At 45.7% G+C, this 101147-nt stretch overlaps 2 protein-coding genes across 18 annotated transcripts; both read left to right on the top strand.

The window, feature by feature from the left end:
* Positions 1 to 20612: 20612 nt before the first annotated feature.
* mbnl2 (muscleblind-like splicing regulator 2) lies at positions 20613 to 78886 on the top strand. Of its 17 annotated transcripts, none has more exons than XM_018725044.2 (11): positions 20613 to 20846; positions 27217 to 27409; positions 39995 to 40796; positions 63117 to 63281; positions 64043 to 64243; positions 65431 to 65688; positions 69304 to 69357; positions 69895 to 70048; positions 71741 to 71776; positions 72986 to 73080; positions 76862 to 76950. In XM_018725044.2, the coding sequence occupies exons 3-11, from the start codon at positions 40623 to 40625 to the stop codon at positions 76874 to 76876; spliced, it is 1152 nt and encodes a 383-aa protein (XP_018580560.2). In that variant the 5' UTR covers positions 20613 to 20846; positions 27217 to 27409; positions 39995 to 40622; the 3' UTR covers positions 76877 to 76950. The 17 variants fall into 17 exon arrangements, with proteins under 17 accessions (XP_018580560.2, XP_018580542.2, XP_018580550.2 ...); XM_018725026.2 differs by having other exon boundaries at positions 27217 to 27418; XM_018725034.2 differs by lacking the exon at positions 27217 to 27409.
* Positions 78887 to 81702: 2816 nt separating this feature from the next.
* Positions 81703 to 100088, top strand: LOC108918110 (ras-related protein Rap-2a). Its single transcript, XM_029257953.1, has 2 exons — positions 81703 to 82929; positions 98476 to 100088. The coding sequence occupies exons 1-2, from the start codon at positions 82616 to 82618 to the stop codon at positions 98711 to 98713; spliced, it is 552 nt and encodes a 183-aa protein (XP_029113786.1). The 5' UTR covers positions 81703 to 82615; the 3' UTR covers positions 98714 to 100088.
* Positions 100089 to 101147: the final 1059 nt, after the last annotated feature.

The following is a 101147-nucleotide window of genomic DNA, read 5'->3' as shown; positions in this document are numbered from 1 at the left end:
GGGGAGGAGCAGGTCGGTCACCGTTGTTACCCTCAAGGACGCCTCCCACAATAACTCTAATTGAACGTCTGCAGCTCCACGAAGCTTTCAGACCTTCCACTTGATTACTTTACTTCACCAGACTATAATGGATTGAATTTGTTTGCTTGGACCTTGGTAATTATTCCCATTCACCTTCAGCGCTTCATAAATGACAGACAAAGTGACTGTAGTGCTCTCGATGGCCTGATTGGGCCATTCTTACCCAGGCATCAGATCGCTGTGTATTCCTTTGGAGAGAGCAGCACTGGCTAAACACAGAAATGCACACTGAACAGACGACTTGTCTAGAGTATTCAATGGTTGCGAAGGAGTTTGTGAAAGTTCCCTCAGTTGCTTCTTTATAAAGTACAGGGTGGAAAGCCTTAGAGAGAATGAGGTATTGAGTCTTCCTACTGCATCAGAGGACGGACTTGCAAATGGTTATTTTTATCAGCCATGGGTAAGATATGATGGGGGGGAAAACATCATTTGGAAACAAGATTAGAGCTGGATTTGTCCTTCACTCTGGGGTTCGATGAAGAAGATTCGCTCATAAAGTTGAGAAGACCAGTTTGTTTCACGGATTAGTTTCTCGCTGTCCTCTGGGTGCCCTGCTTTTCCTCCCCATGAAAGTAAGCTGATCAGGTTAATTAGTGCCTCTAAATTTTTCATACTATGTGACAGCATTAATAAAGCTGTGTGTGTGTTTGAATGCCTTCACGCGACCTAATGTCCTGTTTAGGGCGTAGCGTCTCTTAAACCTTTACCTCCGCGGATTAACTCTGGATCGACACAATCCTACCTGGATTGGCCACTGGAGAGGGTGAATAAATCAATGGATTTCTCACTGCAAAGTCATTGCTGCCTTTCACGTATGATATGGGGGTTGTGATGAAAAATATACCTCTGTTGAGGGAAAGCAATGACCTAAATGGTTGTGATGTGAAAATGAGCTTGGTTCCTATAAGCCTCTAGTGTTTCGGGATGAAGACTTGCAAACAGTCAAAGTGAGTTATGTTTAAGATGACAATATTCCCGCATATCGAAAAACGTCTCGCAGGGGTCTGATCGAACTGATATTGCTTCCTCCTCTCTTTGTGCGTTATCATATTACATCACCCGGTATAAACAAAGCACAGATTGGATGCGCAGAAATATTCCCAGAGCGCAGCATCACTTGCAAACACTGAACCAAAATTACATTATTTACCAAACTCCATTCTGCAATGTTCCGTTTTATATAACAAAGCTGCACTGTGCAGGGGAAGGAAAAAAAAAACAATGATTTATCTTGTAACATGGAAACACAATGGTGTACGGTTGAAAGTCTTGCTGAGTTTGGACCTGCACGATAAAGGCGTATGGTCATCCATAGGGGCGCATCATAATTAAACACAATGAGAGGCGGCCCAATACAACACTCTCATAAAGAGGGTTCGACACTAAAAATAACCACGGCGTTATTTCCCGTGGCACACGCGGCGCTCCTTAAAACGGGTTTACACTGACATCTAGAGCTGACGGCTTCCTCTGTCTCCAACGCTCTCCGGCTCCGCGGGGTGAGATGGGGAGACGCGTGAACATATGCACCAGAACACGTACCGTCCTACTGTCACCCGTGCAGCAGGAACAGCATCTTCGCTGTCACTTAAGTGAGTGGGAATCTCCAAGAAGAGGAACATGGGAATTAACTTTGAGCACTTCTACCATATGTGGGGGGAGGGGGGTTGGACAAGTGATTGATCAGTTTTAATTATTATATCTAGGGTCTGGAAGCCTGGGGAGAAGCCAGTCCAAGACAGGGAGCGAGGAAGCAGCGATCATCACACTGATGGCACTCAGATGACTCATCTGTCAGCCAAACAAAAGGAAGCTGTTACACAAACTGTACGACTGAGCCGCCGACTTTGAGACACCCCCAAACTTTGTGTCAGCGCCTCTGAAAAAGTGGGGTAAATTCTGGCAAACGCGCGAAGAATGTCCGGATGTGGCCGGTAACACTGATGTGGATTTAGGGATAATTGTGCCGGGCCTTTGGGAGGTCAGCTGGGGATCGGTTGTGTGGATCCCGCCCCCCTCCCGCCCCGACAGGCCCTACGGATGCAGAACGGACAGCGGGTGCAAGCTGCGCCTTCCAGGTGATTAGGCACCTAACGGTTAATTCTGGGATGGAACCTCCGCACACACCCCGAGGCGGGCACACACATGCAGAGCCGACGCAGAAGCCCAGGGCGCTCCGTCTCAACGCACCCGCCAAAGCCGCTAATTACAGGGTGCAGCAATGCGAGCCGCACCGCGGGGGCCTCCGGGGGCTGACGAAAGACTACTGCAAAGAACTTGGTAATCTCCACCGTAGCACTGAATGTCAACAAGGCGCGTCGCCTTTATTACACAAACCATGTCATTCCGTTCCCAAAAAGCGCAGGTGATTTGAAGGGATGGGCAAAAAAATCTCCAGCTTTTTTAACATTTCTCTGTTTTTGAGTCAGAGGGGGCGCGGTGGCGCAGTGGCGCAGTGGGTTGGACCGGGTCCTGCTCTCCAGTGGGTCTGGGGTTCAAGTCCCGCTTGGGGTGCCTTGTGATGGACTGGCCTCCTGTCCTGGGTGTGTCCCCTCCCCCTCTGGCCTTACTCCCTGTGTTACCGGGTAGGCTCCGGCTCCCCGTGACCCTGTATGGGACAAGCGGTTCAGAAACTCTGTGTGTGTGTGTGTGTGTTTTTGAGTCACTCTGCTGTAGACAAGATTGTATTAGTCTTGCGTTGGGCTCTGGTGCCTGTTATCGTTCCCAGAGTGTGCGTGAAGACGTTCCTGCCGGAGAATGGCCAGCGCGAGTACGTCGCCAGCGGAGCAGGCAGGCGCTCCCGTAGATTGGCGCCTTCGTTCCGATGGGGGTCCCATACAGGTGGAGGCGCGATAAAGTGGAAGCCCCGCCCACCTGTTTCCACAAGACCAGCCGCCGATACCCTCTCGTGAAAGGCGGCCCTTCGCGATCAGAGCCGGTCGCTGCGAGGACAGTCATGGACCGGCGCTGTTCGTCTCTGTGCAGGACGGTCACGTAGGGGACCACCTTGAAATACACGCATAAATAGGCGTTTTTATACACTCTTACTCACAGCAGCACACATCCGTCATATAAAGAAAGATGGATGGATGGAAAGAGAAACTTCATTTGTCCTGTAGGAAATTGCACACCCCTGAGAATAAACCCTAATTTAAGAGAGAGCAGGAAGTGAAGTGACAAAGCTGTGTTTCAGGGACTCTATTTCTGTCTCTTTTTACAGTGATCTTTCCAGACATATTGTGTCTCCTGCTTTTATAGGTCCCCGCTCTCCTTGAACTCGCACGACTCGTGCGGCATTGCAGATCCCAGCAGCGCAATACAGCACCAATATAACATAATGCTCCTTTGTTAAGGAAAATTATTAGCCCATTAATGTCTTTCTTTTTCATCTGCGCTGGCCAGCGCCCAGTTGCCAGCGTAATTGTGATTGAATGTGTTGGCCGCTCCAGCTCCTACAGCAGAGCAGGCAGTGCGGAGGAAGTCCGCGAGGAGCAATAGGAGGTGCGAGTGTGACCGGTGCATCCCGTAGCGCTGTCCTTCCAACGCTGGGAAGGGGTCGCCCTCAAGGTGAGCGCCGTTGCATTCCGCCCATCAACAGATGGTCTCGCACCACGCGTGCATGGTAAGACAGCAGCCGTTAGTGTGAACTGATGTGTGATGCCGTCGTGTTGGAATGGCCTCGGAGGCTCACTGACTCCGGGCAGAATCTGTGAGTCCTTTCAGCCTTTCATACTATGCTAAAGCAGAAACGTTTACAAATATCTCTTGAGTCGTATTTCAGCTCTCATCGTTGGAATAATCTGGAACAGTGATGGGTTTCCAAGCCTTGGTTCCACCATGTATGCAACCGTGATTTAATTTTCCCATCAAAGAACCTGAAAAAATCAGTTAAATTAATTAGATTCAGGTTTTATATTATTATTATTATTATTATTATTATTATTATTGGTGTTTTTATTTCGTTACTCTGCCTTTCTCATCTTCCGTTGCAGCCTGTCACTCACAGATTAAGAACGATCTGTCTGTCTTATTCCAAAATATATTTCCTTTCAGTCTACATGTCAGCTATACTGTATATGTACTAGTATATAAACTGTTCATTGCACAGTTTAATAGCAAGGAATAGTTATTAGTTTCTCAGCTTATGTAGGTGAAAGTGAAATGTTGTTCATGTTATATCAAGCAGCACTTTTCACAGTAAAGTAAGTGTAAAAACACCGTATTGGGAGATGATGTTCCATGTTTTGCACTGCAGGCCACATCCGCGCAACACTGAACAAAACGTATGACGAAAGGGAAGAGTGGCATCTTGTGGCACCAGTCGGAAAGTGCTCCTCAACTTAAGCTCCTTCATTTTGCAGACGCTTTCTCCAAAGCGACTTCCAATGTAGTGTTATGACCCTACACACCTTATTCACCAAGGTGATTTACACTGCTAGATACACTACTTACAATGGGTCGCTCATTCATACATCAGTGGAACACACTCTCTGTCACTCACACACTATGGGTGAACCTGAACAGTGGACTGTGGGAGGAAACCAGAGCACCCCGATGGAAACCCAGACAGACAGAACATGTAAGCTCCATATAAACTTAACAGGGATCAAACCAGCATCTCTTATACTACCTAGACAGTGTGAGACAGCGACACCACTCACTGTGCCACTGTGCCTCCCAGGGGTGGGAGCTCTACCGTTTGGTGACCCACCTAGGCAGGAAGATCGATTCGGAGATGGGTTTTGACGTACAACAAGGTCTTGAACGGGCGCACCCTGACTAACACCCAGAAGGCAGTAGCCACCTGCACGTAGCTGGTGATCAGCGTAACCAAGGCAGTATCAAGTACATTAACATTTTTTCATAAAATTACACAGTGAAAAAATGTAAAACTTTGTCTTCAGAATCTCTGTTACTGACACACACACAAGCTGAAACCGCTTGTCCTGAGCAGGGTCACGGAGAACCGGAGCCGAACCTGGCAACACAGGGCGCAAGGGACCCGCCCAGGGCAGGATGCCAGTCCACTGCAAGGCACTCCAAGCAGGATTCAAACCCCAGACCCACAAGAAGGCAGGACCCGGTCAAACCTGCTGCACCACCGAGACCCCCACACGGTTTTCTCCTCAGCCAATCAGGATCATTCATCTTTGTCCTCAGCCAATCAGTTGTAAGTGACATATTCGTCATAAAATAAGGACATGTTATTTTCCAAAATTGAGAATGAAGCACATCCCTACCACTAGATGGGGCGAAACGTACTTAGGACTGCAATCTTACTTTTGGACAGTTCTGTCTTGCAAAATAAAAGAAACACTTTAACAAATAAGCGGTACAACATACAGTGAGAGCAGGTGTTTGCACACAGGTGTGCTCCTCGCAGCCATTAAACAGCGGCAACGCTGCCATACATGAGGTCGCGTCTCAAAATAGTGCAGAGAACCAGTTGCCTAATATGTCAGACTCCGCATGTGAAAGAGAAGATGCAGAGGTCACCCCAGTCACCTCTTGTCAAGGCCATTGCCTACTGGTGTCATTCTACAGTCAGCATTTCCCTTCGCTGTTGTCAAAGGGCCAAATAAACATTGACAAACACTCACAGATGAGAAAGCCGCTCACATTTCACTGCTGACTGAAAATAGCAAATTATTGTCGTTGGTCAATTTTTAAGGGTGATTTCAAAAAAGTCTATGATTATGTAATTGTGACTCTTGTTCATTCATACTAGTTAGGAACACTCATTTGTAACCAGAAAGTTACCGGTGTAACTTTTTCAGATGGGACCCTAATGTAAATTTGGCATGGTACCTAAACTAAATTACTACATTGAAAAATCCAGTTGTCTAAATATTTTTGAAAATCTCCAAACAAGATCATAACGTCAATGGAGATTTTAGCATGTAGTAAACACACAATATGGCAAGATTATTATTACTACAACTTCTTCCACAGATGACACTGTGTTTTTTTTATCTAAAGCATCACGGAGCTCCCATTTGATGGGTAACTCAGCTCAACAATTTAGGGAAGGTATTTTGCTCAGCGCCACTTACAACATTAGCAGGGAGTGGGGTTTGAGTCAATAGCCTTCTGGTTTAATGTTGTTAACATTAAAAACATCTTGTGGCAGGCAGAACACACACGTACATAAAACACATGAACATTGCAGCATGGAGTATAATGCATTGTCATATACGGAACGTCATGCACGCACACACACACACACACTCACATGTACGCTTGCTGGTTGCCATGTCACCTTAACACATACATCTCATTACAGCTGACAGACACCTAGTTGCCATGACTCCCTTATTTAAGCCCCTTCCATTCACAGTAAGAGGTCTTCCCCTGGACAGAGACGGTCAAGGACCGGAGTTCAGGAGTTCAGGGGGGGTTTGGGAGTCTCTGCCTCCTCCCTGATCCCTCTCGCAGCCCAGGAGTTCAGGAATAAACTTCAGTGAATCCAGGAACCCAAGTGAGGGTCCTCTTGTTTAGAGAACCAGGCTGTTTGTCAGACTCCTGTTGATTTATCATAGGGGCTTGAGAAGCACTATGGGGGCTGGGTGTTTTGTTGTGGGTTCCAATCCATGTTCTCCTCGTGTTTATGTGTGTTTCCTCCCACAGTCCAAGGACATGTGTTCCAGGCGAGCCAGTGACTCTAAATTATCCCTTTTGTGTTTGTGTGTTTGTGTGTGAGAACTGATGTTGTGTCCAGGGAGTTAGGCTCCTAACCAGCAGTACCCTGCCTTGGATAAAGAATGGTTGGATTTTGGAACCATTAAGGAAACTCCATTTCCCATGAGCCTTAGTTACACCGAGCTGTTGCTTTGATGTCTTTAAAAAAACTGATCTTGGTTCCAATTAAAGTGACATTACACCATTTACTGTGTCTTACCAGTGAAACTGCGCTCATGTTAACGAAGACTTGTGGAACGAAAACATGAGCGCAACTGTACGTCATGTCTTGAAAGAATTCAAATTGCGGCCTCATTATTTATGAGCGCAGGTCTTGCATCCCCAAATCACCCGTTCCACTGCACTGTTCTGAAAAAATGACTAAAGAAAGTCTCCTTGAAAGCCTTACATAAACAGCCGCTATGCAATCACTCACCTCTTAGTAAAGGCATTTCCTTAGAATTTCGTTAGCCTTTTTCGAGAGCCTTTCACAACTAGAGGAGAGGAAAAAAAAAAAACACATTTACTGACTCACTGTGCCCAAATGTGGTAAAAAATCCAAACTACAGCAGCACAAGAAAACTAATAAATTCTCTCCTCGTGGCTGTATTTAGAAAGAGAGGAGATTTTGAGAGTCCATTTCATCATAAACGAGGGGTTTTGTGTTGTGCTGCATATTGATTAATCAGGGGGCAATTCGTTCCTTCGCAGGCCCAGCGGAGGCTCGTGGGAGGAGGGTGGGCGGCCGAGCAGCGAGCGTCACTGCGGCGACCCGACCCGCCACCCACCTTCGCTTCAGCTGCGGGGCCCTGGAAGAATGGAATCAAAGGCACCACTTATGCATTTATTTCTCTCTCTCTCTCTCTCTCTCTCTCTCTCTCTCTCTCTCTCTCTCCCCCCCGAACACTCTCCCTTCCTCACACAACAGCTGCCCTCTCCATCACCTCCCGCTACCACCACCCACCGCCCCCTTCGTCAATATTCAGCTTGTTGCCGGGGTCGAGCTCCGCTGCCTTGGATGGAGGACGGTCAGAGATGGAAACCAAAGCGCTCTCCAAGCAGATGTGAAGCCCCCCGTGGTCGCTAGCCCTTACCTGTTCACAAAGCATGCCATTCTTGTCATGGGCCCTGAAATGAAGGAAGCGAGGCATGCACACCCCCTCAAACACACACACACAAATACACCATGATTGTCGAGGCTAAGTAGTGAGGAAGCTGAAGATATGAGGAGTGACCGTGAGATCTTTCACATTCGCGTTTATTCCTTTAGCAGAGCGCTTTTCTCGGGAGCGACGCGCGACTCTACTGCGTTTCACAACAAGTGAAGATCTTTGCGTGCAGACAGGCGAATGGTTTCCAGAGTGCGGTTTTTTTTGTTTGTCTGATACCACCATTGTGAAAATGAGGGTGGCAAATGGTATGATGGAAATTTGTGGAGCTGTCAGGACACAGGAGAGAAGTTGGTCTGAAAGAGACTGGTTCAGGGACCCTTCCACAGTACTGGAAGGGATTCAGCAGTTCTAAGAGAGGGAGCAAAAACCAAGAATCTTTTAAGACTTTTGATCATTTTGGACTCCTTTTGAATGGGGCTACCAAGCAGCCGGTGGTAGAAGACTGCAGGACTGGGGTTCTGATCTTTTGACCATCTTATAGCCCACGACCAGAATGTTGAACTTAATACGGTCAGCGACGGGAAGCCAGTGGAGAGTGGCGAGGAGGGGGAGACGTAGGAGGCTGGCGAGTCCAACACAACTCATACCATGACGTTCTGGGTCAAAAGCCACTGTTGGCAAAGTTTTGCTATAGGCTTTAAGTTTATTACCCGAATACAGTGTGTGATGGCCTACGGAGCCTGCTGCTGTGGATGTGTGTGGGTGTCGTGGCCGCTATGGGGACACGCCCCCCAGCTATGACTCAGATGAAAGCCATTTTACTGTCATTTTTCTTGACTGCTTTACAATTTTTTTCTTAGCTGCAAAGTGAACCAAAATGACACATTGGCACAACGCAATAAGAGTATTTCAGAAGCATCAACATGCATTATAAAATCAACAAAATCGATCAAAACATAGTTACTTGCCATCTACAGTGAAGTTGTAGGACTCTTAGAACAGGGCCTCAATTTGCATTTACTCGTGTAGCAGATGCTTTACTTCAAAGCAACATGTGTACAGTGACCACTGTGTGGTGTTTAGATCACGCCTTTACCCAAGGTTCCTTACACTACTGGATACATGACAGCGAACTCCCTACAAACACTCACCGATCTATACGTCGGAGCAGCGAAACACACACAGTGGGCAAGTTCGAGTCACCAATCCCCTTGGAACACATGTCTTTGGGAGAAAAGCCTCGCAAACGTGGAGAACACGCAAACACCCCACCTGATCACAGGTCATACCTACATCTGAATCCAGAGCCCAGGCTGCATGGAACTCAAGTGCTACCTGCTGTGCCACCATGATACACAATATCTGCAACTACTGATGCAGAATAAGAGGACTATACCTAAGTGCATTCCTGATATCTTCGTAAATCAGTTTTTGGTCCTACTCCGCTGTATACTTATATCTTAAGCTGCTCCCGACTTCTTTAATCCCTAAAGCCCACAGCAAAATGATTTTTTCTCAACAATAACATTGGAAAAAGTCGCAATTTGCCTTTAGTAAATTCCAAATCCATATGTAGTATATTATTCATTCAGAAGAGGCTTTTCTCCAAAACGACGTACATCTCGGCAAACATCGCAAAGAGCGCTTTGGAAAAAGAGAAGAAGCGATTTGAATGAAGGCGTGATGCTTGCGTACATGTTACGTGGACATTATGCTATTAACCTATCTGTAGGATTGTGTAATAATCACAGGGTGTGGAAGTGGGAGTGTGGTTGCATGGCAGGTTCTACTGGTGCCCACTGTGTGGTGGGTCTGGGGTTCAAGCCCTGCTTGGGGTGCCTTGCGACGGACTGGTGTCCCGTCCTGGGTGTGTCCTCCCCCCTGCGGCCTTGCGCTCTGCGTTGCCGGGTTAGGCTCCGGTTCACCGCAACCCCGCATGGGACAAGTGGTTGTTGACAACGGGTGGGTGATTGTGCGTATGTAGAATTTCGCCACTTGTGCAGAAGGACAGTCGCTGTGTATGTAGCGTTGCGTGAATCTTGGAGACTGTGCCATCACACCGACGCAGCTGAGCTCTCAAATCTGACACAGCAAAGCGCTGTCGATGGCTAATTCAATTCTGGCCAGGGTGGGCTGGGGCAGGGCCATGGGGTTGTGGGCTCACCCAGCTCCCACCTCTGGCCATATTCCCAGCCTCTGGGAAAAGGGAACCCCCCATCTGCTGCAGCTTTCCACTATAACACATGCAGTATTGTTCCGTATCCTAAAATTACAGCATAATTCCCAGGAATCCCCATGAATTACTGATATTATTATCACAAACTGAATGGCGCACTTCTGCGGCAGTCCTCCATATTTCTGTGTTCTTAAGATTTGTGAAATATGTGAAATATAAAATGTATTCGGGCAATGCACACTTTGAACTTCCCGAAGCATTAAGAACTATTTATGAAGCGTTCGCTGCGAAGCAGATGGCAGATACCGGCTTCTGATGCGATGTATTTCTTCATTTTTTTATGCCCTTCACCCAGGATTCATGAATAATACAGAAAGATTTACACATGGTTCCTGGAGGCAAATACCGCTTGGCGCCTTCATGCTAACCTGCCTCCATATGTTAAATCACTTATTTTGTTTGTATATTTCAGATTGTAGAACCTACGGGGGACTCAAACCTGAACATAAGCATAGTCAATATTCAGAACGAGTACTACATAGTCCCGGTACGCTCAAAGTCCTCTTTTTCGGCGCGGGACGTCGGATGGAAGCCGAAGCTCAAAGCTCTGCTGCCATTTCTCAACGAGGCCGTGCGGTCGCTACGGATGAAGCCATGTTGCCCGAGGCCGCAGCGTAGCGCGTGGTCCGAGCGCTGGCACCTGCCCCGCGACGCACTCCGCTGCACCGACCGCTTTTTCATCTTGCCTGGTCCCAACAACCCAACCGCACCTCGCTTCAATTTAGCGGAAGGGATCCGCTTGACGCTATAAATACCCCGTGATCCCAGGCCTGGCGACAGATAAATGATGAGATAAAAAGCCCCGATTCGTGCTTTTCGTGGAAAGTCGGTGGGGGCTGGGGGGTGTTCCTAGAAGCATAGGGCCGACAGCAACGCCCGCTGCGGGGAGAGCCCTGTACTGCGGCGTCTCGCAAGCGCTCGCTCGCCCGCTAATGAAGAGCTCTTGTGGAACTGCGTAGGCTCAAAGCGCCGCTCCGTCTCAGACTACCTCTCTCGTATTAATACCCTAATGCTGGAGAAATTTGCATTCGCATTTGTGCGTTCACAAAGAAGATGCTTTTCAACAAAGGGACGTGCAACTCGGAGAAAACAAAAGCGCTTTCAACGGCAGAGGAAGAGCCTTAGATACAGACACACGATTGCTGAAGCACAGCTGGTTTGTTTGATGCCGCCAATCCGCAGGTACACGTTACTCGGGTAGGCAGCGTGCCGCTAATTTCTCCGGCACATTTGCATTTGTTCGTTTAGCTGACGCCGATCTCCGAAGCGACTGACAGTGATCCATCTCTTTGTACCGTGGGTCATTTTTACCGGATCAGTTTACGGTAAGTACCTTGCCCATTGAGACAGTGCGGTACAGGTACACGTTCCCCAAAATTAACGCAGGAAGAGCTAGTACAGTACGCAGATACAAGCTATGAGGGGAGAAATGAGTTGGAAAGAAATTGGATCTGAGATCTTTGCTGAGTGCTATGAGGGATTCAGCAGTTCTGAGGAACAATGGGGGTTCGGTCCACAACACTGGTACCGAGATCGAGACACTTTGCCATTGCAGTGGCTTGGAATGACTTCACCTTACTGGGATAAAAAGGACAGTGTTGTCACGCGGGTCTTGTTCCAATTAGTAAGTTTTCATGTACTTATCCAGGCTCTGTATCCACTGTAATCATGTGGACTCCATTAATTCTGAAACAGCCACCCCCCGCTGCCACATTGGGAGGCAGCGTCCATCCATCACTCACACGGCTGTGCATCGATAGGGCAAATTACATTTGCAACACTGGGTTTTACTTTCTGGGAAGAGCAGTTAACGCCTCCCAGTGCAAAAGCTCAGGGTTCAATCAGTGAGAGAGCATGAGGGCCATGTCTCAGTGCAGCAAACTGACACAGTGTAGAGGTTCAATAATGGAGTGACTTATTTTACATTGAATGCAACCAAACTGTCCAGGAAGAGAGGACCAGGAGAGTGCCATCTCACATGCAGTATATCCGTTATATCTATTCGCGTCCACAGATTCCCATCATCTCTTCTGTCTTCAGCATGACCGAATGCGCATCTCCTCCCGATCAATTCCACGGCAAGGTCACTGCACGGCAACACCTTGCCCTTCTCCACGTTTAGTACGGCCGTTGCCATCCTCGAAACCTCCACACGGCTCTGCACCAGCATCGCTGACTTCATGGTCACTTTAAGTCACGTGTCTCACAGCTCCTGGATTGTTCAGGCGCAGGTTTGAATCCACCTGTCTTTTCTCCTCCTTTTCATGTGGGTTTCTTCCAACTGCTCTGGTTTCCTCCCACAGTCCCAAGACATGTGTTTCAGTTGACTTGGTGACTCAGAATAGGCATTAGTAAGTGAATGAGTGTGTATAACCTTCCTGTAACGGGCTGACATGCCATACAGGCCTCACACTCAGTGCTTCCAGGATAGGTCCTATACCACCTCAACCCTGCACTGGACATGCAGTGACTGATAATTTATGGATGGAAAAAAAGCAGGAACAGAAACTGAGATCCCTCAAAGACATGCAGGAGGTGGGGCTTGTCCGTGCCAACGTTTGACACGAATCCAGGGAGATGAGCTGTTGAATGTAACACGGCCTTGGTGAAAATCTCACTGAGGAGCGGACGCAGGTGACTGGAAGGAGGGGGGCAATGATGGATGGGCTCACAGTCCGAAGAGTCATCTGCCTACTCTAAATAACTTCCGCCAGCGTTCCCAAAACCGAGGTAAGGGAACGTCTGAAACACCCGTGGTAAAAAGAGAGATTAGTTAATAACTAATAACTCATTCACTAACGTGTGACATAACGAAGATTCCATCAACAGTAAGAAGGCTGACATTTCTCCAGCCACATAAAAATAGTAGCATATCATCATCATCATCATCATAATGAAGTGAGATATTTATAAAAATAAAAATAAAATATAGGGACTGGCTTAGTTGAACCGTGCCACGCCTGCTTCACTGCACCACTTTAAGCGGGAAGTGTCTTTGTTCTGGAACGTTCCTTTCAGTCAGGAAACACTGTTGACCCAGAGTTGCTCCCTCCGTCAAAGCCTCTGACATCCTGAAACTGAGATCTGTGCTTTTCTCTGGGTCATCTGTCTCAATATATTTGACGGTTTTACTGATATCTATGAATTTTGATAACATATCCATGACTGAGACCCAGTTTCTAAAGCACCACGATTATGCATTATTTGCAATATTATGATAAATACTGACTCTGTTGTCACAGACTGTCCTATTCTCGGTCAGGACCTCCCGTGTTGTTGTAATAATGTATATTTATCACCACTTACCAAGCTAATACAATTACGTTCATCCAAAACTTTTCTCCAAAGTGACTTGCAGTGTTAAAACTTTTACAATTATTTACCCATTTATACAGCTGGGTAATTCTACTCGAGTAATTTGGGGTAAGGACCTTGCTCAAGGGTACTACAGCTGGAGGTGGAGATCAAACCTGTGACCTTTGGGGCCAAACACAGTAGCTCTAACCCTAACTCTAATTAAAGCGAGAACTTGGAATCTACACAATTCCCTTCGTACAGCTGCATATTTACTAGAAAAAAAGAAAGTGAAATGTTTTACTCATACTTTATACCTGCAGAAGGTTACCTCATAAATGCGGTATGAGATAAGAGTGTGTGACTCTTGAATGAAATCGCAAACCACAAATCTGTGGCTGTGACTAAACAGAAGTTGCGCCTGTTTAGAAACACGGTAATGTTGCAATGTTCAGGAAAAGGACACACCCTGACATGTATCCACTCACAGCATTTACGCAATTTTCATTCCAGGTGCTTTCTCTCCTAACTAATCTGGTCACATGCCACTCTCCAAGTATTATATGAAGGTACTATTTGTATTCCTTATGTATTTCCTGCCAGTGTTATTAGTGCATGTTTAAATTCCATTAACAGATCTACTCCACAGAAATCCGTTATTGTTTCCAGCGCACATAAATATATGTTTGTAAATGTGTATTCACAAATTAACAACTAATTATTAAGAGAGCGCAATATTTTTACCCATGAATCCATTCATCCATCTATTATCAGTAGCCAGGGTCGTGGTGGTTGGGACCCTATCCCAAAAGCAGTGTGGCAGGCTACACCCTGGATAGGACACCAGTTCACAGCAGGGCAATCACAGACAGATTCATTGTCACATTCTGTACAGAAAAAGAACAATTCAGAGTCTCCAGATTACCTTAAACACATGTCTTTGGACTGTGAGCAGAAACAAGAGCACTTGGAGGAAACCTATGAATACAGGGAGAACATGCAAGGTCCATACAGACTGAGCCTGATTCAAACCCACAGCCAAACACACAACCCTGGGAGATGCCAGTACCATATTTGAGCAGTGTACCCTGCATTACCCTATTAAGAACACCATGTTGTATAGAAAGAGTAATAAACTGAAAAGTTTCTTAAAGCTAAAAAAAAGTCGACAATAAGAGACACTATTAGCGACAGTCACCACAAGGTGGCTTTCTGAGTCACAGCGGTGCGTCCAGCCACTAGACAGTGTTATTACTGCTCTTCTCCACATCTGTGACACTCATGTAAACTAGGAGTCCTTATTATTGTAGCATTTGGGGACTGGCATTTCAAACATGGGTAAATATCGGTGAAACATTACCTCTCAAGTATTTCAATAAGGCTCAGCACAAACTGTGTACAAGGACACCATCTTCCATCTCTGTCGTCATTTCTAGAATGGCTTCTATTTCTTGTTGCATTGTTGCAGCCCATCTAGCATATTTTTATATTTTATTTATATATATATATATAGACAGACATAAATATTTATAACCATCCATCCGTCCATCCATCCAATGTCAATAATCACTTGTCCTGAGGGGGGTGCACTGTTCCACAACGGGGTAGCCACACACACACACACACACACACACACGCACACACACACACACAGAGTCACTCATTCACTCACTAATTTAGCCTCCATGGGCAATGTCGTGTCACCAATCCACCGAAACTGCATGTCTTTAGACTGCAGGAGGAAACCAGAGCACCTCAACACAGAGTGAGCGAGGATGGAACTCACGCTCTCTCGCACCACCCGGGTGCGGTAAGGCTGTAATTGTTTTAGGCCTACTGCCATATTTTATATATTGAAGCATATATCCTGTATGTAAATATATATTTTTATTTTCTATACGACAGCAATACTGCGGTGTGCGTTAAATGTTTCAGAAGCACAAAGAGAGAGAGTTGCTCAGCCTTGCTTTCAGGGATCACAGCGGGACCTTCTCAAAGGCTGAGGTCACCAAGCTGGGATTTACATTTCCTCTCAGAGTCAAGTGACCGTGGAACTGCCATTTTCACGATATCTTCATCTTTCAGATCTTAAGAGCCCGGCAGATTTTCTGCAGAGGAAAGGAGAGCAGCGTACCCACAGCTACAGTATATACGGTATATCGAGCCCATTTTGTCGCTCTTGTTATTGTTGCTTTCGTGCTTAGACTGTTCCTCCGCATGTTAAACGTAAGAGCCCCATCCAGGGAGTAACTGATTCCTATGGCTAAACATCAGGATCCTGCTTTTGGTGGAGGTCCGTCGATTTGCGCTGGCGCGCACAGCCTGCGGACGTGTGATGGCATGAAACACTCGACACGCTGAAGGTCGCGTCTCTTCGCGAGGCGTGTAAACAAGGACGGCTCGGCGGCATGCGTGGGCCTCGGCCGCGGGGAGGAGGAGAGATGCTTGTGCTCGCAGGCCTCTGCGGTATGCGAGCGAGGGAGGACTTGCATTCGGGGCCGCTGGTCATCGCAGGGATCTGGGGAACTCCTCGGAAAACCATTCATTATTACCGTTCCGTTAAAAAATATTATTTTCATTCCACTTGAGCGGTTGTTGTGGTGGAACATTCTGCTTTTCCTCCGACACTCTTGTTGTGTTTGTGTATTCATGCATTCCATACAAAGCAGACAATAGAGTATATAAAGAGCGATGAAGTACATGTGTAGATCTTACCGAAAGCAGTTAAAGGGCTGCGGACTCTGTAACCCTTCCGAGGAGGCAATCCGTCCACAGCTCCGCGTTCCAAGTATTTATAATTAGATACCAGATTCCTCTCGGTCCTGATGGAAATTAAATTGAAACACATGATTGTCATCCTTGGCTGGAGAGCACGAGAGACACAAATAAGTCTCTTGCTGAATTAAATTCCAATTGGGTATTTGCATCCTTTCTCCTCATGGCAATTTTTGGGCTGCGTTGTGGTATATATGAATTAGTGAATTGCAGGGATAAACTCAGCAGCAGCCGCATGCAGTCAAAAACGTGAGACGAGCCTCTCAGGTTCAGTTCAGCTTCAATGAGCTTTTAGAAGTGGCAGCAGGAAGAACCGCAAGGGTCACTGTTGATTTTCTTCGGGAAACCATTTGTTACCTCCACTGTGTATAGAGCTTTTGTGCTTTTTACACACGAGTGCTTTCCAATTAATGTGGACACATAAACACGGCCCTCGATAGTCCTATGCTGACTTCAAGCATATCCTCGTAATACAGGATATGATCGTTATTTGAATTTTTCTCAAATTAATATGTTTACATCAAGTTTTTTAGATTAACAGTTGTTCGGTCACAGTCTTATATGTGAAAGTAGACACACCAGAAGTGATAAACATTTGAAAAGTAATAGTGTGATGGGGAGGAGTGCAGTGCACTGACATTGCACCGAATGTCCTCTCTCCTCACATAAAACTCTCAGGAGGGGTGGGCAGCCACTGGTACTCGAACCCCCAGAGGTACATTTTTTTCCCTTTGGTTGCAATTGGGAGTTTTTTGTTTTCCTCTCCGCTGTCACCAGCCGACTTACTCTACTGTTGTTGGTGAGGACGTTGCTCTATAAAAATAAATCGAATTGAACAGAACTGTACATTGTAAGAGGGGGCGCGGTGGTGCAGCAGGTTTGGCTGGGTCCTGCTCTCCAGTGGGTCTGGGGTTCGAGTCCTGCTTGGGGTGCCTTGTGATGGACTGGCATCCCGTCCTGGGTGTGACCCCTCCCCCTCCAGCCTTATGTCCTGTGTTGCCGGGTTAGGCTTCGGCTTGCTGCGACCCTGCTTGAGACAAGCGGTTTCAGACAACGTGTGTGTGCGTATTATAATACTCGCTGTAAAATCTAAAATTCTCACTCTCTTGTGTTAGGTTCAGGGAGTATCCTTATCCTGGTGAGGTGAGGAGTCTTCCCAAGGGTGAAACATCACACTGACAGCAGTAAGTCTCCCAGATGTGAAAAATGCTTATTGGCAATACTACTGTACACTCTTCATCCATGTGCACCCCTACATTTGCTCGGCTCAAGCTATCACACGCTCAGTAACTTTCCAAAGGAGGGAGCCACAGCTTTGAGTACAATGGAAGACCTCAGCACTTATTGTCCAGTTACTTAATAGACCGTACAAGGTGTGTAGGCTGCACGGTGCCGACCAGCTATATATGCGCTCACTGCATTCCCGGAATGCTTTCACAACAGCCTCCCTTCTGAAGCAACAGAATCAGCCTCAGCATCAGCTGCTCCGCACAATAAGGAGTCTACTCTTTATGCGTTTCTCCCTCAGCGGACACGGCCGGCTCTGATGATTTGTAGGTGCTGCATTGCTTATGATCAGTGTCATGACTTTGTGTGTGCGTGCTGGTGAACAAAATGCATAGTAGCACTTTGAATACTCATTCTTGTGAAATGCTTTTTAAAAAGAGCAAGTAGAACACACACATCAGCGTGCAGAAGGCTGTGGAGGCGTGATCCACAGGGAGGGTGAGGTAGACACTGAATCTGGACATCATGGCCAATCAGACGAAACATTGTTCAGGCTTCAGCTGGCACGCTATAAAGACACACTATTGTAAATGGGATCGAAACCAAGGCTGCTTGGACTGGGATGCATGTAATAATGAATTTTACTCATCCTTAAAGAAGAATCTGCAGCACTAAAACAAATCAGTATTCCAGCAAATGTGCAAAGTCTGTAGAAATTTGACATCGGAAGTCCCACTGGGCCACTGGCTTCTTAACATGAAAGCAGTGGACAGTGAAACATCTCTGTAAATCGGGCTTTAATTCTGCGCCTCCTTTTGCATTATTAAACTGTTCAGGTATCCCAGAACAAAGCGATTCCCACAAAGTGAGAGGAATGACAGCGAGGCTCAGCTCAAATGCGTCACGGACGTCTTCAGCTTGCATACAAATATCCACAGGGCCTCATCAAAGGTTGCAGAAGGTTATTTGGACCGGCTCAGACTTGACTATTGTTCTAGCTGAATTTCTAAGGGGGGAATTATTTTCTGGATCTATTTTGTACATTTTTATATATTTTTTTTTTATTCACTTATTCTATTTTATTATCTGTGTCTTGTCACTGTTATTCTATCTGTGCTATGGAAGTTTTTGTCACCAAGACAAATTCCTTGTATGTGTAAACATACTTGGCAATAAAGCTCGTTCTGATTCTGGAAAAAAAAAAAAACACAGCAAAGCATTTTTCCTGCAGAGTAAAGGGAAAACGGTTAGCAATTATGAGAAATGCAACGCAATATGCCATGCAGGGGGCAGTTAACGATAGGGCAGCTCAACCGGTGACGCATCGCTCCTCCGCATCAGCCCTCTCCCTGCAGCCTACCTCCACCCAGCAGGGGCTAAGAAGCAAAACATCACAAACAAGCCTCACCCTGGAAAAGGGGTGTGGTGGAGGCATGTTCTAACAATTTATATTCTGCATCAGCTATTGAAATCTGTCATGACACTGTGGCGAATTCAAGCCGAGATGAGGCACAGAGCACAGGCTGGCTATAAATCTTGCAAGTGTGGTGAAAATACAAAACCGTCCCGAAAAGTAACAGTCGAACCGCCGCTCCCTCCTCCTGGACCGTCATCCTTCCTTGTATTCTGAAAAAAATCGCTGAGATTTCTACTCTTTTACTTTCTTTTTCCACCTGCCATACATCTTCTTTTTAACCAAACCTCCTAATTAAGGCCATTTTGAGTCTTTCAAGCCCATTTAGTGAAATCCTTGATTGGTCTCGGACACTCACATGACCCATGCTCCCCCTTAATAGGATCCTTGCATATTAATCCCTGCACACTTTGACAGGCTCAGCATCTTACCAATGATCTGGAGTGGAATCCAGGATCAGTATCATTTTAAGCATGCTATGTGCAAGTTGCCTTTTTTAACATGTCAGCTGTGTATGGCACAAACTGTCTTTCATTGCATTTCAACCAGAACAATTTTTTTTTTTTTTTTTAAAGGAAATTAAATCATGAGTTAGTTTTAATGAACCATCTCTCCATTTACTAATACAGCCTATAGTGAACAATAACCCATGTGCTGAAAAAGTTCTTGAAATAGCTACCGATGGAAAAAAGTGGCCGCCTCCCAAGCAGAAGCAAGCAAGAAGATTTAATTGCACTAGCAATACAAGGTACAAATGTATAAAGTGAAACTGACTAATTGCAAAATGACAAAAAAAGTGATACTGCTATTAGCTTCTGTATTGCTGATGACTTCACCTGAAGACAATTACAATAATTGATAAACTTTATAACTACTAATTTAGACAACAGGGTGTTTTTACAGTGTCAGTTTAGGGCAAGTGCCCCAACTGAGGCTACAGCTGTAGGAGTGGGATGCAAGACAGGACTTGCAGATTACAAGGCAAGACCAAAACCCACTAGGCTACCAGAAGATAATATTTATCGCAGTTTGATAAACAACCTTTACTGCAGTTGACATGAAAGTTGTCCTGTTTCCAGCATGCATTACTTTCCATAATTTGTACACTGTTTAAAAAAAAAAATAAAACAGCACACAGGGTTTTTGATCATTGCTAATAGGAGCCACTGTCCTCCGCTCCTGTGTCCCAGCAGGCAGCAGTGTTGGCAGCCACACTCGTTTCCAGCATGCCTATCTCTGAAAATATGTGATTCTAGGATGCTTCAGGTGGCATGACTTCTTGGAAGAGAAGTGATCCATTCCGCAGTTATAACCAATCATTAAAGAGCACAGCAAAAACTGTTTTTTTTTTTTTTTTATAAAAAATACCCAAATGGTGCTCAATGCTTATGATATGCATTAACAACTAGAGATAGCACTTGACACTTAAAACAGATATGATCAGACCTTCCCGCTGATTAACACAGCAGGGCCCAATCGCTTGAGCTCGTGAGTCTCGCGGCTGTTTCCTAGGCAACGAAAAGACCCTTGCCCTTCCCCGCGCTCCTGATATACGCTTGGAAGGTACCAATATGATCGTGTTGGGGGGGAGGGAGGGGGGGGGGGGTGACAATTTTTTTGGCTTACAATTGTGTCCACTTTAGATCAAACACAATATTAATGAATATTTTCAAAGTACTCTATACAATTATATCTGATATGTTGGTGTTTAATGAGTACGTTAGTAAGGTAGTATTGATTTGTGATATAGAGTCACCCCCCTCTAGCTAATCGGACATGTTGTTTTCCACGAGCTGCAGAGAAGGGCTTGTTGCTCGTCCGGCTTCAACGCTGAGTTACAGAAAAAGGGAAATAAAGCTTCTTCTTTCGTGGAATTAACTTTATGTTTTAAATTAAGTTTTTTTTTTTTTTTTTTTTTTTTTTAAAGAAAAAACAGACGAGTCGCCTTAATTGACTACACTGTTTTATTGTTATAGCTTCTGTTTTTGAAGCGCCGCGAGCCCCGCCGCTCGGAGACGCCGGGACGCAGGTCAGTGAAGGAGTGAGGCGGGGCGGGAGGCACTGGGTAGCCGCAGAACTTGACTCGGCTCCCGCAGGACCGAGTGCCTTGTTGGTCGAACGACCGCCGCAGTCGCCGGTGTGTAGTTTATCTTTTCCATATATTATATGCATACACTTTTTTCTGAGGTGGTTACTACGACTGCGCAGCTCCAGACATGAGCCGACCGGACCGCTCGTCGTGGGCGCCCGGCTGAGTTACTACTACTAGCTGAGCAGCTACTGCTGAGAGTCTCGTAACAACTAACAATCTGTCATAGTATAAACAGCGTAAGTGTAGCACCGGCCGGCCGAGGGGTCGACTGTCCACCCGGACCTCGCGAGAAACTCCTCGCCATGCCAGAGTCGGGGCGTTGGGGGGCAGAGCGTCGTGGACCAGCCGTTCACCGCGTTTCTTGGGCGGGACCGGCGGAGCACCGGATGGCTTCTCTCACAGCATGACATGTACTACTTCTCTCTAACTTTCTAACTGTCCTTTATTTTAACTTACTTGTATGACTGTTTTACTACTAGTCTGCTGTCTGTCTAGTGGTGAGTTAGTTAACTTGCCCGTGTCACTGCGATAACTAGTTACTAGTCTATACCGGGTTGGTTAATTTACCTGCCTGGGCCGGGGACTAGTTGGTTAATTTAACTAGTAGTGGTGCCGGTGAGTTAACTGCGTTGCTAACTTACCTGTATGATTATGTTTACTAGTAGGGGTACCGATGAGTTAACTTGCCTGCGTCACTGTGTTTACTTCTGTGTTACCTTTGCTTTGTCAGTAAGTGCTGGTCCGGGGGGGGGGTGCAGGATCTCGGTCATCCAGAGACTATCCAGGAAGTGCAGGGCGTGACGTCAGTCTGTCACAGCGCAATCGCACTCACTCTCACATATTCACACACTGAGGCCAATTTAAAGTCACAGCTTCCCCTGAAATGCATGTGTTTGGACTGTGGGAGGGAACAAGAGCACCTGGAGGAAACTCGCAGAAGCAAAGGGAGAACACAGGAGCTCTGCGCAGACAGGGCCGGCTTCGAACCCACATTCGAACACAGCCCAGCTGTGAGGCGTCGACGCTACCTGCTGCACCAGCATGCGCTCGTGATGACTAATGAACAGGAAAAGTGCATTTTTCTGCTGACGGGGTTAGATTGTTCACGTTGTGTAGTTTGGATACACGGAGGCGTGGAGGAGCTATGGCGGTTGACATGAGCCAGTTAATGTCTTGTCCTGCACAACGGTGCAATTGCTCATAGTTACTGATATGAAAGGACAGGTATTAAGATGATTTTGTCAATCTCAGTAATCTTTAATGCATGTGTGACCTAAATAGAGCTATAATTCAGTTATGTGATTTTGAGGTGCGCCTACCTGTTGCGCACCGGCTGGCTGATTTCCCGCAAGGATATGGCGACGGGTTCGCACCGTGTGTCCGTGGATGGCGTTTCAGTTTATATCCCATGCAAAGCTGACCTTTTGCAGTGCGATTTATTTGTGAACAAATGGAAGATTGTGCTCAGAGTTGACTGATATCGCCCAATCTGTGCTCTTTGCTGCCGTAGCCTTGGAAACCATCTGTGTGGAGTGTTGAACGCTGGGGATCGAATCATGGACGAGAATCCTTGGTCTCCACAGTGAAATTCTGACTCTTTTGCATGTTTTCTGGTCCTTAGTGACGTCATTAAAATAACTGAGTAATCTTGTCTCTGATGGAGCAGAAGCGTGCTGTAGAGAGCCAGGTTCATATCCCAGGAGTGACTGTGCTGTGCTTTGAGAGCGTTCATGTACTACATTTATATACACAGTATTGTAACCGAGCAAAGCGTTATGTAAGCTGCCCACGGTAAGGTTGCCTGCTTGGCAAATAAATGGTATTTTAGTTTAGGATCCTGACTGGAGGTATTTAAGTTTACCATTTCCAGCCGAAAGACAACAGACCCTTAATTGTCATTACAATTAAAACCACGGGGGATCAGTAATAATACAGCTGCGTTTTTTGTTTAAACCAGTTTATATTTTAAGAACAAGGACCCAGGTCTTTGTAGATCAGTATTACTTGATATTTCTGTATAATACTGTGGCACGCAGCGCCGTGGGTTTGGATGGGGCAAAGAAGGACGCAGGGGCGGCGTCCATTATGAACTGTTTATTTGAACACCAGCACCAGGGAAATAATGCTGTCGTTCCGAGGACCCCGTTTCCTTCAGGACCTGCGCCTACAACCAGCCTTCCCAGCCTGCTTAGCGCCCCCAGGCTCTCCCCCACACTGCTAGGCACAGTCACCCCATCATTTTCCTCCTGAGTGCCCCCAGTGGTTGCATACCCACATTTAACATTATTCCCCACAATAATGCAACTATTTACATGAAACATCTTCCCACCTAAGCACAGTAACACGGGTCATTAAATACAGGGCATCTTGGACATGAGCACCAAACCACAATACCTGGGACCTTGCTTATGTTTACCCATGTAGTTGTAGTACACGCATTCTTAGATGTACAGTTGTGTCTGTACTGTGGTATACATACGTGCGTGTGTGTATGCTACATATGTGAAATATGTGTGAATATATGATGCCAGTAGGTCTTGTAATGGTTGGAGTTGGCACCTTGCATCTGAAAGACTCGTTCAAATCCCGCCTCCTGCTGTAGACCCATGAGCAAGGTATTTACCCTGAACTGATACAGTAAAAATACCCATCTGTGTCAATGTGTGAATTGTTTAGTCTACTTTAGTACACAAACCTAGCAATGTAAGTCACTGTGGGGAAATGCATCGGCTAAATGAATGAATAATACATAAAGGAAGTAAAAAGATATAATTTTTAATGCCAGTTGCTGGGAGATTATCTTTTCTACTGTATTAAGACATGCTGAAGATTAAAAATGGTAATGCAGGTTCATAATGTGTGCGTTTGCAGTGTCTTTTTCTTTGTGTTGGATGTCACACCCTTGGAATGTAAACTGTGACAGCCGTGTTGCTAGAAAATGGGATTAGAGACGATAATCTCGTAGCACGTTTGTTTGGTGCGTTTCACTGAATCCAAAGTCTACAAATTGAGTCTGCCAGATAGATATCTTGTTGCTGATCTGACAAAGGTCATGTGGATTGCGAGATGCGATGGATGCGGGACAGAAAAGAAAAAGGTCTACGGTGTCAGTATTTGGACCTGGATTCACAGCTGAACACAAGTTTGTTGACCAGTGGGGTTGGATGCATTTTAACTGCTCGTTGGTTGTTCGCTCTCACTGCACGTCCACTTGTGAAAAGCAGCCTGTAGTTCTGTAACGCGTTTGAAAATGAACTTATAATGATTCTTATGCATCACATAAAATGGGGTTTCCAAATAAACAGGATTTAGAGTTTCTTTGGTGTCGAAGGCATGGGGCCGTTACTCTCTTTTGATGTTTGTCTGGCTCTGTAATATCACACCTTGCTTTATTTTCATATTTAAAGTTTAGGAAAATGAAAGTGGTGTTTTGAATCTTTGTAATTCTGTGTGTCATGACATTACCATGTTATATGAGGTCTGGTGCAAAGAAGGCCAGAGATGGGATGAAAAGTTCTTTATAATGGGTGCAGGTTTGCAAGCAATACTCTTCTAGATTATTTACTGTTTACTGACTATTTACTGTTTGTTTTGAGAAATTGTCATGATTTCAGACTTACAGGACCAAGTACTTTAATGCAACTGGAACACAACCTGGGAATGTTTAATGTTTTAGCATGACCTCCAAATAAAGAAGAGCTTTGTTCAGCTGTCTGTGGGCTGTTTATTTAGATTGCCAGCTTTCTGTAAAGATACGTTTGATGGCTCAAATATTTAAAGCTGTTCGCGCCATTCTAAAGCTGTACTATTATTGAAATAAGATTTCAGAAGCTCTCACTTTTGAAACACAGTCTCAAGAAGATATTTTCTGCCATCTTATATATATGTAATGCATTATACAATTGATTTTGTTAATCAAAAAGCAAATGTTAAAACAGCAACAACAAAATAAAATCTTTGACCCTTCATATTGAGATGAAATAGTATTTGGAGCCCTTGACACAGAATCCAGACATTGTTTACTGTATCTTCAAAGCTCCTGGAAGAAGAGAGAGTTTCTTGTGCCTTGGCTTGCTGACTTTCCAATTCGCGCTTACTTCTGAAGCTTTGCTGCTGTCTGGGGTGCATTACTCTCACACTGCTCAGTAAGCCTTCCTAATCTAGCGCCGAACAAGCCTAGATCTCGGTGAGATGGTGTAAGGGACGTCCGCCAACGCCCAAACTCTCGACTCCATCCTTTTTAACTATTGAAACGAGCTGAGGAACTCTGAAACAGCCTTGGCATGGTGCGAACCAGCTTGCGTTTTCCTTTTCTCTTGACTGTTCTGGTGTCGAAGTCCAGCTGGCAGCATAGATCACGACATATTTAAGCACTTTGCTTTACTGTTCGAAACACACTCGCACTACTTTTTTTAGTGATGGTAATAAAAATTAGCATCTTGAACGCCATAGTTCTGCAAAGTATGTTTCTATTACCAGAAGTTTAAAAAAAAAAAAAAGGAAAAAAAAGGAACTTTGTTTTAGTAACAATACCATACTTGGTCTACACAGAGAGGGTGATATCAAAACTTAATTTATTAATCCTCTACTGCCTAATACTTGTAAGTTGTATATATTTTGTCACCTTGCTTTGTGACCATAAAATGTTAAATCGTGACATGATTAGTTGCTAATGGAGAATTTGGTATTTAAGAATTTTCTGCTCGCTTAGGCATTCCTTCAACTTGTTTACGTTCCTAGAATATTGCTTAAGGGTGGAAATTGTTCCTTTTTTTAATGGTTTATGGCACTTTTAGCCTTTCCATATTTATGAATAATGTAAGTCAGTCACGAATTTGTTTAGTATTCCCCCTTGTGCTCCTCAGGATAACTATTCTCCTGTGGAAGATTGAGCAAATAAATAAATCACTTTTTAAGCTTTTCCCACAATGTTTTGTAAAAGTTGTTTGGCCTTCTGAATCAGCTGGAAGTATCCACATACCCTTCTGGTGGATTAACTTTGTGGGAATGTCCCTTTTCGCTTCTCTGAAAAGAAAACTAAGACATTTTTAGTTGTTTATAGTGTTTTATGTCTCTCTAGTGGTTCTTGACACTGTTTCGGAGAAACCCGGCCTGCCCTCGCTGAACTCTTTAGCACTGCTGCAGTAGCCATTGCACCATGTCAGAAGCTCCTGGTGGCAGGATACCTTCCTTCACAGAGGAATCTCCCCTTCTGCTTTTGTATTAATAATAATAATAATAATAATAATAATAATAATAATAATATTATTATTATTCATTTAACTGACACCTGTTAGATTTGTATTCAAAGCTATTTGTAATGATTAACCCATTTGTACACCTTGGTCATTTTTATTGTACCAGTTTAGGGAAAGCAGCTTGATCAAGGATGATACAGCAGGAGGTGGCATTCAAGCTCAGGTCCTCTGATTGCAAAGCAACAGCTCTAACTGCTATGCTTCTTATGTAGCAGTAGTTCAGTAACAAGGTTTTTTTTCATTATTACACTATCATGTCTAAGCTTCAGAGCAGGTCTTGTAGGGGAGACTTAACTTGGCTGTTTGGTAGCGGAAGCACAAATATGGTTGTACGTAATGAAAAGACTGCTCCTCTTTGGTGTCACACATCACTGGAAATTACAGCATGAAATGAATCCTTTCGTTTTACGGTAAATTGTATTTTCCTGTGTAATCACATAGTGCATTCCACACATTCTGTACAATACATTACTTTGTCCGTGAGTGTATATAATGGCTTAAATAAAAACATTGCTGGGGGAAAATCACAAGATGGCTAGCTGTGTTTGCAGTGTCTCAATTTTTATTACTTCCCCCCCTTTTGTGTAGGAGAAAAAATTAAAAAAAAAAAAAAAGTGGTAAAATGTGGGCACTTGAACTATCTGGAGTTCAGTTTATCATATAGTTTGAGTTAACGCGAATAAAACACGTACAAATCAAACCAGCCGATAATGGTATTATGTGTGCATTACAGTTTCATTAGGCAGGTGCCTTTTTTCCAGCGTATTTCGTTTAAAGGAAGAAAACAATCGCTTCCGCTTTGCTTTGCTTGAAAATAAGGAAATGCCTTTAAGATTAGCGTTTATGGGGCTGTCATTGGTGGCTCTGATGTCATCCAGTCAGTCACAGCACTCGAGCCAATGATGAAGTGGCAGGCCGAGCTGCCATTGGTGGTGATTTAAGGGGAGGGGCTTGCTGTAGGCTGGCAGCAGGAAGGGGGCGGTTGGGGTGGGGGCAGCTGGAAATGTTTGAGCCCGAGAGTTCAGCAGACACTCTTGTGTTTCGCGCAGCGCTGTTGAAAGGGAGCCCCCGTGTTGGCATGGGCCTGGAGCAGACAGCGGCAAGCAGGGAATGACCGCAGTTTGCAGCAGCACCGCCACTGCCGCCGCCTTCAGATAACGCCTAACCTGGAGCAGCTCCGCCGCTGCATTCCATGCTCCTGCGCTGGGCTTAGGAGAGGCTGAAAGGAGCTACAGGACTCGGGTGAGCGAGGTGGGAGGACCGCTTTCTCAGTTCTTTTTTCCCCCTCCCTCGTGTTTTAAGAGAGGAGTTTGCTGCAGTATGGTGCATACCATGTGTCGGGGGGGAGGGGAGGGGAGGGGGAGGGAGAAGGAAGCGTGCCGGCGGCAGTGCAGACAGACCCAGAAGCTGCTCCCGCCGCCTTCACCCGCCACAGCGTGTCCTCCCATGTCCCTCGCACAGCCGACGTGTCCTTCCGCAGCGCTGCTGGGAAATCACTTTGGGGGGGGAGGTTGCCTTTCTCGACCTCTAGGAAAGGAAGAGGTGCCTCATGCTTTATGTGTGCTGTGTGACACAGTTTCCACCGAGTTTGGGTGCCCCAACACACACCCGGTGAAATGTGTGCGTAATACGTACATTTCTGTTTGGGGTCATGCTGTCGGTGAGGGTATTAATGTGAAGGTGCACATGTGTCTGATGGCTCTGGGATTAGCCAGTCTTGTGCTGAGTGAGGTCAAACGTCATCTACAGAGTTTATAAAGGATTCCCCCACCAACACACTTTAACGTGATGTGGGATGAATGTCAGGTCCCCTACATTTGTGCGGATGTTTTCCAGTCATTCTATCAGCGACTGGTAAAATGCTGTGCCGCCGTCTCCATCCGTAGCGCCAGAATCAGCGGGGACGCTCGGAGCTGCGCTGCTCGGAAGGCAAAGGCAGGAAAGACCGGGTTCATGTCAAACAGTTGGCAAACATGTCGGGAGGAAAAGGGTGTATTTGAAATGGAAGACCGTCCCTGCCCTTCCTGTTTAAGAAGGCTGCAGGGAGGCCAAAGCCAGTGGCTCTTCATTAACAAGGCCTAGCGAGCGGCAGCAAGTCCCTAAATTAATTTTGGAGCACAGTGACAGAAGCACGAAAAGCTAATCAGCCCTGCGCTTTATACTGCCTTGCCAGATGACTTCAGTTTCGGCCACTTTTGCATTGAGTTTCACGTTTTAAGTAAACGTTCGACACGGCTGTTCGTGCTCAAGAGGGAAGAGCTGAATCACCGAGCCGACGTTTTTAAAATGCTGTTATGACTTTGCATTTTCGGTTGCCTCGTGGAACTCGATATTACCATTATTGCTGGAAAGCATTTCAAATGTTTGTTATTCTTTCTCATCCCTCAGGCCTCTTAAAATGATGGCTTTTCCTTCAGTTCCGTCTTTGCTCTTGGTTCTAGTTTCGTGGTGGAGGAGTTCTTTTTCACGCAAGGATTGAGTCTGAATCTGCTTCCTTGGAAATGCAGGCCACCGAAAACGGAGAGAGCGCTGCGGGCGCAGTATTTTTATGCAAAGGTCACTAGATCTTTGTCAGCAACCGAACCTCGTGAACCACCGGTGTTCCATTAGCAGAACAAATTAATTAAATTGCACATTGACTCAGAATTTGGACGACTGTGAGAAATTCCTTGGACGATGCATCAAGCTCATTGGACAGGCATTTATTTGGAATTCCTGGTGGGAAGGACCACGGCTCTAGATAAGCGGCAAATGATCTTATTGAGAAATGCCGCATTAGTAAGACGAGGATAATTCGGGTCACAGCGGTTCAGTTCCTTGTTCTTGTTAAGGCTATTAGAATATGAGGCACTCGTCTGCTGACTCAGTAAAATACAATCTGCGTTGCCTCTGGTCTGTAACCTGCTTAGTCTAGTAACCTCTTTCGCACAGTTAAAATGCCGCTCATTCCATTCTACGCTCGCAAAGACTAGGCATTTCTGTACAAACTCCCGTGTGAGTCAAAGAAAAATGTGTCGGCACAATCAAGTAAATACTTGTTAATGACGCACTGTTCATTTCGTGAATGATGGGACCCGTGTCTTTATTTCATTTAAGTATGTTCATTTCTCTCATGTTTAGACCGGCTGCTTTAGTAATTTCGCCAGTCTAAAGAAATGTCGTAGAATGAATGTAACATGTCAACTTTTATTATTATCATCAGCATCATCCTGTAGATATTCTCTTGTAATTGCCACATAAGCATGTGAATCAATCGGACTCTAACAGGTTTAATACTCGTAGTAAATACTTTTTATATTCTGTATAAAGGAATAAAGGTTTGTTGTTGAAGAGGGGTCATAAATTGTTCACTTTTTTGTACTTTATTCACATTCATTTAATTCTCTCCCTGTATAATGCTAGTTTGGACTCAAGGAAGAAGTTACCTTGACTATTTTCATTAGGATTTAAGAGCTTCTTATTAGTGCAAGTATGACATTTTGTGGTTTAGTTTAACAGCTTTTAGTTTGGCCTTTTTGTGTGATTTACAGAGGCCTCTTGGATCCCAGCAGAGACCTGACAAACCCCTGCTTTGCATCCCACTGCTACAGTGGTGTGTTTGTGCATGGTGAGCACAGTAGTCATTGTTTGTTGCCTATTGTATACGGTGTCGTGAATGATCGATTTAACTAGCTAGTTGTTTCTAGTGGTGGTGGCGGCGATTGGCAGTTTGCCTGCGTTCCTTTAATTTAGCTGTTAATATCTTTTTTAATCAAAATTAATTGTATTAAAATAGTCTCATAATCCTTGAATTCTTCCTGCAGTTAGTTTTTGAAAAGATCCTTTGAAACCACTTGAGTTCAAGGTAGCAGGCCTCATTTTTTATGCATAAATAAAAATGCTGTAGGGTAAAACAATAGCATAATTTCCACTTCAGTGCTAGCTCATTTAACGCCCTCTTCTACTGCTAAAATATTTATTTACCGTGTGTCTCGGCATTTTTATTTAAGCAATGGATCCAATTAGTGCAACTTTCTCAATCTATTAAGGTGCGTAAATGCAAAAAGCAGCTCTGCGATTCACTCGGTGTTTTAGCTACACGTACATAGCAACCGACTAATCAAACACCATTGTCAGATCGCTCGCTGAAGACACACTTTCATAAATGTTCCCCATTACCAGCGATTTAGCTGCGCAATGTAGGTGGCAGCACGAGCGCCTCCTACAGGACTGTCATGAGTGAGAGATGGGCAGTGCCTCTGGCCTGGGATAACTCATCTGGCCAGTGTTGCATAGCTGAGCTTTGCATCACAGGAGAGCGTCCGTCTGCCGTCCGCTTCCTTGCACGTATATGGAGACAACTTGAACGCCAAAAAGTGAAAAGAAAGCTGGAGAATTCCAAACTGGGCCAGTGCACAATTACATCATGATGTACAGCACCGTGTGCTGTACCTGCATTTCCCCACTTTTCGCCACATTTCTCCCTGTGTGAATTAGTATTTAATGTATACCATATATAATGAGCTTAATTAATGAGTGTTTATTAATGTAGCAGCATGAATTTACTTCCATGGGCAAAATGACATTAGTACAATCAGTGCTTATTCCATTATTACAGATGTAAAACATGTTCCTGTTTAAGCCGTTTTTGACTGACTTTCTAGGAACAAATTCCCTATGTAAATGGCAGATTAACGGAGCTAATGCTGTAGCTGGTGTATTTAGCGAAACATGGGGACATGCATTTCAAGGGTTCAGAAACCACCTTGAAGAAGAGCATATGAAAGACAGAGTCCACAAATTTGTTATGATTAGGGATTTTATTATTAAATATTTTAGTAAGACCATACAGTGGCATCTCTGGCCTATTTTCCTGTAGCCTGATTTAGCACAAGCCTGATGGTCACGTTAGATGACCTATAATTCAGGAGGGTTCTGTGTACTAGTAGGTCCTTTTTCCCGATTATAGTATTACTATGTACGTCTGTCGGCTGTAAAATACTTCAGTCTGGTGCCATAGTGATAAAGTGCAATATCCCTGATAAATGTGACAAATTGCATGCTGGCAGAAGTTTGTCACTGTCAAATTTCAAAAAAGCAGCCGACGGGGGAAAAAAGGGTTCTGATTGAATATATGTCATTTTTTAGAGCTCAGAACTAATACCTTTCACTCACTGCCTTGGACCCCCTCTGTTAAACAAGGAGATGACCAAGATAATGCCGAACATCTAATAACCAGTGGGCCTAAGCCACACTAATCCGTAGGGTCTGATGTCAGCTGTGGTTTTACTTGGATTTCTCCCCTGACCTGGGTGCCCCCCCCCCCCCCCCACAAGAGAGTGTAGATGGGTCTGGAAGCTGCCTCCTGTCTGCAGTCATGGGCACCAGCTGGCCTGAGCCCCTTGCTGCAGAGGCTTCACACCCGCACGTTCCCATCCAACATTCAGATTTTTGTTTGCGTTATCTTTTTTTTTTTTTTTTTACCCCCCTCTTTTCTGCCCGTCAGGCCGTCTGTATGTAAATATAGCACAGTTCATAAATTGCTTGGGATTAAACTTTCATAAACCTGGGACCCAAACTTATTTGAGGCCCGCAGCAGTAATCACTCAAAACACGTCACCCTAATTAGCGGGAAGACTGCTGTCTGAAAGAGGGAGCCTTTTGGCTCCGCTCTCCGTTTATCCAGCATCAGGCGTCTGTTTTCCCCGGAATGTCGGGTTATCCGAGCGGTGCCGCACACAGCCGCAGTCTGTCCAGGAGACCTCCAGTCAACACCCACCTGAAGGAAGAGCAGAATTAATTTGCACAACTCACAAACATGGGTGTCGTAGGCGCATTCCTACCTGTACGCCATCTGTCATCCCCCGCTGGCTTGGACCGGGGGGGGCGAGAGGCGAGGAGAGGGGGTGTTCAGGCGGGGCTTCCGAAGGGGGATGTGTCGTATTGTTTTGAATAATGTGCCTTTTGGTTCCCGGGCAGCTGCCCCAGAGGTGTGAAACTCGAAGACCCGGAGCGTGTCCTTGACATTTATTGGAATCTTGGATCGAGTCTTGTTCACATAAAAACACACTGTAATAATAAACATCGTCTCCCACCGCCGGACATGTTGTAACCGTACCAGTCGGTAACGGCTACTTTTTTATTCCTCTGTCCTTTGCTGCAGTCGACTGTTTCGGGAGCGTTTTAAAGGATCTCTAATGATTTCCTGTGAGTTGATTTAAGTTTTTGTCTTTCAGACCGCTCCTGTCCTGTCATTGGTAAAATACTGCACGCTTATGATCATTCCTAGTCGCGTTGGGTTTTAATTGCTGCCTTCTTAAATGAACTTGAATAAACAATATTGTTTTAATAACAATCTTACCCATGCTTCATATTAAAAAGACTGTTAATTGTTAAAGGTCACACGTGACATCATTTCGACCACAGCTTGAGTGGTTGATCCTCTACTGCGAAAATGTGTTGTCAAGTCCTTTCTCAGACAGAATGCACATACAGTCAGAAAATTACTTTTGTTTTATAATCTGGATTCAACAGCTTTCATTTCCTGGGCAAACTGACTTTTAAACGCAGTCCTGAAGAGGTTCTTGACCACTCTCAAAATTCACACAAGGGATGTGTCACTGTTTGCACTCCTTAACTCGGGACTGTCCCTTCCTTACCCCCTGGCACATTTTAGACTGTCTCCCCTCGGCTGCTTGGCAAAACGTTCAGCGGAGTTTCCTCTGCTGTGGAACACTGGAACGGCATCGGCTGCTCGGGATTATTGTCTAATTCAAATATTTCTGACACTTGATGTGTTCGTCCATAGCGCTTACTTGAGCTGTGCCCAAATTCATCAAACAGTTTCTGATTCTAATTTTTAATTTCTGCCATCAATAGGTCTCTTGTTAGTGTAACTGGCTTACTTTTGGCCAAAGTCCTCCCCTCAACAGTTAGTCAGTTTTGTGATTTAAAAGGCTTAATAGATGAACAGTTGTCACTATGCTGTGGAATTTTGATGTCAGATCTATGGAACACATTAAAGTTACTTGATGGCAAAGCAGTGTTTCCTAAATGTTGGAAAACAGGAGATCTTTCTAGAGTTAATCTTGTTAACTAGTTTTATGAATAGAAATTTCAGTTGTAATTTTCTCAAAGCAGCCTGTTTGTTGCTGGTGACACTGCTTTGGATCTCTGTTAGGAATATGTATATGTATTTTCTTTTGCATAGCAGTTGTAACCGCAATTTTTGAAACACCAAGGTAATGAACGTGGCTGGATTGTTGATCATCTTGTTCTCCTTTTTAAATAGTCAGTGCCAATGTATACATGCATCTGATAACATATGAATTGTTTCAGTATGATTTAGTTTCAGTTTATACCAACCCTAGTCTGGTAGATTTAAGGGAAGCTATCTGAACACAGTCCAGTTGCGCCTGTTTTATTTCTCTAGTTTTAGGCTATAATATTTAAGGGTTGTGGCATTTACCATAGGGAAGTGTTCTCAGGAGCTCCATTCCAAGTGTTAGGTCAAAGGTGGTATATTTTCTTTTTTGCAAAATAGCCTGTTATTTCCAAAATTTTTTTTGTAAACATTCACAGTCCCAAAATACAGTGGGTAAAAAGTGTGTATGGACAAAGTTCCCAATTTAAGACTTCTGTATTGTCTTTCAAAACATTTATAGTGGCATTCCTACCCTTTAACCCAGTCGGCGTTTCCACCATGTCTTCAAGGCTATTTCTATTGCTGTCCAGAGCTGGAAAAGCCATCTCAAGACATGGCACACATAAATGGGGCATTATAGGTGTCTGCCTTTATCTGCATTCCAGCGGCGGCAGATGACCATACATGGACAATATGTGTGTTGATAATGTTTGAACAGAGAGCAGTACATTGCTCAAATGCTGTGGTCATCAGCACAAATGATTCTCCCGGTGCCTTTTTTCCCCCTCTTCTTCCTTCATTTGTTTTCTTTTTCTCAAAATTTTCTCTTCTAAATAAATGTCTTCAAGTTTCTGTAAAGTACCAACAAGAGAGAGGAGCTTATTATTCGTAGAAATGTGTATTTAATTGTAAGGTTAAATAAAAATGTTGATTCTTGAGCAGTAGAACTTGTGTAGAGATCAACTGAACTGATCAAAAGCACCATTCCACAATGTCTTTTTTGACACAATGGCTGTATTCTGTTTCGAGTTCAGTTTTACATAAGTATACTCTCTCTTTGTGAAGAGCTCCCCGTTTTACTGTGGGGGTGGTACAGATGTGAAATCATCACTTGAAGTATCATTTGTGCAAAACAAATTAGATTGCTTTATTATGAAATGGTCATAATGGAATTATTTTAGCTTTGGGTATGCTGTTGCTATGGGTCTGTTCATCTCATCAGAAAAGAACCCTAGCAACAAGATTGTAGAGCGAAAGAAAGACATAAGAACGCGGGATCTCCTTTTGCTTTCTGTTTTGTTATTAAAAATATGTGTTTGGTATGCATAAGAAGAACTAAACAGTAGGCGTGACAAAAAGATCCAAAATACATGTAAATACATTCGTTTTCATGCATTAAATGATTTATTGCTCAGTACGTCGTCATTAGTTGGCTTTTATTTTAGTAAGACATACTTAAAGATATACTGGTATTTCCATGCAACACTGAAATATTTAATACCAACTTGCTTTTGTTTAAAAGAGTCATTTGCAGGGTTTTCCAGAGAAAATTTTGCAACACGGGCAAGGAGATCTTGTGCAGTAAGACAAGAAAATAGCTATGTCTGAATTAGAGAAATGTGTACTTTAAGTTGCCATTGTTACTTTTGCCACTGTTCTGATATATAGTTTTACCCTTTAGACCAGAACATATGAAGGATTTTGTCTCATTTTAGCTGTGGTATCTTTCATTTCCTTAAACAAAATAACACATTTATTTTTACATCGTCACAGCATCACAGAACCATGTTTATTTTACTTAAGAACTTTTATTGGACTAAAAGTTGCCTGAAGATTTTTTTTTTTTTTTTTTTTTTTTTAAAAGGGAGGGGGGCAGGAAAAGTAGTAATTTTGATTTGATTTAAAATTTAATCAGCCTAGGATTTATATACTGCAATGAAGTTTACAAAATCAGTTTCAGTTTATGGCTTTAAATGCAGTTATATATATGTGTGTGTGTGTGTGTGTGTGTGTGTGTGTGTGTGTTCGTGTTCATCACTGCAGAATGCATCTAATACATGCTTAAGTGATACTTCTTATGTATATTTTCACGTTTCTGCACTGTTTTACTTAAAATCTGTATTTTAAGTAAATTAAAGCACTTTGAGAGGTAATGGATTTGCTAGGTCATCTTCATCTAGAATTTTTGTAGCTTTATTATTTAACCAAAGTATTTCTTGAGTTCCAATGACTTCATTGAGAACGAACACAATGTATTTGAGGTAGTTTTGTAATATCCTCATTATAATGGGTATTCCCAACACAGATTCCTTGTGATAAGATTGAAAACTGTGTCTTCACCGTTATCAGCTTCACTTCAGATTCTGCAAATTGTTGAATGAATTAAGAGTTCAGTTAGAACAAAAGTCATCACACACTGTAAAGATGGTGTTTATCAATTAATTTGTAATATTCAGTCAGATGGATTTTTGGGGAGCCAAATTACAATTTTAATGTTGGGATTACTCTGTTTACATGAAGGTGTGCCAAATGGGTACATAATCTCAATAATAGAATATTAGCATACATGCAGATGTACTTGTTGTTTGCTGTGGATGTAATGTCAAACAATGGAATAATTTTCTATTCTGTTTTAAGGCTGCGCTACAAAAGATTTAATACATTTCTAATTTTAAATCAATATCTAGGTGACCTTGATATGTCCAATGTCACTTGTATGCCAAATTTATCTGAAGCATTAACAGGCAGAGAAACTATTGCTCTTTTCTGCAAAACCCATTAAAAGTTTGTAAACCTGAAAGGTCATACAGCAGCACACACTCAGCATTCTCAGAAATGCGTATGTATTTAAACGAAGCTACCCGAGTAGGAGGAAAGTGATGAATGAAAAGGCATGGGGCAGTTTGCCAGTCCACTTGTACCTGTTAAGTCCGACAGGTACCAGAGGTGGCAGTGCTCACAAAAGCCATCAGTACTGCACAAGACAGCACTTGGTTCAAGTTGTTCAGTGCTACTGTTTTTGGAGCATCTGATCTTAAGATGGGTCAGATGATCTGTTTGAGTTATTAGGCAAAATATTTATTTAGCTAATGCTTTTTTTCCTGTAGCAATTTATGATGTTTAGCTAGAGCTTACAGTTCACATCTCGACAGGTTCTTAGCGATGCTGATTTTTGCATTGATTATGATTAGTTGGGTAAGGATCCTGATTTTAAAAAAAAATAGCAGTTCTTCTGGAGTGTCACTTTTAGTTTGCTGCTTTACAGCCTTTGAAAGTTTCTAGAATGCACTAGAACATTCTTGAAAGCTCAAGAATCTAATGTACCGGATGTTAATTTGCTAATTTCAGAAGTGTGGAATATTTTTCTGAAAACTGACATAGTACTATGGGGGTGTGGTGGCGCAGCGGGTTTGGGCAGGGCCTGCTCTTCGGTTGGTCTGGAGTTCGGGTCCTGCTTGGGGTGCCTTGCGATGGACTGGTGTCCTGTCCTGGGTGTGTCCCCTCCCACTTCAGCCTGTGTTGCCGGATTAGGGTCCGGCTCCCCATGACCCTGTCTGGGACAAGTGGTTTCAGCCAGTGTGTTTGTGACATAGTACGAATGCCAGAATCAACAAGTTGTGTTACGTTGTGACTTAATCACTTATACAGCCGGGTTATATTTACTAGAGTGGTTCAGGGTAGAGTACCTTGATCACGGGCACTGTAGCAGCAGTGAGCTTTGAGCCCAAGGCAGAGGTTCTGACCACTACCACCATGTAAGTGGTAACGGAGCACACAGTACGTCAAATTCTCGTGCATCTCGGTTGGAACATAAGAAGGGGTGGCACGCATTTTCCTGAGCTCTCCAGTGTCAGTCGGTTGCGCCCCTGCTCAGAGCCTGGTACACGTCGCACTTCATAAAGCCACAGTAAACGGGCTGGCCTTAGTGTACCAACTCAAAACAGTGATGTCTGTTGTATTCAGTGGCAATAGAAATATCCTTGACAATCAAATTTGTTTAGTTTCTTTTCCGCTTTTTTCATTATGGATTACTGCTGCTGAATATTATTGGGGAAGCCTTGGTCAGAATGAAAATTGGGAACTGGAGAGATAAACACACTGCACAACAAAGGTTCATCTCTGCAGCAGTTATGTATGTGCTCTTGTGGCTTCTTCCTTTTTCTGCCTCATCGCTCTCTAATCCACGTTCTAAAACCTAGAGATCTTTCTCAGGTGCTGAAAGCTACACTTTCATGTAAACATTTACCATACGTTTACCTACACATTTGCCACGTGCATGTACTGATTCAGTACGTACCCCTACGATCTGCCTTCCCAAAGACGGCATTAGTAAAAAAAAAAAAAAAAAAAAAAAAAAAAAACAAATATTCCCCTGGGATCGCTAATTTTTGTACCACAAATTGGATTACGTCATTCAAAATAATTGTTTCCAGTAGTCAAAATTGAGTCCTCCCTCTTCAGCTTGTACTTTTAGGGGTTTTAAGTGCTTAGATTCTTTATATGCCAAGTGACTCACATTGTGGGATGACAGTTTTAAAGTCCACTATTACTCAGGCAGTCCAGTGGGACCCTACACTTTTGAAGGCTCAGCTGTGGGCTGAATATACTGCTAACTGCCTCAAAACATTGTCCTAAGGATTTGATGTCCCCCCCATGTTGTGGCATGTTGATAATGTTGTTACCAGAATTCGTTGCGGTAAACTGGAATGACTAAGCCAACATGTCCTTCCTTGCTCCTCGTTTCAATAAAAAGTGTTTGGAAATCTCAAAATTTGCTGCCAGACCTTCAAAAGAAATGTTCCCTGTGGCATCTTACATTTTACAGTTATTACACTGATTTTATTTCCTTTACGCAAAACTTTCAGTTCAGACCTTTGTTGAACCTTAATGTTATAGATTATGTATCTGAGGGTTTTAGTAATTCTTCAGACAGATTCGGCTTCGTCTTTGCCCTTTTCAGGGTGCGCCGCGTTCTGCTTGACGCCCCGCGCGGCCCGTCTTGCACTTCTCCCTTCTCCCAGTTTTCGCCTGTGAATATTTCCAGATGTTGTGAAAGGAAGGCCGCCAATTTGGTGGGAGTTTGTGCGCTCTGTAAAGGGCGGGCGAGCTGGCGGGCCCTGCTATAACGCAGGCAGTCTACGCGTGATGACGTCTTGGGGGCCGATGGAAAGGTACACGTAAGGAAGGAGAGACGCGCCTTTCTCCTCCTGTTTTGCTCACGCAGCCTCCCCTTCTGTAATGCGGTGTTTAAGCTCAAGCGGCTGTGTGGAGCTCGCAGCGGTTTGGGACCTGTCAGCGTCGTAATAATGGCTGGCACACGCCTCTGTCTCAGCTTCTCTTTTTTTTTTTTTTTATTCAGGCTGCTGGGCGGATGCCCAGAAAATTGCTGCAATAAGTGTTTCAATTGGACATTCTCCCCATCGGGCATGAGCTGGGCGGGGTGAGGTGAACCGTGGCACGGCCCTGCGTTGACTCACCACATTGTGCTGTCTCATTGTAGAGCACGGGGCCTGCCCTCTTCTCTCCATTCGGCTCGCTCAACGGTTGCACCGTGTGCACAATTGAACAAAGTAATGATTAGCGCCAGCGGAGCGTCTGCTTGCCCCCCCCCCCCTCCCCAGAATGGCTCGTCCGGTGCTTCGGTATGCAGTGTTTGAAAAGTTGCGCATTGGCTGGATAAGTCAGATTTATAGTCTGTTTTCTTTTGAAGGATATGGCAGTTCAAATAAAGAGTAGGAGACATACACCAGCAAAAATAGTTCTGCGACGTGTGCGAGGGATATATGTAGGTTGTATGTACGTTGTACAGATGTTACCACTACTGTTGCCAGTTTGTAAGGAAGTAAAACATCTGGAGGGTTATTATTCTCGTGCGTATGGAAAGAATAATAAAAAGAAATGTATCGCTGTGGTCCACATTGGAAGGTCCATCCACAAGTATGTGGTTTATTAACTTAGTTTGAGTAGAGCAATTAACATTTGAAGTACATTTGAGCTTGGATGAATTCTGGAAGCTTTGGTGACCCTTTTGGAAGTTCTTCGATAGCGCCACAGTAGTGCTCCATGCCCTTGTGCTCCGTTATGCTTCTGTGTGTATTTCTGATTGCATTTTGGCTGTAAACCCTTTCTGTTCTTTTTTTTCTTGTAAAGATGAAAAAAGGGAAACATTTAGTAGTACAGCAAACCTGGAAAATGTTCATCTGAGAAGTAATGAATGACCGGGATATCATATCAGTTATACCATGGTGGTATACTCATTTATGAAAAACGCTGCTCTACAAATGATTATATATTAGCTACATCAGTGAGAAACAAAATCAGTTCTTAAAATTACACTACGCTGTCATACTCTCATAATAGCTGCTCAGGCTAGCTGCCATACCATTAAAATACTTTCATATCCTTACTTTGTGGGGTAAACCGCAGTGGTTATATTTCCATTTGCACTCGAATCTTTGGCTCCTTCCTTTCTGCCTGAAAGGGGGAGGGGAAAGATCAGTCAAATTCAGTCAAATGGTTTTTTTCTTCTTCTTCTTCTTCTTCGGCTCCAGCTAGATTTTCTTACATTTATGCATTCAACCAAAAGGCGGAAAAGGCTCCTACAGCCCTTGCGTGTGTGTGCGTGTGCACGCAGGTGGCCGTTCTCCCGTGTTCAGAAGCGGAGGCCTGTCTAACGACTCACTTCCCCTTTGTGCCCCTGACAGATCGCGGACGGAAAGTGCCTTGTCAGACCGCGTCCCTGCTTGAAGCTGCTCCCGGGCCTTTCCTGATACCTCAAGTGCAGCTCCACGGCCGAAAGACGGAAGCGCCCACAGAAGCACAGAGGGAAAGAAAGGGCTTAATCCATACCAGCAAGTCTCACGCATATTATTAATATTAATATTGTACCACGGGCTGCCGTAGCCTAGTCGCAGCAGGAGCTCAAGTGTCCGCCGCTGGAAAGACGAGAAAGACGAGGGCGCCCGGTTGCTCGGTCAACGTTCAGGCCAAGGCATCTCTGATCATGTCCTTTCGTGCTGTCAGAGGCCTGCTGCTGGAACACGCCAATTGATGAGTGACTGCTCACTGATACATAGCGCTCTCTGTCCCCGCACCCCCACCACGCCGCTGCTTCGTGGGCGTTTCGCCGAGCTCCCTGTTTCTGATATTTTTTGGGAAGGAACAACTGAAAGAACAGACAAAGAAGAACGGGACGGCCTGAGCCGAAGTTTCTGACCGCGTCGTGAGCCCTCATGCGTGCCGCTTTCAGGCGTGCTTTTTGAGCCAGCAGAAACACACACCCGCGCTCGGTCCCCTCCCAACCCTTAGGGCTTCCCCCGAAACACTTTTGATATGGCTTTAAATATCGCTTCGATAAGAGACACGAAATGGCTGACCCTGGAAGTGTGCCGGCAGTTTCAGAGGGGGACGTGTTCTCGGAGTGACGAGGAATGCAAATTTGCACACCCACCCAAGAGCTGCCAGGTGGAAAACGGAAGAGTTATTGCCTGCTTCGACTCCCTAAAGGTAAGGAATACCAAGAAGCCCATTTCTTTCTAGCATGATTTCTTTCCAAAGCTTTTTTCAGAAAGATTAGATTCAATATAAAAAGCAGGAGACATGAGACATGAGCAGGTTGAAGTACAGCCACTCTTTTTAAGTAGCTTCAGATTGTTTTTCTAAGCCAGGCAAGAAAACACACTGTATACGGTGAGTGGGTTCTGTAATGTGTTTCTTTTTTTTTTTTTTTTTTTTAAAATAGTTTTTATTTTTGTGTACTTTAATCTTTCAGAATAAATGTTTCAGACTTCCTTTTTCCTTTCATGTTTTTTGATTAAACTAGACTAGGCCAAAAATGACAGACCGTATTCCTTGCCAAACAGTGCAGTAATGCCCATGAACAAGGGTTTCAGAGATGATAGGACAGGGCCTCTACAGCCAGTGAGATGTATGCTTTCTATAGACATTTTTCTGTCTCCTTCATTGGTTCACTCATTCATTCATTCATTTTCACAAACCACTTGGTCCTGGTGATGGACATCCAGAGCCTATCATGGAATCACTTTGTGCAAGGTTGGAGGGTTACAGGCAGGATCTGTGTACACGCAGTCTGTTGCAGAATAGCCACGCGCACACACACATATTCACCCGCTTTGCACATCGCAGGCACTTCAGCATCACCGTTTCACCTGAACTGCATATCTTTGGACTGTGGGAGGAAACCGGAGCACCCGGAGGAAACCCATATAGACATGGGAAGAACATGCAAACTCCACACAGACAGCCCAGGCAACAGTGCTACCTGTTTCGTCACCATGCCATTTTTGCGTCAGCTGAAGTTCATTTCCAATACCAAAAGTGTTAATCCTGGACTGACATCGGGGATTGTGTTTTCCATAAAACATTCGTCAGCAGCTTGTGCCCAGGCTGGGGTCGCCCATGTCTGCTGTGGCCCTCACGGCAAAGAGCTGGTAGGTAGTCCAAGCTCTCAGGTTCAAAGGCCAGATGGCCCTTGTCTGAGCTCTGAGCCTCCCCTTGGTTTTAGCCATTTACATTTAACCACTACACTTTACTATGTTGTGTCCTGTAAATGTGTCTCTGTGTACGTGGGTGTGATTGTAGTCAAACCCATAGAAATGATGGTCCTGAGCGATTGATTTAATTTTTTTTATTTATTTATTTTTCCTAAACCAAGATAAAACGGCAGATCAGGCCGACTTATTGCCATAGCAACTGGTGGCTTGCTGCTGGTAAGCAGTGGCACCTTTGTTCCTTTATATGTAATGATGGTTAAATGAGTTAATTGACATTTTATCGGTTTATCGTTTTCTCTGTTGTCTTGCACTTTTCCAGTTTAAGAATCTGAGGGTTTCGTGCACCATTAGAAACAATTCTTTTATCTGCGTTCAGGCAGGTATTGCCTAACTCAGCACCGCACGTGTTATGCAGAGTGGGAGAAAAATAACCTGCAAGTGCCCATATGAAATTTTCTCTGGTTCTTGAGTTGCTGGAGGACCTCTCATCACATTTATACATTCATTTTCCCCAATAATCAACGGGGTACCTGCTGCCTAAGCACCTTTGTCCGCATGTGTTACTGTATAATGGAAGCCACACAGAGGCTGCACACCAGGTATTAATGGGCTCCATCTCCTCGAATAATCCGGCATAGTGAACTCCAGCCATATGGGGCAAGTATCCATAACTTTCACTGGGATTATCACCAGTGCAGCAATCCCTCACAGCTCAGCAGCTTTGGGAGACTGGGTTAAACCCCCAGCCCCCTACGACGGTCCCTCTGAAACCCCTCCTAATGAGTCATCTCCCGAGTCGGGTAGACGGCACGAAGACCAGGGCCCCGTAACGAGAGCGGGCAGGTGTCAAACTGCAGAGGCGTCCTCCATGCAGCCGACCTTTTAAAGACCTCCCATTTTGGTGCAAGGGGGTGAAACTCGACCTGACACATCAGGATCGTTTCCACTGCCTGCACGCCGACTTTCCTCCCTGACACCTTTTAACACAGCACCCTTAATGGAAGCAGAGGCAGCGGCGCCAGTGCCTGGCGGAAGCAGCCTCCACGGACGGAGGAGCAGGCCTGCATGGCCCCGGTGTATCAGAGGCCCACTCTGCTGCTCACACCTGAGCTGCTTCCTCTCCAGGGTTAGGGAGGGTCACATAACACACCCATTCTCTCCCCCCCCCCCCCCCCCCCCGCAGACACAGGCACTGCTCAAATAAAAACAAAAAAGTGCATTTCTGTATCACCACACCCACAATATTGACCCAGCACACCAGAACAATACACATTGTCTTCTGAAATAATAGCATGGTCAGCCACAGCCGTTGGAAGAGACCACGGCCCACCGCTGTAGTAATGCATTCCTGCGCTGAAGTAATGGCTCCTGTCGATGGGCAGCACAGCTGAGACTCGAACCGCAGTCCCAGTCGTATATTTGAGACGCCCTTCAGAGACGGTTTTTCTGGCAGTAAACAATCTCTCAGTCCAAAGCAGAAATTATTAACATGAATTTAAATGGCAAATGAGTCAACAAAAAGGCTAGCGTACCCGTTGAAGGACACGTCTAGATTTTACATCAAGTAAAATGTCTGTTTTGAGTAGTGCGTGGGAGTCCTCGACTGTACCTTTAGACTTTCTTTCATTATGGACCTTTGCAGTCCTTTCAATTCCTGCCATAGTTGTAGTGGTGAAAGCTGCCCCCCCCCCCCCCCCCCCTTTACCAGGGTAGCTGTATTGTCTGTGGATCTGTTTGGTATGAAGGCAACGTTTTGCCACCTGCGTGGAGTCACAGAAGCTCTTCGTCCAGTGAGCGATGATAGTCAGGGGATGGGAGACTGTATCTGCCTGCAAAATACACAAATAGTTGAGACATGTGATGGTGTCATACTTCCTGCTGCTGAATGGCCCCTTGTATTCTCCTCGCCCATCCAGCATGACGTACATGGGCTCATCGCCGTGGACAGAAATCAAAATGGCTCCTGTTCTTCTTTCGGTGGAAAGAATGGTTCCTGTTACAGAAATGGGCATGTATTAGCATCAGAGAAAAGATTACTGTGTGTTTTAAAAACCTATGCATACAGCACAGCTTACAGCTGGAGTTGAAGACACTTCAATCCTTTGAGTTAGATTCTCTTATGACCACCAATGTCTTCAGGTGGCAGTTGTTCCACAGAGACCATCGCTCCGTGCAGTATGAATCGCTTCTTCTTCATCACATTGTGTGACAGACCAGCATCGTTTTTGCATGTGTGTATTTTCAGTTGTTCTCAGTCCGAGTTGACAATTTTAGCCGGTGTCACTGTAGTGAAACAAAATATGATTCAACAAACTGATAGATTGAAGATGTCAGGCTTCTTTCCACAATGTGCTCATGGTTTCTGTCATTCATCAGCAAAGTCTTCTATCAGCACAAGCAAAACATGGCATTCTTTGCCGAAGGTCTACGTAAATACAAGTAGTGTGGAGAGCATCAAAGGCACTAGAAGGCCCATTGTGCAGAATCCACACCATGAAAGACAATCAACGACTGTAATGCACTCGCCCTATGCTTGTGTTATTTATTTTATTTTTATTTGTTTTTCAACAGTTTCAGTCCCAGGGTGCCTAGCAGCGGGGATCTCTTTTGAAGGGAACATTAAAGGTTCTGTTCGTGTCTTTCTGGACCTCTGAACACTCTGACGTGAGAATCCCCTCTGAGACCTGGAAGCTGAAACTGGGGCTGACTTTCTCACACTGGCTTACGTAGATTTGTGTGCTGCTGGATTCTTGTTCCAGGCCGCAAGTTACTTTGTTTATTAAAAATTTATGGATGAAACTGATGATGATGACATGTTTAATAACTTTAATTTGTAGGGCTCCTGTCATACAGCCCCCTCTCCAAGTACTTGGTCCCACCAAAAGTTGATTTCTCCTCCAACAGACTGGGAAAAAATGTTTGGTTGCATATTCCCATCATGTGACCAAAACTGAGGATGATTAATGTGCACCGAGTGTGAACATGGATAGGGCTTCCATATTGCTCAAGCGTAGCTCTACCCCAAACTTCCCCCTGCTGAACCAGCAAGCTGGAGAACTGCTCATGTGCAGCAGGGAAGTGAATGATGAAATCCCCTGGGGCGGTGAGAAGAACAATGAAGCGTTGACTTGTGTACTCCCTCCCACCCCTTGCACTGGCTTACCACTTCAACTTGACATGAGAGGGAGCACCAGAGTCCTGTCTACTACTGAAGTGAAACCAGAGAAGCTGCATTGCTGTTGTCCTGACACTTGCATTTTCACACACTCATTTTTAAGGTTGGACCCAGTAAACGCCTGTGGGAGGGAACATTTGGTTCAGTTGTCTATTCTAGCCTGACTGACAGACCTTGCCAGTTGTGCAGGGGGGGGGCATTCTTGGGGATGCTCAGCTGGCCTTAAGTATGAGTAAGATCTCATTTTGGTTCCTTAGCTCCTTAACCAGTATGCTTAAGGGGCAGCTGATAACCTGGTGGTTAGAGCTGCTGCCTTGCTGCCTTTGGATCCAAAGGCTGGCGGTTGAAATCTCACCTACTGCCGTGATACCCTTGAGTAATGTACTTACCCTAAATTGCTCCAGTAAAATTACCCAGTTGTATGAATGGGTAAATTGTAAGTTGCTTTGGAGAAAAAGAGTCAGCTGAATGTATTGCTCCATTTTTTGTGTCCATTGCTTGGAAAAGAATGCCTCAAAGATAGTGTCAGCCTATGATGGTTGGAAGTCATGTGTTTTTAATGAGTGCAGGGTATTTATTTTTAACCAACTTACTGGTGCATTGACCCGCACTGAAACAGAAGAGATTGAGGTTCCAGTCTTTTTTCTCCTAACATAACGTCCTTAATATGATGGCAAAACAAGACATTCGAAGCACCTTCAGGTTGGAAGGTAAACCTAGAAAATGCTGCAGTTGTTTGAAACTAGAAAGGGGATCTAACTGTCCTTGTGATGCTTCTCCAGGAAGTTGAGTTGTGGTCCTGGACCCTCCCCCATCTTCTCTGCTCCCTTTTCCCCCACGTTCCCTGTGCTGAAAGGGGAAGCTTTCCCGTTTCTCTGACACTATGAAAATGCCTTCACTTAAGTATATATTCATGAGTCTAGGAAACATTTACTACTGCAGGTTGCAGTCCGCTGAGTATTTTTTTTTTTTTTTTTTTCTTCCCACTAATTAGATCTTAAGTGACTGAAGCGTATCTTGGGTGGAGCTGAATGCCGCGGTAATGCAGACTATTGACACAGTCAGGGTTTTTGTTTACCGCGGTAACGCAGCTGGGGCACGAGACGGAGAGGCTCTAATGAGACGTGTGGCCTGTTAATTGGTCCTTAGAATCAGAGGCCTCGTCTAATCAGCCATTAGCTCTTAAATCACAGATACACTGGGAGTTGACTGCAGCGGCGGACTCGGGAACGACGGCAGGATTTCATCAGCATTCATCACAAAGACAACTGTTAGGCCCACACCGCAAGAACATCTGCAAAAATAATTGGTGTCCAAACGATTTCAAACGAATGTGCTGTAAACATTGTTTTAAGAAAATTTGTTAGCGTAAGTATTTTTCAATGAATTTTTTTTAATGTACAGTTACTGACCCGGTGGATGGTTACTGTAAATAACCCACGCTGACTATAGTGAGCCCTTGGGTTGTGACCCACTGATGAGTTGTTAAGCCATTGGCTGCTGCTGATGTCAGTCACAGCTGTCATCTGAGAGCCTACATGGAGCACCAGCGAGAAGTCCACAAGGCCCCTGGACCCCAGCGCTGACAGCCATGTGATGTATTCAAAGCAGGGATATTAGTGGATTACTGTCAGCGTGGCTCCTAGATAAGAGGCTGAGCTGTTCTTTTACCCCCTTCTTCAAAAAATGTCCTGGAAGGAAAAAATATGGCACAATAGATTTATTCCTCAGTGATTATCCCTGTGACAAGCTCAGCTGAACTCCTGGTGGCTGGAAACGCTTCCTCCGGCTGAATTAGCTGCATTCTAACAGCACTCAGCAGTTTCCCGATGGTCAGGTCAGATCATGCAAAACGCTCGTGCAGTTTTAAGTGTGTGCTCTAATGGATCGCACTGCTGTCCCACCGTGCTTGGCCGGTGATTTGGATGTCTGTCTGATCCCCGCTCGGTCTGTGTCGAGTTTATTGTCCCCCTCTTTACGAGGGGTTCCTCTCGGTGCTCTTGTTTCCCCTCACCATCCAAAGGCATCAGGCTCTTATGAGCCGTACAGCAACTTATGATGGTGCAGCAGGTAACGCTGGTAACTTCTTCACATGTGGGTTCAGATTTGTTGCAGTTATTGGACAAAAGCGTCTGCTAAATGAGTAAATGTGTGTGTGTGTGTGTGTGTGTGTGTGTGTGTGTGTGTGTGTGTGTGTGTGTGTGAGACATGTTGCTGGTGTATAGATGGTTGTGTGATTATAGGGAGTTCAGTGCAGTGTATCTAGAGCTGTAAGTCACCTCTGATAAAGGTGATGGCTAAATACCAGTTAATAATCATTGCACTTTGCTTTGGAGAAAAGCATCTGTTACATCTGTCAGTGTAAATGAACTGCATTATCCATTTGGCCTCTGCTCCATATTGTCAACATGTTTGTGGAGCAACACCCTTTCCGCTGCCTTTCAGAATGCTCCGCGTTTAGCTTCTTGTTTCATTTTGATTTTTCATTCACAGTTTCTGCAGCCAGTGTCTGAGTGACCAACTGAGCGCTTGTTGTTAGATTAGTCCGATTTAGCTGTTGAATGTCTGCAGACACTGAAGATCTTTCAACAAAGCTGTCGCCGAATAGAGCACAAAAATAGCTGCTCTGTTTATAAACTGGTGTTATCTTTCATAGTAGATCTCCTTGCAGACTCTCATGGTGTTAATTTAGAAAGGAATTCAGCAGAATCGTAAAGACATTGTTTTATATTTTGCATTCATAATCCCCTTTAAAAAACTAATTCTTAAGCTGACTGCATAAACTGTTCAAGTGGAGCTTTGACGGTTATTACAATTATTGTATAAATTCTATATTTCCCCTCCAGTTCTCGAATACTTTCCTGAATGTAACTGAGCCAATGCATAAATTACATTTTAGATTGTGCCACCTCGGTGAAAGCAGAGATTTCCAGCGACTGAACAAAGTGCTCTGCCTTCGGAACGTCTGTGATGGAGACGACTCGGTGTTGAGGTTCACCCTGGGATAACGCTCCTCCACATGCAGGGAGCGACCGTGTGTCGTCGAGGTCTCTGGGAGGCGGCCGTGAGGTCGTAGGAGTTTAGGGAGAAGTGACAGGAGCTCTGGAGGCGCTGGCCTATCTCACACTCAGCAGATGCCTGCACCACTGAACCTTCACGACAGGTGGAGATGCTAATTGGCACCTCGCACACCGTTACTGTCGTGTGGAAAGCAAGAGGATGGATGGGGGGGAAGGAGATGGGAGGGATGCTGTGACAGACTGGCAGAATTTGGTTCCTCATGTGTAGAAGGCTGATGGCCAGTTTTTTTTCCCCTCTTTCCATAGAAGAGAGATCTCTGCCATTCGTGGCCGTGCTCCATCAGAGCCTCTCCAGTGGACATTCGTGTTTTCTGTAGTGCACTAGCAGTTACCGTCCTGCTATTAATCTTCATGTTAGTGAAATGGTGTTTGTTCAAAATGGTGGTGGTGGTGTCCACCCAGGATGTGAAGGCTAGAATGCACTGTTGTACTGTGTGTGTGAGTCATCCTACATCACCTATTACTCACTTCCTGTAATCCACAGCTGCAGTCATTAGGCCTGGACTCGTGAGCGCACCGCTATCGGCTCGGGCCTCAGGAGAGCGGCCCTTCTGTCTTTGTGCCGTTCAAAGGGCTACCGGTGGCGAGCGGCACAGAATGTCACCAAAGGCCGTATGTCGCGGGGAAGAACAGAACCTTTTCGTTTAAAAGTCAGAGCTTGTGGCAGCGCTAATCTGCATGTTGGAACTCCTCACACAGATGAGCACACTTTTCCTGCATCAGAACACACTCAGTGTAAACATACAGGTCTCTGCCTCATGGATACTGTGCTTACAAGGGGCTCCCTGAAATTCGGTCATACAAGTTCTGTTGAAAAGCTCATTCGGTGCACTTGTTTGTACCTTTTAGTCAGCAGGGTATTTTTTTCTGCCGGCGGTCAACTTTTGGGTTTGAAGTCGACTTCCGTAAGCGCTAGCCTACCTCTTTCCTTCGCGGGGATCTTACCGAAATGCACACCATTTGGTGCGGTCTGTTGTTTTTGTGCAATTAAACTTTTTGTTGACACCTTCGGGGTTCTCCAAGCAATTTGTTGATTGCCGTTGATTACACTAACAAGCCTATGCAAGCTGCTAACGCTTTTCATTATGTTTGGATAAAAAAGCTGTTGTACAACTTGTAGTTAATGATTTATTGCATCTCATTTTCTTCTCAAGGTGTAATGGAACAGATGTACCTTTGCTCTTATTACCTGAATGTTGTATACAATTATTTGACTTGAGTGCAAATGACAAAATTAAACTAAAGTACGGCTGACGACAAAGTAAATAAATGACAAAACATGTTACACAGTAAAAAAAAAAAAAAAAAAAAAAGGAATATTACCGTTGCGCTGAGTTCTCGGTGCAATCTAGCCATGCCCTTTTTATGCTTTGCATATGATGAAACGTAAAGGTGCATTAACTTGCTTTGTTAGCTTTAGAACCCAGAGGGGTGGTGCTGAAGTTTTTGAAATGACATCTTGTGAAATAGATGATTGAAAATTTTTGAAAAAGTTCACATCAGTGATATGCAAGTGTACAACAGGTTAACCTTTCAGAACTGACTGTAAATATGTAATTTTTCCTAAAGAAGAGTCTATTTTGAATGGGAGTTTATAATTATGAAAATAGCACACACATTAAAAACAAGGAATTGTTGGTCACTGTTATAAATGAGTCATATGTGGTCACTATTATAAGGAGAGGAATAACTGCAACAGTGCATTTGTGATAAGGAGTTAAAAATGTATAGTGTCTGTAATTAATGGGTACAGCAGCAGCAGCCCAGTGGTGCTCTGTTGGCACATGATCTCAACAGGCCACGGGCACGGTGAAGTGATGTGACCGGAACAGACCCCAGGCATGACAAGGCATATGTTCGGCCGACTCCATCAGGGGAAGGATACCCGCCATCGGCTTCAGACCCAAACGAGCCGGCCGGACTCGGGGGAAGAGGACCGAACCCCACCCCCAACGCTGGGACCCAGAGAGCAGGACGACAATAGCCATATGGGGCTCTAAATTAGGAAGGAAAATAAAGAGAAAGAAACCTGGCATGATATGGGTTTGGCACAGCTCCTGGATGTTAATTGCACAGTGTTGGCCTAATTCCTGTCTCCATTTTGACCTCTGATTATTAGAGTAATGAACATCCTCCATGGCTACATAGTGAGTGTAATTAAAGCTGACAGTTGGATGGGTTCTCCTATCAAAATGGAGCATTTTTGTTTTTAAGAATATATCAAACTGCTTACTTAGACATACTCCGTGTTAATTTGATCCCAATTGGTGCTGCACTTTTTTTTTTTTTTTTTACTTTGAGTTGTATGTCACTTTGGAGAAATGTGTCTGCCAACTGAATGAATGTAAATGTATTTTCGATCATTAGCGAGTATTTCAGAGAAGAGTGAAAGTATCCTCTGCCACAAATAGCATTGCCCTTTAAGGTTCTGAGTTGATAGCCCTTTGGGTGGAAGTTTTATCTATTTTGCTACTTTGAAAGGCAAGGGACACATTAACCAGTTTCAGAAAATAAATGTCAGTTAACGGTAACTACTGCCCTTAAACCCATCTCGGAAGCAATTAGGCATGATGTAGGGTCCACCCTGGACAGGGCACTAGTCCATGGCAGAGCAAAAACACACTCATTCACTTACACATACTGTACACACTAAGGGCAATTTAGAGAATTCATCCTCAACTCACATCTTTGGACTAGGGGAGGAAATCCTTGCAAATGTGGGGAGAACGTGCAAACTCCACACGGAGTGAGCCGGATTCTAACCCACGTCCTACCGTGTTTGGAAGACAATGTACTGTCCAGTTACAAGTAAAAATGTAACTGCGTAGAAAAGCTAACCCTAGCCTTAGGTACAGATCACATCAACAAGCACTAGGAAGTACAATTGTTATCATTAGCCAGCTACAAGTCTCCCTTAAGCAAAGCAAGTTATTCTTCTTACCTGTAGGTTTGTGTTAGCGAGTTTGTGAAAGACTGAAACCTGAACATAAACTCAGTAAATGAGCTAGTAATTGCAACACAAACATAATCAAACCACAAGGCTTAGATGTTTTTTCAATTTTCTTTTGAATTTGAAATATTGGCAAATAGTTGAAATTAAAAAAGATACACTTGAAATAATATACTTGTCATACTGTTTCCTTACAATAACCCCCTGGTTGCAGTGCATGTGAAAGGGATCCAGGACAATTGTGCTATTTAGGTCCATTTTATTGGTTAGAGCAACAGGAGAAGCCCCACGTCCGGTGTGCCCCTGGACAAATTGGCCTCTGGCTCTGGATTAAAACTGGTCATGCAGGTGGTTTCATATCTCAGCACTTCACAGCTTATCAGATTACCATCAGCGGCGAAGGGCTCATGAGCTATCCAGCAGGTCCCTGTTGGGTCAAGTGCTTCTGAACCCTGGACATGCTTGAAGGGAGCCATTCGCGAGCCCTACTCCTCTGGCCCATACGTTTCATTGGCCGTCAGAAGTGCAACTTCCACGTAGCTGTAAGGGAGGAGGTAACATCTCTCTGTAACCTACACATTCTTTATGAAGTAATGGGAGACGCTGCAATTCATATTCCCTCTCTCAGGTGATTATGAACTGCCTCGTCTAATGGGTTGGTGTGTTTCTGCAGAACCGACTGTGATGCGAGGAAGTGCTGCGCGTGGATGGCCAGCCATACGTTGCCCGATGTAGGTCAGGCAGGGAAATGGTAGTGGAGAACGCGAGCCTCTGGGAGAACGCCGGCCCTGCAGCAGGGTATCGCTGCAGATGAACTGATGGCAGAGAATAGCAAGGGGAGGGGTTGGGAGGGAGAGATGACGGTAGAATTAGCGCTCTCTCCGCAGTGGAAATCCAGGCTTAGGAGACACCGATGCTTGCTCTCGCATATTAATCACAAGTGTGTTAGCAGTTGCGTCTCAAGCCCATCTGTGGGATTATTGGGAGTGAAACAAATGCATACTTAATTACCGCCGGGAAAATATTGAAAGAAGTAGTACATGGTATCAATTGCTGAGTTTGACTGTGTATGTCTGTATGCTCACAGAGCAGAAGAACAAAGAGATTCGCATCTGAAGGAAGCTCTTCCTCATTCTCCTGTTTACGCATAGCTAATTGTATGTGGTAGTTCCGTAGGAACTGAAATAGAGGCTTATATTCAGGCATCAAGTTGAAACAAACCGATGAAAAGTAAAGTGAAGTGACTTCAGTCGGAAGACCGTTTACAGTCTGTGAAAGGAAGTTCCGTAGCACTCCTGAGATACTCTGAGTACACTAATCAATTTAATGATATAAACAGACAAATTGCATTGTTCATTCATTCATTACTGAGAGCTGTTTGTCCAGAGCAGGGTTGCGGTGATCCAGACCTTAACCTGGAAACACAGGATGTGAGGCAGGGGACACCCTGGGTGGGACACCAGTCCACTGCAGGACAATCACATAATCTCGTTCATTTGCACATACGTGCATTAAGATCTGTTTAGAGTTACTTTGGAGTCACATTAAAAATGTGTTTTTGGACCATGGGAGGAAACCCCCCACACACAGGGGAAATCTGCAAACTCTGCACTGACTACATCACATTCAAACCCTGCTACATTGAGACTGCTTTGCTCTTCCGCCTCTGCCTGCTTGGTGGTCCCGTGCACAAAAGTTCTGAAATCCAAAGCGCAAAGGTTTTCGGTTCTGGTTTCGATGTGGTGGAATGACCTCCCTCTGTCACTCAGAACTGCCGATTCTCTCGGTACATTTAAGAACCGTTTTAAATCTCACCTCTTCCAGACTCACTTCTCCCATGAGCTCTTAAGTGCATGTTAATATATAAATGTTCATGCTCAATAACTTTGTGATCATAACTGTTGATTAACGGATAAACTTTTACGCAGCTACTCATGTGATGTAATTGTTAGAATTTTGTGAATAGAAATAGTCGATTGATGGATAAACCTTTAGGCAGCAACTTGTGTGATGTACATTAGTTTATATGGTGGAAAGTAACAAATTAACTGTGCTTAGAATTATGCGTCTGCATCTAAGTGTCTCTTTCTGTTGATGTAATGCACACATTGCGCTTTCTATGAGATGTACATCACTTTGGAGAAGAGTGTCTGCTAAATGAATAAATGTAAATGTAAACCCACATCTGAACCAAAATCCCAGGAGCTGTGACTTACCAGCACTACCTGCTGCACATTGTTCTACAGACTGTGTCAAAACTAGTAAAAGCCAAGGACAGGTGTATTGAATGGACCTACACTGGGAATTCTTTGGTCAGTTCCTTCACCACATGATTAATCACTATGTTCGAGTGGTAAGACAAAACATTTTGAGGAGTTATATTCACCTGTTTGCAAGAGGACATGGTTTTTGTCTCACAATTTTTGTTAACACCGTGTGAAATAATAAAGTCATCGATTGTGCTGATAGTCACTTCTCTGCTGCTAGTCAGTCGATTGAACAGTTATGGCCTCCGAGATCAAAGGGTGGAAAACCAAGATGTTTTTGCTTTGTTAGAACGTCACATCTCTTACGAGAACTCTGTAGGTTGGCAGTTGATAATGTGTTCCAGATGTAATAATGTCACTATGTAGAAAAATGTCTGAGTTGCGTAATTTTGTCTGCGTTCCAAAATTCCATCCATATTCTGCCAAGCATTATGGGATAGAACACTTCTGGTGCTTGTTCCACATAGGAGTTACTGGGCTCAGATTTCTGTAGGTAGTTAAATGAGATTTTAAAAAAAATTTTAAAAAACAGTACCTATAAATCTCAGTGGCCTACTCTTTCTTAAATATTTTCCTGGCAGTCATCTACACTGAGTAGATGCAGGTATCATTGTGAAAGGGGTGCAAACATCAGGCCATCTCAGGCATAGCCAGAGGCCCAACGCCCAGGTTACCCCCCAGTGGTGGCTGCAGCACGGGTGGCCGTTAACCTTTCCAGAGACATTTAGAGAAAAGGGACCACGTGCCTGCGGATGTCAGCAAGTCGCCTGGAAAAAACACCGTCTCACGTTGACGGATAACATGAGCGCCGCAGAGCACGGGAAAGAGGCGAAAAGAGCAGCAGAGAAGTTTGAGCTCCACTGAGCCACACACCCCAAAATAAAGAACCTCAGTGTCTGTCCACACTGGTTTTAAAGGCAGCTTTGCACACAGGCGGTCGGCCCACTGGGTGGGGTGGGGCGGGGTGTTACCCTCACACGGCCTGGTACGGGCAATGCTTTTGAGGCCATTCATTTGAATAGATAGTCCCGAGATGCGCCTAGCATTTCGTTAGGAAATGTTCTTGTCATGATGACCAGAGCCGCAGTTTCAAGTTTGCTTAAAATCAAATTTGTGTGACGCATTTAACTGTCTCTCGCAGTGCAGTGAGGTCACAGTCTCTGGAACTACCTGAATTTTGCTTTTTGTCTTTTACTCTGGACTTTGTTTAATTGATGTTAGAGGAAATAAATTTAATTGCATTACACAAATGTTCCTTTTGCCTTAGGTATGAATTTGCTGCAATTATTTTGTTTTGTTCATTAATTTTTCCATTATCAATAAATACTTGTGCAGTGCCAGGAACCCATTCCAGTCCATGGAAGAGTAATCTTTGTCTCTCACTAGGAGCAATTCAGAGTCACCAGTTAATCTGGAAGACATACAAACTCAACACAGCAGGATTTAAACCCATGTCCCAACCCAAAGTGCAGGAGCTGAGAGGCTCTGCATTGATAGATCATGACATTTATGTCTTTAGCACCTCCCCATTTGTACAGGTGGATAATTTTTAGTGGAGCAATTTTAGGGTAAGTACTTTGTTCAAGGGTACTACAGTCAGACATGAGATTAGAACCTCTTACCTTTGGGTCCGAAGGCGGCAGCAGCACTAGCCACTATGCTACTAGCCATCTTTTTGCTGAGGTCTGGTACGTTTGGCCTCTTCATGCAAAACCAGTCCAACAGAAGCAACTGTAGGTCAGGTGCGAGTGATTTCTTACAGCTGTTTTGTCATGACATGTCAGGCTCCGTGCAGCATTCAGTTATGTTTTCCACAGAAGATTTTTCACACAAGTGCTTTTTGTTGGTAAAACTGAAGTGACAGTGATTAAAGGCTTGGTGCAGGCATCTCACACAGAGCCCATCTGTCTTCTTGTCAAGAAATGCAGTTATTTCAAGCAATTCATTAGACAACATAGGAACAGACAGGTGACATTGTCACCGACATCCCCTTGTCCCTGTGCCCCGTATTTGCTTACGTGCTTCTGTTTAGTGTGTCCGTGCAGCTGTCTGTAGTGATGTATATTGCCATAGTGACCCTGAGAGGCCGTTATTGTAATCTCGCGGGAATAAGCTTCCTGAACATCCATTATGGTTTCTTTTTCCAACAGCTAGTATCGGCACCACCAAGGTACAAAGCAATGTCGGCGAATATTTCCGTGCGCTTGTTTTCTTTACGTCTTACAAACATCTCTTCCTCGCGTTGGAAACGGCGAGCATCTTGACAGCCATCCCCGCACCGGCGAGAGCTATAAACGCTAGTATTGATCCTCTAATGAGCTGTCAGAATGCTGATATCATACCACCGGTTGAATGGTATAAATACTGTGCAGCGTTTTTGTTCCTCCAGATGAACGGGGTCTTGTGTTTACAACAGCTGCAAGATAACCTACCGCATCCTTCAATAAATCAAACCCTTGGTCACGTAGCTTGAATGGTGGGGCGCACGTGGTGCATATGCAAAGAACTCGAAGCGAAATAAAGACGTATCTGTGGAGCCAGTGAGTCTCCAGAAAGGAAGGTCTGAACGTCTGTTAATAGCACAACGGGGCGGCTGCACATATTAATGTTTTACCTCTGCTGTTGGTAGGGTAAACAGACAACCCGTTTTCTCGCTAAGACAGAATAGAGTCCCATTGAGGAGAAATGCAAATGACCCGTCCGAAGCATAGAGGCTTTCTGAAGGCTGAAAAGGCATTCTTCCCCCTGCATAAGTGCTTTTTGTGTGCGCCTTCCACAGACAAACAGAAGTCCACGTTGAGCACGGCAAGCGGCTGCACGGGAGGTGTGGCTCTCTGAAGTGTTTGCAGACTGTTTGTGTGGTGCAGCTCGCAGCCAAGGAGCTCCTACTCAGATGTTTCCTGTAGGAGGCCAGGGCCAGCGTAGGCAGCCTGCGGAGACCCTAAAAATCAATGAAATATGCGAGGCATTACACGCAGACCCAGTGGCATAAAGCTGTTGTGTCACTTCTTTAATGAAATCGGTTAATTCTGTGTCGGAATCCGCTGCACCGTCTGAGCAAAAGGGAGTTTTGTGGGGACAATTAGTCGGAATAATTATTAAGAATCCAAAGGGGAAAGTTTTAATGGGTTAAATGAGAAAAATCCTAATCTGTTTATGAAATTAGTAGCTTTCATTTTTATCCTCCCAGGATTTAATTAGAGTATCTGGAGCACATTAGCTGTCATTAATTCAGCTGCACTTTGAATTGAATTTTGGGTGGGGTGGGGGGGTTAGCTGTGGAAAAAAAGGTCACAGAATCTGTTCTTGCAGTAGCAGTAGAATATTTTAACATGCTCTTTCTGTTGAAATTTGACAATGAGACATGAGGTGCTGGCTCCCTGGAGTCGACCCTATCTGTCCCACTGCGCAGCACTCTTCCCGCTTCAAATAATATTTAACATTGTTTCACGTCTGTACATTGAAGGACAAGGTGGCAGGTGACAGACAGGAAGCTGTGAGGTCGACGTGGGCTGTTGTCAGTGGGCGGTACGTTGAAGTGTGCTACAGCATAGATACAGAGAGCTGCCGTTTCTGCCCACTCAGCTGTTCCTTTAAGCCTCTTTCGGGTCAGCCGTTTGAAAGCCGCTGCACGTCTGTGCATCGATGGGGTGGAAGAGCTTACACGAGCCGTCTACACCCCGCCCCTGTTATTAATTACTCATCCGTTCGGTCAGTGACGGCTAAGAGAGCTCCGGCCGAACACACAGGCTTCGCGCAATCGTGTGGGCGGGTCAAAGTGATAACCCGTGTTGTGCATTATAGAGTTTGTAGGTGGTCCACCGGGCAATCTGTAGCATCCTGTTGTTTGTCTTACATTTACATAGTTTCATTTAGCAGACGCTTTTCTCCAAAGCGACGTACATCTCAGACGAAAAATACTAGGAGTGCATTACATCAACAGAAGTCTTTGGAACTTTTCTAACCTTGGGTTTGTGGGATTGTGTCGAGGAAGAATGCGCACCAACAGCAATCAAAAAGGCCGGTGACATTTATGCTATATCTGTGTACTTTACCTACCCTGTGATGGACTGGTATCTTGTCCAGGGTGTACTGTACCTAGCACAGCGACCTATCCATTTGGAATAGGCTCTGGACCACCGTGACCCTGCCTTAGGACAAGCAGTTATTTGTAATGATAGAGTAATAGGGCATCTTTCCAAAAATTACACATTTCCAACACATCCTTCATCGGGATAAGATATATGCGGTACTTTTGGTATCTAATTTCAGCATCTCAGAGCATAAGCCTGAAAGTTGCAAATGGTGTGGGATCAGTTTTAAGCCTGAGGTGGCCACATGGGCTGGAAAAACACCAGGGACAGCAGGTTTTCCCAGACCAGTTCAGGCTCTTATTTTAAACAAATAAGCAACTAAACTTGTAAAGGCAAAACCCAAAGACAAACTCAACAAGGGAAGAATCCAGCACCAGAAATGTCCGTAACCAAAAGTACACATCAGGTAACTACAGGGAATTAAGCCAATACCCTGTCTACTGTGCTCGAGTCTCTCTAGGACCAGCTGCCATAAATGTCCATTCTTGATGTTCTCTCAATGAGCAGCTTGTCTCCATTATGCTCAGTTGGTGTGGGGTGGGCAGTGGGGATCTGTCCCTCAGTTTTATCCCCACCCCATCCATGCCACAGCTCTACCACCCACCAGCTCACAGATGATTAAATAACAAACTGTCTCTTTAATTTACCACACTGATATAAAAGGTGTTTTTTTTAGATCAGGAATGCAGAATGTAGAGTTCTTCACAAAATGGCTTCCTTCATGATTAATGTGTTAACTATGGCTCCTTCATGCAGTGTTTTGTTTGTAAATCAAGCCATCTGGCGATAATCTTCCTCTTCGAGAAAAGGTTCAACCAGGAATTTTCCAAAGAATGTTTTGAAATGCCTTTTCTTAAGGTTATAAAGAAAACATGGCACAAATGGTACAAAACACAGTCGTTCAGGTTGCACTCTTAGTAACCAGGCTGTCGACACTGTCAGCCTTTCCTCAAACTGTTACTCCTCCCTGCTGTAGTCATTCTCTGCATTACAACATCTGCTGTTTTCAACTACAAAGTTCCTTGTACTGTTTTCAGTAACTTCCTCGCGATATTCCTTCTCACACTAGCTTCTATGTTCTTGTTTAATTCTTGAGTCCTCTGTCGAGATCTCAAGAGACGGTTGGCTGGCTGACTCAGATGATGACTATTCTACATCAGGAGGTGATTGGCTGTTTCCGGTGGCGATTATTCTGTATCTGGAGGTGATTGGCTGTCTCGGGTAGCCATTATTGTGCATCAGAAGCACATTGGCTTCTTCACGAATTGATTTTTCTCTCTCAGCCGGCGATTGGCTGCGGCGTAGGGACTGGATGTAGAGGAGAGGTGTCGAACCAGCACTCCTTTGTCGTACCTTGCTCGTGTGTGTCAGTGCTCTTCCTGTGTGGCCTCACTAGGCTGTTCTCTAGCGCCTACAGAGCACTGTAAATGGTAAAAGGATTTCTGTGTTATGACACTGTAATTGGAGCTAGACATTGTGACCGGAGCAGGTACCATGTGTCAAGGGCTCGTTGCAGTTGCAGTCTTCCACACAAAGTTTAATGTCCATTTACGTTTATTCACTTAGCAGACGCTTTTGCCCAAAGCGACTTACAACAGATACTACGTAATGTTACTAGCCCACACACCTTATTCACCAAGGTGACTTACACTGCTATATACACTACTTACAATGGGTCACTCATCCATACACCAGTAGAACACACTCTCTCTGTGACACTCACACACTATGGGGGAACCTGAACAGCATGTCTTTGGACTGTGGGAGGAAACCAGAGCACCCAGAGGAAACCCACACAGACACAGGGAGAACATGCAAACTCCACACAGACTAAGCAGAGATTGAACCCACCACCAGCAGCACTACTCACTGTGCCACTGTGCTGCCCATTTTAGCTGCATTGCCGTTTTAGCAATGGATGTTCACATAGGCATTTCTAGGCTCTTCCGTGTCTAATAATGACCTGATATTGTCATAATGTTCTTTTAAGTGGCACACTTCATTTTTCAGGGCTGGGCAGCAAGCACTGTCTTAATGATGTGACAGATGTGCTTAATACTCCATTACTGTGAAAGCCATTTTGTTTTTTTATCATATCTCATAAAATTTCACATGAGAATGTCTTATCTTCCTCAACAGCCCCTCCGTACACCCTCCCCTTTGATTTATTCCAGAGAATCTCCCCGAATCTCAGCTAGGTCAGTCAGTGGTTAGAGCCATCACCTTACAGTCAAAGGACCCAGGTATGAATCCCACCTCCAGCTGTAGTACCTTTGAGCAGGGCACTTAGTCTCAATGGCTGCAGTAAAATTTACTCAGCTGTGTAAATGAGTAAATAATTATATGTAGCTTAGTGTAAACATGTGAAGTAAGGCACTTTGGAGACATTCATTAGCTGAATGAATAAATGCTTTAGTAATAAATAATACTTGGAGCTGAGCTGTAGTGATTCCGGTCAGTCAAATTATGCCAGTACAATTAAGGCAATCAGCAACAGAACTCTTCAACACTGCAGAATGAAACATTAAAATGGGTTAAAATAACCCAAACGCTGACACTTCAGAAATTGTCTGTAGGACCTCTTTAAAAGCAGCAAGAGAAGATTTTCGTTAACTGCGCAGCTCGTAAGAGGCTCAATGATGTCGTGGAACAAGTCCAGCTCAACGCTTCGGTTCCAAATGCCATTAATCCACGGTGCTGCCCGGAGGCGTTATTGTGAGAAAATCCCTCACAGTAGACCAAACGGTTTCACCCTTCGACTTTAAAGCGGTGAAACGGTTCTCTTCCCGCAGATCTGAGCTGACGTGACACTTGAGCCTTACACCTGAACTGTCTTTCCGTTGCTGCCCTGATACTGCCGATAACGTTGGGCAGCATTTCAGAGACTTTAAGTCCATCGTGATGTTGTAAAGTGGCTAATATGGAGGTGGAGTTTAAGCAGAGGTCCCATAACCTTTGGATAAAGTATTTTCTCCACTGAAATATCCAGGTCTGTTTGTAGCTTAAACTCTGAGTCTCCTAAATCACTAAATACTAATAATAAAACTCTGCATCGAGAGGTGTGTTTATGGTAAATTGTGGCTCCTGGCCTTTTCAAATTGCCAGGCTCACTGGAGGGCTGTGGAAGTACAGAGTAAACTTGCTGCCGGGTGACTTAACTAGTGCTATCATCAATCAAATGGATGTAACAAATATAAAGTGTATTCATAAGTCTTCCATACCTATATATAGCCTGTTAAACATTTAAATTGGCGCTATTTCGGTTCATGTGGCATCATTAGGGTGTCCATTTTCGGGATATTAAATTTGTGTTGCGGCTGAGTAATATTGTGGCATGATAACAGCTGTAAGTGAAATATAAAACCTTTTAACTTGTGATGCAGTTTTTTTATGCACAAACCTGAACATGAGCTTCAGGTTTCGATTACCCCGATTATATTATTAGTTGCTGATGTAGCTAATTTGAAATGAAAAACATTCTATACTGTATGTCTTTAAACCTTATATATATTTATATTTATATTTATATATACACCAATCAGCCAAAACATTAAAACCACTGACAGGTGAAGTGAATAACATTGATTAGCTCATTACACTGACATCTGTCAAGGGGTGGGATATATTAGGCAGCAAGCAAACAGTCAGTCCTTAAATTTGATGTGTTGAAAGCAGTAAAAATGAGCAACCGCAAGGATCTGGGCAACTTTGACAAGGGCCGAATTGTGATGGTTAGACGACTGGGTCAAAGCATCTCCAAAAATGGCAGGTCTTGTGGGGTGTTTCCGGTATGCGGTGGTTAGTACCTACCAAAAGTGGTCCAAGGAAGGACAACCGGTGAATCGGCGACAGGGTCATGGGCACCCAAGGCTCAAGGCGTGAGGAGCAAAAGCTAGCCTGTCTGGTCTGATCCCACAGAAGAGCTACTGTAGCACAAATTGCTGAAAACCTTAATGCTGGCCGTGATAGAAAGGTGTCAACACAAAGTGCAGACTGGTCAGAGTGCCCATGCTGACCCCCTGTCCACTGTCGAAAGCGCCTATAATTTTCACGTGAAAGTCAGAACCGGACCATGGAGCACTGGAAGAAGGTGGCCTGGTCCGATGAGTCACGTTTTCTTTTAGGTCATGTGGACAGCTGGGTTCATGTGTGTGTCTGGGGAGGAGATGGCAGCAGGATGCACTATGGGAAGAAGGCAAGCTGGCAGAGGCAGTGTGATGCTCTGGCCAGTGCTCTACTGGGAAACCTTGGCATTTGTGTGGATGTTACTCTGACACGTACCACTTACCTACAGATTGTTGCAGACAACGTACACCCCTTCATGGCAACAGTATTCCCTGATGGCAGTGGCCCTGCCACACTGCGAAAATTGTTCAGGAATGTTTTGAGGAACATGACAGAGCTCAAGGTGTTGACTTGGCCTCCAGATTCCCCGGATCTCAATCCGATCGAGCATCTGTGGGATGTGCTTGAAAAACAAGTCCAATCCATGGAGGTCTCACCTTGCAATTTACAGGACTTCAAGGATCTCCTGCTAACATCTTGGTGCCAGATACCACAGGACACCTTCAAAGGTCTTGTGGAGTCCATGCTTCATCGGGTTAGAGCTATTTTGGCAGCACGAGGGTGACCTACACAATATTAAGCAGGTTGTTTTAATATTTTGGCTGATCGGTGTATGTATAGTATATATAACAACAGACTCGAATGTTCAAGGAATGCTTGCCAAGGGTTTATTTCTGACAGAGTTTATAACATGGTGTTAAAAATTTGGATTTAATTTGTATTGAAATTCACCCTACAAAGTGACATCATTGCTATTAATACATTTGCGAGACTGAGGAGTCCAAAGCGACTTAAGACAACCGACAATCGTCCCATTTATACAGCTGGATTACTGAAGCGATTCGGGTTAAGTACCTCTCTCGGAGGTGCTACGGCTGTTCCTCTCCTTGGGTTTCAACCTGCAACCTTCTGGTCACGAGTCCACTTACTTAACCACTTCACCAGCTGCTGCTCATATCAGATGCAACTATCATGTTGTCAGCAGTTGTTCCAGGGCATTTCCGAATGTGAGGTCATGCTCGCTGGGTCCAGAGAACGTGTGGTCCAGTGGACTTGCACACTTGTGTTACTGGGAGATCAGTCCTTTCTAATTGGGATACCTGAGAGCCCCGCCTCTCCTTTGACTCCATTAACTGCAGCATTGCACAACCGTGGCATTTTTAACTGGGGTGTAGTATTCTCCAGGTGGAGCTTGAATTTGACACTTACTGGTGCAATTTTTTACTGTTGAGATTCCTTTTATTAGAATGAAATGGATGCCCACGTTTGGTTTGCGCTGTGCCTGTTTGTAAAGGTGAACTGAGGGCTGCGAAGCCTGGCCGTGCTCCCCTTTCCACCTTGGAGGGCATGAAACTGCGATGTCTGCCGTAGTGCTGCAGCTGCCGTAAAACCGTCCCCCACTCCCACCCCTACCCCCACCCCCTGCTTGTCTTCCCCACGAGCCTACTGCGGTTTTCCACCGGCTTCTTGTCATAATTTTTCCTTACACCGCACACCAGCCATCCGCTGTAGACATCCCTGCATGTCCCACAATGTTTTTGATTTAATTTTTACACCCCTTTCTTATTTTCCAGTTTCTTGTTAGTATTTTGACTATAGTAATTAAACAGCATTGTACCTGAAGCCTTTCCATATGCACTGAAGTTTCTTTCGGTTTTTTTCCTTCCTTTTTGCTGTTGCAGGGTCGATGCACGAGAGAGAACTGCAAATACCTTCACCCACCAGCACACTTAAAGACCCAGCTAGAAATAAACGGGCGCAACAACCTCATCCAGCAGAAGACGGCGGCTGCAATGCTGGCACAGCAGATGCAGTTCATGCTGCCAGGCACGACCATGCAGCCTGTCGTAAGTACCCCAGTGCCCCACACAGCAGTGCAACACAGAGGCTCACTGATTACTGCCCCATCCTGGCCCCTGCTTTCTGAGAGAGCGGTGGACATACCGACGATCCTGGACAAGGGCTTCACAGTAATATTGGCAGTTAACGCAACTCTGCGAGAGTTTATCTGAACACGAGGGGAAAAAAGAAGAGCTCTGCCGGAGCTGGTTTAGCTCAGCTGATTTTACTTTGTGTGCTTGGATTGTGGGCCGCACCTCACATCCTCACACCCGCTGCAGAGATCCAGAGCCAGGACAGGAGAGCAGTGGCCAGTGAGCCAGGGTCTCAGTCCATCAGTTATGTGTCAGCTTCTCTCCCAGAGCCTAGACTGGCTGGCCTTCAGAGGCAGCACCCTATTGAAATGCATAACTGGCATGATGGACCATAGCTATTATGTATCTCCTGTTGAATATTGATGAGCCCTCCTGTTGTCCTAGGGGGCAGCAAAGGTAGCCTTGGAAGGCCAAACAATCAAATCCATGGAATGAATTAGTTAGTGCTGGTTTGTTATAGGGCTACTGGCTGACTGGCTTCTACCTCTATCACAGACTTGTTCTCCTTTACCTGGGTAAAGCCCTGTGAGACACCCCCGGTCTCCTAGATCTTGCAGCACTCGATCCAGCTAACACATTTTTAACACACTAAACAGTCATGCAGCACTTACAGCACTGTTTTATAATTATATTTATGGATGTGTTAACAGTCCTTGCCCATCTCTCCTCCACAGCCCACATTTCCTGTAACCCAAGGTCTAGGAACAAGCCCAGGCATTAGCTATACCCCGTACCTGACCCCTATGACCCACGGAATGGGCCTTGTTCCAACGGAGATGCTGCCCACCACCCCAGTGATCGTCCCCGGAAGCCCACCCGTCACGGTGCAGGGCTCCTCCTCCACACAGAAGCTGCTGAGGGCTGACAAACTCGAGGTACACACACCACCTGTTGCTGCTGGACACACACTGTAATGGACAGCTTGCTGATCACATTCTACTTTGGGACGTGTCCCGACACATGACTGTAATCTTCTTTTAGCTGAATTAATTGTGCTGTGGAAAATTATTTATTTAATATTTACTCAAATTCATAGTCACAGGATGTTTACATGCACTTCTATCTAATTTAAATTAAATCATATATACAGTATATATGTTGCAGCCAACTGTGTACAAACTGTATGAATAGTTTTTATTATACAGCATGTTTATAAGACTCTTACTTTATCTGTTTTCAGAAATAATGATTACTTATATTTAGTGTTCCAGAGAAAAATTACAGTTTGATGTTGATTCTTCTCTTACCTTTGTGTTGTATTTTTTTGCTGCTTAGTAATCGAGAACCAGAGTGGTTCATTGACAGCTGATGTTTCTGGAGCACTCAGTGTCAAGGGTTGTTATTGGTGATCATGTTGCAGAAATGACAAGGGCTTTGCATGTGCTCTGGTTCCTGAAAGGCTTTCCTATCCCTCACTAAGTGGAACAATCGATAAGCAATCAATACATTCGGGGACAGCCCATTAGGATTTTTAAGTAATACAGTAGGAGAGTGTAGTTACGCTCTTTTTTACCTATGTAAAGTGCATTCCAGCATGACGCTTTAGCGTCTACACATTCTGTACCGCAGCAAGGATTTCAGAATGGTCCTGTTCAGGTAGTTGGAAATATTGTTCAAAGTAGCATGAATGTGTAAAAAGAAACACCTCTTCTGGGAGACATTGTTTTAATTTCCCAAGAAATTATTATTACTAACAAGTAGAATAGGATACACTCGTTTCTGTTACTGTATCTGCAATCTCTATTAATGTTTATTTAGCCGAGAAAAGTGATGTTAAATGTCATCCAAATGTCATTCATGCTGCAGCTTGTGTAATAGCTCTGTATTATGACCCATAACATGATTTTAAAAGAACAAATCAAAGTCATGATATTGATCTACAATGACTTGCATATTGGTGTTTGTTTTTTTGTGTCTGTCATTTTTTTGTGTGTCTATGCATTGTTTTCCTGTCTGTGTCTGGATGTGTGTATGTGTACATGTTACTGCTTGGGTGTGTGTGTCTCGGTGTCCACGCACACGTCCCCACATGTGCGTGCGTGTGCGTGCGGTACTCGTGTAGGTGTGTCGGGAGTTCCAGCGGGGCAACTGTGCACGGGGAGAGACGGACTGCCGATTTGCACACCCCAGCGACAGCCCCATGATCGACACGAGCGACAACACAGTCACCGTCTGCATGGACTACATCAAGAGCCGCTGCTCACGGGAGAAGTGCAAGTACTTCCACCCACCAGCGCACCTGCAGGCCAAGATCAAGGCCGCCCAGCACCAGGCCAGCCAGAATGCCGTGGCTGCGCAGGCCGCCGCCGCTGCCGCCATGGTGAGAGCCCATCGCCAGCCTTGTCCCTGCCAGTCTTGCACACACTCCTCATGCAGGCTGACGGAATAGCAAACACCCTCCACCATACACTCAATACAGGTCAAAGCGAGGGGAGCAGATCTCGCCCTCGAGGGCCACAGGGTACGCTGGGTTTTGTTCCAGCTCTGCCGCTAATTGGTTGATGGAAGCTATTATTTGCCCCCCTGCCTCAAGGGTTCAATTTGCAAACCCTGGGACTGGACAGTAGTTCTGCTGAGTATTGCTGTGGGATATTTCTCCAACAGATACCCACCAGTTTTGACAATAACAAAGTCATTTTCACTGAGATGTGAGCAAGTGACACATAAAGCCTGTGTATGTAAACTGAAGATGTGCAAAGAAATACAGATGATGTTCGTGGAAAATAGTTTGGTTGTGGCAGCCATTACTTGCCTCTTTTTCTCATAAAACTTGGATGGTAATTAGAAATGTAAATCATATTTATAGTGCTATATGCTTTTTTTAATCATATATGCACATATTGTGTTCATACAGATTGAAAAGATAATGATAGTTCAGTGTAAATTTTGCCGAGAATGTATGTTTTCGGTTTGCTGTCTCATTATCACATGACATGTGGAGCACTGTTTCAGTTTAATAAAATGGTATAATTAATGTTTATGACAATGCACACGCAGGCAACACACAATGAACACGGTAAATTAGAAATGTTTAGGCTTAAAATATATTTTCTAAGAAAGGGGATTTACTAATTCAAAGTAATGGTTTAGAATCCTGTATAAATAGAAATGTTGATTAAACTGCAGGCACAGAGCAGTCCATTGAATTCTGTAACACTCATTGTGAAGGTGTTTCTGCTTCTGTAAGTGCTCTTGCTCTTTGAAGTGGCCTTAATTGTTAAACATAATCACTTATTATAGTGTTATTGGTTGAAACTGGAAAGCAAGTGTTATTTTAAAACGGTACTAAGTGCAGAGCTTTGATTCAACTGGAGCTTGTTCCTGTGCTGTTTTTATTTTTATTTATCCAAACTAGCATGAGTTAGATCAGTACCTGAGGAATTTGTAGGGTCACCTTGGCAAATTCACCTAAACTGCATGGCCTGAGCATGTTGGGCCTTAGTCCTCATTGGCTCTCATCATCGCTTCCTTTCGCTGCCCCTACCCTCTGCCCCCACGCACCATGGCAATATTGAGGTAAAGAGTGTACTCAAGGGCACTCGTATAATTTCCCAAGAACTTTTAAACGTTTCGTTGTTATCAGACAGCAGATGTGCCCGTTCACAGGCCTGTCATGCACCGCGGTATCACCGGTGCTGTTTACCTGAGAACGGTAGACCTGTGAGGTCGTCCTCAAGGACGTCGTGTCCAAACATCACTCATGGTGGCATCAGGCAGCTGGAAACCAGCACTGTTGACATGTGTACACTGAATAGAAAGTGATAGCTTGTCAATAAATCATTACACTGGCCATGAATAAATTGGGCATAACACATATCAATGAATCCCTTTTTTCCAGGGGAGCTTTTTTTGTTTTTCCCTCCTTAGCGAATACAGTTTATACAGTATAAATTCTTCTGTGTTCCGTGCCCTGTTGTTACTCTGTGAATTATATTGAAATTTGTCTTTATTAGCTACCCCGAACAGGACGCTCTCCTTGTAATCAGACGTTGATGAATTCCCAGGTTTCAGTTTGGGATTTGGGTAAAGTCCTGCGGACACTTGACGCATGGCCATCGATGGGAAGTAGCGTAGCAGCGTAGGTCCTGCTCTGAGGGCCATTCTGAACTTCTGCTTCTCTTCCGTGAGATGTCAGCCAGACTCTGCTCCGCTCTCACTCCTGTAGCGTCTGTCCACATGTGTCTCTCACCGCAATCCCTCGCTGGCTGCCTGCTGTGTTCCTTGCCTCCTGCGGCATCGCGCAAGCCCCAAGCGCCCACTTTCCCCCAGAAACAAAGCGCACCTTCTCCGTCCTGACCCACCAGCATCTCTTGGCTGCCATGCAGTCTCCAGCTGTCAGTGTTTGCTCCATTCTTTCTTTTTTGTCAAACAGATGCTTTTGCATGGCCTCGCACTTCACAGATGTCTGTGGCACAATTTTTTGTTTGCGTGTACATTTCTGTTTGTTAGGCAACGGTAATTCAGCATTGACAACAGCTCTTTTGCATCACTGATATTGCTTTTATTTTGCTTTCATTCACCTCAGCATTCAGCATACAGAGATGTCCAAACGAAGTAATACTGTTTACACAAGTCCTACACCACGCCTTTTCTACCATTACCTGAAGTCCTCTTTATATGTATATATAGAAGATTTTCTGACAGTAGAACTTCTGTTAAACACAGTTTGAGTCACTATGGTATGAGCTGGCAGAATAAGGCATATATTTTCTTCTCGGATGAGTAAGATTGTTGTTCCTCTTCTGCAGACCTCAAAAAGCATCCCAACAAGCAAAATTCCAGTGAATGTAGAAGGAATCAGACTGTAAGCAGGAGCATCAAAACCAGTGACAAATAAACAGGGCTCCACATTCATTTGTCAGTGCGATCGGAGATGGTTTATTTGATCTGTTCCTTTCTTTGAAACGTTACCCACTGGCCACAAAGCGAGAGCGGTCACATCGCTCAGTCTGCTGCCTCGGATCAGCGGAGGCGCAGGAGCTTTGAAATGCAACCCTGCGCCAGATCCGATCCCAGCAGAGTCGCAGGAAAGAGCTCTGCAAATGGGCAAGACGACACATTTCTCCTGAAGGACTCCAGTCCTCACACAAAGGCGTCACAGAGCTAATGAAACGTGACTCATTTACTCGGAATTGCCCTGCGTTGAGCGTAAAGATGAGAATGCCAAACTATTTTCCATCGAATACACGCACTTTCTCATTAAACTGATAGACATCCTATAGGACGCCCAGTGTCTTTCAGTGTACCGAAGCCCTTTTCACAAAATGATCTTGATGTTTCCGGTATGATATAATGTAATGTCTTTAGCTGTTGTAGTGCTCCACTTTGATGCATGTAAAACCTTTAGTACATGGCAAAGACCAGTCAGATACTTCCAACACCAAATAAATGTGCTGGGCATCACCTCCAATGTTTTGGAATCACAGCTCGTTCTATTGTCTAGTCCTTGGAAGCCTAAAATGAGTACATGTGTGTATTTATTGATACAGTCTCATAATAGATGTGTTGTACTCCGTGTAGAATAAATGTGTGTAACTCAATAAAGATACGGAAGGTAGCTACTTTATTGCAAGAGATGTGTTTGATCGTTTAGAAGAGCAGCTAGTGTATTACTGCTGTCCCGATACCTTTTGTATGATGAATCTTTGACATTTCCTACGCTTTTAACTTAAGTGTAGTAGTTGCTTTTTGCTTCCGTACTAATTCAGAACTTAGCTATATATTTCTTTAAAACAGTTTTTTTGTTTATGTGCATGCCTATTGTTTTGTATGTGGTATACTGCATTCAGATTATTTTGTTTTTTTTTTCCTTCTCACCTATCCACAATGCAATGCTGTCCCCATGATGCACCTCTGCTTGCTGTTACCTGTATGTTAATACGCTTGAATCCCATTGGCCCACTGCCATCATGTGCTCGCTGCCTGCTATTTAAAGACTCAGTCGACTGCCAAAGCAATGAAGCGACCCCTCGAGGCAACTGTAGATCTGGTACTTTGACCTTTCACCTTTTGCTTTGCATGTAGCTTTTCAATGTACTGTAGCAACTCACAGAATTTGATTTGGCTTTTGTTTTAAAAATCAGTAGGACTCATCCAGTATTTGTGTGTAGAATCAGTCACTGACCATTGCTGATTAGAAATTTTCCAAGTTAAGAGAATGCTTCAGCTAGAATTTTTTGTATTGCATTATTAAGAGTAAAAATATAACTTCTTTAATAATGTACTGTTTATATAGTATATATGTATACATTATATACAGATGATGTGTGTTTTAATCGTGTAATCCCATGTAACGAAACGCCTCAATGTATGTCATTTACTGTATTGTTGTGCAGTTTTTCCATTGTCTGTGTGATTATTTTAACATGGAGTACATCATTGTGAAGTTTCCATAATTAATATACTCATGCAGAAGGCCTGATGGCACCTGTAGAGCATAGCGGAGCTTGTACTGAATTGCACTGTGTATCGAGTAGTTGCACAGACCGCTGGCGTGAACGCTCTTGTCTCCCCGCCTGTTCTCCAGGCCTTCCCGCACGGTGTCCTGCAGCCCCTACCAAAGAGGCCTGCCCTGGAGAAGAGCAATGGCGCCAGCGCACTCTTCAACCCCAGCGTTTTGCACTACCAACAGGCCCTGGCCAGCACACAGCTCCAGCAACCCGCCACCTTCTTTCCCACAGGTACGATTGGCCTGTGCCCAGCCCCCACAGGCCCCCCAATCCTCCCAGTCGCCCCAGCCATGTCAGAGGGTTAGCCCACCCTTCTGTGCTCTATCCTGTATGTGTCATCGGTAGGTGTTTTCACAGCTTGACCCTTCTGGCCACTCACTGTACTTGTCTTTTTCAAGTAAGAGAAGCCTGAGGATGGAGAGCTTTAACCGTGGCAAAGATTGTTGATGACAAGCACCAAGTAGATGCTAGAGCCTTACCTGTGTCTGTGACCTGTGTCCCTGATGTTTGTCTTTGACCCTTGTCCATGACCTGTTTTTCTGATCTGTGTCCCCTGACTGGTGTAACCAACCTTTGTCCTTAGCCTGTACCTATGCCCATGACATTTGTCCCAAATGGCCTCTGACCTGTGTCCCTGACTTGTGTCCTTGACCTTTGTCTCTGACTTACGTCCTTGAGCTAAGTCTCCAATCTCTGACCTTTGTCCCTATAGTCTCTGATCTGTGTCCCCTGACAGTACCTCACCTGCATCCTCAACCTTTGTTTTTACTTTTCTTACTGATTTGTTTCCCTAACATGTGTCCTTGACCTGTGTCTCTTCTCGTTCAAAGGCTCTATGTGCCACGTGGTGTGACAGCCAGGCAACTTGAAAAGAACGCAGGGTTTAGATCCATTACAGAAGGACAAATGATGGGAAACATCTGTCCGTTGTAGCTGTGTATGGACACATTATTAGCCTTTAAATCAACAGTGTGACACCAAAGATGTGCCCCTATGTTTTATGTGCAGTCTTTGTTTTTTCGTAAGTTGTGTCAGCCAAAAATATTTTTTAAACCTGTGACTACTGCCTTTATCGTGAAACTTTTGTTTTACATAATTGATCATAAATTAGTTTGCTGCTACTACGGAATGGTTTTCAATCCATAGCTGTAAAAGGCTTTCTAACACTGAAAGGTAAAAAATTGTAAACTAATTGTGAAATTATACCAGCAAACAGTTATATTATGTGTTATCAGAAATATGCTGTTAAAACTATAAGCTCCCCGTAACAATAGTGTTGTAGTGTACCCCTAAAATTAGCATATTACCCATCCTTGCTGTTTGTAAGGAACTGCTACCCAACTCCAAAAAGTCAAATATGGAAGGGTCACGCAAAGTTTATTACCCTGGCTGTCTTTCCATTGTTTCGTGCATATTGATGTAATGCATTATTCCTACAACTAAGCGCTTCCTTTCGACTCCACGTCCCGCCCTGCAATCTAATTTCCCATAACAGCCTCCACCTCGCTTCTGCCTGTAACCCTGTTAGCAGACCGATCCAGTCGCTGTGTAACCCGGTGCCGTTCCAGTGCCCATCTGCGTCGGCCAGCAGGGGTGCCATCACACCGCATGCATCCGCATCACTAATCAGAGTGATCACCAACTCCTCTCTCGAGATCATTGCACTCCTACGCACCCCTTGTTAACCCTTCCCTATCCCGCCCCCTCCAACTCCCTCTGAGCTGTCTTATGTCAAACTGTCAGCTTGTCTTTCTGGCTCTTAAATGTGTCCAACTCTAGCAAAATGTACAGTAAATGGCCACGGATATGCACAGTAGCGGCTGATTATGACTCTGTAAGGCATGCTGCAGACGATCTCTCTCTCTAACCTGTTTTTTCCCCCTCTATTAACCTCTGTCCACTTTCCACTGCATGATTGGACAGGGTCGGTCTTGTGCATGACTCCTGCTACCAGCATTGGTAGGTTTCTCCCTTTTTTCTGATATCACTTAAAAGAGGAAAGCTACTGGTTTGACTGAAAACCCTCTTACAGCTGATTTAAAAAGACACACTCACCATGCACTGCACAGCTGTGTCGACACACCTCTGCTCTGGACAGATTGATGCCTTTATGCATGCGGTGTTGATGTTCACACACGTCTCAATGAGTCGCAAACTGCGTGGAGGTCTTCCAGTCTGTCCGTGACTTTAGCCTGGACACTGCTTTCCTCCTACAAGTGGCATGTTTTTTGTCGAAATGACCCAAATCCAGAAACTTGTGAGATAAGCTGTTCAATCAATGTTGTTTAAAAAAAAAAAAACAGGGGGAGTGAAGCAGAATGGCGTGGATACTGTCAGTGTGCAGAGTGAATTTTAAATCACCTGTAAGAGAAAATGTTTTGTAATGATCAGCCTTTTCTTCTGTGTGGGATTTTTTTTTTTTATTGTTCTTATTTTTGTACGTTTTTACCATTCTTGACAAGGCCAAAATATACATAATCTTGTTTACATAATGTGACTTATCAGTATTATTACTTCATGCTTATTCCGAAGACATTCCCATTCTTTTTCATAGTCCGAATCTTAACGCAGGAAGACAACTACATGAAAATATTAAATAGCCAAACTAAAATTACAGGCAATCGGGTTTTTATTATTAGCTAATTTGTTTCTCGTTGTGCTCTGTGGACCAGGAAATTTGATCAGTTTCCCAGATGAATAATCTTCTCAAATTATTTCCTCCTTACTTTTGACATTATCCATTCACGTTGGTCTCTGTACAGTTGTTATGGGTTTGGGGTTCAAATTTTTTAAAAATTTATTATCATCGTTACGGTCGTCATTATAAAGAGGTTGCATGAGGCATGTCGTAAATTGACCCTTGTGGTTCAATGGTTCAGCTTTCTGCAACCAAAGTGTCTCTGGGAATTACTGATTGTCCTGTTAAATTTCCTTAACTGTGATTGTAATCAGCTTTCTTCCTCTTTTTTTATTTTTCACCCCACCATGCTTCCTTGCTTTGCATTGTGATCGCACGCCATCTGCTGGTCTAACCTAACGATGGCTTGCTGCTGTGTAATATTCACCGTGCAAAAACAACAACAAAAAAAAAATCAAAACTTGTTGCCATGGTTACCATAATGCTCCACCTACCTGTTCATTGCTTCCATGGTTCCCTTCCTGAAAAAGTACCCATGATGTACAGTGCTACGCCTGCTACTGTCTCTGCAGCAACAACTCCTGCCACAAGTGTCCCCTACGCAGCAACAGCACCAGCCAATCAGGTTTGCTCCTTTTAAAGCTTTCTTTCATAAATCCCTGAGTTCTAAATAAGTTCTTGCCAAAAAAAAAAAAGTCAACTTTCTTAGCTGCCATCTGTATTTACATCAGGTGTTTGTTTTTATTACTATGTAATTACTGTATTAATAAGTGTCCTTATTTCACTGTTGGGTGTAATTATTACTGGGCTGTGGCTAAAAATGAGATATTTGCCCTTGCAACAGACATGTACAAGAACTTATTTAGAGTTCTCACATTTGCAAGAGTAGTTGTGTTGTGTTGCATTATTTCCTTATTTATTTTGCATGTTTTTACTTTTATTTGATGTCAAGTGTCCCTGTTCATCCGCATTGGGAGAATGTCTGTCCTTTCTGAAATAAAGCACACACACGAGTGGTGTCAGGTTTCTCTGTACTGCTCTGTAAGCTCAAGGTGGGGGGGGGGGGCGTCACGCCACGCAGCCCTTGTCGCACGGGAGCACTGCTCTCCTCCTGCCAGGGAGGGGGTCTTTCTGAAGGAACTGTCAATAGGATCCCTGTAAGAACAGTTATTAGTGCCACCAGAGGCCGGAAGGAGCTAAAATTGGCATGCGATGCTGAAGATAGATGCGGTGTAGGGGGTGGGGGGCCTCTTTCACAGCAGGGCTAGGGGCTGATCAGGACAGGAGAGTCGCAAGCTGTTTTCTGTCACCATGGCTCAAAGACATTCCACAAAGACACTTCTCTGCAGATGTCTTTATGCAGTAACGGACTGGAATCGACTCCCACAACCTTGTCCGTGATACGGCTTTGATGTTTTCAGCCATCTGATTCATAGATTTCTGTATGTGGCCCTGCTCACCCCTTTGTTCACCTTGGGAACGGACGAGTGAGGCAGTTCGAAATGTGACATGTGTCCTGATTTACGATTCATTTCCCTAACCTGAGCCCGTCACTGTTCAGTTGTGGGCTTCACACCTGGATGGAGGACAAAGGTAGCATGCTAGAGAGTGTGTGCGGCACAGGGTGTCTCTGGTAAAGCACCCTTGCTGCACAGTGTAAGCATTTTGCGACTTGCTGTACAACCAACAGGCCGCGATTTCGCTTTCACCGGGGACCGTGTGGTTTAGCCCGTTTAGAGTCCTTCTCCAGCTTGTTCCCAAGGGGTCAGGTCAGCTCTATTGGCCATGTGGGGCTCAGTATAAATAAACGTGAGGTAACCGATCAGCAGATTGAGGTGTCACAATGTTGTCATGTGAGCAGTCAGCTCCCAACTTTGTCAGAGCCATAAATGTTGTTTCACAAAACAAAATGGGGAAAAAATCCAAGCCTGAAACTGTAAGTTGTGCAGATTGGTCTGGTGAGAACTTTTGTAAACTTCAAAACTATATACTTAAGATAGAACTTAACAGCAAACTCGTTTTGGATGCAGAATTACTTCCAACAAGTAAAAATAAAAGCTACACTGTGATGCTGTGCTGTAAGAGGTAATGGTGGCACTATAATGAAACACAAAACAATACTCCTTTCGTTCACATGTCAATGTACCGTAAGGGTCAGTGTTTCCCTTTAAGAGCAGAGAATGTTATCTGTGACAGATTTCGAGCATCGATGTGATGGCACTGCAGGGTTGTGTGATTTTTCTTTGAAGCCTGTCACCCAGGAGCCGTCGTGAGCCCGTGGCCTCTTGTGTCTTTGCGGTGTAATGTTTAGTGTTGTATCTCTCTTAAAGCAGTCGGAGCCATGCGATTACAGTCTGGGGGAGTTTCGTTTTCGTTTTTCACTTCGGCACATTGAATGAGCTGCGCCCAGTAAGATGCCGTGTTCCTTGCAGATTTCCTGGCTGCTCCTCTTGTGTTTGTGGGCCTGCCGGGTATGACACGTCGGTTTGGTCGCGTTGTTTTTTTTTTTTTTTTTTTTTTTTTTACGCTTTGCTAACAGGAGCCTCTGTTTGCGCTCAGTCAGCTGTACATCAAACCCTTTTGTACGGCTCATATAGAAAGAGAGGGTGCTTTATGTTGTATTGTCCCTTCCCCTGGTGCTGCAGCTCACGCGCTAGGTGTTCCTGAGTTTTTGCAGGTTCTCAACCTCGGGGTTACTGCATCTCTGTGTGAAATACACATCAGAGGCACAGAGCATAGAATAAATGTTGCAAATAGCCTAAATAGCACAATAAACCTACAAATAGAGAAACGAAGTGAGGCATCCAGTCAATGGTTGCAATGTAAAAACCTCCCCATGTTGCCCTCAGTTCAGTTACAGTGTACATTTGTTTATAGCAGTATTGTCCTTTACAAGATTGTTCATTTTCGTCTCCAAACTGGCATGATCTGGGCAAGCTAGCCCATATGTGGATAACTGAAGTTGTGTTTAATCCTTAGTTTTATCTTAAACAGATACAAATGAGCCAGCAGGCAGAGCCATCGTCTCGCACTCGGAGGTGCCGGGTTCAAATCCCCTCCTCACAGTAGGAGCTCTCAGACAGGACTTCCTTCAGGAGAGTTCCTCCTGATTGCACAGCTGCATAAGATCAGCGTGCCCATAGCATACAGCGACGTCAAATACTCTACCAAAGAGCCCCTGTTCACCGCGGAGTTGTCCTCTGCATGATCTGCCGCCTTTTCAGCATCAGTTGCTCCACCTGTTGTACCCACCGTGGAAAGTAGCCTTAGCATTGCGTAGTTCAGTCTCTTCAGGGCCACCGGACTGATCAGAAACAGACGCTAAGGTCTGTGGAAAGTTAATCGGATGTGTTTTTTGTTCCACTTTCACAAAACCTGAAAAAAGAATTTCAGCGGCGATCACTTCTCGTTTGTCTTCAAGCAGGAAGCAGATGATCCACGTTGCTTTGGATCACACCGAGCCTTGCCCCGTAATCTGCAGCTCGGCACAAGTCACCCGGCCTTTGGTCGCCTTAACGGACCAAAATATGCGCCGGGTGTACGTTTAACCACGAGGCAGATTGGTAGCCACCTGGTATCACGCTGCTACGTTTAAAACCATCCCTTAACCCTCACACAGTGCCATGTAGGGCTTGAATACTTGAATCTTCTCAGTAATTTTGACATGTCTGTATGTAAAAGGTCATTGCTGCTCCCACCTTTCTCATGCCAAACCTGGGTGTTGTAACAAATTCCTCTCGAGCAGTTTGGACCAGTGCCGGGAACTCTGTGTGAACAGTGGGCCCTTGTGTTAATGCCAGTTGACGGTGTCACTCTGCAGTGCATTACTGGGCATTAATGCTTGCTTCTTGCTCTTTGCACTGCACTACGAGAACACTTTTTGCCTTTTCATGTACCTTTGCACGCTCTTTCCACCAGAGCTCTGTGTCCGTGCTTGCCGATGCCCCGTTCGCCTTTTCTCAGTGTCCATAAGTGTTCTGTAGCGCACTCTGAGCTCGTGCAGTCCACAACCCTCGAACCCATTTCTGTCCTCAACTCCTGTGCCTGTCTGCTATGAATTCAGCCTCACAGAAAGAAGCTGCTCTTTGACCGGTGTTACATTTTGTTTTTCCCTTCGCGTTCACTCGCCGCGAGTGAGCAATAAAAGCGCTGTTTCCCCACATGGAGCCGATCATATCTTTCCAGCTTGTTTTATGCAGCTGCCGGGTGTACATCAGAGGACTAGTCACCTCTAAAGTTTGCCATCGCAAGTTTTCAGTTGAGTCACATGCCAGAGCACCTCAGTTACTGCATTGCATTGACCATCACGGATACCGGTCGCCTCGGCAACAGAACACAGGATATCGATGGGTCGGAAGTGTCGATGCTGACTAACTTGGTCCTCGGTGTGTGCTTTTCTGATGCAGATCATCCTGAAGTAACCAACAGGAAAGGAGTGGAGTATCCGGATGCTGCAGTAAGAAGCCCAAAACAGCTCTTCTGTAAATACTACGTTCCATCTCCATTAGAACTTCAGCAAACTGCATGCTAAGAGTATAACAATTAAGGATGAATCATTAACTATAACATTGAGTGCTGTTGTAATATATACAAAAATATGTATATGTATTGCTAGGAAAAATATTGACATGTAAATGACACAATCAAAAAAAAAGATGTACATACACTAAATAGATGAAATTTCATTTAAGTGATTGTTTGCAGATGTTCTGTAAGTACGATATGGGTTACTTTTCCTTCTGGATATGATTTTTAAAACTCTGCACAAAGTTCACCCCTGAAAAACACCTGATTTGCACTGTCGGAAAAGAAAAAGCGCTTGCTGTTAAGCACCGGATTGTTTGAAACGGGAGAAGAACGAAAGAACGGCCCCTGGTGGAGATGTCCCAGACCTTTGTTCATTGCACTTGGCGTGAGTCAAGCTCAGAGGATTGCTTACTTTTTAAAAACCAGTTGCTTCAAAACTCGAATGTCATAGATATTCTGGTATGTGTCTGGCGGTTGGCTGCTTCATCAGTGTCAACGCTCCCCCTCCTGACTCCCCGTCGCTCCCGTGAGACAGAAGGTGTCTTGGGGTACGCCTGCTCGGCGGTGCTGCGCTACAGCTGGCAGCCACTGGAAGGCGCACTGCCAGACACGAGCATTGTGACGAAGGAACAAATCACTATTTTGGCCTATGTCCCAGCTCTAGAAGAGCAAATACATGAGCCAAAAACATGTATTTGTGTATATTTATTTATAGAACTGCTCATTTTTGTTTAGCTTTAGAGGAGGCAATGGTATTTTAGCCAGCAGCCATCCGGCAGCAGATTGCCTCCAGTACAGTGCCAAGGGCCTTGCCAGGCCCAGAGCACCGCCATCAATGTCTGCAGGAAGGCCGGATTCGAAACGCCGTGAACCAGCAGACTTGAGGCACCAGTGTGTGGCGAGCAGTCGCCGGTGCAGCCGCCCTGCAGAAGGGCCCGGTCATGGTCAAGGGTGGGTGGGACGCCACGGAGGGGAGGCCAGCGATGTAAACTAAAGGCCTGACTCAACCAGAGGTGCGTTGCACGAGTCTTACCGAACACTCACGTCCGGGGCCGTTGGGTCCGAGGTGTCGACGACTCTAGAGTCACTGCTGTGCTCCCTTTGATAATCCCGCTTCGTTTGACAAAAAGCGTAGAAGTGCCTAAAACATTTCACATAACAAGCATGTCGAGAAGACGATTTCCCAAGAATGTGTGGAAGTGAGCGCAAAGGATTGTCCCAAATATCGTAAGGTTGAATAAAAGGAACAGTGTACAGCACACGTCACACTTTTTTCAGTTTCTCAGTGTTAAGGTACACTGGTTGACCTTCGAGTTCACTACCAAGACAACAGTACTACTTACAGCTTTCAATAAGAAACGAATCAAGGCAACTTGGGCCGAATGTTCCACGTTCCTTCAAGATGTAACGTGTGCTTGGAAGTAGTTTACATTGCATAAATGACTGATAATGAGTGCGAGTGCAGGAAATGTATAGTTATGCATTCAATGTTTGTAACACATTTTGTCTGTTAAGGTTTAAACTGTCATTGCAATGTATTCAGAATGAACGTAGCCTATTTGTGTATTGACCATCGAGACACTTCATTTCAGCGTATCACAAATAAGTCTGTTTGAATGATCTGGCATAGTCTCACATGTAATTACATTGTGTAGTTCAACTACCATATTATCACCTAATATATTTTGTAAATCTTTGGAAGTGTATTTTAATTTTACATCACATTCAGTGCTGTTTAAGACTAATAACTGCATACAGCCTTTATATTCCCTGTTTTCTTTTCTCGGAGTGTGTGTATATGTAGAAGATCCTATGAGAATCATGATATATTTTCATGGTGCTTAATTAACACAGACAATCCACGGTGAGACTCCCTTAGTTCAGCATGAATAAGGCACTATCCTTCTATTTTTTATCTTTTTCATTTAGTAAGATTTTTGTTTTCTTCACAAAAGTTACAGTTTTAATGTAATTTTTGATGTGGAAAGTGATTAAATATATTTTGTCATGATTTTTTTTGTTAAATATTAGTAATAGAATGATGTTGTAACCTATTATATTTTAAAATGAATGTAATTTATTAAGATGTGCTTTGTTCTGCTGGTGGTTCTTCAGAAGGCCAGTCCTGTCAGATCAGCCAATGAGAAGTCGGTCTGTAACAAGAGATGGCATGTGTGAGCTGCCGGTGGCACGTCTCCACAATGTTTTTCTTGTCACTGCCTTGTCACCAACGCAGGACAGCGCATTGCAGTATGAGCAAGGCTTTAGAATTGCTTGTATTATATTAAAAAAAATGTTTATTGTATAGGTAACATTTTACCAAAAAAATCAAGGAAAATGAAAAATATGTACTTTTCACTGTAGTATGGTAGTATTTCATAACAATATTAAGTTCGTTGCTGTGGCAACTTATAGTTGCAATGACTAAAGTCCTGTATTTTTGTAAATGATGTTATTGTTAAGTTTACTTTTTCCTAGAACACTGTACCACACTAGATTGTATAACAGATAATGGAACGTTTCCTATTTTATGTCAAGATTATATACAGTAATAATTTGATTAGCATTTAATCTCTTTATCAATGTATATTTCTTTTCCATTTAAGAAGGTAAATTAAGATTGTACCAATGAGATTTAGTACAAAAGTATATCTTAGTAAATATTCTGTCCCACCTACAATATAGTCAAGCAGTGAAACTTTCACTGCTCCTGTTGTAGTAAACGGATAAGGAACTCCTGGTGACATAAATACCAGTGTAAAAAAAAAAAAAAATGAATGCTTGATGGTTTTACCAGAGTTTAGGTTTGCACTATATTTCAGTAATTATATAATTATTGCATATTGTGTAGGGTATGGCAAAGTTGACATGGTGATTTTGTTAAAAATTGTTATCATTCACTACCTGTTACTATCAGTGAATTCATCCTGGGTCAACATCGTTCTAGAAAAAGAAAACCACAGTAAAATGAATGTTTATTCCTTTACAAATGTGTGTTGAATGTTACTAGTACAAAGAAACCTGCATTTGCCACAGCAGACAAGATTTTGCCAGTCATCGCCTAAGTCAAAAAAGAAAACATTTTGTACGCATTTAACAAAGTAGTGACACTGAATGATTTGACAGTGGGGGGAAAAAATGGACAAATAAGCACTTTCTGAGCAGTTGGTGGATTGGTCAGACCTAGCTTATCAGTAAACTTTGCCTTACCTTTAGCGTGTTCTTCTTTATGATTTTATGTCTCAGAGCTCTTAAACTATAAAGGGTTGTATATGGTCTACTGAAATTACCTTTCTGTTCTATTTTACGGTGCATTAGCATTTTTCATTGTGAGGCCAAAACGGTGGACGGCTGTGAAGCATCTGGTCTTATTGTCCTCCTCTTTCATTATGGGAAGTGTGGTGATGAAGAGACTATGGCCACCGTGCCATAACTGAACAGTTGCATCATCAGCGCAGGTATATCAACTGCTGTGCCACTCGATTCCATCTGTAATGCAGTAGTCCATCTACATTGCAAAAAAATATATAAATAAAGTTAAATAAAAATATGTACAAAAATGTTAAACAAGCCCTTTTTGGATTCTATTAGTTTTTATGTAACCATTTTACATGTTTTATTTGTGCATATATTATGTTCTATAGTTAATTGTTTTGTTTCTTGCAAAAATGGTGTAAAACCTATTAAGACAAAACAAATAAAAAATACAATAATACAAAGTAACCGTGGTTTTGGTGGTGTAATGATTGTGGTGATTTTCACAAGTGTCAGAGCATACTGTGTCAACAACTAATTGGGGTGTCATTTTGCCTTTGCACATGTGACAGGGTGTGGCATCTCCTGAAAACACTGCTAATCAAATGAATTAAATACAAAAAATATATGTGTCAGAGCTGAGACAGAGCTGCTTGTTGTGATTAAGAAGCATACCATACCAATGTTTATTAATATATATTTTTTAAATAAAGTTGCAGTACAATGAAGTACTATATCTGTTGTTAGTTCTAGTTGTGGCTATCAACAGCTCAAGCAAGTTTTTGGGCCTCATCAGAAAATCACATGTGCTTCAATAAGCAAATACTTTATTTCTGTCAAAGTATACAAGTAAAATTTCAAATTTCTGCAATTACCGTAAATGAAAAATTTACAGTAAAATCATTCTGAGTACAGTTGCATGTGTACAAATCATTTCTTCCACAGCTTTATTGTACCTAATGAGGCTGAGACATAAATGAAAGCCCTCAGTCAATGGGTAGGAAAAGGACTGGAGACAGCTTTACTTTATACTAGAAATGTAATAATTTAACCTTATGAAATTATTATATGGATTCTTTGCTTTTGGTAACATTCCAAAACAAAGTATACTTATTACAGAAATATTTCCATACAGAAAACAAGATTTTGTTGTCAGTAAGGTTGCAATTTATATATTATATTTGTATTTATTTTAAATCTGTTCGTTATTACAGACAATTATTATGGAGCTGTATTCCATAGTCATGAGCGCCATGCATCACGTGAAAAGTAAAGAGCTGCAGATTTACATTGACTGCAATGAAAAAGCTGCATTAAAATCGCAGCACGTATTTTTTATGCTTATGATCTCAGTGTGAACTAAAAATCAACGCCCTGGTGAGGACACGCGACGGGCACCGTCGCTGCTGTATTTCAGATACATGGGCGACGCGGCTGTTTGTGGTGCCATAGCAACAGCATGTTAAGCATCTTTCCTCCTCCTGGAGATACACGTTCTCAGGCTGCGCCCGCGATTGGCTAGGCGCTCCGGCAACGTCACGCAGCGGATGAAACGCACCAATAGAAATCTAGACCACGGAGTTCACACCAAACGTGGGCGGCGTGTATTGTAGAATCGCAACATTCATTGGGCTGACTGGACATCCATCATTTTTAGGGGGCGGAAGTGGCCGCTTCATCTGCTTGGTACGGAAGCCGAGTGGAAGCTGGCTGGTTTCGCGGCGGCGGGTCTCCACCCGAGAGTATGGCGACCGGGTGTGTGTTGGTGTGAGAAGGCGACGGCGGCGGCGGCGGCGACGGCGACGGAGGAGACATGATAGGAAGGATGAGAAAGAAACACAGAGCGCGGACTCACCGCAACACACACTAGGAGGAAACGCGTCGGGGGCGCGCGCTTGGAAATAAGAAGGAAGTGTGCCCGCGGGTCTCCCGTTTTTTTTTTTCCTCCCCTTCCCTTCTTCTCCCCCCCTTCTTCTCCTTTTCTCTTCAGGAGGTTCTGCACTGGAGCGACTTGGCTTCTGCTCCTACTCCTGCTCCTGCTCCTGCTCCTGCTGCAGGCTGACGAGTGTCAGTGTGTGAGCTGCCGGGCGGTCGCACTAGATCCGCACGTCCCGGTCTGTCTGTCGCTGAGTCTCTGTGCCCCGCGGCTGTGCCATGAAGCCCTGCTCCGGACTGCCGCTCTTTGTGCTCCGGCTCTCCGCCTCCCAGCGCTGATCCGATCGTGCCTCCCTCCCTCTCGCTCGCTCGCTCGCTCCCTCCTTCCCTCCCTCTCTCCCTCCCTCGCTCGCTCTTCGCCGCCGGCCGGGGCCATGAGACCCTAGTCCCACCCTGATCCCCCCGCTTTCCATGCCCGTTGCGGTCCTCTGACTTCGGGAGCGATGCGCGAGTACAAGGTGGTGGTCCTCGGCAGCGGCGGCGTGGGCAAGTCGGCGCTCACCGTGCAGTTCGTGACGGGCACGTTCATCGAGAAGTACGACCCCACCATCGAGGACTTCTACCGCAAGGAGATCGAGGTGGACTCGTCGCCCTCCGTGCTGGAGATCCTGGACACGGCCGGCACCGAGCAGTTCGCCTCCATGAGGGACCTCTACATCAAGAACGGCCAGGGCTTCATCCTGGTCTACAGCCTGGTGAACCAGCAGAGCTTCCAGGACATCAAGCCCATGAGGGATCAGATCATCAGAGTGAAAAGGTGAGGAGAAGTTTCGGGGATCGGCGAAGAAGGAGATCGGGACGTCGTTGGCGTGGGGAGGGGAGATCCGAGTGGAGAGGTGAGGGAGACCAAGACGGGAATGGGATGCCGGGGGTGAAGAAGTAGGGAGGATCGGAGTGTGGTAAAGAAGGGGATCAGGATGTCAGAATGGAAGTGATTGGGAGGTCAGAACATGAACAAGAAGGCAATGGGGATCAGATCCTGAGTGAAGAAGGGGATCAGAGAGGTAGAAGGTGAGGGTGACCGGAAGGGAGAGCATAAGTGAGAAGGGAAAGGAGCAGTCAGAGCAGCCTTTCACTGCGTGACCTCTGGCTTGGTTGTTGTGATCATGAAATGCAGCTGTTTCTCCTGCTTTCTTTGTCTTTCTCACCTGGCCTGAACCTCCGATTTAAAAGGAAACGTTAGGATTGTGCGTCAAGGGAATTCAGCTTCCAGGCCGATGTGTGACGACCCTCGCGTCGACTTTATGGGAGGCCGCCGATGACGTTGTCGCTGCTTTTCGTATGTAGAGAACGTCGCCGTGGAGGGCGATTCACAGGGACGTATGAAAGGTTCTGGGAGTTTTTTTCAGAGTCTAGAAGAGAGCGGAAGGACCCGTTCTTCAGCCTATGCTGCAGATATACATATTCTCTTCGGTCCTGGACTATGAGAAGAAATGGCGCGTTGGGCCTCTACCTCTTAAATGCCAAGCCCAAAATATGCGGACGTTCTACTCTTGCTTGGGTCAAGGGTTAAAGAATATGCCCCTTGATTTTTCTTTCTTTTCTTTTTTTCCCCGTGTCGCTGGGCTGCTCTGATGGCCTGCCGATAGCGGTTGAGTTTTTTAGGCTTTCCCAGGGGGGTGTCTCAGTGTCTCAGCACAAATATACAAGTACATTTTGTTTTGTTGCACTGCGAGCTCAACTCGTGCATTTCTGAGCGTTCGGAATGCGGTGAGTCACCAGACGGAAGATTTTAACCCTTTCTGACACTGTTAGCTGGAGCTTCTGGGGGGGATGGGTCTACTGTAGAAGACGTGGGGTCTTCCCTTGCCTTCTGCGTGAAGGGAGAGCTGGGAGGAAGTTCTGGAGGAGATTTCAGGTGGTGGAGTATGCCGACACATAGGAGTGCTGTTGCGCTATAGGGAATTACCGCGATTCTGCTGGGCAGATCACGCTCGGCTCCACTCGGGGGTTTCCTCGGCGTAAACGTGACCGAGATCCAGAGAAGTGCTGAAGTTGTGGGGCTGGAGCATTAATGCAGCGAGAGGAATTGAAAACAGATTTATAATGACATAATTTGTGTTGCTGTCAATGGCAATATTGTGAGCGGCCAACAGAAATATTAAAAACCAGCTGTTTATATTCCGTACAGTTTAATAGACTGTCAGTCTGTCATCGGCCTGTCATCGCCATGACTCAAGGCTGATGCATGGAATACAGTAAGCCCCCCCCCCCCCCCGGCTTCTTACTGTTGGGATTTTCAGTGTTTGTTTATGAAAAGTGGTCAACGGTTTTTGTTTCTTTCTTTCAGTAGTCCCTGCGAAGCACATAGTCACCCTGGTGCTCTGCGGAGATCCTCCTTGCCTTCCATCACGATTGTGTGTCAGAGCAGCTCCTGCAGTCGCGCTCCTTTCGTTGCTCCCAAGGCATCCTGGGAAATAAACGTCAACGGACAGCTGTAGATCAGTTAGCGGTAGCTTACCGAGATGCCTGTCCTTACACAAAGGAAAGAGCATTTTTAATTAAGAGTAAAGTGTGTTGCTGGCCAGACAAAGACATCATCTGTGAGGTGTTTGAGCACTAAGTGCTGTTACTCAAATGATGTGACACCAGTGTAATTTAGTTAAAAGTCGGTAAACCGCGTGGATTCCCTCCACTTGTGTCTTTCCAGCAAAGTACAATATCGTGAAAGCTGTTGATACGCAGACGTGTTTCCTCTTTCCGTCAACATTTATAAACCTTGGTCTCACGGATCTCAAGAGGTTATGCAGAATGCATGTTTTGGAGGGAAAAAGTACAGAGCTGACGACGAAGGAATGGATTGGCTCTTCATCGAGGGACAATCGAGCATGCATTCAAAGTATGCAGCCAACACCCATGCGTTCCTGGTGTGTGACGATCTATACCCATCGGTGTTTTCTCTGTGGGAAATGTATGCAAGCTACGCCCCGCAACCTACAGGACCATCTTAGTAATTTCCTAGTATGTATTTGGTTTGGCTTCGCTTCCAGAAACTCAAGAACTCGCACACGTCCAGTTGGAAGGACGGCCGTTTACACCTCCGGTTCTCGTTCCTCGCAGTTCCAGCAGTAAGCACTTGAATTCCATGCTGTCGCTAAGCACTTTCCTCTCGCTATCGCTCATTCTCCTGGTATCTGTTATTCCATAACTTCCTACACGGTCTCCTTCATAATGACATGGATCGATAGCTCAGTCCAAGGTGTCTTTTTTCCATTGTCGTCCCCTTCCTTAGTCTTCGCCCAAGTGACAGCCTGCCTGGTGTCGTGAAGCTGTCCAGATACGCGGCTGAATTATCTCAGACATTTGTGGTTCGCAAAGATCCCCCCCCCCCCCCCACTTCAACAGCTGCCGGTCACACCGCCAGCACTATTTCTATTAATGCTTTTATTGATTAAATATGCAGGTGCCAGCTGTTCCGTTCACCACAAAGAACGTGTCCGTGCCATTTATTGTTGGCAAAGAGCGAAAGCATGGACGAGAGCGTTTACGCTCACTCATCCTTGGTGGGGAAGAATCGGCACCTCAAGCAGGGCGGCAAGAGGTATAAATAAGTCCTCTGTGGTGTCGAGCGCTTGTAGCCAAAATAGAAGGCACTGTTTATTCAGGTTTGTTATTCATCGGGGGGGTTCTGAACACTTGCAGGGGAATCGTACGATAGATACAGTAGCGCCTCGCCGCTCAGGAGCTCAGTCTCGCCTCAAACGGCGGGCAGGTGACAAGGGGCCGTAGCTGGATCGCAGCCTATGGGAGCACAACGGGCAGGGGTCGGAGGTCACCGGGCATTCGTGAAGGCGCTCGTCGCTCTCGCGTGAGGCGGCGTCCGCACGCTGTCCTTGCTGGCGTTACGGGGCTTTCGCAACCGCTTAGAGCGCCTTGCTGCGTCTGCCGCCGTGACCGCCGCCCTCAAATCTGCTCAGTCACCAAAACCTAATGGGATTGCGCTTTGTTATTAGCCAAAAAACCATCAGGATTGCATTAGAGTGCAATAACCGAAAGCCACCTTCGACTTATGGCACTCAAATTACGGGGCAGAGGGATTTTGGATGGAGTTAGTCTGACCGGAATCTTCTACTGAGACTACGGGCTGAGCGGGAAATGCGTGGGTGGGTGTGTGGGTGTGTGCGTGCGCGCGCGTCTGTCTCCGTGCACGAGGCAAAACCCCAGCAAACAGTTGTTTCTGTCAACATTTGAGTTTCTCGCTCATCTCCCTCAGCCCGTTGCTTAAGTCACGTAATTGACGACCTGTTGATGCAGATCTAGGGAAAGTTTTCACGCTGCACTGCTGCTGTAAACCTGTGTAAGGGAGCCGTAATTAAAAGGCGCTTTTCGAATGCTGAGAGTCTCTGAGCCGGGCAGCCTGTTCCACATCATTTTTCCTAATGAAGCGTACCGTTAAATTGTTCACGTCATATATGAACTGAAGTGCCGCTTACCAAGATACTTTATTCATGTACAAAATGTACAGTATGTACATAATAATAAAAATTGAATTGACGCAGGCTGATGCCAGTTTTAGCATTGGGAAACTATATACATCCTTTGAAAGCGTCACCTCCATCCGTTATTATTAACTGCTTGTCTAATGCAGGGTCCTGGGGATCTGGAGCCTATCCTAGTAGCATAGGGTGTGAAGCAAGGTACACCATGGGCAGGATGCCAGTCCATTGCAGGCCAGTAGCGCACACACACGCTACAGGCAATTTCCAGTCACCAGTTTACCCTAAACATGTCTCTTGACTGTGCAAAGAAACCAGAGTACCCCGAGGAATCCCACGCAAGCGCAGGAGAACGTAGATGCTCCCCACAGACTGAGCTCAACTCAAACCCACAGACAAGGAGAAGACATTGACCGTAGGTGATCCTGAGGGAAATGTTCACGCCCTGTCTGAGATTTGTGTCTTCGGTGAGGGGTTAGGTGTGTGCTGCAGCCCCGAGCGGCGGGAGGAAAGCTCTCCTACGGCCCGCGGTGCCGGACATGCCCGGACATGCTGTCCTACTGCGTCCCCGCACTTGCGTGTTTCTCACTCTGTTCATAAAACGAACTCATTAATGAGATGAACAGAAACAGTTTTTTAATGCTTAATGTATTTTCCATTAGTGGTTAGAGCCACCATTTAGCAAATTGCGCGTTTGCGGCCAGCCTTAAAGGCATAGTGAGTAAATGTACTTTTTGCAGTGGATCGGCTCCCCTTTCAGGATTTGAGCGTCTTGCAAGTTCCTGCTGCCACATGGTGCCATATGAGCGACTGAATCCTGCAGTTTACTGCAGCCCTCAGCGCATGGCTGGAACCACCTCTTCCATGGCTTTATCTCCAGATTCCAAGGTCTCAGCAGAGAAAGTGTGTGTGTGTTTTTATTTATAAGGATTGTATTTTAGGCCGGACAGCGTTCTCCCCCCGCTCCCCCGGCACGAAGCTTCCTGTTTGTATCTCACTGCTACTGGATTCGGGTGAGGATGTACGGTTCCTGGGATTGTTGAGGTGTGACCCATGTCCACACGGAGCCCCTAAAGCGTAACCCCTTCTAAGTCCGGAACCGGAGCCAGACTGTTCTCCCATCTCTCCTCCGTTGGTTCTGGGCCGGTTGCTGAGCCTCCCCCCAGTCAGCCGGAACCCAGGGATCTGGCTGCCGGCCTTCTTTCCTCCCTCTCCGCAATGTGTTCAGCAGTCGGCGTCTAACTCGTCTGCACCACTGAATACAGATCGCGGTTTGCCAACATTGCCAGCTCATCTCTGCTGTCCTTCCTTGAAGAAGCACCTTGGAGATGTGTACTATAGTGTGTATATATAGGAAAGACCGCCCTGGTGAGTAGAATGCAAGGGACTGATTTGCAATAATTCACCAAAAGTCATGGTTTGCACTTGCACTTCTGGCATGTTACTGTGTAGTAGGAAGGGATGAGGTTGGGTTGGGGTGACATCCACATTGACACTGACCATCACTCCCCCATGTGAAGTGTTTGCAGACCTCTGCTAAACCGGTCATGTGGCTGTCCTCTCATTGGCTGAACCTGAACCGCATTTGGTTGCACGGTTGTCCTTTGATTGGATTGACCTACTGAGTCACATGACTCTCTCCTGATTAGCTCACCTAAATTCAATTGTATAAATGTCCTCTGATTGGCTAATTAAGATTTGCTTTTCTTCTGATTGCTTTGGCCAAATGAGTCACGTCACTATCCTGTCATTGGCTGAATCAGATTTGCTCATGTGATTGTCATCTGACTGGCTCAGTCATGGTAACCCCCCCCCCCCCCTATTTACTGAGCGTGGTATTTTTTTGAGAAAACTTTAGAAAATGTTGCACCATCTCCTTTTTTTTCCTGTCGCGTTGTTTTCATTCATTTCACGTCAGTGTCAAACAAACCCCCGGCAGCAGCTCTGTTTCTTTAGGAGTGTCTGCTGTCTGGTGTTTATTAAGCGTAACCGAACCTCGGTTAGCAGAAGCAGTCGTTTCGCAGATCAGCCGCTGTGTGTTTGTTCACATTTTCTGCTGATATTCCAGGTCTCCTTTCGTTATTCTCGCCGCTTTGATCGGCGAATCCTTATGAAGTCCGTAAGAATGGAGCGTAAAGGTGGCGTTGGAGCAGCACACCGCGGTGGCGCCTTCCACCGCGTTGGGGTGTGGATGAAAGTTCCCCCGTCTGCAGTGTGAGCGGAGAAAGCTCGCCGGGGAGGGGCCGATCGTCCCGCTGAAGGGGGGCGGCGGAGGGCTTAGCTGCTCTCGCCCGGGGCTGCATCGCCCCCCTGCTGTACCGCCACACTCGCATCGTCACGTGGCGCACTTGCATCTGCCGCGCTATTGTCGGGGACTTGAGACGGAGCTGTTATGTCACCGCAGGCCCTGCTTGTTGCGCTGGTGGGCAGGCTTACCAACCCACCGCCGCTAAGTTCCCTCCGTTTTTATGGGTCAAAGACAGGGTGTTTCGTAGTACCGTTCTGTTCCGCTGCTCTGAAGGTTTGAGCTGGGTGAAAAGCCACATAAATACAGATCGCTCTTCCCCATACACACACACACACACACACACACGCTGGCTGCTGCAGCAGTCTCCACAAGCAGAACCTTGCAGTGATTTGTTGGGTTCCTGTGAAGCTTTCCTGACCTTCTACACGAACGGGCGACTCTCGGCACTTTGGACGACAGCGATTGGCTGTTAGAGAGCAGGGCCTCTTGTCTCTTGGTTTCGTACGGCGGCTTGCGTTCAAAGATGGATGTTTCAGACCCACCTCAGCTGTTATTCACTTGTACCAAAGTTGTACAGATGGCTGCTTATATTTATTTAGCAGACACGTTTCTCCAAAGCAACTTCCAACAAACTCCATGTAGTGTTATCAGCCCACACACCTCATTCACCGCGGTGACTTACACTGCTAGATACACTGCTTACACTGGGTCACTCATCTATACATCAGTGGAACACACACACTCTGTCACTCACACACTGTGGGTGAACCTTAACAGCTTGTCTTTTGGACCGTGGGAGGAAACCAGGGCACCCGGATGGAAACGCAGACAGACAGAACATGTGAGCTCCATATAAACTTAGCGGGGATCGAACCAACGTCCGCTTGCACCACCCAGGCACTGTGAGACAGCGACACTACTCGCTGTGCCGCCCAGCGAATAGCGCTACTTGATAGGACAGCCATTCATTATCAGTATGCTCCAGAGCCTATCCCAGAAGTATAGGGTGTGAGACGGGGTGCTGTCTGCACAGGACTCCAGTGCATTACAGCTGTAGGGAACATGACACCTCAAAACATCTAGAGTATAAACAAGGCCACAAACTCAAGATTAGTCACCTAAGTGATGCAGATTAACAATACTAGTTGTAGTTGCTCGGGTGTCGCTTCTGTCCAGAGTAACTTGCAGTGATGAATTTCACAACGCTCACAAAGGTACTTTGTTTTATCAAAAGCTCAGCAGGAAGACTCGGGCTGGGGTTTGAGGTTTGAACCAACAACCTCCTGGTAACGAGCCGATGCCACCCGCTGCCCTGTGATGATTTTTTTTTGTTTTTTTTTTTTTTTGAATTTAGAGAAAGTGTCCATGTTCTTTAAGCAAAGTTTTAGAGAGGAATATTTAATTGAGTTTCGGTGGTCCTGCGTATGCAGCCGTGCTGTGTATTACTGTACCATCACACTGAGGTGTAGCACTGCTGGGGGGGGTGCTTTGTTGCCCATGACTGTGAGGCTCGTCATTTGGGCTGGCGCGTCCGAATCCCGGTTCTGTGTGAGCAAAGCGCCATTCTCACTCCTTTCTCCCACCTCGGGGGGGTGCTTTTACAAGGCTGTTTTCCCTGCTTCTTGGACCACCCAGGGTGCATTTATTTTGTCCAAAATAACCAGCTTTCCCGGGACCCCCCTGGGAAGAGCAAACAAAGCAATATGGCCAATTCTTTGTAATGGTATAGAAACAATGTTAATTAATAACAGGCGCGTTGAGCAGAAACAGCACTCCGTGACACAATTTGGAGCAAATAAGCGGTAGGATGCCTGCAGTCGGGAGGGTAATTGCACACCGCTTTTTGAAGGCACTTTGGCTCTCTGGAAAACACGATTCCTTTTATTTGATGCTTTTTTTTCTAAAAGTTTTTTTTTTTTTTTTATATATATATATATATATATATATATATATATATATATATAAATAAACTGGAAATTAGGAAAGGGGGGGGTAGCATGGCAGCAAAGGAGCATCTATCTCCCAGGGCTTTTACGGTGCCCCCATGCACAATCGGGACACCTGGGGCTGCCCGTGGAGGAGGGGGCAGTGGGCCGAAGTGTCGGGAGAACAAGGCCAATGCCCCAGGCGGCATCCCAGCAGAGATGCTTCCTACGGTTGAGCTGTCTGCCGCTGGGGGCGGGGGCACTGTCTGGAGATCCTGCTTTTTTTTCCTCCCACCATCACACTCCTGTTGCCTCCTTCTGCACCCACCCAACCAACCCCTGGGAGGGGCCACCACTCGGCATTCTGGGAAGTGGAGGAGAGCGTCAGAGTCGAGCCTACTTGTCTGTGTGTATCTGTGCATCTGTGGAAGTGACTGTCAGCAGCTCTCGCATCACGTGTGTGTTTGGCGGGGATTGCAAGGCACCGGCATGAATAATTGATCGAGTAGCAGAGCTTGGATAGGTAGGGAGGGACTGGATGTATGAGCATTGTGAGCAGGCTGGCGCGCGTCTGTGTGTGTCTGTGTGCGCGCGCACATTTATTTGTACTTCAGCACGTGCGTTTGACAGGTTCAGTCTGAACCGCAAATGAGCGCAGGAGGTTATGCTGAGTGACCGTCACAGGATTGCGAACGAGGTCGAGGAGATGGGAGTACATGAGAGGCGTGACGAACGATGGGGCTCATGGGAACTGGAGCGGCGTGCTTCCCTCCACGCGCCAGCTAGCTTTGCAGGACGGAACTCCCTGTGATCGTGACCACTCCCCCCCCCCCACCGTTACCATGGTACCGCTTGTGTGCGACTGGTCCTGAAGTTTGCCCACATCCTCTGCAAAGGTGCCCTAAAGGAAGTGAAACGATTAATTACATGGCATCATTAGCACCCACCTCCCGAACATATGGAGGCTTTCAAAGACAATTCGTCATCGTTTTCTGCGGAAACCTTTCGCCATCCGCTCCAGCCCAGGAGGTGAGTGACAGCCGTTCACACAGCACTGCTCATCAAGGCGACGAGGTTTTGCTGGTATCTCCGTGCAGCCCATACCAGTGCTGATGGGCAGAGGATTGCAGTACCTCTGCCTTTGTGTATTCCTGTAATATCTCAGTGCTGTGTGTGTGTGGGTGTGTGTGTGTGTGTGTGTGTGTGTGTGTGTGTGTGTGTGTGTGTGTGTGCGCGCACATCCTATATGTCATTTTTGGCAGTCATTAGCTTGCTTGCAGGGAATGCCTTTGGTGGCCTTTCGGACCCCCGTTACCGCAGTGATCAGTGGAGGTGACTCATGCTCCCTGCCGATCACTAATGGGAGGATGCGGACGGAAGCCTCTCTTTCGTTCGTAACAGGGGGACATATTAGACACGGAATGAACGGGGAGCTGCCGAGGGATGTCGTGTCCTGGTCAGCGACTGCACAATAAAGGAAGCGCTCTGTCAATATTTGCAGAGGAGGCCCTTTCATACACTGCTGTGAATGGCTCGTTTTTCTTCCACCGGATGGTTTATAATCCCTCTCCCCTCTCGGGTTTTGCTGTCAGTGCCCCCCCCCCCCCCACCTTTGTCCTGTATTCGCTTCTGTTGCTGATGACCCCAGGTGACCCCCCCCCATGTCCTCATGTATGCGGGCATAAGTCATTTTTGGGGCCACCCGTGCGGCGTTGGAGGAGGAGAGCTCTGGACGAGTCGCTTCCGAGCGCCGAGGCTTCCTGGTGGTCACGCTGAGGATTATGGGATTGAACAGACGGATGAACGACCCCCGCCGTTCAGCCTCATAACCCCCTGCTAGAGCAACTGTTCTCATGCATTCTTCACAGCCTGGACAAGGGGGTCTCCATCTCCAAGGACAGTTGGGGGGGGGGGGCTCAACGGAACCACGTGGAAGCAACATGGCTGTGGGGGAAGTGGGTGTGGCCAGGAAAAAGCTCCACCCCTGGAAACCACACCTTTCCCCACCTGTTCCGCATTCACAAGCACACGTCGCCAATTCTCCCTCAAGCCCATCTTGCTTTCTGCTGCTCTGGTGTAACCATGATGACAACCTCAAGCACCTCGCGGGTGGCAGGTTTTAACCCCCCCATCATTAAGCCTATTATTAGGACTCTTTGTGCCTCTGCCCCAGGTGCTAATGTGCGTCTCTTCCACGCACTTTACACACTTTACGTCGACGGTGCAACGAACACCGTGACTGCCCACAAGTGATGCCCCCCGCCCACCTGTCAGCCAAAGGAATATACTGTATAATAATAGTAATACTTTATTAATAAGCGTGAGGATGGTAGACTTTGCTACTTAAGGGTACATTTTGCAGTATCGCTTCAGGGTAAGTACCTTGATCGAGGGTACTACATCAGGAGGTGGGATTTGAACTCAAGGCTTTGAATTATGAGGAGACAGCTTTGTGACGTCTTGTCCAGTCGTGCGCTGCTCTTCTCCGCTGCTCTCTGTATTAGTTCCACCGTCTCGTCTTCGGCAGCTCGGCGTCACACAAGCGCGTGGTGTGTTTTTAAATTTTCTCTTTTTTTTGGCTTGTCTGATTTCTGGAATTTTCCTAACGTCCCTCTGAGCAGCGCTTTGCGCCGTGGGCGGTGTTGACGGCGGTCGTGAGAGGAAGGGCGTCTCGCGAACTCGCGATGGCCTCAACGGTCGGCGTTTGGTAAAAGTTAAGAGTTCTTCCCATTATATCTGCGGTGTGATAAAAGAGGAGTTGACAGCTTTACTACGACTGTTTACCTGGCTGCCGGAGACTTCTTATTGAAAGTGACTGCTGTAGCTTACAGTAATAGTGACCGTAATACACTCTAAGGAGCAATTCAGCTGGAAGGTTCCATAAAAGACATTTGGGCACAGAACCCAACACATCTGGACCATAACACTGCTCAAGAAATGGGGAAGCTGTGGTCTGTATCCACTTTCTGAATGTGTGGGGACACACACACACACCCCTCTCTATCTCCTGTGTCTGTTGCGGGATTCTGCTCCTCACGTCCCGCCGCGTCTCAATGGGCCGCCAGTTTGGGCTCCGATCTGCGGAGGCGTGGAGACCCGTGGAGACGTAGACCGGCTACGGGCCATCGTGACCTCCTTCGGCATTCCCAGCATGCACCAGGGCTCAGTTTTGCCATCTGGCCACAGTTAGAGAAGCAGGGCCCGGCCCTTCTGAGAAGGGCTGTAATTTGTTGGTGGGCTGTGTGTTTTCACACACTGTGGTCAGAGCAGCGTGTCGTCTTTTTTTTTTTTTTTTCTTTGCAGGCTTTATTAGCTCTTCTCGTGCAGGGGTTTTCCTTTATATCCTCTCAAACATCACCTGCAAACCTGCGCTGGTGTTATAATACCATAAAGGGTATGTATTGAAACGTGGGAAACGCTCCATGGAAATGCGTCTTTAGAAAGGAGCCGCGATCATCCCTCGTCGTGAATTTTCTGCTTCTTACGCTCACTAATTCCCTCCCTCTCGCGCTCGTCTCCATTCAGAAAACCTGTCATCAGCCTCCAAACAGCTCATCACGGCTCAGCGTGAGTCACCCCCCCCCCCCCAGCCTGGCCCCGCACTCTCCGCCGGGTCGAGGTGTCCATGGGGCGCGATCTAGCGAGCGCTGTTTAACATTCCAGTGCCTCTCTCTGAGGTGTGGCCCATTTCTGTGGTCCGTCGGCCTCGGAGGCTTCCGGCCACGGCGAGGGAGGGGGCGAAGCGCTGGCCGCACAAGTACGCGTGTCACGGGCACAGAGCCAATGACATCTGCGACTGATCCTTGTCTTTTTCCTCATGTTCGAGTCCCCTTCCATCCGTCTGTACAGGTGTAAAGAATCTCAATGCACGGGCCTCAGTGCCGGAATGCTTTTCTCTCTCACACACACACACACACACACACACACACACTACTAGAGCAGAGGATCCCACGCTATTCATTCAAACGACTGAATGAATTAATTAAACTTTATTGATCCCATCGAGACGTTCACTTAAGGTTGCAGCAGTCGGGCGATGCGTATGTAAGTACATACACACTTAAAGTAACCAAACGTACAAATAAATACGTTAGCAAATGGAATAAGTGCATAAAAAAAAATGGGTAAATGAAGAGGTAAAAATTTGAGTGTGAGAGGGAGGAGTGGATTGAGGCGAGGTGCTGCAATGTGTTGGTACAGGGGACGCTCATTTCGCACGCTGCTCGTGAGCCCAGTTCAGACAATGTCGTCGGGTCATTGCGCTCATCCAACTCGGGGGTCCGGAGTCTGTCCTGGAGGCACGGTGCTCGAGACAGGGTGTGACCTGGACGGGGTGCCAGTCCATCGCCCACCGTCCCATCTGAGGTGTAGAAGTTAATGGGCGAACAGCTCGGAGCTGAGCAGCGGTGTGGTGTCTCCCTGTGGGGTCCCGCGGCATTGAAACGAAGCGCTGCGGACGCGTGCAGGTATGCTGACGGTGCGCCGAGCCGAGTTCCCTCCGCTGCGTCTACGGCGCTTTCCTTCCACCTATTAGAAGCGAGCGGCTTTTCTCGCTGTGATTTCTCGATAAACGTTCAGTTCGTCAGCGGTGAAGGCGAAGGAACTCGAGCATTGGCGCTCACGGTGAATATATGTACGGAGCAGATCAAAGTGAATCTCTCTTCTTTTTGTTGGAGCCAGAACCGCCGGGCGCCGGAACCCCCCGCTGCACCTTGCTGGGAAAACGAGGAGCCTCCGCGCTTGAGCGTCACGGTTCCGTCTAAAGCGATGTCTTACTACAGGTTACCGAGTGCATCTTTCACCGAGGCGAGTTAAAGGACGGTCGCTTTTATTTCCCGCACGACTTAATTATTCATCACCATGAATATTTCATAGCGAAAAGGCCAACCTTTGAAAAATATAATGATGGCCGACACCCCTTGAGGTTTAATAGTCTTGGATGTAGAACCAGTCTCTCCATCTGGCCCCTTGTCCCTTATGTGATGCCGTGGCTAGAGAAGAGGCTGTAGGAAGTGTTGGGATTGAAGGGCGCAGCAGACGGCCGGGGTGCTCCGGTACCAGTCCCGGAGGGAGGCCCGTTGTTCTCGTACGCCGAAAGGGGGTATTGACGTCCACGCCCTCATGGGCGCTCACAAGTGCAAAATTCTTTCCGTTTGTGTCTTTTCAATCTCTCATGGCTTCTTATCTAGCACTTTCCTCCGCTTACAGTTACTCATCTAGCTGACACTTCCCTACAAAGCAACTTAGTTATTTAGCCATTTATACAGCTTGCTCGTTCTTACCGGAGCAGTTTTTTTTTTTTTTTTTTTTTTTTTTAGGGTAACTACCTTGCTCAAGGATACTACAGCTGGAGGGGGGGGTTTGAACTTGCGGCCTTTGGGGCTAAAGGCAGCAGCTCTAACCGCTACGCTACCAGCCGTCCCAGCTTATAGCCTTAGGTTTGTATTCTCATCTACGTACAGCTGGGTAGTTTTACCGTATCGATTCATGGTAAGTGCTCAAACCAAGGGTTCTACAGCAGGAGTGGGGTTCGAACGCAGCTCCTTGGATATCACGGAGACGACTCTTCCGGCCCATACATGTACGCAGTGAACTCGTAAGGCCGGCTGGACATCGGGGCGACGCTCGCAGCGTGTGTAGCGTGTTCGCAGCGCACCCCCCCACTTCATTGTGACAGTGCTCCTTTCCCGCCTCCCTTCGCCCGCCCAGTCCCCCCTCCCGCTTCAATTCCCTGACGTGTCCTGAGGTACACTCATTAAAGTCAGCATGTCAGACAAGTGGCTGTGACCCAAATAAGCCTCATGCAGAAGTGATCGTTCCTCGTCTTCTCCGCGGAGCCCTTCAACCCGGACGCTCAGCTGTCTCTGTGACTCAGCTGATGGGAGGCGACGCCTTCGGACGGAAAGTGGGCCACGCGGGCATCTTCCTGCGGCAGAGATCCCCCTTCCAGGAACCCTCGCCGGTCCAGTCGGCAGACACCACACGTTGCAACACGATTTATGGCCACGTGTTGCCGTTTAGCCCACAAATCCGGAGTGCGTTGTTCTCTAAAAGGTGGTGGGGAAATCGGGCAAAAGTTCCTCTGTTTTTTCAAGCGAGTCTTTTCATGTTGAAACGTAACGGCTTTTCTTCTCGCTTTGGAGGGATTGTACCAAATGCCTGGGAAATAAATGAGCCTGAGTGCGATTGGTATGATTAGTGTTAGTTTTACACGTCTGCAGAAACGATACTAACGCACATCCAGCTGGCAGTTATTTACCGGCGCGGGGCCGTGCGCAGCGTCCCACGCCAGCGTCTCCTCCGAAGACACGAGCGGACAGCTTCGCTATCTGCTCAGCGGATGGAACTCCCTCTGGATGCTGGAAAGAGTTCCTTTCTTCATCAGCTGACCCGTCTGCGCTGTAGAACAGCGTGCGTTTGTTCGTCCCACAAATGTTGTACAGTACAGTGAAGTAAGAATGAATTCTCTGTCCTTCATGTCTTGTATAAGAGCAGAGAGAATCCACAGGCTGAGCGGTGCCTTAACCGCTTTGCAGGGTGGCTGTGAGGAACCAGGGCTGTGGAATCGGTACATAAACAGTAACCCAATCGTTGCTTCCGACTCCAACGGTTCATTAACTGTTTGGGAAAAGGACTTGAACCGGTTCTCTGTATGCTAAGGAACGTCACCCCATTGAGACACTTAGACGTGGCCCTCAGCTTAGGGCGGAGATTTCGCCGCAAGTTGCGAAACCCCCCTTATTTTGTATCGTATAAACTGTTAGGTATACAGAATAAAGAGTCAATATGCGTGAATGGCACATTGTACAATAGGGCTGCGTTGTGTTTCTCCACTCATGTCGCCCATTATTCATGTTCAAATATAGAAGAATGACAGCAGAAAGACACTATAGTTGTTTTCATGCTGCACTATTTCTAAAGCTTCCTTTTGCTTTTTCTCTTCCGTGCCAAAAGAAAACGTAAATGCGTAAATGAAAGAAGTAACTGGACGGAACCACAAACGAAACATTGCACAAATGACGTTTTTTTGCAAACGAAGCGCTGTTGCTGGTCAACGTGCCGAGTCGGTAAGAAACGTGGCGGCTTGCGGCACGGCCGGGCGACGGCACACCTTGCCGACACTGGGACTCGAAACGAATAGGATAAGGGGCACGGGATGGGCGCGGTGAGTCCGACGTGCACCTCTGGTTCATCACACTGCAGCACACTTAATATTTGCGCAAGATCATGACGTGATATGAGAATCGGTGGCTTTGCGTGAAACTGTGAAATATGTGCTCAGGAAATGAGTCGCCATGTTTTCCCTGCTCTACCGCAGTACGTACGTTTACATTTATTTATTTAGCAGACGCTTTTCTCCAAAGCAACTTCCACTGAACTCTATGTAGTGTTATCAGCCCACACACCTTATTCACCGCGGTGACTTACACTGCTAGATACACTACTTACACTGGGTCACTCATCCATACATCAGTGGAACACACACTCTCTCAGTCACTCACACACTATGGGGGAATACTTCCCAGAGATGTGGCACACTCGCAAGTTGCTTTGTTTTTGCTTGTCTGCCCTCTTCATCCTGACCTTGTCCTGGCTGTCTTGGTGGATTCGAGCTTCGCTAGTACTGCGACGTGCACCACTCTGGCTATTAGCATTGTTGCTGATACGCGTGCGCGTCCCCTTGTCGCACACAGGTACGAGAAGGTGCCGGTAATCCTGGTGGGGAACAAGGTGGACCTGGAGAGCGAGCGGGAGGTGTCGTCGGGAGAGGGACAGGCGTTGGCCGAGGAGTGGGGCTGCCCCTTCATGGAGACGTCGGCCAAGAGCAAGACCATGGTGGACGAGCTGTTTGCCGAGATCGTGCGTCAGATGGACTACGCCGCCCAGCCGGACAAGGACGAGCCCTGTTGTTCCTCCTGCAATATACAGTAGCCGTGGGGGTCCGAGACGCCCGGGACGTCGGCGTGCGGAACCCCCGATCGACCAGGCAGGAGAAAAAAAAGAAAGAAAGAAGAAAGCGGAACGAAACAATACAGTGTGAATAATAAATTGACGGTGGCTGTGAACTTTTTTATACAACATTTCCCACCTGTCCTGAGCCCTGACTTGAAATGTTCACAGACGACAGCAAAGAGCGAAACGCTGCGACAGCGCGCACAGGGAATGTCCCCCTCGAGCCTTTGGCACACTGTGCAGGAGCCACTCGTCGCAGCCGCGACCGTCGTCCTTTCGTGTTTATCTGCTCTTTCGACTTGCTCCTAGTCCTAGGTTTTTTTTTTTTTTTTTTTTTTTTTGGTTCCCCTTCCATGTGTTTCATTGGCCCGGTTTCCGTCGTCACAGCCTGCGAGGAGGGCAAGCCGTCACCCGACCCGCCGCTTTTAAACTTTGATGAGTCATCGATTTTTGTACCAGGTTTCCCTGTGCTGGGGAGGAGCAGCCATACCTTGAGCCGAGGGGATTTTATTCGTCTTTCTCCCGAAAGAACCAAAGAGGTGATGGGACAGTGCCTCCGATTCTCTTCCCCGTTCTTGAGCTCGGGGCAACGCGGGGTTTGCCGCAACCCTCACGCCCCTTCCTTCGTCTTTACTTTGGCCGGATGCGCGGGACAGCTCGTCGTCGAGCGCGTTCCGTAACGTTCCGTTTCAGGTAGCTGTGCTCAGCGGCAGCTCAGCAGATGGAACGGGCGCCTGCCGCGCTCCCCCGGTGCGAGGAAGGCCGACCGCGCAGTATCGTGACACCCCGAGCAGCAGCCTGAGTTCACGGAAGAGCTCAAGATACACGGGCTTCTGAAAGTATTGTTCACACACGCCACACTGCTGTTTATGTACTCTGAATTATTCAGATTGGTAGTAATAATAGTTATGATAACAATATTAACAGTAATAAGATTAAGCCTAGCTGCATATACATGTAAATATGTTGTACGAAAGGTGCGGGATCTTCAGACAGCACCGACTCATCACTCCAGAGGAACTCGTGAACCATTTGCATGTCTAGTTAACGAAAAAGGACTCGTTCGGCCGTCGACATGTGCAAACAACACTCTCTCTCTCGCTCTCTCGCTCTCTCACTCGTTCTCAGTCTCTCTCTTTTCCATCCTGAATCCGACCTCAGGAATCGGACACTGTTTGAACTCTGCATCCGTGTTGCAGTGGTGGGGGGGGAAGGCCTACCTTGTTACCATTTTCATCGTTGATTTTATATTTTTTTAATGTGACATTTACTCTCTTACTCCCCCCTTTCCTAAATGAATGGTGACACTGTTTTCGTTTGGCACCTGAACAATAAAGATGTCTAAAACAGTCTTTTTTTTTTTTTTCTGTTGTTTTTTCTGTTCCTCTGGAAGGTGACACTTACTTCATGATGTTTCCCATAATTCCAGGTATCTGCCCCGCGTTTCTTCGACGAGACGTTGCGGATTGTCATAAAATGCCATGCTTGCTCCCCGAGGGCCGGGGAACTGCTCCCGCAGCCGAGGGCCCGACACCGTCGTTCTGCTGCTAGTTTGTCGTCGTCTCCTATTTGATGCTCTGGCTCCATAAACGCTCCCTTTCCTTGGTGAAGCAGAAGGTCCGTGCAGCTCCACAAGGCAACGTGAAGTCCTCCGGTCCCGGACACCCCTCCCGGGGCGCTCGACACAAATCGGCAGCAGCTCCTTTCTTCTCGCTCCTCTGTCGGTTAACGGTGCGCCCCGCGTGACCCCATAGTGTTTGATGCAGTGCGGATAAGACCAGGTAAAGTTACTCGTCCCCGCTGTGCCAAGAACGACAAAGGCGACGCTGACGTGAATACTGGAGTAATAATGGCGACTGTAGCAATAACCGCGTTTTCCTTTGTGGTCGGAGGTCTTGCAGCTCCGACATTCCACGAATACGTAAGAGTTGGGCAGCCAGACGTCTCAGGATGAAAGACTTGTTGCTTTCAAACAAAACATCTGTTTAGTAGCTTTATTTCATTATCCGCCTCAAGTCGGGAGGGAGGTTCCTACATTCCTCAAGTAGCCCTTTCGTGAGCCGCCGACTCAATTTCCCTGGTCCCTCGAGGGCTCTCGTGTCTTCCCGGCGACCCCTTTGACGACAGCGGTGGAAGAAATGCCGCCGTCGTCGTCGGGTTCATTTTCGGGAGCGTCGCGTAATCTCGCTAATTGGCGTAAACGGGAGCGGAGCCTCAAAGCTCGCAGGAAGCGGAAGTGTCTTGTGACCGCACTTTGAGTCACGCGGGGAGGCATCTGTTGGGTCCTTTCTCTTCTTGGCTTCTCTTTATTGCTTTTACTGCAGTTTGGGCAACACACAGGCTTTGAAACTTTTTTTTTTTTTTTCTTTTTTTATTAAGAAACTCCAGTCACACTTCCATCGTGTGGAATCCC

Source organism: Scleropages formosus, chromosome 14 (assembly GCF_900964775.1).
Source record: "Scleropages formosus chromosome 14, fSclFor1.1, whole genome shotgun sequence".
Classification (NCBI taxonomy): Eukaryota; Metazoa; Chordata; class Actinopteri; order Osteoglossiformes; family Osteoglossidae; genus Scleropages; species Scleropages formosus.
The sequence above is the reverse complement of the archived record's forward strand: the minus strand, read 5'-3'. Positions and strand labels throughout refer to the sequence as shown.

What these genes read in the sequence shown, in the direction of transcription:
- mbnl2 (XM_018724990.2), top strand. Translation starts at nt 41,522, where the DNA reads ATGGGAAGAACATGCAAACTCCACACAGACAGCCCAGGCAACAGTGCT. An exon ending in CGCCACCTTCTTTCCCACAG is followed by an intron (nt 70,049 to 71,740) that starts GTACGATTGGCC and finishes ATGATTGGACAG; the next exon opens with GGTCGGTCTTGTGCATGACT. An exon ending in GACTCCTGCTACCAGCATTG is followed by an intron (nt 71,777 to 72,985) that starts GTAGGTTTCTCC and finishes TTCCTGAAAAAG; the next exon opens with TACCCATGATGTACAGTGCT.
- LOC108918110 (XM_029257953.1), top strand. Translation starts at nt 82,616, where the DNA reads ATGCGCGAGTACAAGGTGGTGGTCCTCGGCAGCGGCGGCGTGGGCAAG. An exon ending in CAGATCATCAGAGTGAAAAG is followed by an intron (nt 82,930 to 98,475) that starts GTGAGGAGAAGT and finishes TGTCGCACACAG; the next exon opens with GTACGAGAAGGTGCCGGTAA.